At 38.0% G+C, this 144,179-nt stretch overlaps 1 protein-coding gene across 1 annotated transcript; it reads right to left on the reverse strand.

Annotated features, from left to right (window-relative positions):
* Nucleotides 1–1,553: 1,553 nt before the first annotated feature.
* pth2rb (parathyroid hormone 2 receptor b) lies at nt 1,554–62,975 on the reverse strand. Its single transcript, XM_053492524.1, has 12 exons — nt 62,876–62,975; nt 57,610–57,720; nt 56,369–56,484; nt 56,130–56,227; nt 43,563–43,746; nt 43,295–43,448; nt 32,740–32,800; nt 32,482–32,548; nt 24,702–24,796; nt 14,107–14,245; nt 11,426–11,467; nt 1,554–2,260 (listed from the first exon to the last, which is right to left on the reverse strand). The coding sequence occupies exons 1-12, from the start codon at nt 62,973–62,975 to the stop codon at nt 1,751–1,753; spliced, it is 1,677 nt and encodes a 558-aa protein (XP_053348499.1). The 3' UTR covers nt 1,554–1,750.
* Between the last annotated feature and the right edge of the window lie 81,204 nt (nt 62,976–144,179).

A 144,179-nucleotide genomic window follows, 5' to 3' on the forward strand; every position in this document is an offset into this window, starting at 1 on the left:
AAAGAATTGCACTGAGATACTCTTGACCCGGGATACTAAACTTTGCAGAACTCAGCCACACTTCAGCATCACTTAACCACATTTTAATAAACAACGCACATAATAATACAGAACATTTCACATTATCTACATAAATACTGTAAATAAACCTAAAGGGTCATGCATTTGCTTTTGTGTAAAATGCCAAAAACACCACATTTGTTGATTTTAACCTAAAACAAAGCAGCAGTACAAATACAAACCTTATCCTGTGAGTGCACTTGGTTTAAAAAAAAAAAAAAGGAACTTTGGCACCCTTAGATTACTAGCTAACCAAGCACATAACAAATATACATGTAAATAAACACCGTTAAACAGATAAATTTGCGCACATGTGTACAGTATGGTTACAGCCAGTACAGCTAGTATGTAGCTGCAAGTGTATTTACCCCACAGTTCATCCTCGCTCTCTTTCATTTAACAAAAGTTTTAGCATCAATAAGATTTAAGGCAGGAACACAGGCTACATGAAAAGATAGAAACTTTCTTAGATCTAATCTCCCGCTTTCTCTGCAAAACTATTAAAAAATGTTACTAGATTGCAACTATCCAACGATCCCAAAACTGAGAAAGAAAAGTCTTGAGCCACCCCTCATTTCATTAGTTTTTCAGCTGCTCCCATTGAGTGGTTGACACAGAAGAACAACTTGGCACAGGTTTTTACACTGGATGACCTTCCTAAAGCACCCCTCTCATTTCATTCAGGCTTGAGAACAGTGATTGGGGTTTGGGAAATTAGGTGGGAATCAAACCCAGGCCTTTTGCATGCCAGGTGAGAGACCTGCCACAAATCGTCTGTTCCAACCACTCAGCATTCAACATCACCAGTATACTAAACACCGGCTTGATCATCTGTCATCATCTACTGTACACCTGTTTCTTACTGGTTCATGCCTTAACTACCTTCAAAAGTCACCATCTGGCTTAACAAACAAAAACATTCTTCTGAAACTGCTCAGGTACAGGAACTGGACTAGAAAATGAGAGACAAAAACTCACCAAAAATGAATGCCTTCAGGAAGCCTGGAGAACCTTTCCTCAAGACTACTTTAAAAAAACAAAAACAAAAAAAGCTAAATGAGAGGTGGCTTAAGACTTTTGTATATTAGAGGATGTCCCTGCTATTGCTCATGGCTTACTACAGTAGATAACCCTAAATGGATGAAAATTCTGCTTCTTGCACATGCACATTTCGACAATGGTACTCAGTCAGTGAAAGACCACAATGTCCCAAACTCATGAGCTCCATGCAAACTTGAACATCACTGTTAGAGACAAACCGATTTCAAGGTGACTTTAGACAAAAAGATCATGCTACTGTCTATCGTTCACTATACAGCATTCAGTGCTTCACTTTCAAGACTATTAGCCCAATTTTATTTCTTCACTGTTTAACCTGTTTTTTTTTTTTGCTTGAATATCACATTTCAAACATTAGTAGTATGATAATTTTACAGCTTGTCCTTGCATATGTCACATGCAGAGCTATTAAAGAGAAAGCTCATTATCTTCACTGGAAAAGGTCTCTTAGCTGCACGTCTAATGGCACTTCACATGAATCTCCATTGGCGTTTTCATTTCACATTACCTCGGAATGAAAATCCCAATTGGGATCTTTCTCACAGTTTTCACAGAAAGATGATATATGAACAAGTTAAGCCGTAACTTTGCATATGTAAGGCAATCTAACACATGACCTTTCCTTTTCCTTCTATAGCTCCAGTACTTCATCCTGATCCAAACTGCTGTACCGCACCGAATCTTTCAGTACGATGTCCCCAGCGCTGGCGTCCTCTCTGAATGCACTGGCATGCTTGGCCTTACTCTCAAGGATTATATCGTCCGAGAATTTGCCACCATCATTCGGAAAAACTCTTGTGCTTTCCCTAAGTGTGATGTCATCAACGTGTTTGGCTTCATCTTCATTCTCCTCTGGGATGGACGGAGGCAGACTCTCGGCATCTGAGTTATTAAAGACGTACCCAGGCAGGGTGAGGTGCGAGTGTGCATGCACGCTGTGCGACATGCGAGTGCTGCTGATCCGTCTAGACGAGCGATACACCGGGTTAGTCAGTGGAGCTGGGACCTGGGATTGAACACTGCTGTTGCTGTTAACACTAGTCAACACTGATCGGTAGCGGTAATTAACCAGCACAACCGGACCCTTCCAGTCAAACGCTAAGGTCCAACGCTGCCATGTCTTGCGTATCTCTGTCTGGACCTGAGGAGGGGTAAAGGGTTTGTGTCAGAAATTAAAAGGTTCAAAGCCTTTTGCAAAAGCATGTAAAACCTACTGACAGTAATTGATGTTGAACTGACAACCCTGCCGACCGATTAAAAAAAAAGTCTGTCCAGGGGACACAAAGTGTCTGTCCAGGGGAACCTTATAGTCAGATCATATTACCAGAAATACAGAAGAACTTTTAAGAAATATTCAGTTAAACTGTGGCTTTATGATGTTTATTATCCCTTTTGACAAACATATTGCAAATAAGCACTCAGGACCAGCACTGAACTTTACATCTAAATGAGTTCTGTCTCTCGTAATCAGACATTTTTTAGGAATAAAATCGAAGTAAATGCGACCTGCTACAGTTGAACTTTGTAATCAGCATCAAAGCTAACACGAAGTGAATGTTACATCACCCTGCTAATGTGAAAAGGGACGTATTGCCTGTATTGCACAGCAAATGTGGAACCGCATTTTAATGCAACGACTTGTGCCTTTTCTTTAAAACCAAATAGTTTTTGCTCAGTTACACTTTAACATAGCAAATATGCAACAGCAGGTGTTTTATGAAGGCTAAAATTCAGACTTTAATTATTTTCAAAAATTCAGCTCAAACTCCTTGTGTTTTGGCCTGACTTGGACTGGTTGGAGGAGTTCAGAAGTTAAGAACAATTTAGAGGTTGTTTTATGAATGGTTAAAAAAAAAGTTATTCTATCTATGCAATACACACAGCTACAGGCTGACACAATAAGGTGAAAAAGAAAAAAAGAAAGCTTGATGTAGAAGCATTTACAAGGTGACACAGATAAAGAACATTTTTAATGAGAAAGTAGGAAGAGGGTCAAATACAAAATGTTATTCTACTCAAATTACAGTGGCCGAGGAGAACAAAACAAAATAACCGAAAACCGAAAACAAGATAACAAAAATGGAAAACAACATAACATAAAAAAACCACAACAATTTAGTAAAACCGGGAAAGGAAGGTGTAATTTGCGAATGAAATTCTTAGCGCTGATTAGAAGATCTGTTACTCAAGAAAATACTGTACAAAAAGTACTCTCAAGTCAAGTCAAATTTATTTTTAAAGCACATTTAACACAACCTATTTGACCAAAAATAAGTTGTGTTAAATTTCAATCCTTCAACGTTACAATCCTACAAAGTTACAATCCTGAAATACTGAAATTATTCCTTAAATGAAAATACATTTAAATGTTCATGAGACTGCAGTACTTTAACTTTATTACTACTTTATATTTTGAGTGACAGATTTCTCGTCTGAATTGTAGGTGTTACTTTTTTTTTGGTATTTTGTTTCTGGATATGTTGTTGCGTTTTCTGATTTATGTTGTTTTTCGTTTTGTTATTTTGTTTTTAAATTTGTTACTTTGTTTTTGGTTGTGTTATTTTGTTTTTAAATTTATTTTGTTTTCAGTTGTGTTATTTTGTTTTTACATTTATTTTGTTTTCGGTTGTGTTATTTTGTTTTCAGTTGTGCTATTTTGTTTTCGGTTGTGTTATTTTGTTTCCGCTTGTGTAATTTTGTTTTTGGTTTGGTTATTTTGTTTTCAGTTGTGTTATTTTGTTTCCGGTTGTGTAATTTTGTTTTTGGTTTGGTTATTTTGTTTTCAGTTGTGGTATTTTGTTTCCGGTTGTGTTATTTTGTTTCCGGTTGTGTTATTTTGTTTTCGGTTTGGTAATTTTGTTTTTGGTTTGGTTATTTTGTCTTACAGATCTTTGGAAACATGCTAGATTAAGGGCCACACCTGTTAAAATTAAAATAAGAAAAGAAATAACGTTTTCAAACATTACAGTTACCTTAATACTCTTAATATATACTCTCTACATGTAAAAGAATCTTTTACAATCAAATAAACCTGGCAATATTATTACACTTCATCACGTTTCTCCTCATCAGCGTGGAATCTCTAAACTTGATCTCCTCAGGCTTTAAAAAAAAAAATCTCTACAAGATTCTGCTTGTTAGTGAACAAGGTAATTGAAAAACAGGCACATGTGGCATGTCTTTAGTAGATTTTTTAAAAACACAGTGTGGTAACGCGCACGTACCTACAATAACTAGTTGTTAGTGTTAGAAACGTGACTCTTGTCTGCATGTTTAAAATTACTGCAAGTTATACTACACTGTTTATTAATATAATATATAATGTGTTAGTTTACAGTAACTAGTACTATAGTTTAGTAGCAAAATCTTTCATATTGACAGAATAAATTATATGACTTGTATCCTTTAATATTTCTCGCTTTGAAAGTAGCGACAACACGTGATTCACTGGGTGTTCTGGTGCCTTTCTATCATGGCAAGCATTGACTTTTTTAGTGAATTTCAATGCATTGGCTTTTCTGTGGGATTGGAAATGCTTTATTTTTAATTTGTAAACTCTGAAACAGCTTAGCCATGACAACAGGGTATGTTTCCTGACATGATTGATTAAGTAATGTGAAGCTTCTGTATTCATTGCATTAGTTAGGGCTAAATAACTCATTGCCAGCTGAACCATATTAATCACGTCAGTAATTATTTATTGGAAGGTTCGAACCTTATATAAAGTACGGGTTTGAAGATACCTTTTAATTCACTGTTTGTTTTGTGATTTATTTTGTACACCCTACAGCGATACTATAGATTTTAAACCTATAAAATAACACACATTTTAATTAATTTCCTGCTCACTGGAATGGCCCATTGCACAAGATTTATATTTTCTGCAAAAGCTGCAGTATACTGACAAAGAATGTCTTAAATTTTATATAACCTATAAGTTAGATTTGCTAGTTTACTTCAATAAATTTAACATTAAAGATTGAATAGATCCTGAATCGAAAACTGATTAAATGATCCACAGACCCATATTTAATCAATATTTTGTCAGTCTTGATTTAATTAAATGATTATTAATAATCAGTAGACATTCTCACATACACAAATAAGAATAAATAGGTCCAGTGACCATGAAAAAAAAAAAATTATGCATAACATTTATGCAGGACGCGGCCATTTTAAACTTTAACTTTGTATTGCTTAGTTTGAAACATTTATACTGTTAGCATCTGCTCTGTGGAATCTGCCGTTGATTTCTTGTCTGAAAGGGAACTGATAAGACAGCAGCGAGTCCCAGCAACACTCAAACTAAACTCACTTTAATACACACTTAGCCTGCTGTGCTGGCGTTTTGAGGTCAGAGAGAACCAGGGTGTTATCTTTTAAAAAGCTCATGCTGTATGTGTGTGTGTGTGTGTGTGTGTGTGTGTGTGTGTGTTTCACTTTGACAATGTGAGAACCATTTTGTTAGGTGTTTCTTTAAAGAATTAACACCTCCCACCCATTGCAGCCCTAGCTACTGTATTACCGCTTTAATTAGATAATTAGCATAATTAACAGCTTAAATAGCTTAGTAGATTAATTCATCTTAAAACAATAAAGATTAGATAGATTACTAAATATTTAATAGTTAATTCAAACCTTAGGAAAGTCTTAAATACTTGCATCTCTTTTCTCCATCATTTCAGACAATAACAATATCCACGTTCTGTCTATTAACTGATACTGATATCTTCACTACTAGAAAAAGGTGCATTAAAACTATGTAGCTAATGCAGCTCACTATTTTTTTTAAATAAAAAGAAATATGAATTGTTTGCATCATCAAATCAATATATTGTACTGTATATTTCTTTACAGTGAAACTTTGGTTCTTTGTTCTTAAAGTAGCCTTAAAGCTAAGCGCCAAACCAAAGAAACAAATGTCAGATCCTGTACACATCTTAATGGATCACTTACTCCACTGGAAGTAAAGGGAACACTGACTACCACTTTACATTATACAAACCCTTAAAAATAACTGCACATTTTCCTTTAAAGGTTAGAAGAGCTTGCAATAGAACAAGTAATAGGATAAGAAAAGTCAAAATTATTAATTCCATTTGTTTTCATTTACCAAAACTTAATGGTGATTTATTTTTATTTATGTAGAAACATCCATGATATTATAACAAGGTGCTCTACTCTAAGCAACCAATTTAAAATTCATGTAAAACACAAAAAATCAGTTTAACAAACCAATTTATAAAAGGTAACAATAGTGTTTAAAGGTTAAAAAGGTATATATATATTTATATATATATATATATATATATATATATATATATATATATATATATATATATATATATATATATATATATATATATATATATATATATATATTTCTGCTTTTATATAATATAGCTTCTATTTTAGGCGGCACGGTGGTGTAGTGGTTAGCACTGTCCCCTTCCACCCCCAGGGTCAGTGTTTGATTCCCGGTTAGGCTCGATTTCCATTTCTGTGTGCATGGAGTTTGCATGTTCTTCCCGTGCTTGGTGGGTTTTCTCTGGGTACTCCGGTTTCCTTTCAAAAGCTACACTCGATGCTGCGTGAAAATGCTATGGGAACATCTTTCTGTGAAGAATGTGTGTATCAAACACGACAAATCTTGGCATATATAACCTCGGTCAGGTGTGAAGCGCACCTGCAGGTTATAAATAGGAGTGAAGCGGAGCATTCTTTAGATCTTTTTGTCTTCAGGACCGTATTATGATTGCGTGTGATGTGTGCAAGCGAATTTAAATATCTTAACTCAAAGATATGGTGGAGTTGTTAGATCCGTACCTCCACGTGATAAATCACTTCGGAGCGCGATCTTGACACCTTTGTTTCGAGAGCTTCGCGCGCGGCTAGCGTTCTTAAAGAGAATCACGAGTTGCGGTGCATTCCTGGGGTTAAACAGTGTAATCTGGCAGGCGCGCATGAGACGGAATTCCCCTTTTCTCTCGCGCCCTTTCCAGATCAGGAAGTTTTCCACCCACTTCTCACATCGGTGCTTTTTGTGAATGGATAGGAAAGACATACTCTCACTTCCACAGGTATGGAAGAGCTGCAGACATGCGATCGATCAATCACATATCGTATTTGGCCCAAATGCTCAAAAGTTAGACGACAGATTTCTGTCGGGTGGCTGGGGGGAGGATCCTCAGCGGTGCTCTTTCTCTCTTTCGCCCCCCTTTTTTTTGGCAACCTTCATGACGAGTTAACTCTTTCATGGAATAGCCTTATTCATCCCGTATTTTTCGTGCCATCAACTCGAATATTGTTGATATGAAGGCATGGTTATATGATGGTGTCCCAGATAGAAGAGACGCTGGTTGCTATCTCTCTCCTGGGACATCATTCTCCCTGAAAAGCTTTCAAACAGCTCATCAGGCTGGTGCTCTACTGCACACCATTGCGGTTTTGCAGGCTTACCAGCCTGACCTGCTGAAAGACTTGCATTGGCGGGGCTCTTCAACGTCAATCCTGAAATTACGCCGAGCCACAGACCTGTCTTTTCGTGCAACAAAGCAGACGGCCGTGCTATCGGCTGTTTTTATGGCTGCGATGGTGCTCCGCGGAGAGTTACCTGTGGCTAAATCTCACGGAAATTAAGGATAAGGATCGTGCATTCCTCCTTGATCCCCCCATCTCGCCCTCCGGCCTGTTTGGCGACGCTGTTAACGTCGCCATTAGGTTGGGGAGGCAAAATTATATGAACAAGCCTTCGGGAAATTCCTTCCCCGCCGTCCTCAAGAGTCGGGATTGTCGGCCACTCAGTCCCAAACGGGTCTGACTTTCGTGAGGCGTGAAGCACAGAGAGAGAGTGTTATGAGCCGGGCATCCCCTCGTAAGACTGAGGTGCGGCGTTCTACGGTTCGAAATCCGCCTCAAAGAAATCGGACCTACGTACTGTCTTCTTAACGAAGCAGAAGTCCTGAGGCTCATTCCCCCAGGACCGTGGGGGTTGGCAACCTTCGTATAGCTGTATAGAAGATACAGAAGTATAAGAAGTGAGCGAGCGAGCTTCTATTTTATTTGCAGTTTACTAAATCAATAAAAGTTGGTTAAAAGAAAGACATCATTCAGGATTAATAATTTCCAAGCATTTATGAAACATCTTTCTCATTACTTAAAGATCCACTGCCAGGTGTTTTGACATGCTGAAATACAAATACTTTTGTATGGTAGACAGGTACCATTTTTGTATAAATAACCAGGCTGCCTAATTTTATTAACTAGAAATCTGAATGTAAACTATGCAGGCCAGGCAAAGCCTTGAGCCAAATAGCGTTTACTGCACAAACAAACAAGATAGCAGCCAGTTTGGTGGACAAAAAAAGCTTTCTTTTTTGTTGCTTTCTCAAAGCTCAAAATCAGTTTTCACCGTATGTCTCAGGCTCAGTAGGGAAGCTCCATTATCGGCTCCAGTCAACAAAAACACTGGCAATACAAACAAAAAAAGGTGAATATCACAAGGTGAATTATCAAATTTTTTGAGTTTGCAAAGGACTAGAGTATCTGAGTGCTGATCAACAACAGCTTTTTGTATGTTTATGTGTGCATGTGTTTGCATGTGTGGAAGCTACTAAAGTGCATAAAAAACTAAAAAAGTAAAAAACCTGTGCACGTTGTTCTAAGCCTGTCTCCTGTGTCCTCATTCCTTCCATGTCACCCAAGCTTATGATAGCTCACCAAAATCGAAACAGTTCATCTAAACCAGGTCTGTCTGTGCCACACTCACACCTTCTCCAAGCTCAGGTGCAATCTCCCTCTTTTTCTCTCCCTCACTCTCTCTTCTTCCCTCTCTCTCTCTTTCTCTCGCTTCAAGATCCACTTTAGCCATAAGGGGAGGGTGTCTTTTCACAGAGTGAAAGTTAGTGATTTTGTGACATAGACATACAGTAAATATGAACAGCTTGACAGCAAAATGAGATCTCTCCATCTTAGCAGTTTTGAAAAACTAAGTTCTTTCAACTGGAGCAAGTATTGCAACCCAACAGAGAGTATTTTTTTCATATTTTCTTTGAATCACAGGGGTGTTAAAAAGCACAAATGCCAGAATATTAGGTGAAAATAGTTTGGTTATATCAGTAGTATTTTTTGATGTAAAATGCTAAAACGTCTCCAAAAATGCACAGTTTTGTCACTATGGATAAATCAGCCTGCATTTGTTTGCAAGTGTTTGTGATAATTAAGAGTAAGTGTGCAATTTAGTGTTCATAATAAATCAAACTTATGGTGTAAGTGTGATTTGTAGGGAGTTAAACAGTGAGGCAGCTTATTAATATTTAAAAAACATGGATCTTTTTTTTATTTTTATTTACTTATATAGACATCTGTCAAGTGGTGGCTTATATTAGGCAGCAAATAAAATAAACACTTAGTTCTCCAAAACAGCAGAACATGGACCATGGAGCGAGAGAAGAAGGTGGCCTGTTTTTCTGGATCATGATGCCTTTTACATCATGTGGATGGCTGGGTGGGTGTAGGTCATTTACCCGGGCCATAGAGGCATCGAGGACACAATATGGATATAAAGCACGCCAGAGACGACAATGTGCAGTCTACAAATTAAAACAATGAAAAAATTGCATCTACAAAATATTGTTGCAGACCAAGTATTCCCTATCAGATCAGTTTGTCACACTGCAAAACATTTGGAAAAAAACATTCAGAAAAGGGTTTGAGGAACTTGGCAAAGAGTTTAAAGTTTTAACTCGCCCTCCAAATTCTCCAGATCTTAATCTGTGGGATGTACTGGACCAAAAGGTTTGATCCATGGAGGCCAACTCCGAACTTACAGCACTTAAAGTATCTGCCCTAACACCTTGGTGCATGTGGAGTCCTTGCCCTGATAGTTTAGAGTTGTTTTGGGGACACAGGGCAGCAGATTATATTCTTTTGGCTCATCAGTGTACTCCATATTTCTGTTTGCTATGTTAAAACAACCGGCAACATACTGTAGCACCTGTAAGATGTTTTTATCGGGGTGAAAACATGGTTTCTTTTCGTGCGGCGGCACGGTGGTGTAGTGGTTAGCACTGTCGCCTTGCACCTCCAGGGTCCGGGTTCGATTCCTGTCTCTGTGTGCATGTTCTCCCCGTGCTTGGTGGGTTTCCTCTAGGTACTCCGGTTTCCTCCCACAGTTCAAAGATATACAGGTTAGGCTTATTGGCGCTCCCAAATTGCCCATAGTGTATATATGTGTGTGTGCCCTGCGATGGATTGGCACCCTGTCCATGGGTGTACCCTGCCTCGTGCCCTAGGTCTCCTGGGATAGGCTCCAGGTCCCTGTGACCCTGAATACTGGATAAAGCAGTATAGAAGATATGAAGCGAGTGGAAATTTGTGCTGAGACTTACTTCATTTTCTGTTTTTTTTTTTTTTTTTGCGTCTTGTAAAAAATATATTTTATTTTATTATTTGTAAGTTAGGGTTATTTAACTAAAATCCAACAAGGTCCACTTAAAGATAATTTCCTAATCCGGAAACATCATTATTTCTAACCTGAATAATTATATTTACTGTGATATACTGTACAATCTCAAATATTACCATGGACTATTTGGGAAAAACCTTTTTTTGGCTTGGTTTTAATTTTTTTTTTTTGTTGTTCAGGTTTAAACACATTTGTTATTTGTTGACATTCTGAAACTATCAAAAATTGTGTGTTTTTTTTCGTTAACAAAGAACAAATCAGTTGCATTTGTTTGTGTCTGTTTGATGCCAAAATTTGAATTTACCTACTATATATATTTTTTACTTTATAATTCATAATTACTTTTATAATTCAGACTTGAAAAGCTGTCAAAATCTAAAAAAAAAAAAAAAAGCTTTTATTTCCTAACACATTATTAATTTCACTGATAATTAATGGAACCAACCGTTATCTGGAAATGATCAACCCCTTTATAGGAACATAATTGCAATAGTAAGAGCTGACATTTAGCCTTGCTTTTAAAACACGCAATATGCTTAGGCAATTACTACTGTGAACCTGAAATCTGAAAAGGCCAGATGGCGTCACACTAATACATGACAAAAGCTTTTAGTTACATTTGTCAGGGTTGCCATTTTGAGAAAGCATGAATTTCTGTAGCTGGTCATTTCTAAGAACGCAATCGGAAGCGATGTTCTCTCTAAGCTATTTGTTTTTTTCTGCAATCATGCATCTACCTTGCTTTAGGATGTTGGCAGAACATAATAGGGAAAAAAAAAAAACACTCTCTCTCTCCATCACACGCACACACACAAACAGCTAACGGCTGTTGCCACTCACCTCGCCATTGCAGAAGCAGTAAATGATGGACACGAAAAATCCCTTAAATAGGACAGAAAACACAGTGAGGGTTATTAGAGACATCATTTTCCTGACTCAGAACTTACAGTATGCTTTGCCTATGTCTAAATTGGGTACAATGGCCAGGACATTACATCTGCATGTAGTGATCTTATCCAAACTTAATCTCACAGATTTACCTCCCAGGTTACAGCTTTTATTTAACGAGACGCGGTTTAAAGAGCCTTAACGTCGACTATCATCATACCCCTGTGTTTAATCAGCATCTGCGGCACTAGCCACTTAACACCTAGAACTGATCATTTGTGGACGAGACACCCATGCTAGCACACTCAATATGATTTATCTGCCAGTGGAGGCGTTACAGAATGGTATATTATGGTCATTTTCACTGCTCCAATACTTACGGACAAAATGATTGAGTCATTTAATTCCCAGCTGGCCTGTTATGATTGTGCAAATGGCTTTTGAAAAATGTTCATGCACTGATAAAGGGAGACTTTATTTTCTTTTTTGTTCTGTTCTGTTCATTTGCGTGGGAGAACACACATTTCTGATGTAAAGACATTATCCACTACAAAATCTCCCTTGCCCTCTCCCAGTGTTAAGAAACGATATAAACACTGCGTATACTTTCCGTCTACCTGAACAGTTTGACAGCAAAATGAGATACATTCAACTTGGCCCTTTTGAGAAAAAGAAGTAAAACGTATTGCAAAGTAATAGAGAAGATTTCGGGCATGTTTTTTAAATTTTTTTATTTATGTTTTATCACAAGGGTGTTAAATAAGCACAAACAAACAACAAACTTTTGCCACAATCGGCAAATAAGACTGCAGTTATGTTTGTGGTCATTTAAATAGATGCAATTTAGATGCAATAATATATTAATTGAGTTTTAATTAAAAAAAGATTAAGCAAATACTTGTTTTCAAACTGAAAACAGTGGCAGCAAATTAAAACATAGAACAAAGTGTTGGGTTTTGTTGTATGCAAGATGCTTTTAATTACAAGATTTCTGAAGATTTAAAAAAAAAAATAATGTGAACAATATTAAATTATTTCATAGCATCATAAAAAAAATATTTTGTGGTGGAGAAAAGTGCCTTATCTTAGTACAATTATGCACCGTATAATGTCATTTCATGTATCGTTTGACTCCCCAAAAAAAAAAAAAAGCTTCCTGGAGAACAGGAGTAGCAAACAGAACTAGACATAGCAAGCTTTACAATATTCTGGAAATCCTGGCTCGAACATTTTCCAGAAACACATTTAGTTTGCTCAAAGCAGTCACTAGTTTGCCAAGCAGGTTGTCTCAATTCTCTTACATGCCGCGTCATGGTTTGCCTAAAATGTGCACGTTTAAAGCTTCTTAAATAAGGAAATGTAGCATTTTTAAACTTAAACATATTGTTATAGATATCCTTGTGTGCCAGAGAACAATAATATGACAAAATAATTATGTCTTTAAACTGTTCATTATTCAGCTTTACATTATGACATGTACTGTAATAAGACATTGAACTTTGTAAAAAAATAAATATACAGTAGTATGCATGTACAAAAATCATTTGTATTTATATAAAAAAATACCTTCGCCATAAAGTTTTGGCCCACTTCTCAGGCCCAGTTCTTCAGGGCTGTGGTGCGCCCCTCTGATGGACGCTCCATTTCAAAATTCTTGATACATTTTTAATAGAATTGAAGTCAGAAAAGGCCAAGCAAAGCCTTTTCTGGGTTATTTTGTTCATATGTTTTGTTGAAATGCCCATTTATCTTCTAGATTCAGTTTCATGGCCGATGAGATTAAATTCCCCTCTAATTCCAGTACTTTGCTCATTTCATGCTTCCTTCATCGTTGTGTAATGCCAAGGGCTGTTTGCAGAGAAGCAATATCGATTCATGTTTTTGTTTTTTTGACCATTTTTGTTTCAAACATAATGAACTTGCATTTTGCACTTTGAAGCATAGTGTAATTTTAGGAATGTATATGATCTTTGCCTTGCATCGAGTCTGGAGCTGTTTCCATTGCTTTCCAAGCGTTGTGTAATAATGTTCCTGAGGAGTATAGTTATTGTTGCTGTCATGAGTGATTAAATGTATTGAAGGAAACTAATTGGATAAAGCATCTTTTATATAGCATCTATACTGTATATATACTTGTGTGTGTGTGTGTGTGTGTGTGTGTGTGCCTTCTGAATAATTATTTTCCCTTAATTAATCTCAGAATAAATATTATTATTATTATTATTATTAATAATAATAATAATAATAATAATAATAATAATAATAATAATTATTATATTAGTAATGGAATAACCATTTTAAGGTAAATGTTTGAATTGTACATAGGATTGTTATTAATGAATACTTAATAAAATCATACTGTATGAATAATAATAATAATAAAAAGCTTGCTGGTTTAAGACGTTTTCCAATACATTATTACAATCCCATTTCTATGCCATCCTAAACCTATCATGATAAGTCTCAAAACCTTTTTTTTTTTAATGGATTTTATGCATTCAGGTGTTTCTGAGATTTTTTTGTTCCATTTATTACATACTCATTGTCTTAACTGCCTTAACAACAAATTGACCAATCAGTTAAAACAGAACAGTATCTTGCATTGTGGGGATTGTGTAAGTGTGTGTTTGTACCTGAAAAGAGTTGAAGAATAGCTCACAGTACATGCGCAGCTCCCAGCCCAGACCAGTGAAAGTGTGTGGCATCCCCACGAACACAATGTAGTGCACCCCAAACACCAGCACCAACACCAGTGTAGACTTTGCCAGTTTCCTACACAGAGGGAGAAAAAACTTCATTTTCAACACCGCCAAAACAAGAACACGTATTACATTTTAACAGTGGACCGACCAAAAAACAACAAATACACAAACTTCCACATGCCACACAAGGCCTTAGTGGGCACAGTTCTGCATCCCAATGTGCCTCTGTGCCCATTTAAATAGTAATTTAACTTAACTAAATTCAATGTTACTTAAGCTTAACTTTTAGTTTTTGCTAATCTGTTGCTTTGACCTTTTTTTTCCCCTTTCAGCATAAAACGAGCTTTGAATAGCCTGTTCCAGGAAATGCTTTTCATTACTCGACTTGGTCTTTGGCATGTTGGTCTCCCTTTGAAGCTCCCTGTATATGCTTCATTACTTTGGATGAAATACACATGGGCACACACACGGGCACAAACAAGAGCACACACACAGACGCACACACAGAATAAACTTGAAAATGTGCATGTTTTATGAATATGTGGTTGTTCCTCTAATAATGCCATTAACATTAACAGTGGGGCCAAACAGCTGTCAAAGGACATCAGGAAAAAGGAGACAACTGTTGAATGGACTACATACATGCAAGATACAGGCACGATTTCACCTAATGGGGTGAGAATAATCATGAGAAAAAGTAAGGGAATCAGGACAGAACTACATGGGAGAAGCTTGTCAATGATCTCAAGGCAGTTGGAACCACAGTCACCTAACAAACCTTTGGTAACATTATACGCTGCCATGGACTGAAATCCTGCAACGCTGCATAGTCTCCCTCCTCAAGAAGGTACATATACAGGACGGTCTAACTACAGAAGGATTGGGAGATAGTGCTCTGGTCAGATAAGGCCAAAATTGAGCTCTTTAACATCAACTTGACTGGCCATGTTTGGAGAAAGAAAAATGCTGACTATGACCCTAAGAACAGCATCCCTACAGTCAAGCACAGGTGGTCCCATCATGCTTTGGGGCTGTTTCTCTGCTAAACATACAGACTGACTTTGGTTCATTGAGGGGGCTAACGGACAGAGCCGCCCTTCTTCCTGTCTCAGCCCCTTTAGGAGTGCTGCAACCATACCTGCTTGAGCTCACCATCTAAAACTGCAAGGACAAAGTACTGCCATGTCACCTGCTCAAGCTCTGAGTCTGGGACCTGTGTGCCGCCGTGAGCAGCACCAACCCATCTAAAGGAGGCTACTGCCTAAAGGCGGCCAGACAGAACACCTACTGCACCTGTGCCGAGGCAGGTGGAATCTCCACCGCCGATAAATAAGTTAGAGCTCATGGCACAAGAGCGGTTGGACGAGACACTGCTGTTCGACCTGCACAAACTAAACCCAGCTGGGAAGAAGGGTGATCCCACACACCCAGGGAACTTCACAGCAAGATGCCGTCACTTAAGTGGCGTAAGGAACAACATACATTTACCTTTAGGCATTTGGCAAACGCTCTTATCCAGAGCGACTTACATTTTTATCTCATTATACATCTGAGCAGTTAAGGGTTAAGGGCCTTGCTCAAGGGCCCAACAGTGGCAACTTGGTGGTTGTGGGGTTTGAACCTGGGATCTTCCGAACCGTAGTCCAATGCCTTAACCACTAAGCTACCCCTGGCCCTCAGGAGCATCACGCAAAGACCTGCATAAGCCGCGGAGTATATGCAGACCTGTTAAGTGTCTCCCTGTGACCCATAGGTGAGAGACTGGTGAGATAAATGGTTGGCAGGAGCTGCTGCCATGTCAACGCACTCTGTTGATCAACGCACACATTTGCCAGTCGGCAGCTGGACACTATGCAACACTCACTTCTCTCCTTCCCCTTCCTTCCTCACCAGTTCCGTTACCTTTTTCCCATTATCCTTGATAAAACTACACGTTTCCCATAAGACCAGACCTTGTGTCTGTGGTGCCACCCGAGTCAAAGATCTTACAATATACAGTATGAGTGTAATATCTATTTGTTTCTGCTTGTTGGCCTAACCTTTTTGGCTCTGTTTTGCCTACATGGTAAAGTCCCAAGCATTAATTTAACGTTAATTAAAGTTTATTTCAGTCCAAGTGGACTCATATAAACACTGCTGGATGTTAATTTAACCCTGGGGAATTTTCTGTGTATGGGCTTGACATGTGGTTTTACTTATAGTCTGGTAATTGGCCCTTACTTGTCATCATTTCCGTGTGGGGTAAATTTCTTCTTTAGTATCTTCTCCATATAACCAACTAGTGGGCCTTTAGGATGGAATTGATACTGCATTGCGTACCCTTTTCCTTCTTCTTCATTTAAAGTGAAGATCAGCATCTGAGAGATTGTTCCAGACTAATACTGACCTACAACCAGAGAAGTGAAGTACAGATGTGGATGGTCGATGTAGGCTGGGATGGCATAACACAACCCTAGTTTTAGGGTTGCCATAGTAAAAGGGTTTTTAAAAGGGTTTGGACATACAGTAGTCAATCATACACATACACACGCACGAAAAATAAATAAATAAATGACCATCAGATCGATGAGCGGTGATGAGAATTTCAGAAATCCATATAGAGAACTTGCAGGCACATTCGACATGTTTCAAGGGGCTGCTCGCATACTGCAGAATATGAGTCATTAACGGCATAAAAACCACGGACTATATCCTCTACTTCAGTATGAAAAACCTCCTCCAAGCTGTCAGACTTGCATAAACTCAACTTTAACCCATTACTGAATATTATAAATAATGATCTCCAGGGCTGAATAAATCTTTTCCTCTTTCTCGCTGACAGAATAGAAACTATAAAAATGCTAATACTGGCTAAAATAAATTACTTACTTTCAATTATCCCCCACTTAACGTCCCGTTTGGTTTAAATAACTTAGTTCACAAGATTTTATTGTAAAACAAACCTCCCAGTATCAAATTAACCGCTTACAATGACAGGAAATGTATATAATTTCCATACCTAGCTGAGAAGCATGGACTAGAAAATGAATATCATTTGGAATTTCTGCAGTTCAGATATATTGTACCGTATGCTCAAAAATGACATTAGCACATTGGACTCTACAATTTCCATACCAAACAAGTTCTACATAGCTACTGCAGTAACACTAGACTGCGCTTCATACAATACAAAAATAATCCATAGGACTCAATGTGCAGTTCACAGGATGTATTAAATGGGCTATGGGGAATCGGCAAGTAGTGCACACAAAATACAGCAGATGATTATAGTCATGCCATATGGGACTGCACACCAGTCAAGCACTTCTGGAACGAAATCACTAAGGAAACATCTTGCTTAATAAACCACATCATCCCACTCTCGGCTGAACTCTCCCAGACACATCTGGGATCAATATCGCAGAAGAAAACACGGCATTTCTTTTTATGGAGCCAAGAAACCACCAACCAACACCAAGGCACCTATACTAATAAAGTGGAAAGAAAAACATAAACATCATATGTTGAAAAAAAATACATACATTATCAATGGAAAACACTCTCATACTGTACATATCATGTATGATGCTATCAAACACACTAAACTAAGATACCAGCCAAGGTTGATGTTATACATTAACGCACCAAATCCTTTAGTGGTACCGGACCGTACCCAACATGTCTTACATCCACCACTTATCCACTCTAATTGTAAAATGTAATGTACAGTATTGCATTTCTAAAAATATGAAAATGGCTCCCCAAAAAGAGCAGGTGCTTTTGGCTATAAACTGCAATGTACCTTCACATAGGAAGCAGACCAGTGCTGAGTGCATTTTAAGAACTTGAAAGTAGGAAAATAACAGGACTGAGTCACTGAGATGACATCATCTTTAGAAAAGCATTTTATTATAAGAACATAAGCGGTACTGTAGGTACATGGTTAGTAGTAGCAGCTGGTGCACTCACCATTCTGGGATGTTAAAGTCTTACACTCAGCCTTACAAGCACTTTTTAGACATACAAAATTATCTCCAAGCAAAAATGTGAAAAAAGATTTTTTTTGGTTCTTTTTTCAGTTTTGCATTGCCTTGTTTTTTAAACAAACCAGTTATTATCTCTTTATATAGGAAACAAATGTTTCACTCATTTTTTGTAAAACCAAAGCATTAGTCAAAAAGAGAATACCTAACAGATACAGTCATGCTCAAAAATTAGTACCCCCTCCTTTTTAATTATTAAAATTTTTGACGCAAAAACATAATAAAAACTAATTTGATTTGATACAGTGGCAAGAAAAGTATGTGAACTGTTTGGAATTTTATGGTTTTCTGCATTCATTTGTCACAAAATCTGATCTGATCTTATTGACAAATATAATGTGTCTAAAATAATAACACCCAAAAAATTCTGATCTTTTATATCTGTATTTAACACACTCATTCAACATTTAAAATGGTAGTGGAACGTTGATCAAACCTGCACGTCTGTCTTAAATGCTTTACCTGTTTCTTATCACTTTCTGATTAGTTGTGTTCTGTAGCTGTGTTCTGATCGACTGCACAGGGTATTCAGCCATGTTAAGTACAAGTTTTATGCACAGGAAGATAAACTTCTTGGCTCAAAATGAACAAAAGTGAGCAATAGTTCATCACTTCCCCAGAGCGATCATTATCCATCAGTATTACTGAGGATGACATAACATTAATATTAGTATATGCTATATACTACAGAATTATCACAGTATATGTACGTAATATACTGTAATATTTCAACTATAATATAGTGACAATATTTCAATTTATAATGTTTTGATTCAATTAAAAATTAATGTAATCAATAAATCCTTACTATTATTTCTTAGAAATCTACACAAATGCACAAAAATAATTTCTTGGTACATCTAAATTATACACATTTTAATAGCATACATTTTGTAATGTAGCAGTTTTTTGGTTCAGTAATTATTTAATATTTTATTTAGGTAGTGAGAATTCCACAGCAGAGATAACAGTGTTACCAGGATAACGGAGTCTGTGTTAGTGACATGATAGAATTTTGTCAAGAGAAATTCCCTTAACTGACATTCCCTGTGCAGGAAGCAGGGAGTAGGGAGCTCACTGTAAAATACACTGTGGAATAAAAGGCAGCCTGTGTTAAACAAAAAAATGTGTTTTAGTTTAGTTTTGCTTTTGCATTATGATGTCATCATTGCACTGGTTCTATTTCCTGTTCAGCTTCTAATCTTTGTTATCTTAGAAAATAGAAATCTGAAAAACTGGTGCTAGAGGAACAACCTCCTCCTGAATGTCAGCAAGGAGCTGATAGTGGACCAGACCCCCATGATCAAAGAGAGATCAAAGAACACCGTGGTGAAAAAGGCCACCTCAGACGCTTGAGAGATTTTAGACTGTGTTTAGGAAATGTAGAAAGCATGCTGATGGGAAACATTGACCTGCACTCAATCTACAGCAAGCGGTGCTGGACTAAAGGCCAGGAAGATCACGAAGAGCACACAAAACAATCTTACTTCTTATCACGATGCACATCACACGTTACATATAACACACATTTGCACATTTTTCACATCACAGAAAATTGCTCTGTGACTTTGCACATTATTCTGCACATCGTCTTGCTTATGTCTGGACATAGTTTTTATATTCCACTCCAATTCTATTTTATTTTATTATTTGTACATACTGTAAATAAAGAAAAAATTACAACTTAATGTTTTTCCACATTTCTACTTTGTAAAAGAAAAAAAAACATAAAATATGATAAAATCATATTTTATATTCTTATTAAAAACATTTTTCTTATTTTAAATTTTAGGTTCTCTGAGGTCGCATAAGCTTTATATCATACTGTGTATGATGGTGTATGTAACAGATAAAATTTTAATTTGATTTGATTTTGTGTTAGCTTCACTCCTGGGATTAGCATCTATTCAATTTACTTTTCTTTGTATTGCGCTATTAACAGTGGTCATTGTCACAAAACAGCTTTACAGAACTAAAAGAAAATATGTATGAATCAAAATGATCTAGCCTGTGTCCTAGCAAAAGTTTTAGTTCTCTTGCTGTTTTTTGTATTTATATTTGTACTATCCTATTATGAAACTTTACTATATTCAAATAAAGTTTGCATCGTGTTTCAACAATGCATACTGTACATGCAAATATACATTTAAACCTAAATATCAACTAATTACAAGTTCAATAAAAAACACTGATTATGGTTCAGCATGACATGATCATATCTTATAACAGTGACTTACACTTCCATGCATTTATTTCATCAGGAGGAAAACTGACACTACTTCCTCTGGTATTTCTTGAATGGTTGTGTGTAACTAAATTGAATTAATTTATTCTGTTTATTATTATTTTAAATATCTTGGACTATAAAATTATGATTTCACTTTCAGATTATTCACCTGATGTATAAGTAAACTTAATACCATATGGAGTTTTTGTACAACTAAAGTGTTTATCTAGTTTTGAACTAGAGTGTTTATTTATGACTGCAGATATGGTTGGAAGTTATTATCTGGAGTCTTGGATGCCCTATTTCATATAAAAGAACAGGAGCAGGGTCTGAGTCCAAGTAAAAAAAAATAATAATTTCAACACTGCATCAACATAACACACTTACTATAGATTAGTGGTATGGTTGAAAGCATACTATCAGATGTGTTGCATTCCGCGAAAAATCTATCAAAATTTAATACGAAAGAAATGACCTCTATATTGCATGTTGTCCCGAATCGTTACCTTTTCTCTGCAAAATGCCAAGGAATTTCTATGTTTTTGTATTATTTAAGCAACAAAAAAGAACAATGCCAGTAATATTTGTCCATAAAATATAATAATAATAATAATAATAATAATAATAATAATAATAATAATAACCCCCTGTGATAAGATTGATTGACTTGAAAATGGGATGGAATAACAATAAAAAAAAATATATAACAAATAAATAAATGAATAGTCATTACTTTAGACGGAATATTATTTTCTTATATATACGTAGCTGTATTTAAAAGCTTATATGGTGGTAATCTAAAAACTGAACAAAGCTAAATCTATTTTAGAATTACTAAAAAAAAAATTGGAATGTGTTTAACATTAAGACATAACCACAATAATGAATCAGTAGAAAGATTAATTTTTTCCTCCGCTTTTTGACAATGAATTATTATTATTATTATTATTATTATTATTATTATTATTATAAGTATGGCGATATTTTGTCACTGACTAGACGAAGCTCTGCCATCAACATAAACTAAACTAAAGTATCTTTGCAGGACTTTAAGCGAAGGTGAGAATTTTCTCCTGCGTGTTTTTTTCTAATAGCTTATACACAGACGTGGGTAAAAGTAGGCCGGTACGGGTCCGTTTTTGCATACCACTGAAAGATTCAATTGCGGTAAGAGTTAGAGTAGCGAGCACCTGCATGCCAAAACACACATTCAAAAGCAGTCAAGAACAACTTTCAGTAAGAAAACACATCCGATAACTTTATGCCACCCTAAACAACACTTTGTTGTTTAAGAATAAAGAAATTAATTGCTTCTAAGCTATTCTAAATAGCCTCTCAACTTTGAACCTGTTATGTTTTGATCTTTCATTATTGCTAGTTAACATTATTGCTAGTCATCCTCAATGCTTTGTTCAAAGCTGAAGTGAGCTGCAAAGATAACTAGCTTCTAAAACAAGGCTGAATTCCAAATCCCTCTCTATAACTAATGCACTACCCAAGTGGACTAATTGGTTGGAACATGCATAGTGCACTACTTCCATTTAACATAAAGGATTCATCTCGGGAGCAGATAGGGTTCCCCAATCAATGTCATGTCATTTTAGGCTGTTTGTGAGGAAATAGCAACAAAATGGTTATTATTAAGTATTAAATTGTCTCAAAAACATTTTAAAGAAAAAAGTTTAGATATATTGAATAATTTGCCTATATCATTTCTTACTGGATGAAACTTAAAATAAAAGCAAAACCATTTGCTAGCAAGCTGACAGACATGCTGCTAAGAATTGTGTAAGCAGTCCTTATAATCATTTTACTAAATACCTTTGTTGTGTTTTTTTTAAAAGCACTAGTTTGTGGAACTACTTCATTTCTTCCAGCACTTAGCAACTGGAAGCTGGTCGGACCAAGCTAGATTTTTCAGCAGGGGGACTGAAGAGGATTTCAACTAGATAAACTGAAGCCCATTTTTTCCCTTAAATATAGAATCCATTGAATAACTGGGAATGTTTAAATTTCCGGTTAGTTATTTCAAGACGTCAGTATATCTCTTAACCTCTGTCATTTTCCACACCTTTTTCTCTCATTGTCTCTAGTCATTTATGAATCAATGTCTTTAATACACCCATAGTTCCCATCCTTTTGTTAAATGAAACAGTAGCTCAAAATGACACGACAGTTTAAAATGAGTTTTACTATCCGACCATCAGCAAGCAGTCCAAGTCCAATAAATCGATATATCATGCCTTCCTGATGACAGAAAAAAAAAAGATTTTTCTTCCCCCACCCCAAGTCTTTTCTGTCTTGGACTGAAAAAAAAGAAAGTGCAACAGGTCTCTTGGGCAAAGTGGCACAATATCTTACTTCCCTACATTCAAGTCTTATAACAGTATTATTTGTCATTTATTTCCATCTAGATAAAATTTAATATGTTATGAAAACATTACTTATTTTTATTACCTACTGTATTTTTCATTACATATTATTTTTGTTTTTAATAAAACATTACTCTAAAAGGATTTAACTGGACCCTTTGCTTTGACACTTCATCTTAATCTCAAGTGTGTCCCATTCCATTTTCACTGATTGTCCTTTTATCTCTTGTAATGATTTCAGCTAATTGATTCCATTAGAATTGGAAAAGGCATGGTTCTATTAAAATTAAATAAAGTGCAGTTCAGAACAGAAATATTTATTGAAGTCGAACACCAGAAATAATGTCCTGTGTGTAGGTGAGAAAACCAGTTAGCAGGAAATTTTTCCCTGTACCAGTCTACAAATCTGGGCTCTTATTCACAAAGCGTCTAAAGCCTAAAAGTTGTTCCTAGTGATGAAATTCTTAGAATTTCTCCTTAAATTTAGAACTAAATCTTAGTAAAGATAAAAATGATTTATGAAACATTTCAGCCCTAAAAACAGCTCCTAAGGTAGAAATTGGACAAAAAGGCGAAAAGAAGAAATTTTCCCCAAATACTGAGCGTAAAGTTTAAAGTAAACACTGCTTTTCCGTCCAATTTGGTTGTCTTGTTCTTTTACTTCTCTTCGATCGTTGGCTACATACCATTCAAAAGTGTAACTTACAGTACAATAAATAGACGGTCCTATAATCGTGTAAATTGGTAAAAGCTTAGCTATTTGGTTTACATATATGCAAGGTCAAAAAACACTTTAGTTTTCTCTAAAAATAGATTTAATTTTACCCCATTTCTAAATAATTTGTAAACGAATCGTGTGAAGCAGGTTGAAGATTGAGTCTGTCTAAACCCCTCCTTTCCGTGAGCCCTCACTGCTGTGATTGGTCAGATGGTGCGGTGATTTATGATTGGTCTACCGCTACAGCGTGTGTCGGAAAACTAAACGCCTATTACCATAACTGAATGACAGCTCTGGAGACCCGACAATACATAGAAAAGATGGCGTCGGTTTTACTGTGTAATGACCAGCTAATTTTATATTAACTGTGGCTACAAAAATAGCCCACTTAGTATTTCTCTACTCGCCCATAAACTCAAAAGTAGACGAAGCAATGTTCTCATAAAATGCGAGTATTTGCAGACGGTGAAAGCAGTTTATATTTTCTCCAGAAGCTTTGGTGTATTTTTAAGTCAGCAAATCAATTTTACACCAGTTAATGTTTGTCATTTTACCTAAATAATTATAAATTGTGAGTGAATCTTGAATAGACAAACATAATTAAATCAACCAACAAAAGACAACATTCAAATATTATATATAATATATATTTTAGATGAATTCATTATTTATTTATTTAGTAAACATGCTTCTTATGAACTTCATGAACACCAACATAAACAGGTTTAAATAGCAACTTATGCAACATCACAGGATAAATGGAGCTAAAAGAACCACATTAATTGCCCTGCTCTGAATATAAATGAGCTCACAAGCAGCCTCCATTAGTTAGCGTCACACTGAGAAGAAAGTAAAAAATAAAGTCTCTTCCAAACAGACAGTCAAGCCAATTAAATTGACATGGACAGTTATCCACAAACTCACAATGATATGATGAACCTGTGCCAGTTAAACTGTGACAAGTTTTAATCTAGACTGGATGAACCAGACAGGACAAACTGGTTACTTTATACTGGAAATCAAAAAAAGTCTGTCTAATTATCTTGCATCCAGATATATAGATAAGATAAGATAAGATAAGATAAGATAAGATAAGATAAGATACAAGACTTAGCACCATACTGTTTTTATGCATTTACACATTCATGAGAAATTTCATCACAGGTCCTCGAACACCGCTCTTTTACCTGTATTGCTTGCGTGTGTCGTATCGTCCTGCGTTCGTCTCACGGATCTTGGTGGCCAGAACTCGTACGATATTGACAAACAGAATGAAGTTAAGCTGCAAGAAAACCACAGTGGCTCATGTTAAACTTTTATGTGCTATTCCTTTTTATTTGACAGCTGCCTTCATTGCTACACAAATTCTGTTACTGTTTTCAGCAATACATAATCAGACTATTATCAGGCTCGTTTGAGTTGCTCTGGATAATGCAGACTTCTGAATGCTGTACGTGCAAACATCTGATTGCTTACTCATTTAACATTCATTTACAGAATGTTGTTTCAGACTAAATGAGACAAATCAAGGAGTTGGCACTTGTATTTAATTTACGGGAAATAAAATAAGACAGCTGAAAAAAAAAATCTGAAATTCTCCAGGATACAACAAAGAGTTACAATATGATACAATATGTCCAAGATTATAGTCCACATGTTTGCCTGTCGTTATGTCCTTACGCTATGCTATAAGCGCGTTCACAGTTTGTGACGTGTACAATCTGTGATCCGTATCCTGTCATCACTAAGCCACTGGTTATCCTGCCCTGGTTTTGCATGGCCCTGTTTTGCCTTATCATCTTTGAGTCTGATTCCGTCTGTTCTGTCTAAACCCTGGCATGTTTCCTGATCGCCGAGTTGGCGCTTATCCATGTTTGATTGGGTTGCTGATTTGTTCATTCATAAATATCAATTTCAACCGTATCCTCCTCACACTGGCCCTGATAACACCTTCATAATTGCGAATCGGAAAGCAGTCGTTTTGTGCACAAGCTTCTATGCCTTGAAAAAATTTTGCTGAACGGATACTCGACCTTCAGGAGCCAGAAATAAATTAGAAATTAGGAACTGGGTATCCGTTCAGCAAAAAATATTTGGAGGCATCTGCAGCGCCTGAGTTCTGTGAATATTTCTCACCTCTGGTATTAGGTGATGGGTTGTGTGCTTGTGCAGGATGCCCAGCTAATTTAAAAAATGTCTCAAACCTAGATCTGACAAAACTCTTAATAATTATTTGTTGAGGCGATAACATGGGTGAAAAAAAAAAGATTGATGTAGTTTTTTGAAACCATTGTGACTGCTGTTAGGTTATTTTTACTTGCTTCTAGCTGCAAATTTGTTTCAAATTGAGTGGAGAAAGCAATATCTTATTAGGTCTCAGTAGAAGTCCTCATTAGAACAGTTTGCCTTATGAATACAAAAGCAGCGTGTGATTTCTCAGCAAGGATATGGGAATAATTTGGTAATTTGGACAGCTTTATGCTTGTGGGGTCTGAAGAGGTGGCCTCCTGCTACTGAGAAAAAAAAAAAGCTTTATACTGTGCATCTTTCAGAATAAACTTAGTATCATGTGCCTTGTCTACCAATACCTATTGTACCCTCAGCTTGGATTCTAATTTGCACATTATACAATTCCACGATGCGGCTTCTGACCCTAAAACAAACTTTTTTCTTATGATAACACTTTGAGATAAACCTCAGGGGGAAATTTATTTCTAAGTAAATAAAGATGAGGGCATGTACCCACACAGTGTCAACTTCAAAACTTTCCTCTAAATTGCCCAAAGCCTTAACCACTGAGCTGCCGTTTGATGTTGGCATGTGGGTGCTTGAGGTACCTGAGGTCTTAAGATGCACTTTGAAAACATTTCCAGCTGTCAAACTTTCTAAGAATTGATCAGCGAGGTTACATTATTATTATTATTATTTTGCTACATGCTCACACAAATAACTGTAACTCACTCATCATCTATACTGCTTTATCCTGTATACGGGGTCACGGAGGGCCTGGAGCCTATCCCAGGAGACTGGGGGGATGACAAACACACATATACACACACTTACATGCTCATTCACACACTACAGGCAATTTGGGAACAGCCAATCTGTCCAGATGTCTTTAGACTGTAGGAGGAAACCGGAGTACTTCCCAAGGATAGGGAGAACATGCAAACACAATGCACACAGACTTGAGGTGGGAATCGAACCCGGAACCTGGAGGTGCAAGACGACAGTGCTTACCACTATGTCTCATATGTTATTATTGTGTTTATTTAATTCATTTATTCATCTCCAATTTTGATCAGGAGGTTGTCAGTTCAAATCCCAGCACTGCCAAACTGCTACTGATTCTGGCGAATGTAACACATTCTGGAATTTTACCGTTACTCATATGTTTATTTTGGAAGACAGCTATGCATTTATGGGCCTCAGTATAATATTAAGCTTGTTTTAAATTGTTAAATCAAAAGCATAACCTGCCAGCACATTTTAAGAAAAGGGACCTGACAATCACCCGAACGCTCAACAAGAGCAAATGGAAACGCTTCTGAACACACTAACACTCAGAGTCATTGATGTCTGAAACTGCAGACATCAGACCATAACGGACAGAATACATGAGCTACCGTGACCTTCCGCTGCAGTGCTTTTAAAGCTATTGGTGATACTCAGGGGCAAGTCAGTAGGTGACATTTCTTTGTGCTAATAATATACAGTAAAGCAATGTAGCTAAAGGAGGTTTCAAATACCTTATTCCTAAGTGTTTAGTGTGTAGTGTATTTCAATCCATATGTGGCATGGTGCAGGTGGCTGGCTCGAACTCTGCCGATCCCCTGATTCTAACAATGTGGCCAGTTACGCCACCTTGGGGATTGCACCCAAGGAAATCAAACGACCCTAATTATTACCTTAACTAAGGCACCCAGATACGTTCACTGAAAATGCAAAAGGCGTGGATTCCGTACATAAACATGTTTATTTTCTTGCAAACGATCATACACATGTAACAGTTCAGTAGTTATGTATAGCAATGCTAAAAGTCGTTGCAACTACATCATCAAGTGTATGCTAGGCTAAGAAAGTGTGGCATGGTTATACAGAAAAGACAGATTGTGTGAAAAAGGAGGTGGGGTATTGGTTTACATCAGACATATTTTTAAATGCTCTTTGATTAAATTGGTTACATTTGGGTTGGATTATTTAAAATGAATGTTTACATGTCTCTCTAAAAGTAATCAGAGAAAAGTTTCGTTGTCCTGGATAAACAAGAATATTCTTCAACTAATGAAAAAGAGGGATCTTGCATTGAAAAAAATCCATATCAACAAAAATGCAAACAGATTTACCTATTTTTAGAAGCTTAAGAAATAATGTTAACGAACTGAGAAAAGCAAAGTCAGCTTACTTCTTGCAGTTGTTTCTCTGCTGATTCTCGGGTCAATAGCTCACTTATTTGGAAACATTTGAATAAATTAAACAACCAGAAATACAGTCAAAGTAAAGGCACAACTAAACTAAATATAAAAGGAAAGGTCAGTATTGATGCTATGGAAATTGAAAATTAATTCATCTCTTTCTTTCTTAGCAAATTTCAGACCTGTCCATCACATGATGTAGTAAGAGATTCACCTTCATCATTTTACATTGGACAGGTTTATCAGAGCAAAATCCATAGAGTCATTAATTAACTAAATATTTCGTTTAGATACTTATTTTTATTAAAAAACAGAGTAAAACATTAATAAGGCCAATAGTACACTTGGTAAACCTCTCTATTAAAATGGGTGTTTCCACAAAATTTTAATACCTACAGTAAATTTAAAACTAGTTATTTCTAAATTTTTTGAAAAGTTAGTGGCTGAACAACTAATGAATTATCTGGCAAAAGAAAAACTTTTAAATCCCAAATAATTCGAATTTCGACCGAAGTATTTAACAGAAATGGCTATATGTCTGTGGGAGCAGTGTTTATAGACTTTAAAAAGTTTAATACTGTAAACTTCAATTCAATTCAATTTTATTTATATAGCGCTTTTAACAATGGTCATTGTCTCGAAGCAGCTTCACAAAGATGAAAGAAATTCAATAAAAAAAAGTGGTAACCTTGGTCCCTGTGCATTAATGGATGGACCTGAAAATTGGAAAATTGTTTATAGCAAGAAATTAGCCACAGTCAACAAATGTTTGCCGGTTTGCATCCTTTGCAAATACTTTCTTACATTATGTTACTAGAAAGACACCTCGTTGGTTCTGTACCATCTCGTTTTTCTGTGATACCGTACGTTATATGTAGAATGCCAACGGACAGAAAGAAGAACGTTAAGCTGGTTTAAATCATACCTGGATGGCAGATACTAATGTGTTAAGGTTAACTCAAAGTCACTACTTTTAAAATGCAGGTGTACCTAGGTTTTACATTGGGTCCTTGTTTTTTTGTTTATATATAAATGATCTACCTGCAAGTTGCAAGGAGGCTGGTTGCCAAATGTATGCTGATGACACATTTGTATTTGTAACAGCAGAAACTCCTTGTCAGGCTGCAGAGATGTTAACCAGGCAGCTGGCCAGTGTTTTCCAGTGGCTGCAGGATAACTGTTTAACGTTAAATTGTACTAAAACGTTTTCAATGTGTATCTCTCAAAGCAACTCAAATCTACTGTATATGCATGCTATGATTCTATCACATACGTCTTGCTGTGTGATTGTCTGGGGCCAGGCCTTCCAATCAGTTATCAAGTCTGTAATGTCCTTATACAAACAAACTTTAAGTGTAATGGATCAGAAACCAATGAAATGGCATCACTGTCAAATTCTTCAAAAGTATAATTTGCTTCATTTTAATATTTTTTTTGAAGTTTTCATTCATAAAAATTATATTTAAGTGTAAAAATGGGCTTGTGCCAGATGCGCTGAGCAAAAGATAAGGCACAATGAGGCAGCGTGATCTGTAGATGTCCTCTACTGAGGGGGAAGGGGAAAGGGGAAGCCAATCATTTCCCGGACCATGGCAATGATCCACTTGATTGCTCTCTTGTTAGCTGAAGTGCAGCTGCCAAAGTCCATTGCAAATGCTCTGCCTTCTTCACAAGTACTACAGGGTTTTTACTCCAGAACAGGTCATTGTCTATGTGTTCATCCAGGAACTTATTTACTTACAAGTCTCCACTGATGTGGATTGAAAGATGTTTTTTAATTTTTTTTCCTGGTTACATCTATAATGAGCTCTTTTGTGTTTAACATGTTCAGGACCAGGTTGTTATTAATGCGCCCTGCTGTCAGCCTCCAGAACCCATCCCTAAAAACTCTCATGCCCCTAGTGATGAGCCCCACCATCATTGTGCTGTTTGCTGTTCCAAATGGTTAAGTGATGTTAGAAGGCTGTGGTTATGGCTTTATGGATCTAATGGCCTTGTATGGAGACTGTCAAAAGAGGGAGAAGCAAATGATGATATGGTGTTTCCAGGCTAGTTTTGTAACATAGCAGTGAACTTCAGGAGCTGGGCAACTGGCGCTATTCTGACCATGTTTGTTACCACATCTGCAATTTTATCATGGACAGCAAATAAGAACAAAGAGTAAGTGTGAAATTCTGTGTGAAACTGGTCAAATTTGCCACTGAGACATTTGACATGATGCAGCAAGTTTACGGTGATTCTGCAATGAGTCATTCAAGGTGTTTTTTATATGAAGGATTTCTTTGCAAAACAGATATCTCTGATATTTATTAAATTGTCACGAATTATAATTTTGTTATGCATCCCAGCGAATATTAATCAATTTGGTTATTGCATTTATTGCAAGAATTTCATCTCTTTTTGTGAATGTAAATAAACTCTCTCTCTCTCTTTCTCTCTCTCTCTCTATATATATATATATATATATATATATATATATAAAATTCAGCAAAAAGCCAAATTTTGGATCAGCGTTTCTGCAGCCATCAGTGAAAAACTGCTTCCCGTAATTTATCATGCATTAACTCTTGGCAGCTTTATAATTGTGGACACAAAAGCAAAAACTTACTTTGACAATTGCCAGCTACTGTGCTTGGCTAATTAGATAATTAACAACATATTAAGGATCTGCAGCATGCGAAAGAGAGAGAGAGAGAGAAAGAGAGAGAATAAAATAAGCTACATTATTGGAGTCTGTGAGTCAACATTTTGTTCCTACATTAAACATAATACTCAAACCAATTAATTTTTATGGCTTTTAAGCTTTTATGGTAAGTAAATAATTTAATATTTTATTAAGTTTAATTAAAAACAATATTCTCAATTTAATTTTTGAATTAATTACAAGGTTATATTACATGTTACCTAACTTAATTAATTCAATAAGCACCACTAAACTAAGATAAGTCGTGGCCAAAAGTTTTGAGAATTACATAAATATTGAAAATTGGAAAAGTTGCTCCTTAAGTTTTTATAATAGCAATTTGCATATACTTCAGAATGTTATGAAGAGTGATCAGATGAATTGCATAGATTTTTTATCCAGATCTTTGCCATGAAAATTAACTTAATCCCAAAAAAACCTTTCTACTGCATTTCATTGCTGTTATTAAAGAACCTGCTGAGATCATTTCAGTAATCGTCTTGTTAACTCAGGTGAGAATGTTGACGAGCACAAGGCTGGAGATCATTATGTCAGGCTGATTGGGTTAGAATGGCAGACTTGACATGTTAAAAGGGTGCAAGGTGTTCCCTCCAAGTGTTCCCTCCACTTGTGTAATGTTTTCTGTGCCACTGTCTGTATACACATACTGTAACGCCTAAGCATGACAGATCCACCCCCATGCTTTATAGTTGGCAAGGTGTTCTTTTCATGAAATGCTGCTTCTTTTTTTCTCCAAACATGCCTTTGCTGATTGTTGCTGAGAGTCACTTTATTTTAACTTCATCAGTCCACAGCACTTGTTTCCAAAACGTATCAGGCTTCTGTAGATGTTCTGTTGCATACTTCTGACATTGGATTTGATGGTGGGGATGCAGGTAAGGTTTTCTTCTGCTGACTCTTCCATGAAGGACAGCTGTTGCCTTGCATCTAACGAGCTGATTAAGGTCTGAAACCTTGTAAAAAAATATCTGAGACTCTGGAATTCATGGGGTGCCCAAACTTTTTTTACAGTGCCATAATAATGTTTTTATTTTTTATTTTGGTTCAATTTATGGCAGAAGAAGTGACCATGCATTAATGTTTGCTGACAATATTGTGCATGTTGTTTATTTCCAAGAGAGACTGTGTTAACATCTTTTCAATTAAAAAATCACAAAAATCTGTTATTTATCAAGGGGTGCCCAAACTTTTGCGTAAGTCTGTATAGATAGATAATCATAGATATAGATAATTATTATAGATATTAATTATTTACTGGTCATGGATTAATGGGGTACATGTGGACAGGACCAAACCTTGAAATTATGGATCCCCTGATGAAATAGTGTATTCCTCTGCATCCCTCTTAGATCCAACCTTAGTGTTTCTGTTGGTTGAGGTTGAGGCCCTGGCTTGCTGACTGGAGGGTCCGGGGTTTAAGCCCCACCACGGCCAGGTTGTAAGTCTCTTAAACGTATTCCCATGCCGTTACTGGTCTCAAAGCCCAGGCAATAAAGGAGGAGATTGAATATCAGGCTTGCATCCTGGCCTTATAAAAACCAATATTGCTATAGAAATTACGGAACCTACATAAATGAACCAAATGAATAAACAATCATAACCTCAATAGTTAAATAATAATATGCCTATAAAACCCATATGGCTGTCAGTAATGAACCGGACTGACGCAGATGTTATGTTGGAAAGAAAAAATCAATAATATAAAATCCTTGATAATTTGTGTGCCAATGAATTTGCCTGATCCATAGCCAACATTAATAATCAAAGCAGAAATAGAAGCATGTGGACTGAAAGTTAACTCTGAGCTGTATGCTAGCAGAACGATTCTAACATTAGTTTTTTACTTACTCCAATTGCTGTCAAAATAGGGACCTGGTAAATCCACTTAATATTGCCTGCACTTAGTTCCCAGCACCTGGGGGGGAAAACATACAGTGAGGAGAAATAACAAGTTTAAATCCGCAATGACAAGTCTGATTTTCTGCATTCAATCATTTCCTGGGCTTGTGTGAGCACACTGTGTACTGTATCTGTGTGCATGAGACGGGGTCACTGTGTTCATGTGCATAGGCTTGTGTTAGTGCGTGAAAGATGATTGGTCCTCACCGAGCATCTGCCAAAATAGCTCTGACGACCGCCCAAGCTGACACAAAGAGAGCGGGAACACCTACACATCACACACACACACACACACACACACACACACACACACACACACACACACAAATTAATTTATATATTCAAACCTAAATTTTGTAAGTATTATTTTTGTTTTCATGTTATTCTTATATTCAATTATAGTGGAAATTATATCTTTAGTTGATCTTAAGTGTATTATCTACTGTAGGGATTATTTATTTATTTATTAATTTGTTTATTTTGGAGTGGAATCCTTCTGTTCTATTCTATCTTTCCATTTTATGTTACAGACAGTCATACTAGCATTTCATTGCATATCATACTGTGTAACAACAAATCAAAATCTAAGATAAAAAAAATAAATAAATAATAAATAAATAATAATAAATAAAAAAATAAAAAAATAATACTGAATGGATATAGAGTGGTACCTAGGTATATGTTTTTAAAGCATATTTTTAATATTTTTCTTCATTTACATTGTTTTTTTTAATTGTTTTTGTATGCACAAATTTGATTAGAGTTTTGGAAATTGGTAATATTGGTAATATTGGCCCGATATTTTTGGTTGGCTGGAATTACTTCCTATCAGAAAATGTGTTTCGCAATACAAAACTTGACAATCTCCAATTTTCCCACTTGGAAGATACTATTGTTAACACAAATCAGGAATCCAATAAATTTGCCCCTGTCCACCACCTGGTCACTGTATACAGAATGGTAGTTAGTTGTCCATTTCCGGTTTTTACTTCCTGGTGTGATCATTGCACAAGTAAAGTTGGTTACTGATGTGATACAGTGAGGTTAACAGTGATAGTTATTGTTACTGTTTGGACCATTTTTTGACAATAGACACACTTATGTCAATACTGTGTGTAATTTCAATTATATTTCAATTTGTACAGTATATTTCTATTTTTTATGTACATCATATTTCTATTTTTATTTTTAGTTCTATTTTTCCTAGCACATTTCTATTTTTTTTCTAGTTCTATTTTTCCTAGTCTTTAATTTATATCGTATTTCTTTTATTCATATTTATTTCATATTTATTTCTTATTTGTAAACTTTAATTCTCTTTTAGGGTTAATGGCAGTCGTATAAGCATTTCACTACATTTCGTACTGTGTATGACTGTGTATGTGACAAATAAAATTTGAATTTGAATTTGAATTTAATAAACCTGTAAGGGTCCTCCACTAGAGGTCACTGTTTTTAGTTTGTAGTTTTTGTTGGCCGACTCAGTTTCCCAGCAGGCACCTCGGTCAGGTGATGCAGTGCACACCTGAACCGAGGTAGCCATCAACCAATCTATAAATAGCTGTTTAGACTGGGAAACTGGGTCGAGCATTTTTGGGTATTACCACTGTCACATGTGTGGGCTTTTGTTCTGTTTAGTTTTATGTTTAGTTTGTACTTTGATTTTAGTTGTGTTGACTTGGGCTCTCTTACCGGCAATGTCTCTGTGTATGTTTTGTGTGTCTGTGTTAGTGGAGCTGATTCAGTCCTGTCCTCCTGTGTTCTTGTGGTTAGCTAGAGCAGGTAAGTAGTTAGGTGTGTGTGGGGCTAGGAGCGTGCTTAGCTAAGATCTATATTGTGTTACAGTAACTAGCATGCTTCTAGCCTTAACCCCTTTGTGTCTCTAGCTGTCCTGTGTTTCCTCTACCCCTAGTGTTCCAGTGTGCCTAGGTTTAGAGTGCTGTCCCTCCTGGCTTGGGAGTAACGACTAGCTTGTGAGTGCTGCCTCCCTTAGTCTTGGAGGGCTGCCTCGCCTAGCCACTGGGTATCCTTGTCTGTGTTTCTGAGCCCCTATTCCCTAGTGTGTTTTAGCTATTAGGTAAGTATAGCTTAGTGCATGTTGGGGCTGAAGACATGCTTAGCTAGGTGTATGTGTAGCTAACTGCCATGGTTAAGCAGTGCTTAACCATGTTTAGCTAGAAGCCATGCCTAGCTGATTGCCATGTCTTTAGCCTTTGTCCTGTCCCTCTCTTGGTCTCTCGTCTCGTCGTTACGTGTCTCCTGTCCTCTCCAGTGTCTCTAGTGTCTCCTGTGTCTCTAGTGTCTCTAGTGTCTCCCGTTCTCCCTAGTGTCTCGTTTCAGCTCCACACCTCGTTTATGTCCTGTTGTGTTTGTCCCCCGGTTATGTGTCTCGCCGCAGGGCGTGTTATGTGTCTCGCCGCAGGGCGTGTTATGTGTCTCGCCGCAGGGCGTGTTATGTGTCTCGCCGCAGGGCGTGTTATGTGTCTCGCCGCAGGGCGTGTTATGTGTCTCGCCGCAGGGCGTGTTATGTGTCTCGCCGCAGGGCGTGTTATGTGTCTCGCCGCAGGGCGTGTTATGTGTCTCGCCGCAGGGCGTGTTATGTGTCTCGCCGCAGGGCGTGTTATGTGTCTCGCCGCAGGGCGTGTTATGTGTCTTGCCCTGTCTGTGTCTTACCAGAGAGCCCCTGTCAGCACAAAGTTAAGTATCGTTTAAGTTTGTTTGTTTCTTTGTTTGTATCTTTATTTATATTTTGTTTAATTATTATTAAAAAGACTCTTTTTTTGATTACACCACCCCTCTGCCTCTATGCCTGCTCCTTCCGCCCACGGCGTTCAACACCTGCCAATACACCCAGATCGTGACAGAATGCTCGACCCACCAAGGCATAGCAGAGGGGGCTGGGACTAAAGCGGCAGCCTCACGTGGAGGCCACAGCTGCAGCACCCTTCAGGCCTCACGTGGAGGCCACAGCTGCAGCACCCTTCAGGCCTCGCGTGGAGGCCACAGCTGCAGCACCCTTCAGGCCTCGCGTGGAGGCCACAGCTGCAGCACCCTTCAGGCCTCGCGTGGAGGCCACAGCTGCAGCACCCTTCAGGCCTCGCGTGGAGGCCACAGCTGCAGCACCCTTCAGGCCTCGCGTGGAGGCCACAGCTGCAGCACCCTTCAGGCCTCGCGTGGAGGCCACAGCTGCAGCACCCTTCAGGCCTCGCGTGGAGGCCACAGCTGCAGCACCCTTCAGGCCTCGCGTGGAGGCCACAGCTGCAGCACCCTTCAGGCCTCGCGTGGAGGCCACAGCTGCAGCACCCTTCAGGCCTCGCGTGGAGGCCACAGCTGCAGCACCCTTCAGGCCTCGCGTGGAGGCCACAGCTGCAGCACCCTTCAGGCCTCGCGTGGAGGCCACAGCTGCAGCACCCTTCAGGCCTCGCGTGGAGGCCACAGCTGCAGCACCCTTCAGGCCTCGCGTGGAGGCCACAGCTGCAGCACCCTTCAGGCCTCACGTGGAGGCCACCGCTGCAGCCCGCTTCGCGCCTCACGGGGAGGCCACCGCTGCAGCCCGCTTCGCGCCTCACGGGGAGGCCACCGCTGCAGCCCGCTTCGCGCCTCACGGGGAGGCCACCGCTGCAGCCCGCTTCGCGCCTCACGTGGAGGCCACCGCTGCAGCCCGCTTCGCGCCTCACGTGGAGGCCACCGCTGCAGCCCGCTTCGCGCCTCACGGGGAGGCCACCGCTGCAGCCCGCTTCGCGCCTCACGGGGAGGCCACCGCTGCAGCCCGCTTCGCGCCTCACGGGGAGGCCACCGCTGCAGCCCGCTTCGCGCCTCACGGGGAGGCCACCGCTGCAGCCCGCTTCGCGCCTCACGGGGAGGCCACCGCTGCAGCCCGCTTCGCGCCTCACGGGGAGGCCACCGCTGCAGCCCGCTTCGCGCCTCACGGGGAGGCCACCGCTGCAGCCCGCTTCGCGCCTCACGGGGAGGCCACCGCTGCAGCCCGCTTCGCGCCTCACGGGGAGGCCACCGCTGCAGCCCGCTTCGCGCCTCACGGGGAGGCCACCGCTGCAGCCCGCTTCGCGCCTCACGGGGAGGCCACCGCTGCAGCACGCTTCGCGCCTCACGGGGAGGCCACCGCTGCAGCACCCTTCGCGCCTCACGGGGAGGCCACCGCTGCAGCACCCGCCGAGCGCCTCGAGGAGGTCCCAGCAGCAGCAGCCGCCGAGCGCCTCGAGGAGGTCCCAGCAACACCAGCAGGCCTCATGTGGAGGCCCCCACCTTCGTCCAGTAGCCCTTATTCAAGGCTCACCGCCTTCGGAGCGACACCCCAGCACAGCGTCCAGCACCCGGCTTCGATGTCGGGCACCCACCGCTGCACGGCGGAGGAAAAGCCAGTACTGCATCGGCCGCCCGGATTGGGGGACAACACAGCACTGTCTTCAGGGGCTCTACTTTTCAGAGCAATACAGTGCTGCCCCCTCCGCCCGGCCTACAACAGCGATCCGGTGCTGCCTCCGCCACACAGTTGACTATGGGAGCTAGCCCGTCGGGGTCGGGTGAAGGGACACCAGGGAAGTGCCCTGGGACCACCAATAGCGCTCCGGAGGAGCGGTTTAAGGGGGGGGTACTGTAAGGGTCCTCCACTAGAGGTCACTGTTTTTAGTTTGTAGTTTTTGTTGGCCGACTCAGTTTCCCAGCAGGCACCTCGGTCAGGTGATGCAGTGCACACCTGAACCGAGGTAGCCATCAACCAATCTATAAATAGCTGTTTAGACTGGGAAACTGGGTCGAGCATTTTTGGGTATTACCACTGTCACATGTGTGGGCTTTTGTTCTGTTTAGTTTTATGTTTAGTTTGTACTTTGATTTTAGTTGTGTTGACTTGGGCTCTCTTACCGGCAATGTCTCTGTGTATGTTTTGTGTGTCTGTGTTAGTGGAGCTGATTCAGTCCTGTCCTCCTGTGTTCTTGTGGTTAGCTAGAGCAGGTAAGTAGTTAGGTGTGTGTGGGGCTAGGAGCGTGCTTAGCTAAGATCTATATTGTGTTACAGTAACTAGCATGCTTCTAGCCTTAACCCCTTTGTGTCTCTAGCTGTCCTGTGTTTCCTCTACCCCTAGTGTTCCAGTGTGCCTAGGTTTAGAGTGCTGTCCCTCCTGGCTTGGGAGTAACGACTAGCTTGTGAGTGCTGCCTCCCTTAGTCTTGGAGGGCTGCCTCGCCTAGCCACTGGGTATCCTTGTCTGTGTTTCTGAGCCCCTATTCCCTAGTGTGTTTTAGCTATTAGGTAAGTATAGCTTAGTGCATGTTGGGGCTGAAGACATGCTTAGCTAGGTGTATGTGTAGCTAACTGCCATGGTTAAGCAGTGCTTAACCATGTTTAGCTAGAAGCCATGCCTAGCTGATTGCCATGTCTTTAGCCTTTGTCCTGTCCCTCTCTTGGTCTCTCGTCTCGTCGTTACGTGTCTCCTGTCCTCTCCAGTGTCTCTAGTGTCTCCCGTTCTCCCTAGTGTCTCGTTTCAGCTCCACACCTCGTTTATGTCCTGTTGTGTTTGTCCCCCGGTTATGTGTCTCGCCGCAGGGCGTGTTATGTGTCTCGCCGCAGGGCGTGTTATGTGTCTCGCCGCAGGGCGTGTTATGTGTCTCGCCGCAGGGCGTGTTATGTGTCTCGCCGCAGGGCGTGTTATGTGTCTCGCCGCAGGGCGTGTTATGTGTCTCGCCGCAGGGCGTGTTATGTGTCTCGCCGCAGGGCGTGTTATGTGTCTCGCCGCAGGGCGTGTTATGTGTCTCGCCGCAGGGCGTGTTATGTGTCTTGCCCTGTCTGTGTCTTACCAGAGAGCCCCTGTCAGCACAAAGTTAAGTATCGTTTAAGTTTGTTTGTTTCTTTGTTTGTATCTTTATTTATATTTTGTTTAATTATTATTAAAAAGACTCTTTTTTTGATTACACCACCCCTCTGCCTCTATGCCTGCTCCTTCCGCCCACGGCGTTCAACACCTGCCAATACACCCAGATCGTGACAAAACCTTACACATGGATCCTAAATACCAATGTATGGTAAGTTTAGCTACAATTAAATAAGTTACATTACAATTAATAAATTACAAAATACATTTAATTACAAATTTAATTACAAAAATAAATTACAATTAAATGACTTAATCAATTACATCAATTTTTCCTGACATGACGCCAAGTTCTAACACAAAGCTCTACTAAACTGTCAAAGTTAAAGAACAGCAAATTTACTGGGTTTTCACTTCGCACATGCCTCCTTTCCAGGACTACTCATTATTTCTCCTTAGAGTTGGCAGGTCTATCAAAAATAAAAATCTTTATGCACTCACACAACTTAACTATCCTGGAATGTTCCAGATGGTTAAAAATAAATAAACGGTCATGGTTCCAGTAAAGGGCAATTCAACAACACTCATTAAAAATTTTTTAAAAAAGTGTAAAATTAAAAAAGTATATATAAAGTTAAGATGATTATACTTCCAAAAATGGGCACTTTTTAACTTTTTAAAATAGTTGTGACTATTCAGTCAATTAATTTGTCAAAAACATGGAAAGAATGGCACAAGATTGATAAGATTAAGTTGCAGAATGAGCACTGAAAACTATTTTCTTAGTTGGGTCACTCCATTAAACTGCAGTCAAACCAGGACATGATGGTAAAATTTCTGAAATAGGAATTTTGACATTAGACATGAGAGCATATAAGTCAAAAATCTGAAACTAATCAACAATCTCTCAGGATGTTTAAACTCGGATATTTTAGGGTAACTCCTTAATCTTTTTTTTTTTTTTAAACCAAGGAGGACACATATAATTATGTAGTTGCACATACATATTCGTGGAGTGCCTTCAGTATACCCTGCAAAAAATGGTTGCAAGTGTAATATACTGTAGATGCAGTGGCTGCACTTTTTATCAAGTGACCCAGTTCCAGCAGAAAAATATAAGGTGTGTGTGTGTGGGGACGACGACGACGACAGACACACTAATTACTGCTTTCAGTATTACTAGTGAGAAGGAAAGTGCTAGAGTAGCCATATGCCAGCTATAAATTTACTATTTTTCATTGCCAAAAGTATTTACTCACTCATCCAAATCTTTGGATTCAGGTGTTCCAATTCCAATCACTTCCATGTACACTTACAGTATAAAATCAATCACCTACTATAGGCTTGCAGACATTTGTGAAGACACATAGTGCACAGAGAGTCAATAGCTACAGACTTCATGTCCTTCAGATTAACTTAACAGTGCATAGAGAACTTCATGGAATGCAGAGCAGCTGCATCCAAGTCATACTTTACCAAGTGCCATTTAAAGCATCGGATGCAGTGGTGTAAAGCACGCTACCACAGAACTCTAGAGCAGTGGAGATGTGTTCTCTGGAGTGACGAATCACGCTTCTCTGTCTGGTAATCTAATGGATGGGTCTGGGTTTGGCGGTTGCCAGGAGAACGGTACTTGTCTGACTTTTAATACTTCAGCATACCAAGACAGTTTGAACAATTTTATGCTCCTAACTTTGTGGGAACAGTTTGTGGATGGCCTTTTCCTGTTCCAACATGACTGAACAATAGTGCACTAAGCAAGGTCCATAAAGACATGGATGAGTAAGTTTGGTGTGGAAGAACTTGACTGGTCCTAACCTCAACCCGATGGAACACCTTTGGGATGAATTGGCAAGGCCTTCTCACACAACATCAAAGTCTGACCTCACAAATGCGCTTCTGGACCTTGTGGAAAACCTTCCCAGAAGAGTTGAAGCTGTTAAAGCTGCAGAGGGTGCGGGGTCAACATCATAATAAACCCTATGGATTAGGAATTGGATGTTATTCACATTCATACTGTATGCACCATGTGAAGGCAGATAAACGAATATTTTTGGCAATGTAGTGTATATAGCTGACTTATGGCTACTCTTAATAGTAAGACACACATTTTCTCCCCTCGTCCTATATTTTGCTGCTAGAACTGGGTCACTCTAAAAAGAGTTCACGTTTATATTGTCATATGACATCCAGGAAAAAACAGAGTGCTTTTAAAAAAGCATAACCCGTCATGTCTTGACTGAAGAAGAGCAGCCTGACAAGAGCAAACTGGACATTAGGAAACGTCTAATCAGAACTAGGAATCAAGATGGCACAGAGGAAATTACAGAGTATTGCAGAGAATGTGGTGGACATGATAACTTCGAGTGCCAGGGCTTTAATCTTTAACAGAACCTCAGAGATGGACTGGCTTCATTTGGGGATGATGTGGCTTCTGGAAATGTGACAAAATTGAAGTCAAGCACATTCAGTTCAGTTGAGACAGATACCATCTCAGGCCTAAATCCCAAACTATTACAGACTGTTACCATCTGCCTTAATAGATCTATTGATAAGCAATTAGGCATTTGTGCATGAGGAAGTAAGAGAAGTTAAGCAACATTATAAATGTAAAATCTTTAAGCTAAAACTATGTGAAAGCACAAAGCCTCCACCTCAAACAAACTGAAAGAGCCTCATATAGCATAAGACCCCTGAGACAGATTAAGGCCTCTCAGTCAGCGGAGTGTGCTTTCAGGCAAAATGTTTTCAATAAATGGCTTGTCTTTTTTCTAGTTCAATATAAAAGTATTTTCCCTTCAGTTGAATCACTGTCAATTCCCAACATTTTTCAATTCTCCAATATATTTTTGTCCCATATCCACAAATACAAATGATGGAATGTTTAATTTTAATTTTTCTATATTAAAATAAGACCTTTGGTAATTGATTCCATATTATAAAATGAGACCAATCACATTAAACAGCTCGAAAATCTCTACTACTTTGGAAAAAATTATGTCAATTAAAATGAATTAACCCCTTTTGTTAGAAACATGCTTAGCAGATAACCTGAATATGTAAGGTATATTTTCTTTCTTAAATTGTGACCTGTGACCTATAGTCAGTGTTTAAAGTTTAACAAACAAATATATCTATATGTTGGTGAATCCAAAGCTAATACTTGTATATGTGGTGGTATCAAAAGGTTTTGAGATTAGCTCTGTTTACAAGCGCTGATGCCTTAAAACCTGGGGATGAATTCTTGATGCACAATGCTGCAATGTTCAAAAAAAAAAGATGATGAGCATGCAATTCATCTCAGCATTGTACCCATATGCATAAGGGTCCCCATACTGTAGGTTTCATCACCAGTTATGATCCTCAACATGAAGGATGGGTGATCTACGGCACATTGACAGAGTTCTGGGCAGCAGCCTGGGGACAAAATTGGCAGCAACACGCCGCATGTTCAAACCACACGTGAGGATTGCCTGGACTGTTCTGTATGACACACAAACAATGGCAGCAATGTTGTGTATTGTTCCCCGATGATCATCATGCACAAATTGGTGAATGGTTTTGACATTTTGTTAAAGGTTTTCAGGTCTCATTGTTGTCTTCCATTGATGCTCTTCTGCGTTTGAAGCATGCGTGCCACTCAAAACATCTTGAACCACTCACCATAAACTTGCCAATTCTGTCAAATGTCTCTATGGCAGATTTGCCCAGTTCCACACAGAATTTCACTTCTTGTTCTAACTTGCCGTCCAACATGGAGGTCAGAATAGCACTAGCTGCACTGCTCCTGATGTACACAGGACAATGTCTTTTGGCAAACTTTTTGATGCCATCTCATATAAAAACCTAATACAATAAAACATAATGGGAAAGAATTATTCCTTATAGTATATATGGTACTTATGCAGGTATGTTCATATGCATGATGTCAGTCCTTGCCCTCTATTGCTAGCTCTCTCTCTCTCTCTCTGTTATTTCTTTTATATTCCTTATTTTTCCATGTACCCGCATTGGATATATATTATTGATTTGATATTTATATTTTTATTTTTATAAGTCTGCTATACACTGTGAAAGTTTAATAAAAAATTATGTTCATATTAAAAAAAAAAAGGATTTTGTTTGTACAATTATATGCATATTTTGATTAAAATCTGATCTAAAGTTTATTTATATATAATATATTCTTTGACGAATTATTTTAGGGTACGGCCTGTAAGTCATTATTTATTTAAGGCATGTTGCTGTATCGACAATTATGCAAAAACCTGCATGGCATTCAGTCAGAGAGTTAAAGAAGACACCAAAGAAAGCAGTCCTCTAAACATTTGCACTTCAAAGCTATCAGTTCTGCTTCACAGGTGATACTGTGCATCAAACAGAAACGATGAGAATGAGAAATCATAAGGGACTTTTGGCAATCAGAGCAAACATACAAGAGAAAGCACTGAAACAGAACAAAATGAGATGATCTGGACAGCCACAATCACATGCACTTTTTCTGGCAAGGAAAAAAAAAAGTTTTATTAATACTAACAGTATTAATTTCAACAGTGGATGAAAAGATGATGGGAATAAAAAAAAGGTGTTAAAATTTTTAGGAACTTTTTAAAGATTTTAAATTGATATCTTTAACGTGTATTGTTCTGATGTGACGAGACAAAAAAAAAAAAGAAAAGAGCACGTCAGAAAGTGAAATGAAAGAAAAAGGAACAAGAGTAGGAGTGTAAAAGTGCCTCAGGCATAAATCCTGCTTTCACAATAAGCGGATTGGGCTCACTGTGTACCACCAGTTATCACATCCCACATAGAACACCCTTAACACGTTTTACAGAACGTGGGAAAAACAAGAAGCTGAACACTGGCCAAGTTATTTTCCAGCTTCATCTTGCTGAGAAGTTAGGAGCTTCTTGTTAAACACTCACACACACACTCACCCCATCCTATAAGCGTGAAGCCCCAGAGGTACTTGAAGTCAGAAAAGAAGGCCATAAAAATAAGGCTGTGTAAGTAAAGTCCTTCCACTAGGATCCAGTAGTAGTTTGTGGCTAAGAAGTAGATAAACAGCAGCACTGTGATTTTACAGCCAACCTGCATAAAAAAATATATTTGAAGTTTACTATTCATCATTTATCCTAAAGAACATGCTGATTATTTTTTAGCAACATATCCTGTCTTTAAAATAAATTAAAAAAAAAGACTTACATACTGAGTCTTGTCCAGAGGGCTAATAGAAACCACATTGATGTCGTCCATGAGCACAGCGTCGTACTGCTGCATGCCGCCATTGGCGTCCACCACAAGGTCTTTTAGAAATATGCTGACAGCACGCAGCATAAAGGAGACAAACAGGTGCATATGGATATAGTTTCTGGTGCAGTGAAGACGCCTGTGAAGACAACAAATGATATGCTTTCACACCTTGAAATCGAATATCCCATATTTCAGAAACACTTTTCGTAGACGATCAAGGACGTACTTTCAAAGAAGTGGCAAAACCTGTATGTTGTGTTCAAATGAATGCTACAAAACTTTTTTCTAAAGTGTAACTAGTGACCTACTATATTCCCAAAGCGGTATACAAATTATGTTACAATTTGTAAGCCATGCAGTTGTTGACCTACACAAATTCAGGCATCGTATTTTCATTCATTCTGTAGAGCATTTATGAGGTCAGGCATTGATGTTGGACGTGAAGGCCCGGCTCACAATCTCTGTTTCAAAGGTTTTCGATGGGGTTGAGATCAGGGCTGTGTGTTAGGGCCGGTCAAGTTCTTCCACACTAAACTCATCAAACCATGTCCCTTGCTTTGTGCACTGGGACATAGTCATGTTGGAGTAGAAAAGGGCCTTTCCCAAACTGTTGCCACAAAGTTGGGAACAGACCATTGTCTAAGATGTCTCGGTACGTTGAACCATATAGTGTATTTTTATAGCAGTAAATAGTTTAAAATTGCTTTGAAACTTTTGAGTATTAAAAAGTGGCTCATCATTCAGCCCCAAATTCTGAAACGTAAGGAGTCAGGCCTTGTTCACACAGGCATTAAATTTTTGGATAAACGAACGCGCTCTGAACGTCCTAGACGTTTATGTTGCGTTTTGTGGTGGCGCTTGATTGACTTCTACACTGGCGTTCGTTTGTCTCTGTCTAACGCCAGCCTGCAGCCCAAATTGTATTTGGTGTGTTAACCTGTGGAGGCAGTGTTGGGCACTGGAAGCCCTTGTCATTTTATTTGAGGTGCCTTCTTTTAATATGGACCATTTTGCTATATTAGACATTAATCTTCTTGTTTTAAAAATTCTTGTAATACAGTACGGCGACGTCGAGAGAGAAAAATCACAGCCACTACTGGGTTAACCCTCTGACTGCACAACGTCAGATTAGATTAGATTAGTTTAATTAGAAGTTTTTTTTTTATTACTGTCGGATGTCAGTTTCCACTTTTAATTGGCTGGATCAACTTCCTCCGACATTTAATTTTCCTTTTTTTCCGCATTTCCCTACGTATTTCATGTAGGATCATGGGATATACAGTATCCAGTCCTCTAAAGCGCAAAATAAAGAAAATGTACTAGAAGCGTTTTCCTTGCGTTCGCTGGGATTTGAACAGAAAGAAAAAGCTGCATGCAACGTTTATTTGACGCCGTATAAACGCACAGCCAGACAAACGCATATCCCCAAAGCCCGTATGAACACTCTCATTGACTCCCATGTGTAGAAAACCCTCGGCGCTTGATCTGCGCTTACTGGACATTACAAACGGCAGAAAAACGCTTAATTTTCACACCCATGTGAATAAGGCCTAGATCTCATTAGCATCATAGAGTGAGAAAGCATGCAGCTTAGGTCAGACTAATCGGAAATGGAGGAAATGATGTAAAGATCAGAATCCTGGGTGACATGACACAGAGCACTGCCCGGGGTACCTCTTTAAAAAGAAAAGGGAAATAACAGAAAAAAATGAATGTTCATTTTTAGGATTTTGAACATAATCAAAAAATTCCAAATTGTAAACATTTCTTCATTTAATGTGTGTGAACTTTGAGCTAGTTTTTGTGAAGTGTGAACTTGTACAACACTGTGAAAAGACATACTGTGGTAAATTGGGTTTAGTTATTATATTATGTTATATAACTGCTTGAGATGGACAATGCTCAGTTGCTGATCCACAAAACAGAATAAGTTTAACCACCCTATTTTAAACAGATTAATGATTTTTTTTGTTTATGTTATGAAATGACGATGAGTGTGTGAACATGCCGATGATCTGCAAAATAAAATTAAAGATATGCACTGTAATATGTAATGTATTTCTCACTCACTCATTTACTGTCACTCATCGTCTGTACGGTTTTATCCTGTATACGAGGTCACAGAGTCCTGGAGATTATTTCGGAAAACATGGGCATGAGGTGGGATACACCCAGGACAGGGTGCTAATCACAGGTTTTACACACGTTATGGACAAACACCAATTAGCCTAACCTGCATGTCTTTGCACTATGGGAGGAAACCGGAGTACCCAGAAGAAACCCACCAAGCACAGGGAGAACATGCAAATTCTATGCACTCAAAGGAAAAATTAAACCTCATGCTATAGAAGTGCAAGATGACTAAGCCATTGTGCCGCCTAAGGTATTTCTCTTTTTGTTAAAATGGATTTTACAAACTCCATAATGGAACTGTATCATCTAGGAACCAGTATTGAACTTCTGGTATTGGTATCGTTACCGGAATAAAAAAAACATAAAATGAATACCCAGCTTACTCTGGAACTGTTACCCAGCATACTCTGGAACTATTCTGGCAGGATAAACACTTTCCTTCCAAAATATATACAGTACCTTTAGGTAAGTACCGTATGAAGCCATAGCTTTTTTTTTTTTTTTATTATCATCTAACTATTCAGTGCACCCTGTAAATTGGGATTATAGAGCACAACACCCCCCTCCCCCAATGATAGAAATCATTATCATACAGTAGATCAGTCATATTAATATAAATTTATAATATATTGACTTATAATCATTCTTCCCCTTAAATTGACAAAATGCTTTGATAACACTTTACAATAATGTTCAATCATTTATAGGTAACAAAGCAGGAACTAGGCAGAAAAGAATGAGTAATTGTTCCTCAACACATATCTTATTTATATTATGTGCTTATTAATTACTGAGTATGTATGTTAGCTGAAGTTCACTATTAACTAGTCAATAATTAAGTAGCTTTAAAGGAGTAATTGCTGACTCCTACAACCCCCCTGCAGAACTACTATAATATTTTTATAATAAGCACTGATTAATTACTGAACACATATACATTAATTACCATTAATGTATTATATTAAAAGACCTTCCTCCTAATATCTCAACTTTATAAATTCTAAATAAATTAATAAAATCTTATTCACTTACTCATTATCTTTCCCCAGTGGTTAAAATGTAAAAAAAAAAAAAAAAAGTTCAAAGGGGATGGTGTGGTCAAGTATTTTATTTATTTATTTTATATATAAATATAATATAAATATAGGTAAATATATAATAAATACACACAACTAACTATACAAATAAACTCTTGCTCTCAGCGTGAAAGAGTTCTTACAATAACTCGCGTGGTTATCCTGCCTGTTCGCGTTACTTCCGCGTTTGGGTTTACTATCCACGCTACAAGGGCTAACTGCTAGTCTTCTGATCTGCCTCCAGTTGCCTGTGACAGAATGACTGAGCCATCAGCAGTAAACCCAGTGAATTACGCTCACCTCTGCGACGTTGTAAACAGACACGCCGAGTTGATTGAGCAGCTGAACGGTGAAGTCGCGGCTCTCCGCAGTAACGTCCAAGACATTTTGGCCTTGCACTGTGAGGTGGCGGAGCTGCGGCGGAAGAACACAGCGCTTCGCGAAGCTGCCTTTCTTCCAGCTAGTCCCTCCCCACGGCCACCTCTACTTATTATCCACCACTGAGATGCAGGCGATGTATCCACCATGATGTAAGGCACCATCCGGCCCTCCTCCTCACCTACCGCCACAGGGTTCTTCTTTGTGAAAAAAAATGGCGGTGAACCTTGCCCGTGTGTCAACTATCAGGGGCTCAACAACATCAATATCAAGAACCGGCACCCGTTGCCTCTTACTAACTCAGCCCTGGACGCCCTCTCTGGTGCCACCATTTTCACAAAGTTTTCTGGTGCGCCTACAACTTGGCGCGCAGAGAGGGTGATGAGTGGAAGACGGCCTTCATCACCCCCACTGGACACTACGAAAGTCTAGTTGTCCTATTTGGACTCTGCAATGCCCCCGCAGCCTTCCAACTGTTTATCAACGATGTCCTCAGAGACATGCTAGGTCAGTGGGCATTCGTTTACCTGAATGATATCCTGAGATATTCACGCACAGTCGACGAGCACGTCCAACACATCAGGTCAGTCCTCAAGAGATTGCTCGCCCATCAGCTGTATTGTATGTTGGAGAAATGCACTTTTCATGAGCACGCCACCACGTTCCTGGGTTTTGTCATCTCGCCCCAGAGTGTGGCCATGGACCTGCAAAAGCTGGAAGTTGTGCGTCATTGTCCCCTACCCAAGACCCTCAAGCAACGGGAGCCGTTCATCGTCTGGACCGATCATCAAAATCTAATCACAATCCATAATTTAAAACAGCTTAACCCAAGTGGTGGGCTCTATTTTTCGAACATTACAATTTCCATCTATCGCACCGCCTGGGATTAAAAAACAGCAAGGCCAACGCTCTCTCCCAACAACACGAGGAAGACATCCCCCCAGCAAACCCTGAGCCTGTCCTCCCACTATTCAAAATCATCGCACCACTCCGTTGGAATTTTTGGAAACGAGGGTTCGCCAAGCGCAGGCCGCAGAGACAGAACCGACAGGTGTGCTGCCTGGACGACTCTACGTACCCAACACCATGAGAGTGGAGGTCATTCAGTAGGCCATTCCTCTCCCCTCTCTAGACACCCTGGCACTCGGCGCACCCTCCAGTTTATCCAGCGCATCTTCTGGTGGCCACCCATGGCGAAGGATGTTGACGAGTTCGTCCAAACGTGCCCAGTGTGCGCCAGAGCCAGGGATACCAACCAGCCAACCCCCGTGGAAACTTCAACCACTTCCTGAAGGCCTTTTGTTGTCTGATTAATTCCACCTGTAGTCTGTCATTCGGGTACCACCCCCAGACTAACGGTCAAACAGAACGGACCAACCAACAACTGGAGCGCTACCTGAGATGTTTCGTTGCCGATCGCCAGCGCTCCTGGGCCCGCTCCCTCGTCTGGGCTGAACTGTCCCACAACCTCCACGTCTCATCTGCCACTAACTTGAACCCATTTGAGGTATGTCACGGTTTCCAACCTTCGATGTTTGACCACCAAAAAACGGTGGTTGATGTACCATTGGCCCATGGGACCAAGCAAAGACAGCCATCCGGCACGCCAACACCGTCTACGTCACTCAACATCGCTGTTGACACCCTCTGGGACGACTGTACAATGTAGGTGACAAAGTATGGCTGTCGACAAAAAATCTCCACACGGAATCACGAAAACTCTCACCCAGCCCTTCATCGGCCCTTACCACATCACTCTCCGGATCAACCCTGTCACCTACTGGCTCCAGCTGCCTGCGGCACTCCGGGCACCCGGTATTCCACACCTCACAACTCAAACCCTTTAAACTGTTCTCTTGGCTGTTATGAAAATGCAAACAGTGAGAAAAATAACTCAAACTTGTGTGAGCTTGTGAGCAGCGCGTTACAATAATAAATTCCGAACGGCTAATCGCTGTTATTTATAGTTGAATGAGTTTCAATAATTAATTTTCAGGACAAATTTTACAAAATACACAGCAATATTATTCTAAAGGGGATGGTAACTGTAATGGGGATTTTACAGGGAGGGATGGTTTTTGTAATTTTTTTTAATTCCCTCACACTCCCCTAAAATCGAGCCCTGTACAGTATATACCACTTTATCCTGTAAATAGGGTAATTGAGGGCTTGGAGCCTATTTCAAAAGGGGTGCACCCTGGACATGCTACCAATCTATCACAGGTCATATACACATACACACATTATGGTTAATTTGGGAACACCAATAAGCCTAATTAGCATGTCTTTGGACAGGAGACAGGACTCGAACACGGATCCTGGAGGTGCAAGGCGACAGTGGTAACCACTTTGCCACCATGATGCCTTAACACTATCTAGAATTAAAACCCCTAGTGCCCACAAAGTGCACTACATAAGTGCTGCAGTACTACTGCATTACAACAATAATTATGCACTGAAAGGCATTAAGCAATGGTGGTCAGTGGTACAGTAGGTTTTCTACCGGCCATGTAGAAAGCTCAGGTTTGGTTCTAACCCAATGCCCAAACCCCAGCCACTGGATGCAGTGCCAATTCCAAGCATAGATAAAATGAAACGATTGCGTCAGGAAGGTCATCCCATATAAAACCTATGCTAAGTTGTGTGCAGATCAAAGGTCTATCTGCAAATCAAAGGTTGTGTGCAGATAACCACCATGCCTCATGTCATGCCATACCAACCCTAAAAGCTAAGAATAAAAGGAATAAAATCACAGCTGCAAAATTTTTTTTTTTTTTTGTCTAAATCTGCTCATGTATCTTGAAATCTATTCCTGTCTGGGATTCTGAAACGTACAAAAGAAAAAAAACTAATAATAATTGCATGGTACAAAACTAGTGACAGCAATCTGCTGGTTTCTTTTTGACAAATGTCAAAAATTTACAAAAAATTTTACCCAATTGTAAAATCCAATATCATTCGCATGCCAGTAACAGCTGTTAAAATGATAGCAGTTGATATATAGGCTGACACTGCAATCCATTTTATTTTGATACAGATGAATTAGCCATTGCAAGATTCCTACTGTATTACACATGGCTTTGGAAGGAGCTTTATTTTGCAGCATGCGCCACAAATTCCCAAGTCATATATTTGTATGCGCATACTGTATATAGTGCAGCCCATTCAAGTTTGTGATAACGTGGCCAATAACAGGGTTACTGCAGAAAACATACTACCATTACTATTGCAGGCAGTTAATACCATCAGTAACATTTTATACAGTATAGGTGCAATAACAACATCAGAATCATGCATTAGGTTTAATAATCAGAGCAAACAAAAAAAGGAAATCACAAAGCACAGAGATAGGTAATATCTATCTGCTTCTCTTACCCCCTTCATCACTTGTTGTCTTTCCTTATTTAGTGAATCCAAATTGTCTGAGCAGGCAGGGCCATTTCCAATTTGACATTCTGATTATACATAAACTAAAATTTAAATTAATCTATTTAAATATGGTACCCACTTAGTGATGAGGTGTTTATGTAGCTGTGTAAATTTAGCAATTCTAATCCTGTGCCACTTTGCATAGATGCGCACAGCAAGAATAGACACAGATCTGAGCCATTGCTTCAGTTGATGTGAAAGTGGCACTACTGGTGCCAATACACTATGCTAGGTCTTGTCCACTGTATATGAGACACCTACAGAATGTTCGAGATTCTGCATTAAAAAAAAAAAAAAAGAATTACTAACAAGTTTACTGTAGGTACATAAAGATAAATTGACACTACCAGTCAAAAGTGTGGACATTGAGAGTTTGGATGTTCAGATTTGGCTACTTCTTATGATCTGTAAATCCTTCATATCCTTCATAATATACCTAGATGGCAGATGTGTGCACAACTTTGCCAGGTTTTGCGATTTAGAAGTTATGTGAAACCAGCAGGTACTAACATAAATGCATGTACTGTAATTGGGGAAATGCATTTTTTAATCTCATTGCACATCTCCTGGATCTTGTCAGTCATCAAGAAGGTGATTTTAATTGCATCCTCCACCCAACGTCAGACCCATCCAAAGCATCATCTGGGCCATTTATACACAGACACAATACTGGTCCCCTTTTCCCCCTTTTATTTAATCTAAAGATAAACCGCTTGGCTATAGTTTTAAGGAAATAGGCAGATATAGTAGGTATAAATAGGGATGGGTGTACTCACTTGTAGATTTGTAGATTTCACTGCATGCAGATGACCTGATAATATACACTATATATCCAACCCAGATACATCCAACCCTAAAGTGATAAAACTTATAAATAGTTTTGAGTTTTCAAGGTTTGCGGGGGGCCTGGAGCCTATCCCAGGAGACTTGGGGGTACACCCTGGACAGGGTGCCAATCCATTACAGAGCACGCACACACACACACTACGGGCAATTTGGGAATGCCAATTTACCTAACCTACATGTCTTTGGACTGAAACCCACCAAGCACGGGGAGACCAACTACACACACACACAGACAGGAATCGAACCAGGCCAAGAGTTGAACCCGGACCCTGGAGGTGCAAGGCGACGGTGCTAACCACTACACCACTGTGCTGCCAGATTTCAAGAACTTCTTTTAAGTATGCAGGAATTACGGTGACAAGAATATATATAATTAAAAAATAAATAAATAAATTAAGTATTCTTTTATTATTTAATTTTACACTTTGGCCAAGGTATTTTGCCAAGGTTTTTATTTCCATTTTAAAATGTCCCCTTATCTGAACAAATAATAAAACGGTAAAGATGGTGTGTTTTTACATTAAGATATTTGTGAAAAAATAATTTGGGGGGATGTAATATGAGTAAAAGAACACATCAATGTTTTATTTGATATTCTTTGTCTGTCTGTTTCTTTGTGCATGCATCACGTAAAAAACTACTAAAAGAGTTTAAATGGGATTTTCATAGGTTTATTTACCTGAGCTTACTGTAACATATACGCTGCATTTCATCACAATCGGCCCATGGGAAAAGAAGACATGCTACATTTTAATTTAAATGGAAAACAACCTTATATCATGAAAAAAAATTACCTTGAAAAAATCACAAGGTCATCTCAAAAGTTAACTGATGGCGCTTAAAAGTGTGCAATGAAATCAAGTATTTACTAAACGCAATTTTACACCTTGATTCCATGCACTTCATGATAACATGAGAAATATTAGTTAATTCCATCAGATAGCGTTGTTTACTTTTTAAACCACGCTTATAAAAAAATAAATTAATAAATTCCACACAAACACAGTCTAGTATGGAATAAAAGTATTCTACGAAATCAGCTAATTTAGAAAGACAAAAAGATGCAGGAAGATTGGCATTGCCCAACTTTATGTAATACTATTAGTCATGTTATATTGATAAGCTTATCAATAGGAGCATCTGAATTAGAACAATGATCCTGTTTGGGTAAAGTCTCTTTATTTTCAATGCTCTGTGCAACTCTACCACTGAATAGAAAGTATCTGTCAAGTAATACATTGGGGCTTATTTTAGTTCACACTTTATTAAAAATAAGCTCTTTCCTTTGTTACCAATTATTTCCAATGCATGGTTCCCTCCATCCTTAATTGATTATACCTTTCAGGCATGATCTAGAAAAGGACTAGAAAAGGTATGTATGGGATTTTTTTCAGGGCAGCAGTTTTATTTCCTTTGAACATATAATTGAGGCAGTTGATATTACTAAATCTAGTTTTATGGATATCTGCAGGTACAAAGACAAAAATATTTCAATATCCTTTCAATTCCTCCTCCTCATAGTTGGATCGAGGAGCTCTTTGACTTGAATGTGTCTAAGCGAGGTCTGATATCAACAGTGTAAGGTCTGACTCAAAGAGCAGCATCTCCATTTTTAGATACTTAAATAAAACAGTGGGAAGAGGATTTTGGAAGTGTAATCCCAGATACAGTCTGGCAATCAGCAGTTAAGCAATTTTATTTAACAACAATTTAAAACAATCCATAAGCTACACTTTTCTTGGAGTGAACTGACAAGAATATTCCCAGAAATAGACCTGACATTTTCTAGTTGCCACAGAGTGGCCAGTCTGGGTCATTCTGTATGTTCTGGACAAGTCCATCTTAAGGATAATTTTAGTTTTCCGTGCTATCTCATATCCTTATATTATCTTATGAGATATGTTTAAATATTTGTGAAAAAAGATACAACAGGATCCAATAATAGCAACATTTGGTGTGGCATCTGAAAACCACCAGGTAACTTGGACACATTGACTGTACGGATTATACTCTTACAATGGAAGTCAAACAAACCGCCAATGCATATCAAGTGGGTAGAAAGCGAGGAAGCCTAAACATTCCACTCAAGGCTCCGTTAATAGATTTTTTTATTTTTGAAAAAGCCTGGAAATTTTTCTCATACTTTGATGATAGATTCATTCCAAACACTAATTGCATGCTCCCCTTTTTTCCCTAGTGCTTTGTGATGTTTGAAGTTTTTTCATTGCTTTTAGTTTAATGTGATTGTTGTGCATGTTTTCAAAAATCTAATAAAAAAGGGCTGTCTACTCGTTGGTAGTAGAAATGCCTTGACTATATTTCACATAGCTGACAAGCACTGCCAGATTTCACTTCCAGTTGCACAGACAGCAACTTTCAACCCCTTCGGGATTACCCAGGCCATTAAGAGTGCTGATCCAGCTATTCCAACAAAGTCATTGCTGAACAACTCCGACGGAAGCAAAGCGAAGTCTAACCTCTCTACCATCTTTCTGTTAAACAAACTGACAAACTCTATTTTTAGATAATATTGCATTAATAGGTTACAGAATGCAACCTCTGAATTTTTAGGGAAATTTGACTTACAGTAGCAAGAACATTCTTAAAAGTGCCACTAAGCTTCAGGCTCACAGTGTCTTCAGAGCAGACTGAACAGCAGTGTAAACCGGCAGGAGTGACAGAGAAGGTCTGTGTATTTATATTAACAAATCATTGTGCTTATACTCCGGTGTAATTAGGAGTCATTGCTCTACTAATTAAGAGTAATTCATGATTAAGTGCAGATGTTTGTATTTACCCAGGGGACTTTCAGACATTGTTGTAACTTACAGTAGGCTTATATTCCTCCATAAATAGGAAGAAACTGCATGCTATTGATGAAGTTTGAATCAGTTTAGTGACTCGGTTCTTTGAATCTCGTTCATCAAAATAAACAAATCTTTTTTTGAGTCATTTAGTTTATTTTGTTCTTTTGATCAGAAATTAAATAAAATGTTATATTTTCACTTAACAGACAGCCAATATGTGCACATACACAAATTTTGGCTATAGTCCAAAAAATATTACTGTATAATGCAGCTAAGGACATATTATGATAAACAGAATGAGTAGCTCACCTCATATATCTTCTAGTCTGAGTTGTTCATTCCTTTGAATCTATTGCATACCATCTATGAGAGTCATGTGACGAAAGAACGACCGATTCGAACCGAAATTGCCAGTGGTTTCTATTATTCCAATATGAGAATAGTACTTCCAAGCACCACAACCAATTATCCTGCTCTACCTGGTCTACACTCATAAAGCATGTGAAGCCCTCAGTGAGTTTAGTGAAAGTGTGGTCTGATGGATGATTTCTTCACTACACCTGAATGAAAATTTGCATCAATTGTCTTAACACATATACTGTATTTACTGATCTGGATCATATAGCACACACCTCAAACATGTAAAACCATTCATAATTAGAATCTATAGATGAAATCTGAAGTCATACCCCTGCTGAAATCACAATATGCTGCTTTTGGATGTGCACAATTAAGACCAACCTAAAGTTACACTGGAAACCATCATATTGAGAACCATTTTCACAACAACTCTGACCACAGACACAGGGTGAACTGCATATAGGCCATCCATATCCACAAACCAACATTTCAGGTTCTTCATACTAGCAGTGTCTTGCTTCACTTCTAAACTTCCTTTAACCAAGGCAACACACAACACTTTACAATTGGTGACTCTCCCACTGTCAACCATCCCCTTTCATGTGCTGAGTAGATGTAGTAGCTGAGTAGCATGTAAGGCCCATTGGCCCTGATGGCGTGTGCAGGCTCGAGCAGACGACTGTTCCCACATGCACTAAACTGATGCCTGAATTAATGAAATAACCTTACCAACTAGATCCTACCAACTACTCTGAATTTCCACCAGTTGTCCTACTGTCCAAATGGTACAGTTGACAGAGAATGTCACTTCCACGGCTCTTCATTTGGCCCCCACCCACCTGGACAACACGTACATTAGGATTCTGTTTGGTTTTAATTGACTGCATTTAACACTGTCACCCCACTAAACCAATCACCAAGATAAAAGACCTGAGCCTCTTCTTTGGTTAGATAGGCCATCCACATACTGTATATTCAGTGTTGCTTAGTTCACGTACTGTATCAGTGGTGTTAGTGCTATAGCTGTAGCTGATTGATGTATGTCTAAATCTTCTATATCAAATGTTTATACTCTTACATACAACAACACATTACAATTGATTTAAAAACAAAGTTCAAAGAAATAAAATGATGACGTGAATGAAAATGTTCTCAAGTGATGTATGAGTCAACTGGAAAGAGCATCCATTTCAGTGCTCTCAAACCAACAAGTGCCCCTTGAGTTACATTTATAAGGAATGTAATCTCATGCGAAATGCCTTTTAAAAGCTTACTTCTTTATCAGTTCACAAACAAACAAAAAGAAACAAACCAGGACCACACGGAAAGCAATTTTGTAATGTACAGTGCACATAGAAACATACACAACATATCTTGTGATGTACGAGGTATGATATAACAAACGGTTCTGTAATGTTGGACCACAAATTATGGATGAAAGATCAAAGGTTAAGGACAAACAACACTGCAACCAATCTATAGAGTAGTACCTGAAGTAGCCGATGATAAAAATGGCTACCAGCAAAGAGCTGAAGGATACAGCATAGCCAACAGTGTACATGATGTGCAGTCTTTCAAAAAAGTCCTTCTGGAAGCATTTAGAAAGAAAAGGCAGAGATAGACAGTGGTATTTCCCCACGTTACTCTAATTAGCATTGGTCCTACACACCTGTCAGATTTTCATACAGCATCTTCAAAATTGCTATCAGGACACTAAAATGAGCGGTACCTTGCCTCTTTCCTTGCCTGGAGTCAGAAACCACAGACATTCGGAGTAGTTTACCCAGGTTCTGTTCTCCAGCGAGAACCAGGTTCCATTCACATCACACTTACGGTACGCATAGCCTACAAAAAAAAAAAAAAAAACAACACACACATGAGCATTGGACAAGCACAAAGCAGTAGGCACCCAAACATACAACAACTGTTTCAAAAATATAACAGCTTTAAATTAGATATACAGCCAAAACAGGGGATTGGTGCTAAGAAGTGAAGCGAATTTCCAGATAAGATCTAATAACACCATTTTTCATAATGTGTAATGTCTCTTATCTCCTGATCCATGCTTTGTGATTTTTATTTAGATAAAAAAAAAAAAAAACATTTGCTAAACACAATTTCATGCCTTTTTATGTGGTGTCTGTGAATTAAAATCTTAATTGTCATTCAGATGGAACTTGGCCCTTTTAGATTTCACACGTCACGACAAAAGTCGTAAACCTAAAAAAGTCATAATTATTGGAAAATGGAACATTTTTAAAATATTGCAACATGAATTTGACATGATTACGGACACTACAGATTTTTGCTTTTTAGGGTTTTACCAAAAAACATCTCTCATACAAAGCACTGAGGTTGTCCTGAAATTTTAATGGTATACGGGCAGATTATGAAAGCGATCTAAACTAAATAAACTATAGTTTCCTATACTTTATGGCCACATTACATCGGGTGTGTCTAATTAAGACCAGTTAAACAAAAACAGTGTTGATTTGATAATTTAAGCCACGATTTTTACAGGTCATGTGATACTAGAAGCTCACACACATTTTAGTACCAATACCCATAAAGAAATATGAATAATTAGCATTTCAAATAAGTATAGTTTGAAATGAGACAGTATACTGTAGCACTGAAAAATTTCCTGGGCACATGTAAAAACATCTCTCCAAAAAAACGGCATAAGTTAGCAAATGTTTAGGAAAGCAAGATTGGTCACTTCCATATCGCATAAACTTCAGAAGTACAGTAGCCTTGTTGGCAAACACATTTTCTGTATTATATGTATAATAAAAAAATAAATCAGCAACAATAATGTGGAATCATGCACTAATTTATTTGCGTTTGCAGTACAGAGCAGACTCTCTATTGTCTATATTTGTTAAGAAACATGATGAAAATCTACGTGTCCTGTGTACCAGTTAGAAGAAACAGTAAATTACCATTCAAGCAAAATTCATAAAGTTGTACCGTTGTGATTGAAATCGTAGATGTATCTGGGGCACGGAACTTTGGTGAGGGTCCCTAAAGAACCCTGAGGCCAGCAAATGAGCCCATCCCATCCTGGTGCACACACGTTATCTACACCAAAATATCCAAACACACACATAGAGAAATAAAAAGATAGGAAAAAAGAACATAGGCATTAATAATCACTGCATGGTTGTCACAACTCAACACTAGGCTAACTATCAATGTAGTTAATACATTCTGACATATTGATGTCAGTTTTATAATGAATATTTTATGTCTATTAATTTAACCACAGTGGAATTGGGCATCACAGATTTTTTTTGGTTTAGAACTACATTAATTATGCTTATAATAAAGGCTGGCTTCCACACCTGCCTTTAAGTATAGTCAAAAGTAGTTACATTACAGTAAGTATAGTCGATCTGGTTGTAATTTGAATGACAGGTTTACACGGGCTGTGGTGCACTAGGTGTTCTGGTGCCTTAATATTATTCATCAATTTGTGCAATGGGTTTTCTATGGGTTCAGACTGAATGGATTGGCCTTCGGGCAGGGGCGGGCCTTGGGTGCCCATGATCCTGATGCTACTTTATTGGTATACAATTGATAATCAATATTAATGTGTTAATACCATGTGGTTTAGCTGATAGGTGTATATTAAAAAGTTTCTTCTGATATGTTAATGTTTCCATAGTAACAGGTCATCACAAAGGGATTTGTATGGAGAATGCTTAAGAGATAGATAGATAGATAGATAGATAGATAGATAGATAGATAGATAGATAGATAGATAGATAGATAGATAGATAGATGAATTTTTATTTACTATTTTTAGGAGACACTTTTTAGCAAACAAATTATACAGTGGTTATTACTTGTAAGCATTCTATAACAGTTGCAGTACTTTGTAGTTTATTAGCACATAAAAGTTCTTGAAACAAAAGAAGTTTATACTTTCAGAGAGAGAAGAAAAGAAGCTGCTTAGGGAATGACTGTTTATATTATAAATGAGAACAGGAACTAACTTTTAGACATCCATCAACATTTTTTTTTTTGGGATATGCTGCTTAAATGTGCAGTATTTTACATTGTACATTAATCAAAATTATAGATCAAATAAAAAACTGTGCTGCTGTAAAGTGAAAAAGTAAATATTCAGATAAGATCAAATAACACAATTTTTCATAATACGCAACGCTTCTTATCTCCTGATCCATGCTTCGTGTTTTGTAAATATTCATTCAATTCTTTATAATACTTTCACCAAAAAACATCTCTCATACGAAGCACTGAGGCAGTCCTGAAAATGTTATGGTATATGTGTTAACAATAATTATTGGGCAGATTATAAAAGCGAGTTTAACTTAATAAACTATAGTTTTCTATGTATACTTTTTATGTTTCTCTTACTCATCACAAAGCACAGACAACCCGAGACTCCTTTTATAAATCTTCACTAAACGTTTCTTTATTGATTTTTTTTTCTTGTTTAATAGCAGGACTGTTTGTTAATATGCATTGTCAATGTGGAGCATCTTTTATACATGTCTCTGTAAATGAATTGAAACAATAAGGTATAATGGGCATATTATACCTAATAAATAAGGTAGAATGAGTATATTAAAACAAACTTGTGGTTGGCCCTGGAGCCAAAATCCTGTCAGTGCTGCTGGTAAACGAAATTAATCAACTCCCACTGAACAATCATATTCTGGAGTTCATCATTGCTCTGCTACACAAGAAAATACACAAAACACTGGTAAATGATGTAAAACACATTGAAATTCTATTTATTTTCACACGATTTTCCCTGATGATTATTTTTCATGTGTTTCCGCATGATTCATTTATTTTCACAACTGATTTTCCACAGTATTTATTTCTCACTTTTGACTTTCCAAATGATACATTTTTTTACATCTGACTTTCTGCAAGGTCAATTTAATTTTGCCTCCTAAATTCCAAATGAATATGTTTTCATGTTACATTAGATATTTCTTCCACAGTTTGTTTTTTTCTATTTACTTTTAACATTATTTAAACATTTAACATTTATTACATGAATAATTTTTTCCATATCCATTTTTTACATCTTACTTTCCACATGATAATCCTATTTACACCTCTGATTTTACACATGCTTCATTTTCATATCTAATTTTCCACATTATTTGTTTTTACATCTGAATTTCCACGAATAATTTTTTCACTTTTTAACATAATTTTACCAATTTTTTTTTCCTCATCTGATTTTCCACCTGATTTATTCATCCCCACATCATATGTTTAATGTGATTTATTATTTTAATTTTTTGTACAGTACTGTCCACTGTGAAGCGTTTACTCAGCTGGAAGTACAACTGGAAGAAAAAATAAGAAGAAGAAAAGAAGAAAAGAGAAGGAGAAGTATTTTGACTTTGAGGTTAGTTTAGGCTTACCATCATTTCCAACAAACCCCACATTTTTTGGTTAGATTGGTTAGATGCTTTACTGTGCAAAATAGTAAATGTATGAAGGTACATACAGTAAGCATTACAGTCTGTTATATTAGTGTTCGTTCTCTTACAATGTAAGGTTAGTAATTGTTAGAACAAGGTTAGTTAGTAAAGGTTAGTTTTAAGTCTGACTCATTCTGGTGCCATGCTGGTGCCGAACTGATCTTGACTTCATGTTAACTTCTTCTGTTAAACATCTTCTGTTATAATGAACTTCCAGCTGTCTAAGACTTCAGATCAACTCCTGTTATCTGTTAAGACCCATATGAGGATGGGTTCCCTGTTGAGTCTGATTCCTGTCAAGGTTTCTTCCCATTGGTTTCCCAGGGCGTTTTTCCTTGCCACCGCCATAAAAAAGAGAAACTATTGAATTAATTGGAGTCAATTGAATTAATTGGATTTTATCTTTAGTTATGTTCACATTATACAACAAAGAGATAGAAAAAAAGATAAAAATCTGATGATCTCAGATTTAGCCTCTTAGCAATCTGGACCAACTCTTACAATAAGCAATATCCAAAGTAGTATACAGAATAGTACATACAGTTAGCCAGTTATAAGGCTGTAAGACATATGTTTTTGTGATACCACTTGAGATTCCTACAAAAGCAGCCTGAAAATAGGAATATATGAGCTTCTAAACTTTCAGCATTGTGATGGACAGAGAAGCAGAAGAGATCTCATGCCACCTGCAGGTACTTATACTGTAGTATTTAGTATAAATTGGTGGTCAGTTCCCTGGTTCTTGATGGCCATAGTATGATTCTTCGACAATATGCATTTAAAAAATGTATTTAGTTATGAAAAGAGAAATTAAGCAAAGATCCAATTTCATCCAAATTCCAGTGTGATGTTAAGAATTATGGATAAATGTTAATCAGACAAAAGCAAAGAGTAAAAAAGCAGATTTGTTTTCTCTGCTTGCTCTGATAACATGCTTTTCTGATCAAATGCAAAACACTAAAAAACGCTGTAATGGTCATAGAAGAGAAATAAAACAAGCCAAAAAAAAAAATAATTGGCTTTCTGTAATGTGTACTGACTTTAGATGTTTCAATACAACCATATTAAAGATGCTCACTCATGCACTACTGCAGGTTTTTTTTTTTTTTTTTCGTGGTTGTTGTTGTTAAATTTATTTATTTATTTATTTATTTTTCTTATTTAAAGAATGCACAACGTGAATAAATAGCAGGTATGCCATTTTACATTTTGGGAATATAAGTGGCCTGAGTAGCGACTATAAAAATCATATTCCAATCAAAATGTAACCAACCAAACGAAAAGTAACAAATAAAAATGAATAAAAAGGATATCAGTCAAGGGCATCTTGTCATTTGCAAAGCAGTAGACATAGTTCAGTGAGTATTAGTGTGTTCAGAAAGTCAGCTACAGGGAATTGGATTAAATGACATTGTGCTGGAAATGACAAAAACATCATAGTGCTTTCATTTATGACAGTTTGCGATTATCTCGGTTTTGAGTTAACTACAAGATTCTTCTGTCCAGCCTTTATGACAATAGGATTTGTGGCATGGTCTGAGAATGGTCTTTTTTGTCATCTGGAAGGTCAAACTATAAAGTGTTTGCATGAAATACATATGAAGTCCCACAAGGTTCAGTACTTGGTGCTCTTCTTCTCTCGCTTTATATGTGCATCTCTTGTCTATTCTAACTTAGGTGGAGTAGTGGAGTAGTTGGTGGCGTGTAGGTGACACTCAACTCATCCTCTTCTTCCCTCCTTCTCATCATGTCAGGCTCATCATAAAGGCCAGCTTATGAGATAAAATCCTAATTCTAATGCCAAACCGAACCACTGGATATCCCAGGCGATTCATCCACATGTAAAGATTTTTCTCTCTCTGGAGTAACTACATGAAATCTTGAAACCATGGACAATCAGCCGTCCTTTTCCACTTAGACTGCTAATGCAACATGCTCATGTCAATTTCTCTTTCATAATATCAGACAATATTGTCTATTTCTATCCACATAGATGCTTCGCTTATTTCAAAACTGGATTATTGCAACTCACTCCTGGCAGATATGCCTCTGCGCACTATTCAACCTGATACACAATGCAGCTGCATGACCCTTCCCATGTTCACCCACACACCACCTCATTGCTACACGGTCTCCACTGGCTTCCTGTAGCCACTTGCATCACATGTAAGACACTGATGCTTTTCTACAAAGTCAAAAACAAGCCAGAACCCACTCATCTCAAAACACTCGTAACACCCCGCATTGCACCCATGCTCCTCGAGCACTGCTTGACTGGACCCACCATCTCTCAGGCTGCAATAAAGGCATAGATCAAGACTCTTTTCTGTTTTGGCACTAAGATGGTAGAATGAACTTCATCTACTTTAGATGTCTGAACAGCTGAGTAGACTTTAAACAATGGTCTAAAGGTCTCTTCCTGAAGAACTGAAATTAACAGTTGTATTTATTAACATAAATAAAGCACTTCTGTAATTCATTTCAAATTAGGGTGAAATTATGCCAAATGATATATGATGGTAACATAAGTGCATATATAATTCATTTGAGTTTGGAAAGTTGCTTTATAATAATGTCAATTGTTAAAAGTGCTATACAAAAAAAAAAAAAGACTTGAAATTGAATTGAATATAATTTCTTGATTTTCATTTATATCATACTGGACATTCCACAAAAGCAATTTTCCTTGCCCTGTTTGTTCCCAGCCCAGCCCTGAAGATTACGAATGAAGATTTCTTGTAAAAGGATAACTCCGCTGTGCCTACCTTCAGGATCATGCTCAGAAATGTTCTGAAGACACTGCAGTTTGGTATCATAAAGCAGGAGAACCTGTTCCTGTGCAGTGAGTCCCACCTCAGGATCCATCAGCTGGGGAAAAAAAGGGACAGAGTTATTTGCATGCAATTACTGTAGCTCCCAAAGTATTGGCACTATTCATGAAAATAGGCAGAACCATTGTATAGTATTGACTCAAAATTTCCATGAAAAAGTTTAAACAAAGTTTCAGAACTGGGAAGAAAGGAGATTTAAATGATCTTGAACACAGCATGATTGCTGGTGCCAGACAGGCTGATCTGAGTATTACCGAAACTGCTGATCTACTGGGATTTTTATGCACATCTATCCCTAGGGTTTACAGAGAATGATCTGAAAAAGACAAAATATCCAGTGAGAGACAGTTCTCTGGGTGAGAATGCATTGTTGATTCCAGAGGTCAGAGGGAAATGAAAGACTGAAGCTGAAAGTAAGGCAAGAATAACTCAAATAACATCTCACTACAACTGAGCAATGCCGAAGAGGATCTCTGAATGCACAACACTTTGAACCTTGAAGTCGATGGGCTACAGTAGGATGCCACTCCTGTCAGATAAGAACAGCAACCTGACTCTCGGATTTGCATGGGCTCAGTCTTTAGTTTTGCTATGACATACATTTTGACATGAACAAGATGAAGGAATGGATCCATCCATATTTTCTTGACACACTTTGGGCCCCTTATTACCAATTGAGCATCATTTACTGTAAATGCCACAGCCTACCTAAGTATTGTTGCTGAAGATGTCCATCCCTTTATGAGCACAGGATACTGTAAGTCACCATGTCACAAAGCTAAAATCATATCTAGCTGGTTTTCTTGACATTGACAATGAGTTAACTGTACACAAATCCCTCCACAGTGACCAGATCTCAATCCAAAGAGTACATTTGGGATGTGGTGGAAATGAATGCAACTGCATTAGGCTATTGTGGAAGGTTTACAGCACCTTGTTGAATCTATGGCACAAAGAATTAAGGCAGTTCTGAAGACAAAATGCATCTAACCCATACTAGCAAGGTGTACCTGATGAGTGTATTTTGTGTTTGTGAAATTATCCAATCCCAAGAATGGGATTGGAATATTTAAATGTTTTTAACTATGTGATTGGATAATTAAAGATTATTAGAAAAAAAAAAAAAAGATTTTTACTTGCAGACAAAAAAGACATTTTTATTACCAGTTTTTACTACACAATAAAAAAAAACCTTCTGCTGTATGCTTTCTACTTAGAACCCCTAAAGGTACATAAAAAACCACACACAACAAGACAGCAGAGATGACTGCTTTTTGGAGCCAAGAGCAAAATACAAGAGCACAACTCCACCCCACTTGGAACCGACAGAATTTTGCACAGTTGAATTGATTCCTCATGGCGTCCACTTTCACACTCAGATGCACCAAAACAATAACGTCGGATAATCACTAATAGATATTACAAAACACAGCCGTTACACACACAATGAATCAGCCAGTCGGTCTGAATTCCTTATAGGACTGATGTGCTTTTATAGCATTATATATGGCTTGAATGAATGTGAAAGTGATTGCCCACAAAGACAATTCCTATATTTATTATATTAAGCATGATTGGAAATGTCAGAGCATGGCACTTAAAAATGCATGAATTTAAAGATTTTAAATTAAAGCAGAAAACAAAAACAAACAAACCAAAAAATAAATAAATACATAAAAATCACATATAATGAAGGCAAGTGTATTTATTCATATAATGTACACCTTTAATTTGAAAAAAAAAAAAAAGTCCATTTTTTTTGCTGGAGGTTTTATTTAGTAATTACTTTTGACCAAACAAACAGATTTGCTTGCAATAATCACTTAATGAGAACAAGATCAATTAAAATCAGCAACTTTGTATTGAAGGTATTTATGTATCATTTTAAAACCCTTTTAGATTGTTATTCCATTAATGTATTAGATAGATAGATAGATAGATAGATAGATAGATAGATAGATAGATAATCCCAAGGAAAAATTGCAATAATTGTATCCATTGTAGTTAAGCGACGTATTGACCTGCCTCATGTTCATTTAATTTGTCTAATTTGTTTAATTAGACTCAAAATGAAGTCAAAATAAAAATGACTAAAATATGCATGAACTAAAGAGAACTAAAGAGCAATCTTAAAATGCAAGAAAAATACCATCCGCATTAATTTTCATTCAGTCTCTCTCTCTCTCTCTCTCTCTCTCTATATATATATATATATATATATATATATATATATATATGTAGATTTATTGACCAAAGGATATGCATATGGTGCTCTAACACCGGGTTCTCAAGCGTAAGGATGAGCCAAGACAGAAAAGCAGAGAAAAGAAAAGAGAAAAAGGCAGATGTTCGTTTGCTCACCTGCGCCTTGGCCAAACTCCAAAGCAAAACTTGTACACAAAGCGCCTTCAGCATGCTGAACATCAGTCTGATGATCGCACAGCGAAATGTTTTTAAGTTTGATCCAGGTGATGTACTGGTGGTTTGTGGGAAATAAAATAAAAGCGCACGACAGTCCACTTCACATGCGAGTCCAAAGACAAGACAAGTCTTTCTTCAAGATTTTTACGCACCAGCAAACAGTGACTTCGTTATGCGCAGGTAAACGTATCCAGTGTGTGAATGATCTGAACACAAGAGAATCCCGATTACAGCTGAATGGTTTCCGACTCGGAGGTGCGACACAAGATCAGGACTTTACGCGGAAAACCTTCTCCGTCCAGATACAGTAGGCGCGATGAGCGCGCGAGTGGCGGGAAAGAAAGTGAGCTGCTGTCAGCGGAGAAGGGGGGGGGGGGGGGGGGGGGTTATAGGAGCTTCCTCTCCTTTCCTTTAAGATTCCCTCCTTCCTCACGTGCAGAACTCGAGAGGACAGCAAGAGGACAGATTCCCCTGTTAGTCCAGAGGAACGTGCTGTAATTTTATCTCTGAGGATTTTTTTTTTCATGGGAAAAACAGTAGGAGGAATAAATTCAAGAGAGAGAGAGAGAGAGAGAATGGAGGTGCAAAAAGAAGGATAAATTCGAGAGACATAAATCATAAAATAATAATCATAAAAATTACATGGACATTATGTCCTGCTCTTCTGACTGATCCCGGTTCACATAAAAGAACACATAAGTACAAAGTCTTTATAATAAGGGTGATTTCAAAACCAATCATTGTCCAGGGATCAATAAATCCTATGGTCACTTGGCTGTTTCAAAACTTTAAATTGGGCTCCTAATGGCAGCGAGTGTGGCCTTTTGTCCTGGATCTTGATGCAATTTACTCCCTCATGTTCTCACTGCTGAGTAATCTAAACGCACCCAGTAATCATACAGTAAAAAAAAACATTACCTTTTAGTGTTCTTCATTGACTCATCTGACAGGCCATTTTCTCCTAGATTCAAGACTGATCAAACACACACAAGCGATAATTGCTTCTTTTTTTGATCTGTAAATCACAGCAGAACAAAAAAATCAATAAGGGTTAAATAATATTTGAAAAACATCTGTCTATCCATCCATCTAGGAATCTCTGTAATCCGTCTAAAGACTGTGGAGGTCAGTGGTGATCATTGTATTTATTCTTTATTCTTATTTTGTACAACAGTGATAGAACCTCCAGTCAACATTCACACACTACTGTATACGTATGTATACATTTTTTAGCTGACTATTAATAGATAGATAGGTAGAGGGTGGCAATGCTAACCACTAAGCAACAACAAAAAAAGTATTATGTAAACATTGAAAACTAAATCAATTGTAAGATAAAGTGAACGTGTCACCCAGTTTCTTTATTTGATTCTCATCTGCGTCTCAAACTTTACATTTAAAAATACAAACATTTACAGTAGCAAGACAGTGGAATGATACCTTCCCACCTCATCATCTGACCCCAGTATACAATACAAAGTGCACATGCATAAGTACCCATAATAGCTGACATTTTGATAAGGCTGCCTTTATTTACTATTTATATATTTTTAACAATCCTAAGCTTTTCTTTTGTGACTCATCCATATTTAGGTCTGCAGTCGATTTTAGTCATCATGACTACTGTTACACAACAAATAACCCACACTTACAGTGCATACGTTATGGAGACTGTACTTACATAAACAATGGCGACAGCATCAACCTCAGCAACATCAGTTGTGTTGTGGCTAATAGGATTTTAGTTAATCTATAACACAGTATTAGTATTGCATTGGTATACTTAACATATGTCACACATTTCATACTATCCTGTCAATTTAACTCATGAACTTTTAGTAAGATCCGACTTTAGCATATAAAAGTGATATGATGGACTGCTACACTAGAAACATAACTTCTGCTATGTCTCTAGGGAACTCATTCAACTTTAATGAGCATTGACATTTGTTAAAAATCAATTATGTTGAAATTTTAATTTCATCCGCTGTAGTTATTGCCATAGCCCCGAAAATGTAATGAATAACAGAAATCATTATATTATTCATTACATTTTCTGAGGCTATGGCGATAACTATAGCTAATGAAATTAAAATATTAACACACTCTCCAAGATGTTGTTAAACAAACTAGTCAGAAACTCTACTGCCACCTCTCCTAAGCATTTCCAAGCCACCACGGGTATGTCATCAGGACCAACAGCCTTTCCATCCTTCATCCTCTTCAACGCCCTTCTCACCTCACTCTTACTAATATTTAATACTTCCTGATCCAAAACAGTAACCTCTTCTACTCTGAGTTCTCTTTCATTTTCCCCATTCATCAACTCTTCAAAGTATTCCTTCCATCTTCCCATCACCCTCCTGGCATCTGTAAGTACATTTCCATCTCTACCTTTAATCACTCTTACATGCTGCACATTCTTCCCATCTCTACTGTATCTTTCTGCCTCACCAACCTGTACAGATCCACCTCTCCCTCCTTACTATTCAATCTACAAGCCCTCATATGATCTTTGATTTTAGCTAACCTCTTCCTTTTTATACACTCCTGTACTTCCTTGTTCCATCAACAAGTCTCCTTGTCCACTTTGCCCTTTCCTGATGATACACCAAGTACCCTCCTTCCTGTCTCCCTGATCACATTGGCTGTGGTTGTCCAGTCAACTGAAAGCACCTTAACTTAACTCCTTTCTCTTAACTTCTCACTGAAGACTACAAAACATTCTCCCCTTTTCAATTTACACCACTTTGTCCTCTGCTCTGCATTTGTCCTCTTCACTTTCTTCACAGTTTGCAGTCACTGATCTCTAAAGATTACAACATCGACACAAGATGTAGTCTACCTGAGTGCTTCTGCCTCCACTCTTATATGTCACCTCATGTTCCTGCCTCTTCTGGAAGAAAGTATTCGCTACTGCCTTTTCCATCCTCTTTGCAAAGTCCACCACCATCTGTCCTTCCACATTTTCATCACCTCTGTTCCCTTCCCCTAATGAAGTCCTCCTTTTCCAAATCATATCCTACCTGTGTGGCAAAAGTACTAATAACAATGAACATCACACCTTCAATTTCCAGATTCAGACTCATCACACTATCTGATACTCTTTTCACCTCTAGAAAATTCCTAACAAACTCTTTCAGGATAACTCCTAGTCCTTTCTTTTCCTATCCACGCCATGGTAAAACAATTTGAACCCTGATCCTAAGCTTCTAGCCTTTCTACCTTTCCACCTGGTCTCCTGGACACACAGTATCCACCTTCCTTCTCTGCATCATATCAACCAACTCTCTTGCCTCCCCTGTTAAAGTCCTTACTATCACTCCTAAACTCTGGCCTTTCCTTTTCTCTCTATGCTTTCGAATACACTTTCCTCCTCTCCTTTTTCGACCAACAGTAGCCCTATTTCCACCTGCACCCTAGGACAACAGCACCTGTGGCGGTTGTTGTAAACCCGGGCTGTGGCCGATCCTGATCAAGTGATATTTGTGATTTGCATCATTGATTAGATTGATTAGATGTTTTACGTCGGATGCCCTTACTGAGACACCCCTCTGCATTTATCCAGACTTGAGACTGGCACAAGAAGACACTGGATTGCGCCCCCCATTCTGCACCAACCAAAGTTTGAAATAAAAAAGTTAAAATACAAGTTTATTTTATTTAAAACACAAATTTCATGCAATCTTTCTCTCGTTTTCTCTCTCTCTCTCTTTCACCATCATTGTTAATATATTTTGTTCTTTTAGACAATAACTATGGAGTCCAGTTTAGCACAGGAATAAGTCAGCAGATGCAGAGAACAGAGGGCAAGACTGGATCACTGGGAGCTGAGGAGCAGCATATGTAGATCCAAACCATCATAAAGCACAATCCAGCTGGAGGTGGTCCTTCTCTGGATGCCTCAAGATCTTCACAGGGTTGGCCTCTGCCTACTGAAGCTGGCACAATCTCCAGTTGCCTCGGTATGGGTAGAGAAAGAAAATACAGGTAAAAAAGAATTAGCATAGATGCCGTTCAGGATATTAGCAGCATTAAATAAGAGTGTGCAGTTAAATATACTGGGATACGAGGTTATGTTATGAATTATGTGTATGCCAGATTAAAGAGATGTGTCTTGAGTCTACTTTTAAACTAGTAGACTGTGTCTGAGCCCCGAACACTGTCTGAAAGGCAATGAGAGAGCTAAACCATTTAGAGCCTTGTACGTAAGTAATGCTAGTTTGTAATTAATTCTAAACTGAACAGGTAGCCAGTGCAGGGATGATAGTATTGGGGTTATGTGATCATATTTTCTTTCCTGGCTTTGGACTAACTGTAGCTTGTTTATAGAGGATGCAGCTAGTAATGCATTACAATAGTCCAGTTTGAAAGTCATGTATGCATGAACCAGCTCTTCTGCATCAGATATGGATAGAATGTTCCTAAGCTTGGCAATATTTCTAAGGTGAAAAAAGCTGTTTTTGTAATATTGGGAATATGATTTTCAAAGGATAAGTTACTGTCTAATATTACTAATACTGTTGAGCTGGTAGTAATAGTACATCCAAGCTGAATTGTGAGAACTGTTGTGTACTGTTTTTTGGGCCAATAAGTAATATCTTTGTCTTATCTGATTTTAATAAAAAAATTATTGGTCATCCAATCTTTTATATCTTGGACACATTAAATTATTCTAGACAACTTGGGTATTTCATCCGGTTTTGATAAGATGTTCAACTGGGTATCATCAGCATAACAATGAAAACTAATTTCATGTCTTCTAATAATGTTACCCAAGGGAAGCATGTATATGGAGAACAGCAGAGGTCCTAAAACTGACCCTTGTGGAAACCCATATTTCACTGGCATTACACCGCACAGTTCTCCATTCAGATCTACAAAATGGTATCGATCAGACAGGTGGGATCTAAACCATTTTAATGTCTCTCTTTAAATACCGTTGTGATTTTGTAAGCGATCTTTGAGAATATTACAAAATATAGTGTTGAATGCAGCACTAAGATTAAGTAAGATGAGCATCGAGATGCAGCCTTTTTCTGAAGATAAAAAACAAATCATTAATGATTTTAACTAGTGCAGTTTCTGTACTATGATAGGGCCTGAAACCTGACTGAAATTCTTTGTGGATGTTGTAAGAAGGCACATACAGTATTTGAGCTGACACCACTTATATTTTTTATATTTTTTATATAAATAGAAGGTTTGAAATCGGTCTGTAATTTGTTATTTCATTCGGGTCTAAATTAGATTTTTTTTTAAAAGGCTTAATAACTGCCAACTTGAAAGTTCTGGGACATGACCTAAATATAGTGAAGACTTAATAATGTTCTGAAGCGGCTCTCTAGCTGTATGTATCACTTTTTTTAGAAATTGAGTTGGAATTGGATTTAACAAGAATGTTGTTGATTTAGCCATGGTGATAAGTTTATACAGCTCTTCCTGTCCTATACCTATAAAGCATTAAATTTGGAGCTTTAGCCTGTATTGGAACACGAGATGCTGTTAGAGGTTGAACATCCATAATTTTTTTCCTGATACTATTGATTTTTTCATTAAAGAAATTAATAAATTCTTCACTACTATACTGTACTGTGAGGGACTACTCTTTGCAGATTTCTTAGGTTTTGTATCACAGTCTAGCCACTGTGCTAAATAAGAACCTGGGATTGTTTTGGTTTCTTGCTATCAGTCGGCTCAGATGCTCGGTCCTAGCAGCTTTTAGAGCTGCACATACTGTCTTTATATGCGATTCAAAAAACTTCTAATTTAGTTTTTCTCCACTTTTGCTCGAGGTTACAGGTTGCTCTCTTGATGGCCTGCATATGACTATTAAACCATGGTGCACGTGTTTTATCTCTCACCTTTTTTAATTTGGTGGGAGCAACAGTGCCTAATGTGCTGGTAAAAACAGTGCCTATGCTGTTAGTTAACTTATCTATATTATCTGAATTTAGGGGTCTAGTAATGTTTTGGGACCGATCCGGCAGATTACTTGTGAATCTGTCTTTCGGATTAATGTTTCTACTAAATCGATAACATGGGGAGACACAGATAATCTGTTCTACAGGCTGAGTATATACTAAGAGGTGATGATCTGTGATATCATCACTTTGAGGTAGAATCTCCATATTAGTGACATCTATAACATGGGGTATAATTTAATCTAGCGTATGATTAAAAGGATGAGTTGGTCTATTTGTGTTTTGTTTAACTCCAAAGTAATTTAGCAAGTCCATAAATGTGAGTCCTAAAGTTCCATTAGCATCGTCTACATGAATATTAAAATCTTCACTATCAACACTTTGTCAGAGGTAATCAGTAGATCTGACAGTAGATCTCCAAACTCTTTAAGAAAATCATGGCAAGACTCAAGCTAAAGGAAAACTTCTGTCGCAAAGCTGCCCAACTGACAGACTCAGGAAATCCATTGTCCCCAAAGCCATTTAGCATTTCAACACCTTTTTACAGGCACATGGAAATGGCTCCTCTGCTACTGTATATACATCACGGTGCTACCCGTGAACTCTCTCATCTGTTAGCTTCAGGGTCTGCTCAGTTACTCTCGCTGACATATTTTTCCATTACACACAGATTCAGTTTCATTGTCACTTCCATGATGTTCATTGCACAATTTATACTGTTTGCACTGTGCCATAGAGTGCATCTTTAGTTAAGTCAGGAATAAATACTTCAGGATTTCTGATCGTAATTTGTCACAAAATGTGTAAATGGACGTCAAAACTTTTCTCAGATGAGGCAAAAACTGCAAGAAGAGATGAGAGCAAAAGAAGTAAGACCTGGCGGTAATGGGTGATAAATATGTATAAGCAAATCCCAGGAGTTTCTGTACTGCTCGAACCAGCCCATCTGGCACTAATAACCGTGACATGATTAAAGTCACACAGACTTGTTTCCTAATCTGATGTTTGATGTGAACATTAACTGAAGCACTTGATTTGAATTTATGCATTGCACTGATGGCCCATGACTGACTGATTGAATAATTGAAATGAACTGCATAAATAAGCAGGGGTACAGGTTATCCTATTCAAGTGGACCAGGAGTTTGTTTGAAATAATCGTTGCAAGGGAAATATTTGTATTAATTTTTATTATTGTGTATTATGGAGAAACGCTAATAGACACTAGCTATAGGAGCATTATGGTGGTTGCAGCAGTAGCGCATTTCATCCGGTTTCCTCGATTCTTTTCAATAGGATCAACCTATCAAGTACAATAAATAACTAATGAAGTAAACACCAATTATTGCTTTGCAAATATTTTCCAGATTCCTGATACTCCAGATAAAAGTCTTAACAAGTACATAACTGACTTATATTTATTGTTTATCTGTGAAATATTAAAATTGTTCCTATTTCCTAAAAAAAAAAAAAAACACTTTGGGGGAACTCTCCTTAAAAAAGGTAGTAGGTCTAAAGAAAAGGAGCGAAAATTAAATAATTTGGAAGGATTTTAAAGTGCCACTATTATGCTTTTTTAAATATTTTCTTTCATGCAGTGTGTCATGTAGCTGTATGTGAACATACTCTATCTGCACTATCTGTGACGCTGTGCACAATAAATGAAGTTTTTGTCTATTAAAAGGGTTAGGGTTAACCCTAGGGAAAGAATTGGCTCACATTCGCTTAAATGAGTCGTTAGCAAATCTATTTTTACTCTGTTACGGATCCACGTCACTCCGTAACATATTTGCATAATGCCCACGTTCTACGTCACGAACAACTTGCCCGCCATCTTACAATTAACGTTACCACACTCTTGTTAATGTGACCGAGCATGCCATGCCTAGCATGCCTGATTCAGGCCAGGTTTGCTTAAACACTTTGTAATATAAAAAACAATAAAAACGAGAGCACACAAAATCCTTTTTAACTGTTTATTCTTCACCATTCACCAAAACTGAACTTAAAACTCGCGAAGTGGCCGTGTCCGAGCATGCGCCGTGCCCTTTCCCTGACCTGTCTTCAAAAGAACAGCCAGGAACGCGCGCGCGTGGAGGGGAGGGGTGTTGTGGGTGTGGGGGAGGAGGAGGAGTAGTAATGGCGAAACAGCACTGCCGTTATTTGTTTGGACGAGAGAAGGAGAGATTGCTGTGGATCATTTTCTTTCGAAGACTTTTAACCAAGTTATCCTTGACTGGACATATTCCCCGGACTTATCACCCTCCGTCATTGGCCTCTCGGACTTCATTAACCCCGGTGAGACCGAAACATACTCCTCTAACACACATACAATAAACACGGACTTCGGACATTTTCACATACACATACCGTTTATTATATGTAGTTTGTAAATATTGTTTATATCTTTGTTTGGTTGTGGTGCACTTTTTTCGTTTACTTTATTTAGTTTTGTATAATACACGTTTGCTATATCTACTTGTTTGTATTTATCCTTTTTGCTTTTAACGCAACACTGACACAAAGATGAAAGGCCTCTCGATTTTTGTAGCCACAGTTAATATAAAATTAGCTGGTCGTTACACGGTAAAACCGACGCCACCTTTTCTATGTATTGACGGGTCTCCAAAGTTGTCGTTCAGTTATGGTAATGGGCGTTTAATTTTCCGACACACGCTGTAGCGGTAGACCAGTCATAAATCACAGCACCATCTGACCAATCACAGCAGTGAGGGCTCACGGAAAGGAGGGGTTTAGACAGACTGAATCTTCAAACTGCTTCACAGAAATCGTTTACAAATCATTTAGAAATGGGGTAAAATTAAATCTATTTTTAGAGAAAACTGAAGTGTTTTTTGACCTTGCATACATATAAAACAGTTTTAAGAGACTCATTAAGCAATATAAGCAACCTTTAAAATGGCATAATTGGACCTCTTTAAAATAAGTTAATAAAGATGATATGATGATCATTTTAATTTGAATTTTTAAAGCCTCAAAGCTTTTAAAGTGCTAATAGCTCGAATGAAAGCTGCATCACAACACCCAAGCATTACCTAATCAAGTCCGTTCTTTGAAACTTAAAAGTGCAACTCAAAAACTCAAGTGCAAAAACAAGACCGAGACTGGTGAGAGAAGCCACGGGCGAGGCCCACGAGAGTAACCCAGTGAAGATGAGGTTTTTTGGTGTCAGGCGAACACGATTGAGATACTGCATTTGGGCAAGTTACAAAGCGCTATGTGTGTAATCTAACGCAGACCATACCTCAATTCACACCACCCCTACAGTGAAGAATGGTAGTGAGCAGCTTCATGCACTGGGGACACTTTTCATCCTCAGAACCTGTCAGAATGGAACGGAGAATGAAAAGAGCAAAATACATTATAACGATATTACAAAAAAAAAAAAAAGGCCAGTACAGTCAGGACAATAACCCCAAGCGCAAGGCAAAAGCAATGCGGGAGTGCTTAAAATCAAAATAAGTGGCAAAAGTCAAAGTCCAGATTTGAACTGCAATGAAAATCTGTGACAATTTTAGTCAGTCAACAAAAAACCTCCAATCAACCTGAAGTGTCTGGAGTGAATCTGCCAAGGAGAATTGGGCAAAAGATCAGCCCCAGTGTGCAAACCTGGTAGGAAGTTCCTCTAACAATTTCAAGCTTTTATTCCAGAATAATGTGCACTGTAAACACTAATGCTTAAAGTAATTAATCATATTGAGTACTGTTAACCTAAATAATTACAATAAGTTTAAATTGATAGACCTTTATGAGTATTTAGAATGCTTTGGTACAGTATTTATGAATTTGTAGAAATTACACTTTTTAAGTTCTGAACAAATTTTACATTTTAAGTATCTTTTAAGTACTTAAATAACACTAACTGTCAACTTAAAGTTCCACCATCTTAAAATCTTTCAGACTAGCGATTTTGTATCTGACATCATCAGGGCAATAGGGTACGGGTGGCTCAGTGGTAGGTGTTTCGTCTGCCATGCGAAAGGCCCGGGTTCGCTTCCCAACAGCTGGATGAAGTGCCTGGTCTAAGACCAGATAAAATGGAAGGGTTGTGTCAGACCAACAACAATTTATTTGATTTGCAACAACTAAAAATAAAAAATAAAAAAACTTATAGTTCCATTTACTTAAAACTGGAAACATCATTACTTAAAAAAAAATATGTAACTGATTACACAATAGAAGTCTAAATGGGTTGAAAATTTATGTGCACAGTTAATTATTTTTTTATTTTTTATGGCCTGTATATCTTATATAAATAAGACATGTTAATTAATTAAGATTTAAAGTACTTGTTGGTATGCAATACAAATCTTTGTAATTAAAATAAATAATTAAGACAACAATAATAACAGTAATGCAATTGTTAATTTGCAACCAAATCTATAGTTTTCATCTAAACTATCTGTTGTTTGACCATTTCTGTTAATTTCATTATAATAATGAATAATTTATAATAATAAAAAAGTCTGATTTACAATATAATTTTTATTTCTAAAATATATGTGGTTTGGTTATTTTTCCTTTATAAATGTTAACATAATAATAATGTTTATACATTAAGTTTCATCAAATTCTATTTACAATAAAAGCACATCGTCCAAGTTACATCGTCTATGTTACTTTATCCTTTTTTCAGGGTCGCGGGGAGCCTGAAGCCTATCCAAGGAGGCTTAGGGAATGAAGCGGGGTATACCCTGGACAAGGTGTCAATCCATCTCAGGGCACACACACTATGGGCAATTTGGAAATTATTTAAAAAGTCTATCAAATAAGGATAAAATAAGGCGTGGGCTTGTCATCATTAGTCATGGGTTGTAGTAGAGGAAAGTTGTACCATCATACGTTGGTACCATCCTCTATGCACTTACTGTTATTAAATAGCTGAGCATCTGACAAATGTCCTATCCCTCCATTGTCTGTAGGTTGGCGTCTAGTTGTTAACAAAACGACATGAGGTCGCTAACACCTCGGTAATAGTTTGTAATTGGTTGTAATTTACCTCATTTTTGGTAGTGACGGTATTTTTTTATTATCAATTCTTTAGGACATGTTATACTGTTGTTAAATTCCTTAATGGCTCCCTATTAAACTGTTATCATGTCGCTAACACATCGTTATTGTATTATGTCAAAATTCACTGAAGAGTCGTTTTCATGTCCTCATGAATTTATTTAAACCAATAAAAATTAAAAAAATTAACCAATTTGGTAAATAGGATTGGAATGGGGGTATTACAGTAGTTGTAATCCAGATGAGTCTGATTACTTTCCAAGGAGGTTCATTGTTTTGCGCATCATCCACATCAATCTCCATCTCATCCCTTCGGTAAAAGTCACTTGATGTGTTAAAGATTTTGAAGTTACTGTTAAGAGTGTCTCAGACATTCTGACAGCTGTCATCTGATTACAGACTAAATACAGTATATCAGGCTTATGTCAATTGCTATATTATGCAATAAGAAGCAGGATGCTAGAATTTAACCCCTGTGTATACTTTATTCAAGGTTTAAGGTTATACAGTTACTGAATATACCATGTAGAAGACATTGTGAAATGCTGAACAGTTTTTTAGCAGAGGGCTGGCGAAACCGAGAATCATATTCCCTTTTAGTAGTCTTATGAAAAAATACACACAGAGCAAGCAAACACAATCAGGTAGTAAACCAAACAGGATGGAAAACCAAAAGAAAACCAAACCATTATGACCTCCCTCGACATGGCAGCTGAAGGTACACTGCTGATTCTGGTCCTTCTGTGCTGGTACTGTACTGTATATTCTCATACTTAGAATCTGTTTTGTCTCTTCAATGTAAGGCTCAGAACACTCTTCACTGCACTGAAAGTTTCAGTGTCCACTCTCTTTGGATAGACAAATCTCTAAATCCTTTAGCTTCTTAGATACACCAGCCACATAAGGGATGACAAGTTTTTTTGTTTTTTTTTCCATTTGCTCTGGTTCTCAGCTTTATCCATTATCATTCTGCTGGATCTGGAAACTGTCTTGTTAAAAAGTCCACTCAGGATATCTCCAGGCCTTGAGAGGTGTCTTTAGATGCTTCTCTTTCTACTTTTTGGCTTCAGCGAAGCTAGGGATGCTTTCTGCCCTGTGGTGCAGTCTCATGGTGACACAAGAAAGAAGTCCAGTTGACACGACTGAACTTCCTCATCATCTCACCTAAATGACTGAGAATCATCACAGAAGTAACGCAGCCTTTGTAAAACTGAATCCTTTACCAACGTAATCTTTGCACCAACAGGCAAATTCGAAAGCAGACTAACCAGCAAAAAAAACATGCACATTTTGTTACCAGATTCATGTACCAGTTTTTTACCATACATTACCACCAAATAGGATCAATTCAAACAGATACGAAATACAAGTGCACAAACTATGAAAAAACTATGAAAAACCTGTACCAGAGTTGACTTTTTGCCCACCTTAACTTTTGATGGATATATTCTGTATAATAAGTTTTTTCCTTGGACTTGATCTTGAATAAGAATTAGGTGAACTCAACAGCAGCTGTTTCAATAGCAGTGCAAAAAATCTCAGAAGCGAAAGAATCCATCAATTATTTCCCTTAAAAATGACAGCTTACAAACAACTTTCAAAGTAAAAACTTTTCACCACTTCAAGTTTTGAATAATGTTCTGAAAGGTAATCTAAACGAAACCAATTATGGAATATTCAGTGTTTAGTCAGTTTTACTGTAGATATTCAGACAGGTCTCCAGCATCAGTTTACAAACAAAAAAAACCTGAGACCAAAACTTTGTCCCGCTTTTTTTGTCGTTTTTGCATTTTGATTATATTGATTGATGATTCAGTTATTTGTCACATGTACCTTACGGCACAGCATATATACATGTGAGTGAGTGCAAGAGATTGAGTGCATGAGGGTCCTTTAAGACTAACCCATTTTCTGTATCTAAAAACATGCTTTTGTCCAAGCTTCATGGATTCTATATAATGCAAGCACAGCAGGCAGGTGAAGCTTCACGATGAAGCATCCTGTACGAGCTTGTTATAGGGTCGAGAGAGGGTAGATGTTATACTGGTTCAGTTTAAACTGGATGCGCGACACTTTTTATTCCATTGTGTGCACTAAAAGTATTAGAAAAGGCAAAATAGGTCAACACACAACTGCAAAAGAAAAAAAAATGTTTCCTAGGAAACCATTAAATTTTTTTTCTTCAAGGCTGTTTTTTTTTTTTTTTTTCACTTCCTGCTTAGACCTGTTGAATGTCTTAATTGTCTTGGAGGGGCAGAAAGTTCATTTTAATTGCTCACTGAAGCAATTTAATTCACTTTAAATTGATATGATTTAATTCACCTTTGCTGTTAGTATGCTAAGGTTAAGTGACATTTATAATAAAATGGAATGAAAGAGACAGAACATACTGAGTCATAATTCATAATGAAGGTTTTTTTTTTAATTGCCATATTCATGGACTTTATAGACAAAATGGAATTGCCATGAATTACATCCATCTAAGTTAACTATTCTCTTTTCCTTTTTCCATGGAGCTTTTTTTTTTACAGAAAAGAGTCTATATTCCTACTGACTAAATTAATAACTTTGTTAGCATTGCTTTATTGTGTTTATTAAGCTACTAACTTCATGCCATTATTTATCTTCAAGTAAACCTCGACCCGATGACACCTCATGAAACTTTTGGGCTCTATATAACCCTATATAACCCTAAATAAAAAAATTTGCGCCCTATCTTTCGGAGATTCCTGAGTGATGCTGGTTTGATTCCTGGGTGATGCTGTAACCTCTCGCAGCCGGAGGTCTCAAGAGAGCGGATAGGCCGAGCTCTCTCAGAGGGGGAGGGATGAGAGGTACTTAGCGATCCCACATTAATCAGGGCTCTACAGCCAATCAGGGGCGTCTGTGAGCTCACTCAAGTGGAAGGAGCAGATAGCGCTGTCCTCCGAGTGCCCCCAACGGTGCATGAGCGAGCAGTTTGAAAAGATGAGGTTGGCTGGCATCATGTGGTTCAGAGGAAACATATAATCTTCGGCGCTCCCAACTGAACAGTAGTAGTAGCTTAATGTGGGAGCCCCCTAATGATGAAGAATTGTATAGCACTAAAATTAGGGAGAAAATCTGGGGAATTTTTTTTTTTCGAGTTTTCATAACAATGTACCACTACTACTACTACTACTACTAATAATAATTATAATAATAATAATAGATATATGTGATTGTTTTTGGACAGTAAAGCTTTTTAAGTGTGGTCGATATGTGCTTCATTAATACAGTAAATTATAGTATAATATTACTGTATATCATAGTATAGTATAGTATAGTATAGTATAGTATAGTATAGTATAGTAGTGTAAGGTGTTCCATGTAAGTATGGTGGATCATATTAAACTGGGGATCGATTTCAAGGCGCTATTCCTTTCATTAGATGTGACCATATAAAGGCCAGCGGGGATTCTATTCTGGGCAGAGGTAGCAGAGTGGTTAAGTCATTAGACTACTGATAGAAAGGGCATGGGTTTAACCCTCAGCAGCACCAAGCGAGGCCCTTAACGCTTACCTTCTCTGATGTATAATGAGATAAATGTGAGACACTCTGGAAAGGGCTTCTGCCAAATGCAATAAGTGAGGTGCCTGTTCTAGGAACTCGGAAATTGATGTGGGAGTATGCTCTTTTAAGAGACACCAGTCCATCATAGGGCACATGTTCACACACTCATTTATACATGGAGGAATCTTCTTTGCCAGTTTACACTGGAATATTGATATTGAGACTGAGGAGAACTAGAGAGCCCAGAGGAAGCCAAACAATCTGACATGGAAAATAAAACTACAAACTTATAATGATGTATTTTGTCACTGAAAGACAAGAAGGGCAGCAAAGTGGCACAGAAGCTCTGGGTCCCTGCAGTGATACTGGGCTTGTACTACCATCCGTGTGGACTTTTATGTGTTCCACTTTGTTCTGTGGGGTTTGTCTGGTTTCCCTCCACAACAGTAGGTGGATTAGAAAATTCTAATTTCCCATGTGTGTGTGTGTGTGTGGGTTACCCTATGATAGAACAGCGTTCCACACCATAAATTTGTGTTTCTGTGATCCTTCCTGAGCAGGATAAGACTAATGTTGAAGGTAAATTGTATATCACATTGTATTTGATAATTAATTACATAATTTAATATAAGCATTAAGATAATTAAGAGAAGCTTAAACTACACAAATCCAAAGCAACGTTGTCAAACAATGTGGAAGTCAAGGGCATTGCACTGTTGTTTTTCTAGCACTAGGAACAAGGAGTGAATAAAATTTTATAAAATGGTTGTGGATCAAAACCTTCTAGGAAATTATCTGACAATCAGAAACATGGTGCAGCACAACTAGGAAATATTATAAACATGACTGAGAGACAAGAATGCAGTGACTGGTCTTCTTAGCTCAACAATTATTTGTTGTATGATTCATGTCTGGTGTTGTGACTTTTTCTGGCTGTTCCTTGATGCAGAACTTTTCAGTAAAAAAAACAGACAGCAATGAAAGCATTCTCCATTTTAATTACTGAACAACTGAACGGGGTAGAAGTTGGCAAATTGTTGTCTGCTGATCTATTTCAGCTTATATCATATCAATGGCTGATGTATTTTTTTGGGAAAAAAACACTTTAAGTTACTGGATGTGCAAGGCGACAGTGCTAACCTACAGTAACTTAATCCCCCCCACCAAAAAAAAAAAAAAAAACATCAGCTATTAATACAGTATGATGTGAGCTGAAGTACTGTAGATCAGCTCAGTAGTGTTTTTTCAGGATCTGGGTTCAATTCTTGTCTCAGGCCTATGTTCCCTTCCAGTGTCCTGTGATGGATTTACATTTACATTTAGGCATTTGGCAGACGCTCATTTTTATCTCATTATACATCTGAGCAGTTGAGGGTTAAGGGCCTTGCTCAAGGGCCCAACAGTGGCAACTTGGTGGTTGTTTCACTGTCACTTCTCCATGAAATCATGGAGAAGTGACAGTGAGCTTTCTTTAGTGGAACCAACCTGCCTATTGAGCCAGACAACTGGCCACCAATCAGCTTTTTGATCTGTCTGCTTTGAAAAAGAAAGTTTATCCAGCTGAAAAAATTACAAAGTTAAACATTTAGAAGTGAAAGGATTAGTGTTGCCTGGCAGGGAGGGGGGTAGGGGTGGGCGAGCTCCACAGCATTACATTTCAAAAACAAATTTAAATGATGAAACTGCATGCTGTAGTGGTGACCAGATTGAAGAATGAAAGAAAAAAAAAATAACATTGGTTAGTCCCTCTGGCAGAAAATATTTTAGTACAGTAGCCACACCTGCCAACAATGTTTTGGTGAAGATGATGATGATTATAATGATTTACAGTAAGTGGGCCTCGCAGCCATGCTATGGGGAGTACACACTGATCACTCAAGTCATTACTCATAAATCATGAATGAAAACCTTATGCCAGTATAAGTTCTGCTTGACCCCATAGAGCATGACCTCTGGGGGTGTCCTGTACTATCTGACACCAGAACATTAATAGTAAAACCTTTGGTGAGAAAAAAATCGGGGTGGCTTGTAGGGTGGGGTCTCCACGGACTGGGATTATTTGTCTGGCACACCCCATGGATGCTTGATTAGATTGGCGAAAGTTAGGGCATTGGGCTACGGTTCAGAAGGTCTCTTGTTCAAACCCCCACCCCTTGAGCAAGCACTAAACTATTAACATTTTAGGGAACAAGGGACCCTCCAATCCATTAAGATAAAAACTTCAGTTGTTCTGCATCCCCTAAATTCTGTAAATGATAGGGAAGAGGAAAGAATAAGTTTTAATTGATTCATTAAAATAAAAATATATTGGAGCAAAATCCTTGGTCTGCCTTATATGCATTGCACATTATATACAGAATAATACAACAATGTTACTTTAATTGATATTATAACATATATTACATTGTTATGCACTATTGCATAGTTATTACACTACTCCAACCAGAATATTTCATTGAGGTGACCATATCCATGTAGTAAATATGATATAGTGCACAGAAATGTATTTATTTATTTAGTTATGACAGGGTTTCAGCCAATAACAATGGATTTCTGCCAATGATGATTTCCTGGAAATGAAAGTTAATTTAAATGGAATGAACAATATTTCACAAGTGAGTCATCTGCAATAAAAAGAGCAGGTCAAAGGATTAGATGAAAGATGTGTGAAGCACATGCTTTCACACTTTTAACCTTTAGGAAAGATGAAGGTGAGAGGAGTTTCAAATAAATTAAGTCTGAGCATAATTGCACATGCTGAGAGGAAAATCGAGCAACTGCAATTTTTTTTTCTCGTCATTTACAATTAAGCAGCCATCACCCAAATGTGCAAATGTTCATGTACTTGTGCATCTTTCATACAATACTGACAGTACTTTAACTTTCCTATAAATTCCTATATACTACATGACAAAAACATGGCATAGCTTAAATGAGCAACATGCACAAAGACCAGGACTGATTATTTTTTACATTTAAATTTACATAATTAAATGACCATGCACATGTACAGCCACAAACTCAATCACAATGCCTGGTGCTGATGCCAGGATTTTCTGGTCTTGTGTCAGTCTGTGAGCTACGCTGCTTTGGACCACTTGTTGTAGATGTTGATGTGTAGACTTCCACACTTGCTTACAGAACCTACAGAAGTAAAGTGTCCATGGGGTTGGCATTGCAATGGAATGGGGTGGTTGCTAAGTGTGGATGCACTAAAGGGCTCTGAGAATACTCTGCCCATTGTGAGAAGCAGGTCCAATTCCCTTGGTCAGGAGTAATTCTTACCTGGGGGCACAAAAGGACTGTAGACATCTGCCTACACGTTGACTGACCCAATTCAAGAGTGGTAGCCCAATGAAAAGGTTAATGGCCACTGAAATTTTATATCTTATGTCAATCTATAGCATAAAAACATTTGATTATCTATGAGTTCTGCTGTTTTAAAGGACGTGGGTAACTCATAAAGAGGTTTCTGGGTTTATACAATTTAATTTTATGTGTACAGTACTTTAAACAATGGTCATTGTAGCTAAGCAGCATTAAAAAAAAGGAAAAAATAACAAAAGTAAATTATAAAAATGTAAGGAAAATGTATAGATTAAGATGACAATAGGATGACATCATGAGAGGAACCAGACTTAACAAGGAACCCATTATAATAACAGATGGTTTGTTTCTGGTGTTGTGGTTACGTGAATGCAGGAGAAAGCACCAGCTTTGCCATTCTTGGAAGCTGGTCAGAATAAGATGGTGAATAGGTGTGACAAATATGGTAAGCCAACAACCAGAAAAAACTAAGAACAGTAAAATAAAAATTGGAAGAAATCACACCATAATGGAAATCTTGTATCCTACATAATTTTTCTGCACTATTTCTACTCTAAAGTGATGTCTGCTAACACAGTCTAGTCTTTAACTATAGAAGGCTAAAAATGTCTGCACAAGATCCATAGTCTTTTCTCCATTACAATTTCACCAGCTCCTCTTGCTCCATCCTCATTGACTGATAAATACTTTTGCATCTTTTATGATAAAAAAAGTGGGAAAACCTTTCAGACCGTCACTCTTACATAAATTCCTATAAACTTGACATTCTCCTTTTTTTTTTTTACTAATACATTTTTAACCTGCAACATAAAATATCTGGTCATTAACCAACTGTATTCAAGAGAGAAAGGGTAGTTCACATCTTGATTAATCCCACTCTGGTTGATTCAGATATCAGCACCTACAGACGAATATCACTTCTCTTTTTTTTTTTCTAAACTGCTTGAATGCACTGACTACAATCCACTGCACCATCACTAAGAAGCTACTTACTGGCAAAGCAGATAAACTGTCATGAGACCACCTCACTTACCTTTCATCAATGTCTCACACAGTCTACCAACCTGTCCATTGTTATGAGTATTTGAACATGTGGTACAGCATGGAAAAAGTTTCCTTCCTGTATGAAAGGTCAGTCATATAAGGTGATTTGAAGATGCGATACATATCTGCTTTACATAGACTTTCCACAGGCATTCCACGAGGTTCAGTACTTGGTCCTCTTTTGTTCTTCTTTTATGCTCAATCTCAATTCACGGCTGGACTTCAGCAACTGATCCAGAATGCAACTGTGTAACTTGCGTTTAACCTCCCTAAGTTCTACCACACCAACCGCATTGTTATGCTTCCTACACTGACTTGGTGTAGCTGCTGTTGTTAGATTTACACCACTGATGCTTGCCTACAAGACCAAAAATACCCAGCACCCACTTACAGTATCCCAATAGATTTATCACACTTTACACTGCACCATGCTCTTTCAAAGTCAGCACTGTTCAGCTGATCTGATTCATCATCTCCTAGGGTATAAGGAAAACCATTCATAAATACTCTTTTCTGTTCAGGCACCTACAGTAAGTGGTGAAATGAACACTCACTAAATGCTCATGTAGGACAACAATTGATTTACTAGTCTCTTGATTGTAAATTATGTCTAAAGACCTACTGGTACATCTTTTTGAGGTTAATTAATCTTAAATTACTTAAATTAGTATTTTAATATAAAAAATGTATCATGTGCTTTTCTACTGTTACCTCTGCAACACAGCTTTATATTTTTGGTATCAGGAAGTCTTCAGTCTTTATCACAATTCTATATATCAGTTGTCACAAACCTTTTTTGCACCACAGTTTTATATACGACAATTTTGGTCATCATAAAATTAAGTTTTATTATTTACTGGCTATAACAAAGTACATAAAAATTCAACATACCATAATGCAGAATCAGTGTGAGCCCTTTTTTCTGTAATGAGACGGTTCTATCTATAATAGTAGACCTGAAGTGCATTCCTTATGTCCAGTCTGCTTTGTAATAAATTATTTTGTTTTCATTGTTGTCACTGCAGAAAACTCGCTTTACAAAAATAGGTTATTGAAAATGAAAGCAAGCCTATTCCAGGATACTTAGGGCACAAAGCGGGGTACACTCTGGACAGGGTGCCAATCCATCGCAGGGCACACACACATACACTCATGCACTCATTCACACACTACAGGCAATTTGGGAAGGCTAATCAACCTAACCTACATGTCTTTGGACTGTGGGAGAAAACCAGAGTACACGGAGGAAACCCACCAAAGCACGGGGAGAACATGCAAACTCCATGCACATAGAGACAGGAATCGAGCCTGGCCGGGAATCGAACCCAGACCCTGGAGGTGCAAGCCGACAGTGAAAACCACTACACACTAAGTATAAATGTCATTAGAACACTGAGTTGGTTCAAGAAAGTCCATATAACGTGAGATCATACACAGAGTGGCCATAGTTTACTCTGGGGTGTGTTCCATTGAATGGGACTACATGTCTCTTAGTACTGTAGGCTCTGGGAGGTACGGCCCATAGAAGTGCGCTTCTGGGAATGAACTCTATGGCATAATGAGGTGGCAAGCCACTGCCTTCGGCTTTTCTGAACAGGTTTGGTTTTCTATGAAAATTTTCATCTTTTGTGGTCTTGGGGCTTTCAACAGAAATGGCAGAATCTAGCACTGTTGGCAGAGAAGAATTTGATTTTACATGCATCATAAGCCAAGAATATTGCGATATTTGAAAGTGATGTTGATCATGGTGAAGGGCACTAACTTGAAGTTGGAGTGAAACTAAGTGAAATGGAACTTTTTTCAAATTGGACCTCCATCTACCACTTGGATTTTGTGAGAGTATTAAAGTGGCTGAAGGTCAAGCTTGACTTCTTCTGCTATTCTTCTGTCGATTTAATATCCTTCTGCACCATAGTCAATCAGTCCTGAATGACACCCCTTCTGGGAGCTTTATTTTATTGTATTTTATTTACTGAAAACGCTTGAGGGCAAAATATTTAAAAAAGACTCACTGAAGGACATTGATTTAGATGAGCTGATTCATTCCTAGTTGGTGTATAATAAAGAACTGAACATACAGGACATTAAGTGATTCAGTGTTGCTGTCAAAGTAAAAGTCTTCCTTAATCGCTCACAGTAATGGCGTGGGAGTTTTGCCTGCCCAACCTTCATGCCTTTAATTGGGTTTGCATCATATGAGTCATTCTCAAAAATGTTAGAGACTTTGCATTTGAAGAGTAAGTGGTTAAAATACAGAGCGAATTCAATCAGTGGATCCAGGAATTTTTGTTCATCCTGACAAGTAGGCTTTGTGATTGAGTGTTGGTCAAACAAGCAGTGATAGGCAGCCCTAAAACCTGTTTCATTTCCAAGTGCCAAGTGTTCTAAACTCAAGGGTGTATTCTGCTGGTGCTTACTTTTCCTTCTGTAAAAGTAGCACTCAATTTGTTCTACAAACTTGAGCATGGCAAACCATATGATTGGACAAAAAATCACCTGGTGTGTTCACCTGCTTGGATCTATAGTGCAGTCACCCAGGTTAAAGTCTTGCTCATAAAATGGCTAACAAACTCAATTATTATTATTATTATTATTATTATTATTATTATACAGAATTGAGCCATAACATTATGGCCATCTGCCAAAAATATAACTTGGATTGAAAAAACAATCATAAATTGGTAAGCCAAGGATCACTAATGCAGGCTGAGTGAAGGCTTACTATAGAATAAATTCCTGAAAAGAATAATGCTGGTGTGATAATGTGATAAACACACAGGTCATTATAGGTGGTTGGTCATAATGTTATGTCTAATCAGTGGTTTACTCCATAATGTTGGATTAGAAAGCCATGCCTCTGAGTAGGTTTATCCATGTGAGTGATGAGTGTTGGAGCTGGGGAATAGATTGCTGTCACTCGGGTCCTCATAGTGTCAAACAGCAGCTCAATTTTGGCACCGAGCAGGGCAATCTGATATTATTCATCACTGACTAGAAAGCCTTGAGCTGCAATCACCTGTTTTCAGTTAAACATCCTGTTATCCTTATTTTGACAGTAAAGTATATTGTCAGTATAAACACCGACAAGAGCAAACAAATCCAAAACACAACCAGACTTCAGAATTCAGAATACACCAAGGGTCAGGAGTGCAAACGGGCATTCATTGCACAAAATGATAAGGAAATACATGCAGTGGAAATCTTTAGACTGTACAGTGTGGACCAGGGCTAATAGATATCACATAGCATAAAAAATCTAGATTTTGTATTTTTTTTTAACTTTTTGAATAATTACTGCATTGCGATTTAGATTTTCTTTTTTGTTCGCACTGTACATAATGCAACCTAAAAAGTACACCATTTATTCATGTTTTATTTATTAGAATTGGTTTTAAATAAAATAAAAATGACTTGTTTCATTATATAAGTCATTCATCTGAGTTATCTTACTAGCTTGTTTCTAACAAAATACCAGCTTCCCACTTCATGTTGAAGTGGTTGGAAATGGTAAAATTTTCAAAAATGTACCACTTAGGATATACTGCAGCATTATCTGACTTTTAAATCTGTACCAGATTCAGCCTTTTTTTTTCCGTTATAAGCTCGGGCCTCAGTGACAAGGTACCTGTTTTTTGGGAGCAGCACATGCTTTGGGAAATGTTAATCAGGGCTAAGAAGTTTGTATTTTTTCTTGGTATTTGTTTAAAAAATACTTATGGATAATTTAATTAAAGTTTAAATATAGATAGATGCATTGATATGTACAATCTAAATTATAACATTGTAAAAAGTTTAAAAATGAATCAAATTCATTAATTCAATAAAAAAAATAAAAAAAATCCCCCATTGGAGTAGCGATTGTGTCCTGATGTGTGCAGTGAGTAATCAGGTGTATTTGCTGTCAGTTGGAGTTTTGTTTAATATCAAGTGAAGGATAAGAGTAAAAACCAGAACAAATAGAATATCCATTTCTTAAACCAGATGTGTTTAAATGATAGCAAACTTTGATCATTTTTATCAGCGAGCCTTTTGCGTAAAAATTTGTACAGTCAATTAAACAGGTGTGAGCCAGGTTAGAAACTTACATTGTTCCAGATGACAATGCACCTGAGCTGCTCTGGGACATCCATCACCTGCCATATATAGGACAAGTGTTTCTTAGAAAGTAAGGAGCAGGCAGGCATTGGACTAGTCATGGGTAAAGTAGAACCCTATATGGGAGTCAAGGCATGGCAACTGAACTGAAATTTTCGTTGGTTTGAAACATTTTAATCTGACAGTCTGAACTTTTCTCACCAGTTTGAGAAAAGTTGGTTAGGGACCCCTCCATGGCTGTTTCTTCCAAAGAACATTTAGCTGCACAAGAAAGAATATGATTGGTTGGTTATGACATGTGACTGTCATAGCTACAACATTCTCTTGTGATACTGAAAAAAGGTAGAGGAAAAAGACTCCAGACCCCTCGTACACAAGATAGAGCATTATTAGTCGTGAGTGAGTGTCAGTGACATTTAATAAACATACAGGTACAGTCGTGTGACAACCTGTGACTTCGTAACCCCAAAACATCATTTAAAAAGCTTGATTTTTGTTATTGAAAGTACGCTTTATGCCATTTATTAATGAGTTATATCACTTTTCAATTAGCAGTAAACACCAGACCACTATGCTTATGGATTTGTGCCTGTTCTTTTGTTTTACCCTTTAAGGTAAGATAAACTTTCAGCACTCCTCAACAACAAAGAAAAACTGTAGGTGCAAGAAATATAGACAGATTTATGGAACAGGAGTGTTGCAGGCAATGCCAACATGTATAATCTGAGAAAGAGTGTTAACTTTGTAACAACTGAGCATTTATGAAAATGTGTGGGATGCTGTGGTTTCTAAACATAAAATGTAAAAACAAGCCTGTTTTTAAATAAGTTATCTTCATAAAGTAGTACAGTATATAGACAGCAGCTAAAAACCACAAACTATTTTCTTACATAAAATTTTGCATGATAACCGCCTTTGGCTATTTAGTGCTTCATAACAGCTTAAAAGACAGAAGGTTATACTATTCCATCAAAATTCATAAAATTTCTTGGAGTCAAATGCTCAAATATGAATCTAAACACATTTAACTTTGCATGTTTGTTACTAGTCATAGAAGAACACGGACTAAAATTACATTTTACTACATTATATCGTAGTCTTACAGTTTGATAAAAGATATTAACTTTGGCATATTGCGATGCATTTAATCAACATTCAAATCCTTGACATCTAACACTGTTAAAAGTGTCAACATTATAAACGTTTTTCATTTTTTTCTTTTTACAAATCAAAATCTGAAAAGTGAGGCAAGCATTTATATTCATCTCCCCCTGAGTCAATACTTTGTAAAACCACCTTCCACTGCAATTACAGCTACAAGTCTTTTGGGGTATGTCTCTACCAGCTTTGCACGTGTAGAGAATAAACTGTTTGCCCACTCTTCTTAGCAAAATAGCCCAAGTTCATTCAAATTGGATGGAGGGTGTCTGTAAACAACAATTTTCAAATTTTGCCACAGATACTGAATTGAATTTAGGTCTGGACTTTGACTGCCCCATTCTAACACATACGGTGAACTCCTGCTCAAGTCTCAAGTCTTTTGCAGGCTTTAACAGGTTTTCTTATTTTTTAATTCATTTATTAATACAGCTTATTCTGTTTTCTTTATCCATCATCCCATAAACTCTGTCCAGCCTTTCAGTCCCTGCTGAAGAAAAGCATCCCCACAACATGATGCTCCTGCTGACATGTTTTACAGAGCAGGGTTGTTCAGGAGTGACATACAGTGTTATCTGCATTTAAGCTAAAAAGTTCAATTTTGGTCTCATATGACCAGAGCACCTTCTTTCACATATTTGCTGTCCCACCACATGGCTTGTCACAAACTGAAAACGGGACTTATGATGGCTTTTTTTTTTTCAATGACTTTCTTTTTGCCACTTTTCCATAAAGTCCAGATTTGTGGAGAACAGAACTAATGGTTGTCCTGAGGATCAAATTCTCCCATGAGTTACCATGCACATTTTGGCTGCTTCTCTGATTATTGCACTTCACCCGGCCTGTCAGTTTAGGTGAACAGCCATGTCTTGGTAGGTTTGCAGTTATGCCATTCACTTTTAAAAAAATCTAACCCTGCTTTAAAGTTCTCCACAAACTTCATTCCTGACCTGTCTGCTGTGTTCCTTGGGCTTCATGATGCTCTTTGTTCACTAACAAACCTCTGAGGACTTCACAGATCATCTGTGTTTATACTAAGATTAAACAGGTGAACTCTATTTACTAATTAGGTGACTTTTGAAGGTAATTGGTTTCACTTAATTTTAATTAAGGGTGTCAGAGTATGGGAGGCAGAATATAATGCACAGCACCTTTTGGATTTTTATTTGTAAAAGCTATTTTTCATTTTCTTTCCATTTCACAATTATGTGCCACTTTGTGTTGATCCATCACATAAAATCCAAATAAAATGCATTTACATTTGTGGTTTTAATGTGAAAAAATGTGTAAAAAGAAATTCAAGGGGTATGAATACCTATGCAAGGCACTATGCTCTCCTTGGGTTTTGGTGTCCACCCTTTTAGATGGTCATACTCTGTCTCAGAGTGTTAGAGGATCTAAAATAAACAGATATGTTGTGTTTTACAAATCACTTTTTACGCTTTTTAAACCCACTTGCCATGTAGGGACTTACAATGTTCTTCCGTTAGCTCTGGGTGTCAGGTTCGCCTGTCTGTCTGCTGGAACTAAATGCTGATTAGGCAAAGACCCACTTTGGATATCCAGAAGTCTTAAGAGCTCTTCTTCGCTGCCTGTTTTTCTTCTTTTCAAAAACTATTAGATTTAGAGAAGTGGATGATGGGATTCAAACAGCTTGTGCTAGTGGAGAGGCTGTTCTTCCAGCTGTTCTTGCCACCAGACCCTCTCTGAACTGTGCAGCCCAGGAAGTTTGTCTTGAATGTAAAGATCTGTGAAGGTCTGGACCTCTTAGATATGCGTTCAGGGCCGTTTGCGATCGGACTAAGTGTTTTTTTTGTTTTTTTAACAAGTTGGCAAGAATGCGGGACGAACTAACTGAAGAGGCTGAGTAGTGAAACATATTAAACCACCTAAGAAGTTATGATAATTGAATTAATGTTCCGTATTGACGAGATAAACAGTAAAAATTAATGATTAACCATTAATGATGAATGAACCATGTTATTTTTCAAAGACAAAGGAATTAGACATGCTAGACCAAAATTTTACCAGCCACCTTTAACCATCATTCTGTTTAACAAAATCATGCTGGACATAACTGTCACCCTGTCTGAGAAACATGCTTTAGCACAACTGGCTAGAAGTCAGTGCTATGGTTACAGTATATTTTAGCTCAAACTATCACTACTTACTGCATATGTTATTCTTTTTATATAATAGTTTTATTGTTTATTTAAATAAATGTTATTCTGGATGGATCAGTATATGAGCTCAGCCTTTTAGCTAAATTCAACAGTTTTACATTTCTCATCATTGGCTCATTAAAGAAATCTTGGTATATGCATCTCAGAGTGACCCTTGATTGCAAAAGGCAGATAAAGAAAAAAGGAACCTCAGTAGGCATCTCCAATCTAAATTATTTTGAAGTTTGGGTTAATTTCAGGAAAAAAGAAAAAAGAAAATCATCTCAAAGATCAAATAATCTATTACTATTAATATTATTATTATTATTAGTAGTAGTAGTTTTAGTAGTAGTAGTAGTAGTAGTAGTAGTTGGGGCAACTTATTATTATTGTTATTATTGAAGCACCACCAAATCCCCCCAGAAATATCCAGAAATGTTCACTTAGGTCTCCCAAGTGCAATGGAATTAAAATACTCCTTAGAAAACAAACACACACCATTTGTGATTTATGAGGACCTATTTTTGTATGTTTGGTACCCATGACAAACCTCTTCATTCCCCTTACTCCTAGCTTGCTTGTTTTTGGTCAGATCAGAAAACAAGGCAGGGCACGTCAAAGGGCTTAAAAAACTTTTACTTAAAAAAAAAAACATGTCGATCAATAAGAAGTCACCCCTTGATACGTATTGGCCCAGAATTCATTTGAGACTATAATCGGGTTTGTAATGGACGCCTATATTGAAAGAAAACATTTTTGGACCGCTTTTGAAAAACTGTCATTCTGAGCACAGTTTTTGAAATACACACATGAACTTCTTTCGGAAACAATCCAAAGCCCTAGCACCTACTGTACGCTTTCTGTGACATAAGTGCAAATAACACAAAAGGGCCGTTGCTTTTAAAGTGAAAGTAAGATGCATTCCCTTTGCGTTTTAGATTTACACGCAGAAGGTGGGATAGCTGCAACAAGCCACACCCCTCAACTTAACACACCCCCTGGAAACACAGGCAGTATACAGCCTCATCCCTTTGTAAACAGGCTAGAAACCTGTTTTCAGCATTTTGCATGAGCAAAATGGTCACAATTACGCCTGTACTTCATACCTGTAATTTACAATTTCTGCAGAAGTTGTATCAAAAATTATTTAAATTAAATTAAAATTGTATTTGTTACATAGTGTACACAGCCATACACTGTATAATAAGCAAATGCTTATACAACTTCCTGTGACCTAAAAAGAAATATTTCTTTATGATAAAATAAATTGCACTAGAGAGTACAATTAAATAAAAAAAATACAAATTAAAAATAAAACTAATATAAGATGTACAATATTTACAAAAGTTACCAATATCAATTAGAATTGCCACAGTACTGGTCCCAAGCCCAAATAATATGGGAGGGTTGCTCGGGAAGGCCATCCGAGGTAAAAACCTGTGCCAAGTTGTTGTGCAGATTGGATGGGCCGCTGTGGTGACACCTCAGTGGAAGGAGCCAAAAACTAACAACAACAACAACAACCAGAAAAGTACTTTATATATTTACAGACTGTACAGAAATGATAAACTCTGAGGTATGAAAGTGTAAGAATATAGAGGTATAAAAATATGTTGTGTATTTGTGTATAATTTAGTTATTATTATTATTATTATTATTATTATTATTATTTACTTACATGAAGATAAAAATCATAGCCCCTATAAAGTGTCATTCACAATTAATGCATTCATTAAAATAAGCAATAAAAATATTGTATTAATTAAAGCTCAAGCGGCTCAGATACAAGCCGGCAATACAGCATAGGTAAATGATGATTTAAAATAGAAATTTGGGCTTATATGAAAGCCTTGCTAGTGTTTGTTTCTTGAGAGGTTTCCGACCTCAGAACTGTTTAATTGGGTTTTTGTATATGTCAGGTAGAACAAAATGTATCATTACTTTTACAAAGGGTACATGTTACACGTATTAGAATTTGTGAATGAAATGCACAAAATGGAGAACTCTCAAAATTAGCATATTATGATTTTTGGTCATAGAAACAACCAAAAACAACAATAAAAACATTTGATGATGTGTACCTGTTTTATTTCGTAACCTATTGTAATTTTTTGCTCAGTCATGTTTTGGTAGTCAGTTAAAATGAACTAAAATTCAGTACATCATATTGCGTATTTAGTGCTGAAATAATGTGAATATTTTACTTTATACTGCACAATTCTGAGCCCTATATATGTTTGTTTAAAAAAAACAGCAGAACAAATAGTGGCTTATATTCAGTAAGTGATATATTGAGCTAAGATATACTGTAACCATGGCATTGACTTGTATCCATTTGAGTTAAAGCATGTTCCTCAGGCAGAGTGGCAGCCATGTCCTCCGTTGTCTTCGAGTTTGGAGAACTGAATGATGGGTAGGGATGGCTGGTAAAATTATTAATCTAGAAGGGTGTCTTCTGTCTTCCAAAAAATGCCTATTACGGTATGTTTTTTTTTATTTTATTTTTTTTTATACGATATATGCTTTTTAACTGCTTTAACTAATTTTGGAGCAACATTACCATGTATATTAATGAAGATTCTCAGATTTAAAATGTTTAACCACTTGGCTCCACCACAAGCATATTCTTTAGTCAGTTTAACCCATTGTAAAATGACCTTTACATGAAAAAAATAGAGGAAAAAAAGACTTAAATATTACTAATTCACATCCAAAGGGGGACATCAAGACGGCCATGAAATTCATCAAGGTCAACAGGCTGACCCTCCTGGACTGGACATCTCTGATCTGGTGGCAACCTGGAAAAACTGTCCCCAACCCACAAAATTACACACCGAGGAGTGTCTTCTGTTTGACTCCCATTATTTACTGCACCAAATCTAGGAGTCATCGGGAAAAAAAAGATCTCCACCTTTATAGAAACTGAAAAGAATTAAACCAGGCACCTGAGAAGATCCCTTAAGGCCTGTTGATTTCCAGCGTGGGTGTTTTTTCCAAGTCAGCATCCAGTTCCAGCAGAAGATCAAGACAGATCCAACAGAAAAACATTGTAATTCCCTACATCGTGAGTGTGTTTAAAGAGCTAAAACTGACTTTAAATGAAATTATGAAGTTACTTACATGAGAAACCGTAATGAAAGGGATAATGATAATCATTTGTACACAGATACTTTTTCATATGGAAACACGGATGTGATTTATAAAAACCCATATTAATAGAAAAACTTGTTTTGCCAGAATTTCCAAAAATGCAGCTTGTCTAAACTTACTGATCCTGTTCCACAATCTCCTTCTTACTTCCTCCACAGTCACCGATGTGGGAAGAAAAACACCTAAACCTGTTCTTCTCAATGCTGAGTACATCATATGCTAGAGCCAGGTCGCTCTGTTATTTCTAATTCCATAGACACCTCTTTACACATTACGCATAATAGATTTTGTTAACATTCTAACAAGTTAACACTCCCTTTTGCATGCTTGGTCGCAACGCAAGTCTTTATGAGGTTTAAAAAATTACAGGCTGATAATTTCTTAAAGCTAATTGGCATTGGCCTTGTCCTATAAAACACCTCACACAATCTGCTCTTCCTAGGAAAAAACGATTCACATGAATCGTGTCTCAAACATAACCCACGGATTGTCACCTTACAGAAATACCCCTGGCACTATTCCGGGAACTAACTGAATCAAGGGTTAACTGTGATCTCTAGAACCTCATTGGGCCACTTCTGTTACAGAAGCTCTCTAAAAGTTCCTCCTACAGTACATCAAATTCCTCTTCGTAAAATCCTCCTCCTTGTGTGATCTCTCACACAAATTATTGTAGGCTGTGTTGCTTTGAACTGCAGAAATGCACCTGTCTTCAATTTAACCTCTTGAGTCATGCAAGCTCTCAAAGCCTTTAAAGCTCTATGAGTCACACCCCATAATCCTTGCTTCCATCTGTTGGCTTAAACAGATGTGGTTTTGTAAACATTGGAATTTGATCAATTATCATAATAATTGGTACTTTATGAATAGAGGCATGTACCCTTGGGTGACTGATCAAACATTCCTGATCGCAAATTTAACAGAAATCATTTTCTGGACATGCTTCATCTACATTAAGAGTTAAGTAGGTCAATATAAATGTAGGATGATTTATTATTATTATTATTATTATTATTATTATTATTATTAGTTGTAGTAGTAGTAGTAGTAGTAGTAGTAGTATTAATTAATAGTATTTAATGCAGAAAATCATAATCGTTCCATGTGATACATGTTGAAGGATACAGTAAGTTGGGGCTAGAAAACTTCACATTTGCTGAAGTTCACAAGTTACAAATAATGAATTAGAAATTCATATAATAGGCTTTAAAATGACTCATGTATTTATGCGACAATTCATGGGATACTGTAAAACCTATTTTAATTAAAGTTGAGTGTTGTGTGAAATTCTAAAAAATGATTTTTTTATGATGAAAGTTCTAAAAGTTATTGATGTCAGTTCTTTCCTTTGAGCCACTTTTATTTGATTATGGGAGCATAGCTTTATCCTGAAGTCTCTGGAGGTAAATAGCTATAAAGGGGAATTGTGTGACATTAAGGTAGTCTACATGAGTTTTCTGCGTAGACTAAGATGATGGCACTTCTCTATCTGGTCTAAATTGTTAAATATAATCTAAAATTGGTCTACAATTGGTATAGACAGTAAGCACAGCTTTCCAATATTTGGAGATAAAAAAAAATATCCTACAGTATGTGTAGGTCTGTAGAAAGAAATACATATTTTGCTTGACAATAAGTCTGATTTAGTTTTAGAATTCATTTGCAATTGTCTGTAAAACAACTTGTGTTTGCTGTCCATGGTGGCATGAAATGATCTAATGGATGAGTAGTCTACCTTTCTGTGGCTGGCAATAACAGGACAAGCACCCTATTATACAGTACAGTATGTTCATTTACCTCATTACATATAAACGCAGTTGAGGGTTAAGGACGTTGCTGAAGGGCTTAACATTGGCAGAGTGTTGGTGGTGGGGTTTAAACCTCGGACGTTTTGACCAGTATTCCAACACCTTAACCACCCTACTCCCACATGATGGGTTAAGGTGTTCATGCTTACTGTAGATTAAAAAAAATAGCAGCTTCCCCAGTCATATCAAATGGAATATGATAAGGGCCACTTTAATTTCTAACTTTCTCAGTCAGAAATAATAAAGTTTTGAGAATGACACAAATATTAATTTTCACAAAGTCTGCTGCTTCAGTATTTTTAGATATTATTTTTCAGATGTTACTATGGTATACTGAAGTATAATTACAAGTATTTCATAAATATCAAAGGCTTTTATTTTTTATGGAAAAAGCCCTTATTTGCAGTGTTGACACTTCTTTTTTAAGACCTCTGTGATTCGCCCTGGCATGCTGTCAATCAACTTCTGAGCCACATCCTGACTGATGTTAGCTCATTCCTGCAAAATCAATAGGTGCGTTCGACTTCATGCGGCCGACGCCACGTGACGTTCACGTGTGGCATCAAAGTAACGCGAGAGCGTTTCGAGGACAGCCGGCTTGCTCAGCCAGCGCAGCATTTCAGGAGCGACTGCGCCAGGCTGTGATGACGTCACAGCTTCTCATGATTGGCCACATTCACCACATGACGATGATCACGAGTCTTTCGTGCCTTAATCCATATAATTGCATAATAAATCAATTTGCATGCCATTTCGTGAATTTTTTTTCCCTTTAAATTCTTTATGTTGGATTTGTGCATAAGTTTATTGTACTTTTTTCCTACAGACCACTTATAGTATTCAGCTGCATATTTAAGTAATATTTTTAATGGAATAACTAAAATGTCACAGAGATTTTAATGTAATGTGGTCAACATTGAATGATGCTGAAATCTGTAGTTGCTGCTTCACTTGCATGTGCTGCATTGTGCTAGTGTGCATTGTCAAGTGAAAAATACAACATTTAGATCACTTTTATACACTGGTATAAATTATAATAAAGACAAATACATTGTGCTTGTGCATCTATGATTTTTCTCGGTAGCTTCACACACCTTGAGTATAGTCCCATGGTCTCTCATTTCGCATATATAAAGACCATGCATTACCAAGTGCAAGAAAAAACTAAATGAATAATATAACAATGAATGTGAAGGACAGCAAAGGAAGAACCTTTACGCTTAAGGTTTCCAAGGAAATTGCAGAAAGAATGAAAACTGGTAAGTAAATGGAAGAACTGGAATAAATACAAGTTAACAATGATTTGTGTGATTTTTATTAAATTTTTCAACAAAACAACAGCAGTGGTACAGGTATCTTAACAACAGGCAACATTCTAATGGCTATAAATTCTTAAATGCAAAGACAAAAATAAAAACAAATCACAAAACAAGTTTAGAAAGGCATAGTCAATGGAGACCTTCAAGAAAGTTCCAGAGAGAGGACTGTGTGATAGTTTTGAGCATTTCCCCAGATGTTCCTCTCTAATGTCATGGCAAAAGTTACAGCCGTTGCCACAAAACAAGGTAAACACTTGTGATGAACAAACACATACTGGACACATAAGTGACAACTAAATTTTCAGCTTTCTCTCTAAACAGCTCCTACAGTATCAGCGATCTAGCTTGTGCTGCAGTGTTTCCCCCACCTCCTTCTCTATGTCCCTCTACCTCCACTGAGTCACCTGTACCCCTAAATCTCAGTTTTGTGAAACCACCAACCAGCCAGTGCCCTGTGCAACAGACACCTATTAGCCAGGACCTACCGACTACCACCCTAAAAACCGATGCAGTGGGTGGTAATCCTTCAGGAGCCAGAAACCCATCCTCCGTCCAGATAGACCGCCCTGAATCACAAGGTATGGCACCTAAGACTGGAAAAAAGATGCATGTGTTTGCAGTGGTAAAAAACTTTTTTTTCAGAAATCACACACAAAATGACGTTGCTACTTTTGGACCTTACAAAAACTTATCAGCAACTCTACTTCCGCAACAAAACTGCTTTTTATAAAAAGCTACAAACTACTTTTTCACAAAAAGGATACACCTTGTCAAGTGAAAAAATTAGAAAAAAGTTAACCAACATGTTAACTACTTACAAAAGAGTTAAGGATCGCCGCCGTGCAACTGGGGAGGGAAAGCAAACCTGGGAGTACTACACAGTAAGTCTAAGACTGCACTGTATAAGATCATTTTGCATCTTATTACAAAGTCACTTTCGTATCACATTGTGCTTTTTCTGCAGCAAATGGATGAGCTATTTGGGTCCTCTGGGATAGGAACTGCACCACCTGGAACTATCTGCTCTACTCCTCTATGTGTGGAAAATCCACCTTCTCAAAACAGGCCTCCATCAATCTCTCTTCCTCAAGCTCAGGCAGCAGGTGCTTCTGTAGACGAGCAGCCGGGGACCTCTGCCAGTACAAGCATGGGCAGGAGGCAGAGATCCTCACAATTTTTTGAGGCATATGAAGCGCATGCAGAACGAAGAACAGCTGTGCTTGAGTCTCTTGTAAGGCTGGACCTGAAGAGATGGCGTCAACTAAAAGAGAGGCGCAGACGATCTTTTGAAAAAAAAAAGGTGTTGACCAGTTTGGGAACTGTTGTGGAGGAGCTAAGGAAAATTGGAAGACAACAAGAGCAAATTATATAGTTACTAAAACCTTCTTGAAAACACGGCAAATAAAGCTTATTCTGTTTCAAGCAAATGTCTATGTCCTTTTATTGTCATCTTTCCAATGTTATAAATTGCCTCTTATTTTCAAATACAAGGTTACATACAAAGTTACAATTTCAAAATGCACTTTGAGGTGACACTTCAGAGCTTCTGCCTTGCATTTGTTGCACTTTCATACAATTTTACTAGTAAGTCTTACAGACTAAATTATATTAACTGTCTACAATTTTTAACTTTCACTGAAATGATTGCATGTTGGTACTGCAACATAAGACCTAACATAACACCACTAAACAAAACATAATTTGATTATATATGAGCTTGATTTGTAAAACAGTATTTGTTCAGTAACTTTAAAATGAAATGATTTACACATGCACATATATTGTTTATAAACTTACCGTCGTTGTTCATCCTGCTGCATTTCTTCCAACAAAAAAAGGTATTTCTATAGCGTCCAGTCCATCTGCAATAAAGTAGGCAAACGCCACGTGATCTGCCATGTTTGAGGAGGCAACGAGATCCCCAACGTGTCCGACTTGACGGCTCCGTTTTCAGCTCCTCCCCGACTGCTTCCGGCTAATCTCGCCGATCGAACTGCACAGCGCAGCATGAGCTCGAACGCACCTAATGATTGGAGTTTGTCAGAATTTGTGGGGTTTTGCCGAGCCCTCTTGAGGATTTACCGCAAGTTCTCAATGGGATCAATGTCTTCGGAGTTTCCTGGACATGGACCCGAAATTTAGATGTGTTGTGCTCTAAGCCACTTGGTTATCACTTTTGCCTTATGGCGAGGAGCTCAATCATGCTGAAAAAGGCATTGTTCATCACCAATCTGTTCATGGATGATTTGGGGGAAGTTGCTCTCTGAGGATGTTTTTGCATCATTTATTTGTGTTCTCAGGCAAAATCATGAGTGAGCCCACTCCCCACTCTCCTAGCTGAGAAGCAGCTCCACACACAAATAGTCTCAGGATTCTTTACTGTTGGCATGATACAGGTTGGCATGACACAGAAAAAAAAGGTTCCAGACAAGCTTTTTTCCAGATGCCGCAAACAATCAGAAAGTGGATTCATCAGAGAAAATGACTTTACCCCAGTCCTCAGGAGTCTAATTCCTCTACCTTTTGTAGAATATTAGTCTGTCCCTGATGTTTTTCTCTAAAGGAAGTTGGCTTCTTTACTGCCCTTCTTGAAACATATGAAGGTCACCACTACCATTAATCTTTGCATATTTTACACACTTAAATACCTCAGATCATTAAACAAATCTCAATATTATACAAATTTAACCTAGGAAATGCAAAATGCAGTGGAAACGCTATGGAAACATCTTTTTGTGTTCGCGTGTGTGTGTGCAAGCAAGTTTAAAAGTGTTAACTCGCCGATATGGTAAAATTTGTTAGGAGATCCATACCTCCGCGGGATAGATCTCTTTCGGAGCGCAATCTCCACACCTTTGTAAAAAAAAAAAAAAAATTGGGGCGACAGGTTTCAGGTTTCTTTCGGGTAAAGGAGCCTCAGTGACGCTCTCTCTCTCTTTCCCTCTTCTTTTGGCGACCTTCATGATGATTTAACTCTTTCATGGAATAAGCCTTATTCATTCCGTGTTTTTCGTGCCATCAACTTCGATTTATTCAAATATCGTTGATGCGAAGTCGCGGGGTTATATGATGATGCCCCAGATAAAAGAGACACTTGCGGGCTATCTCTCTCCAGGGACATCATTCTCCCTGAAAAAGCACACGCTTCCCACCAAGCCGCATAGACTGACATCTTCCCTGGTGGGAAAAAGCTTTCAGGCAGCGGACACTGCACACTATGGCGGTTTTTGCAGGCTTACCAGGCCGACCTGCTGAAAGACTTGAGCACGGACGGGGCATCATAGGGCGTTCCTAGAATTACACCGAGCCACAGACCTGTCTTTTCATGCAACAAAGCATTCCTTCTCCGCCGTGCTCAAGAGTCCGAACTGTTAGCTACCCAGTCTTGACCAGGTCTGACTCTCGCGAGGCGTGAAGCACAGAAAGAGAGTGTTATGAGCCGGGCACCCCCTCGTAAGACTGGGGTGTGGCGCGCCGCGCTCCGCAATCCGCCTTAAAGAGGTTGGACGTACGTACTGTCTTCTTCACGAAGAAGAAGTCCTGAGGCTCATTTACCCAGGACTGTGGGGGGACCCCACCCCGGGGAGGGGCACGTAAAATTCCTTTCAAGAATTAAGTGTTCTCCCTGGCACGCCCAGGAGGTCGGTGTTCATGCTTCGCCACCACTGGTGTTTCGGGCAACACCAGTCTCCAACACAGGGTTAGTTCTTCGGTCACAGGATTCAGGATTCAGTTTGCACATCGCCCTCCACGTTTCAACAGCGTGGTCTCCACTTCCATGAAACCGGAAAGGACGCACTTGCTGACTCTAGAATTATAGACGTTGCTGGGAAAAGGGGACATTAAATATGTTCCCCTACCAGACAGAGACTCAGACATACTACACTCAGTCATACTACAGTCGGTATTTCTTGGTTCCCAAGAAAAACGGAGGGCTGCGTCCAATTTTGGATCTTCGCGGGCTGAACCGCTATCTGAAAAAGTACAGGTTCAAAGTACAGGTTGGTTGTCAAAATGATTGTTTTACAAATACAACCAGAGCATTGGTTTGTGACAATCGACTTAAGGACGCATATTTTCATATAGAAATATTACCACAACACAGGAAGTTCTTGAGGTTCGCATTTGGGGGCAAAGCTTACCAGTATCGGGTCCTTCCATTTGGCCTAGCTTTGTCACCCGCACATACTGTATACAAAATGCCTGGATGCAGTCCTGGCTCCTTTACGACTCCAGGGCATCCGTATTTTGAATGACATAGACGACTGGCTGATTCTGGCTCAGTCTCAAAATCTAGTGCTTCGACATCGGCATGTCGTCCTAGCTCATCTTGATTTTTTAGGATTGGGACTCAGCGCCATAAAAAGTGTTCTCTTTACTGCTCAGAACACAACATATTTGGGTGCCACGTAGGAATCAATCACAATGCGGGCACAGCTGTCTCCTGCGCTTGTCGAATCCATTTCCAACACCCTGAAGGAAATCAAGCTAGGCCAGAAGGTGACTGTTCATTCACTTTTTTTGAGATTTTTAGGTGTCATGGCAGCTGCGTCCACAGTGATACCTTTGGGCCTTCTGCACATGATATTGTTTCAGTTGTGGCTAAAAGCCAGGGGATTTTACTCAAGGGCCAATCCCCAGAGACAAATAAGGGTTATGCGCCAGAGGCTTTGTACCCTTTCTATGTAGGTCAGACCCCGGTTTCTGACTTTGGGTCCTACTCTATCTGCATTTTGTCATCGCGAGACGCTAACGGCAGACGCTTCCCTAACGGGCTGGGGTGCGGAGAGGCCATTTTCTTGTGTGGCACATCAATTGCCTCAAAATTATGGCTTTATTTCTGGCCCTGAAACACTTCCTCCAGCAGTTGAGGGGCTACCATGTCTTAGTGTGGGTGGACAACAATACGGTAGTCTCGTACATAATCGCTAGGGTGGACTGTGCTCGCATCGCTTGAATAAGCTAGCGCACCAGGTTCTGCTTTGGGCACAGGACGAGTCCCTGCCCCTCAGGGCGATTTACATTCCAGGGCATATGAAGTTGGGAGCTCTTTTCACGAAAAACAACTAGAAGAACTTATGCTCTCAATGGAGGGTATTTGAAAGTTGGTGCATGGCAAAACATGTAGACCCAGTCCACTGCCGAATTGTTTCAGTGCTGGAGTTTCAGTGCCCTCAGAACGTACGTAACTGCTATTTTGGCTTGTCATGTTGATGACTGATGGGGTTTCTGTGGAAAAGCACTCTTTAGTTGCCCGTTTATTTGTGGAGCTAAACGGTTGAGGCCGTTCTACTAGAGCGATGGTCCCTTCTTGGGACTTAACAATCATGCTAGAAGGTCTGGTTGACACCCCTTTCAAACCAGTAGAGTCAGCGTCTGTCGGGCTTCTGACCCTTAAGATGTTTTTTTTATAGTTACTTCTTTTAAGAAAATTGGAGATCTGCAGGCTTTGTTAGTCTACCCATCCTGCATAGACTTTTTGCATCCTCACCCAAACTATTTCCCGGAAGTTCCATTCTCGACCATGCACCCAGTTCTTCGTAAAGCCTTCTGTCCTCTGTCTTTTACAGCTCCGGAGCAGAAAAGGTTTCACTTACTGTGTTTCATACGCACTCTTCAGATTTACGTCCACTGCACTAGCCAGTGGCATACATCAAGTCAGCCTTTTTTATGCCAAGCGTTGTCACATCAGGTGAGAGATGCTCTTGCCCTAGACTACAAGACGCGTGATCACACTTTGCCTCTAGGAATTAGGGCTCATTTAACCAGGGGGATTGCCTCATCTATTGCGCTGGCAAGAGGTGTCCCCTTGCAGCAAGTCTGTAATGTGGCAGGTTGGTCCTCTCCGCACACATTTGTCAGATGTTTATGCTACTCCGGGCTCATGGCCCTTGAGTCAACCTCCCAGCGCTAGGTCTGAGACCACCTTGGCTATTGTGCGCACATGCAACACAACCTTCACTCCTATTTATAACCTGCATGTGTGCTTCATCAGATGACGTCACCCGACCGAGGATATATAAGCCAAAAGTTTGGCGTTTGATACACAAAAAGATGTTCCCATAGCGTTTCCACGCAGCATCTCATTCCCACTTTTTCAGGGAACAGGGTTACAGCAAAGTAACCAGAGACGTTTTTAAACTATTTAATTAATTAAAGGAAAAAATCTGCCGAAACCTACCTGGCCCTATGTGAAAAAGTAATTGCTATAATGATAAATCATGAATAAACTATGATCTTTGCAAATCTAAGTTAAATTTGACTTGCCACACACAGTGCCAGCTTATACCTGGTGAGTCACAAAATAACTTTCAAACCTGTCTGACAAACTGAAGCATGCTAAAAGATTTAAAAACTAACACGATCTAAAGACATTAAAGAACAAATGAAAAACGAGTAACAAGTGATCTCAATAATTTAAGTGTATAATATTTTAAAAAATCAAAATATAAAAAAGACAGTCATCTTTATTACACCATAAAACTATTGAAAACTACTGAAAAAATAATAAAACCTGAAAAAGAGAACTGGTGTCATTCAATAACAAGGTTGGTAATGAACAAATAGTTCAGTTTAAAAATTCAATATAAAGCAAGTCATAACAGTCACACTATTACCTTTTGTTGATCTCTTTACAATATAAAGTGTAAAAGGAAAATTGATCCTATACCTTACACTATTTCAAAATCTCTGTGCATGCTACTCTTTGATGCATTAAGTGCAGATGCAAATTCTGTAGATAAAAGGCAAGTAAAAACTAATTAATTATATGTATATAATACAGAATATTTCTGTCTTCTATTATCTATACAGTGTATTAAAGAATATAGGACGAATAAAGGTATTTCTTATTTTATCTTGTCTTATCTTAAAGATATACTGTAATAACTTGTTAATGTGTACTGAAATTATCAATGTTCTTATTTTTGCTTTTGTCTCATAAATGGTGATGTTCTGAGTCAAATCACTATATTGGCTTTTTTTGCAGGGTGACCACAATTGTGGATGCAGCATAAATATTACAGATGATACCCCAGTTAGTTCTGACCGAGTAATCTGATGAAAGGCTTTGCACAAGTGCTGATAATAGAAGGTAACAGCACCAATATGGTATGTGTTGCTGATATTCTAAAGAGGAGTAAGTAGACTTATATGAGCATCTCAATAAATTAAAAAAACATTTAACAGTTGGTTTATTTCAGTAATTTAATTTAAAAACTCATACATTATACGTATATATTCACTACACACACACACACACACACACTGACACTGTATGTTTCAAGTGTTCACTTCTCTTAATTCTGATGATTATGGCTTACGGCTAATGACCCCCAAAATTCAGCATTTCAGAAAATTTAAATATTGTGAAAAAGTCCAATATTGGACACTTATTCTGTCACTGATAATTACTTACTGTGTCAAGATGATCATTGCCACCCTGCGCATGGAGAGTAAGACACAAAAGGGCATTGCCAAAGAAGCTGGCATTTTTACAGCTCCAAGCACATTAATGGAAAGTTGAATTGAATAAAAAAATTGTAATAGAAAAAGTGCTTTAGTGCTTCGAGAGCCAGCACACACAGATATATCCAGAACATGGGCTACAACTGTTGCATTCCTTGAACCGGAGACAACGTCAGACAAAAAGGACAAAAAGGACTGGACTGTTGATTAGTGAGCCAAAGTCCTTTTTAAAGATGAAAGCAAAATGTGCATTTTATTTGGAAATCAAGGTCCCAGAGTCTGGAGGAAGAGAGGAGAGGCACAGAATCCAAGTTGCTTAAAGTCCAGTGTAAAGTTTGCACAGTCAGTGGTGGTTTGGGGAGCCGTGTCATCTGATAGTGTTGGTACACTGTGTTCAATCAGGTCCAAGGTCAACACAGCTGTCTATCAGGAAGTTTTAGAGCATTTCATGCTTCCCTCTGCTGACCAGCTGACCATATTCGAATTTTCTGAGAACAAAATTTTGGGTTTTCATCAGCTGTAAGCCATAATCATCGAAATAAAAGTAATAAGCACTTGAAATATATCAGTCTGTGTGTAATAATTCCATATAATATATGAGTTTCACTTTTTAAATTGAATTACTGAAAGCAATTCAAAAGAATTCGAAATTTATCTAAGTGCAGCCATGACTCTCGTGTGATACTGCTTAATCATAAAGTATTTGTAACTGTTAGTAATACTGTTTGTAATGATTTTCATATAAAAGCATATATTAACCCATAAAGGGCTTAAAGGGCAAGTGAATGTGTGTAGATGTAGGATGCTTCATACATCTAACTCTGTGTTTGGGTTTTCAGATATGTAGAACCAAATGTATGATTATTTTTAAATGTACACATTTTACAGATATGGGAATATGGGGATGCCATCGTAAAAATGTATAACAAACAGAATTATATTTTGTGCATAGAAACAACCAGAAACAACCATAAAAGCAGACATTTATATATATATATATATATATATATATATATATATATATATATATATATATATATATATATATATATAAAAAAAATAAAAACATTTCTTAGCTTATGTGACACCTTTTGTTTTGTTTATGCCTCAGTCATGTTTATAGTTTATAGTTTTATAGTTGTTTAAAATTAAATAATAAAAAAGAAGTATTTCATCATATTGCTTAGGTTGTGCCTGCATATATATAAATATATATATTCTTTACCATGGAGTAATGCAAAAACACACACACACACACACACACACACACACACACACACACACACACACTCAAAATACTCTGGTTTTTAAGGGTTAAGAGATGAGAATGGCATGCAATTGCACAAGCACAGAAATTCAATGATGCGTCAACAACTTCATCACTGTCATTGTCCTCAACTGGCTAATTTTGTTTTTTTTTAAGGACTATCTAAAAAAAAGCACATGCAGCACTATACTGCTTATAAATGATAAAAAACACTAATGAACCTTGATAAATAAAACATTTCAGCATTTGCATATATATATATATATATATATATATATATATATATATATATATATATATATATAATAATTATTATTAATATTATTAATATTATTATTATTATTATTATTATTATTATTTCAGAAATGACAGCAATTTTAATATATTGGTAAAAATTACATAGGTTTAGCGGTTAATTACCAAATTAAAAGCTAACCATATGTAATACTGTAATTTAAATTACATTTGGATTAGCTTTAATGAAGCAAAAATTAATTAAAATGCAGTTTGTATGTAAATTTTAAAAAGGAAATAATCTGGAAAACCATGCAAATCAGAAACCACACGTACCTGTTCTACTTCAGGTATGGGTATGTCCAGTGTTTTTATAATTCCATCCAGCAAGAATTCTCATTATCTCCTGCTCTTTTTTTTAATTGCACTGAAGCCGCTTGCTTTAAAACTTAAGAAACTGTGTTGATATCAAAGATCCAACAGTGGAAGCTGTTGGAACATTTATTAGCTAATACACTAAATTGTTTTATGTGTGTCAAAATTTACCTACAACTCTCACATTTGCATTTTTAAAAACTTTGGTCATTCTTTCTCATATATGAAACTATAAAATCCCATGTTCTCTTAAACTCACATGCAAAAATCCAGGGTGGGCTCAGCCATCCAGCATCTAGACGTTACCATTGGGCTGCTAATTCCAAAGCAATAATGTATTGAAATACCTGCAAACCCAATGGATCACACCCCTGATTCCCTCTTGGGTACAAAAATAGAGGCTAACTTAGCTGGTAAATCCTCATTGCAGTCCTTGCTGTTTTCTAAGATTTTTAACACCGTTGTTAAAACAAATAAAGAAGGTGCACAATACACTCAAGACCTCTGTAAGAATTCCTATTTGTTTTAAACACTCTTTCCTGCTACTATGGTCAAGCAAAATCTGCCAGGCTTGGATCAGGAGTGCATTATTTTACATCCAAGATTTTTACATGAATGGTAAATTTGTCTCCAGGTCAGGCATTATGTCAAAGACAAAATACAAAGGTATAAAAACATACAAGTACAACATCATTTTATTGATGTTTTAATGCAACCCCCTGACTCCAGACAGTTGGTCTCAATGTCTGTATCTGTTTTCAGCCATTATCTTAAAAATATCTGTTGACCATCTACAAAAGGTCAGGAGTAGCGAGTTGGGCATCGCCCTGTCTGAACCCGTGTGGATTAAAATTGTGGCCAGAGATTACACTCTTGTTCCATCAATAGTAGACACCATTGAATTAGTTTCCATCCCTACATCATCTTCACTTCTCCAAATCCAAAATGCACAAGATGTATAAATCTTTTTCAGCTCAGTGTGACAGGTGTAGAATTTCAGAAGGTATCTTGTCACACACTGGCACACATTTGGCAATGTCACTGGGAATTTATTGGTTAGACATTTTTCTAGGTTCTATAGCAAATGTATTAGTCCACATGTTGAATTCACAATGCATCTACCTAAAGCTTTACAAAAATATTTAATACTCTGTATGAACACACTTAAAATATTTATTTGAACAGACTGGAACTCCCAGTGTCCCCAGCTTTACAGGAGTGGATGTTGGAATGGTGTCTATTATCCAGATCAAGAAGTTTATGCAACATCAAGTTCATGTACATTTCGTGTATTCCTCTGGCAGTCTCCTTTTGTAATTAATCAATGTATTATTTTTTAGTAATATAATTAATTTATGAGTGCAATTGTTTAATAATTTAATTTTTGGGTTGTTTCTATTATTTTACATCTTACATTTTATATAATATTGTAATGCTCTAATTACTGTATGTTTATTATTATTATTATTATTATTATTATTATTATTATTATTAAACATAAACATTTATTACAACAATTAAAAATAAGACCATGGTGGAATGTAAGATGAAGATCTTATACTGCGGGTTTGTCCCAGTAATTTGAAAAACTTTAAAGCAAAATCTGTTTTACACAGCATCTGCACCAGACAAACAAGCCTTATCCACGCCGTAAATTTGTAATCGCGGTGCGAGCAAAAATAGACGCTTCACTAATGATTTGCTCAAAAGAGCAGCGTGCAGTAATTTTTAGTGTTATTTTTAAATGATGCATGCCCACACACTTCTGCCCACTTCTGCTAAAGCTGAAAGAAACCCTATGATGATTCACTACTGCTGAAGAAGTGAAGACAGCTGTGCATCATGGCTTGCAGCTTAGCCTTAAACATTTTTTTTTTTTTTACGGAAAGCTTGTTGACAGATGGACAAGTATATTGAAAAGATTATGTTAAACATTTATGTATTTGTCTTTACCAGAGGTTAATTAAAAAAAAATATACAACCATTGTGCGGAAAATTTTTGACTGACCCCTCTTCTATTTTCTAAATAAAATAAGGTATAAAAATGAGGCCAGTTTTTTTACTGGACAGAAAAAAACAGAAATTACAAACTCCTCTGAAGAGTTGCGGAAAACCTACAGACTCTTATAAAAACTACTGACACTAAAGTCAGATTCCATAAAAAAGAAAAAGCTTTTACATTAGAATATGTGGTGCATCATCTATACAGAGATTAACATCTTTGTAAATTACCTCATGAGAATCGGACTATACTGTTTGTGTACACTGTATTCTCTCGCCACTATTTTTCTTTATTAGTGTCTGACAACTATGAACCTAATCACTGTCTTTAAACAGAAAGAGATTTGGCAAATATATATACTGTATATATATGCAATGCGTCCGGTGTCTGGGGACGGTCTCACTCCACCATGAAGACGGTTTTGGCCTTGACTGATGTTGACAGCTGTTTCTCTGAGGACTTGACTTGGCTGTAGGATTTTTAACCTTCCCCAGATTAATGCCTCAAGAAAATCCTGTCTCGGAGATCTACAGACAATTCCTTTGACTTCATGCTTGGTTTGTGCTCTGACATGAACTGTCAACTGTGGGACCTTATATAAGTGTGTGCCTTTCCAAATCATGTCCAATCAACTGAATTTATTACAGGTGGACTCCAATTAAACTGCAGAAACATCTCAAGGATGATCAGGGGAAACAGGATGATCAGGGGAAACGGGATGTGCCTGAGTTCAATTTCGCAAACGATGTCAATACTTATGTACACGCGCTTTCTCAATTTTTTTTTACTTTAAATAAATTTGCAAAAATCTCAAGTAAACTTTTTTCATGTTGTCATTATGGGGTGTTGTTCTGAGAAAATTCTGAGAAAATAAATTAATTAAATCCATATTAGAATAAAGCTGTGACAAAACAAAATGTGGAAAAAGTGATGCGCTGTGAATACTTTACGGATGCACTGTACTGTATATACAGTATATTTGCCAAATCACTTTCTGTTTAAAGACAGTGATTAAGTTCATAGTTGTTTAAGTTCATAAAACTAAAGAAAGTAATCTGTAGACTAATAAATGATGAAATCATTGTTTTAGAACTTGATGTGAATGCCCAAAGTATGGATTGATGTTATTAATATTACAGTATCTGTTTGTAGTTAATATTATCTGTTTACTTGACTTCTCATGTCAAACATACTTACTATACACCAAACGTGTAACTTACTTAAACTAGAACAAGCCATTTATGAATACAAAAATAGGTTCACAAAATGCATTATCTACCTGCATATTACAATTTCCTCATCTTTACTTTTTGTGGTCTCCAACCAAATTAAACACACTCAAATTAAAATGGCTGTAATGCTATTTAAGAAACCCTTGGCTCATATGAAACTTTATGATATCAAAGTTGTGATATATTCAGAAAAAAGTTTTAATATTCATTTATTTAATTTCAGTCTAAATTAAAATGCAAATGTAATTGCCCAACACTTAGCCGTAATGATTAATCTCATCAGAGTAATGCTAAACTTCCCTTATAGTTATAAAATAAATCCCGTCCCTGTGGTTTACTAACTTGGCAATTTACCCTCTTTTCTATCTATAAAATATTCAAAACAGAATAACAAAAATGTATAGATTTATTTATACACTACTGTTCAAAAGTTTGGGGTCACTTTCTAACTCCATGATGGTTCCTGATTTTTATTTCTTTTCTACATTGTAACCCAATATATATATTTGGGTTAATTTCACTATAAAGTGCCTTCTCCTTATCAGAATGACCCAATCATCAGGAACATATTACACAATTATAAAACTCTGAGATTGTAATATAGATGACCAAACATTTAGACAGGTACAATTGTACAGTAACAGTCAAAGGTTTGGACTAAAGTTTGGATTGTTTTCCACTTTTCTTAATCAATATCAGTCCCATGGGGGTTTGATCCAGACCCCCCCTCTGCCCTCTGCACCTGCTGACTCATGCCTTTGCTGAACATTACTCCATGATAGCAGACTATTTCTGTTATACTGAACTTCCAGCAGCCTAACACACATGATGTCGTTATATAATTCCTGTTTTCCATTATCACCCAAATGAGGATGGGTTCCCTGTTTAGTCTGGTTCCTCCCAAGGTTTCTTCCGACTGCCATCTCAGGGAGTTCTTCCGTGCCACCATCGCCGACACCCTTGGTTGTTCATCAGGGACAATCTCATTATTATCTAAATACATTGTTTCTCACTCATACGGTACACACTTCCTTAAATTTTCTTTCGAGCTTTGGGTAAATCTGTTTTGAGACCATGACCATTGTTAAAAGCGCTGTAAAAAAAATAATAATAATAACAAAACCATAAAATGACACATACAGTATGGCATTAGGTAATTAGGAAACAACAGCAACAGTCAATTATTTCAAGACACAGCCTTTAAGGTCAGCCTTTCTGTAATAGTTCTTGCAAGAACAGTATTATGTCAAAACCCATCAAGCTCCATGATGAAACTGCTACAGAGGAGAAGTTCATTTAGAGTCACCAGCCTCATAAATCACTAATTAACAAACAGCACCTCAGATTAGAGCCGTTATGAACGATTTACAGAGCAAAAGCAAACGCATCTCGGAAAAAAATTATCGCAATTTTTGGATGCCTTTTTTAATAAATAAAAAAAATTGGAAAAGCGTGATGAACTTGATAAGTTTGGATGCTGTCCACCCCAAGCTCATTGATCACTTAAGTTTGTTGATGGTGAAGTGTTGGGTTACTTTATTTCCCAGTTCCCCCTCACGTCTGTGTTTCCCTCTGGCTCTCCCTTATAATTATGCTGTCATAGTTAATCCTGCCAGAGTCTCTGCTTGCACTCTGAACTATATATGAATTACTTTACATATTATATAACTGTTACCATACCTAACTGTTATCTCTCTTTCTTTTCTTTCTCTCCCCCTCTGTCTCCATCCCCCTATCCTTCTGCATGTCTCTCTCTGTCGAGCTATACATGTCGCTCCTGACCTGCCAGTGATCCAGACCCCCTCTGCCCTCCGCACCTGTAAAACTCATTCTGGTGCCCCACTTCTGGTTGGAGACCCTGTCACATGGATGCCCCGTGTGGTCTCCTTGGGATGCGTGTGGTTCCATTTGACCATAAAAATGGTCTTGGATGGCTGAGGCAGACAGCTGTTCTCTGATGATTTTTAACACACAGTATGGCTGCAGATCAATCCCTTCTAACTGCTTTTACCCAAATGAGGATGGGTTCCCTGTTAGGTCTGGTTTCTCTAAAAATTTCTTCTTACTTCTCTCTCAGGGAGTTTTTCCTTGCCACTGTCACACTTGGCTTGCTCATCAGGTACAATCTACTATAATAGTTATGATTATGTTTAAAATACTTTAAAATATATATGTTCTTTTTGTTTTTTAACAAAATTTTCTTCTTCTTCTTCTTCTTCTTATTATTATTATAAGTAGTAGTAATAATAATAATAATAATAATAATAATAATAATAATAATAATATAAAAAAACATTATATACATGTCTCTAGAGTTAATGTCCACCCTGGTGTAACTGCCCCTATAAGAAACTGGGCAATGATCTTTCTTCACAACTGCTGTAAGTACAATAAGTATTTACACTTAAAAAAATTTTTAATTTCTTAATTTGTGTTTGTGGTTTCACATCAAATTTGATATGTCTGTACTGCTGTCATAGTGAAATATTAATAAATTTGTAAACCTTTACAAAAACACATGGTACACAATGTACAGTGCATATTTTTTGCCACAGTTTGGATTGATTTTACTTTTACTATTTGACTTTTCCCATGAACAAAAATATATTGTTGAGAAGGGGGCAATATGTCTTTCTGAAAGTATAAAGTGCCTTTGTGCCCTCATAAATCCATTTTTCATTACTATGTGATGAAAATGTATTTACGAGGTGGTATAAAAAATTTTCGAGATTAGCTCTGTTTACACGTCATGTTTTTTCACTGTGCGTCCTCCCTCAGACACCTTAAAACCTGGCAGTAGAATTCGTAGCTAAAGGTCTGGACCCTGGGGACAAATTCTAGATTTACAGGGCTGGAAAAAGGTGATGAGTATGCACATGGTCGAGCTGCGGACCTGCTTCGCGTTTTTTTTTTTCAATCGTGGAGATGACGGGCTCCTTCATTGTGAGGATTGTTACGTCACCTGTACACACAAATTTCGTCACCAGTAATGGTCCACGACATGAAGGACAGGTCATCCACGGCAGGCTGTCGGAGTTCTTGACAGACTTCAATGCAATGTTCCTTCAGCTCCTGGGTCAGCAGCCTGGGGTCAAAATTGGCAGCAACACACATGTTCAAATCACACGTGAGGATTGCCTGGACTGTCCTGTATGACGCACTGACAATGACAGCAATGTTGTGAATTGCTCTCTGACGATCATAATGCTGAATCGTTTCGACATTTTCTGGGGTTGAGCTCATTAAAGGTCTTCCTCGTCATCTTTCAGTGGTGTTTTTTGGGTCTTGCCGCTCAAAACAATAATGACTTATTGCAACATCATCATAAATTTGCCAAATCATGTCAAACATCTCTGTGGCAGATTTGCCCAGTTCTATGCAGAAATTAATGTGTGCTTTTTGTTTTAACTCGCTGTCCATGATGGAATAACAGACATGGTCAGAATAGCACAAGTTGTACAGATCCTGATGTACAGTACATAAGACGATGTCTTTTGGCACACTGACTTATGAAGTCTTGAAACTTTTCAATACAACCTCATACACAACATTGCATTTGTTGATGACAAGGTCATGATTGGGTTTGCAATTTGCTGGAACTTTGTTCACATTTTGAACAGCCCAAGGTCTACCTACAGTAATACAGTTAATATGAAACTAAATGGAACATTTAGGCTTTATTATTATTTTTTAAATATGAAGGCATTTATAATGATTTTAACCTATTTATTATGTATGCTTCTAAAAATGGTAATTATTTGATACTGTCAAGTGAAATCTGTAAGGAACACATGTCTGCTCTTTCTTTAAAAAAAAAAAACTCTTTTCAAAAACCAGAAATGTATCTCTCCTGGACCACTAATCACTCTTTTAGCCAACTCATGCATGTGTCTCCTTTACAGCATCACTAGGGTCCAGACATTTCTATCCACAGAGATTATTGGTTTAGTCACTTGTTCAGTGCAATAAACAATTTACTAGACTCTACATAGTTTTACACTGCTGTGGCAAAGTTATACAGTATAATGCTTTAATATGTAATATTTCCAGACATTTCAAGCGTTGCACATTTTGTGTAGGAGTGCGACAAGTTCCCAGTGGAGTACGCTAGTGAGAGCAATGACCAAGAAATATGTCCAAATCATCCTTTTTTTTTATATCCAACAAATCTGACACCACTGGATTTACAGTGAAGTCTGGCTTCTTGTCGGGTTGAATGTAGAATGATTTATGTACTTTAATATGAATAAAATGTTTCAATGATTTTTTTCAATTGAACTAAAAATCTATTGGTCAAAATCAACTTTTTCTGGCGCAGTGGTAAAGTGCTCGCCTTATCATCGCTGGTTCGATCCCTGGGTGATGCTGTTACCTCTCACAGCCGGAGGTCTAGAGAGAGCTGATTGGCCGAGCTCTCCCAGGGGGGAGGGATGAGAGACACTTGCGCTCCCACATTAATTACGGCTCTACAGCCAATCAGGGGCGTCTGTGAGCTCACGCACGCGGAAGAAGCGGCTAGCGCTTTCCTCCGAGTGTGTTACTCCGCCCCTAACGGTGCGTGAGCAAGCAGTTCGAAAAGACGCGGTCGGCTGGCGTCACGCAGTTTGGAGGAAACACGTGATAGTCTTTGCCCTTCCGACTGAGTGGTAGTAGTAGCCTTAATGTGGGAGCCCCCTAGTGACGGGGAGGAATTGGCCACATCTGAATTAGGAAGAAAATCGGGGGAAAAAAAATAAAAAAACTTTTTCAATTTTCTAATGGAAGAAGAAAAATAGCATGAAGACTTACTGTAAACGACAATCACTAAAGATCACTTAAACTCTTGATTAGTTTACATTATAAAAAATACAAATAAAAATCAACAGTTGAAATAAGAGCTATGTTTAATACTAACAATGATAGCATTTTCATACACACAATGTGATGAGAACTCACAGAAATGGGACTAAACCATTGTGCGTCCATAAGAAAATTACTTGTTAGTGTGGCTAATCAGACCAAAAAAAAAAAAAAAAAAAAAAAGTTACAGTTTGCTAGGAAGCATAAAGAAAAAGATCATGTAGTCTGATGAGTCCAAACTGACCCTATTTCAAGATAATGGGCGTGTCAGAGTAAGATAGGAAGCACATGAAAGGATCAGCTCCGCTGACGACCTGAAAGTACTAAATGACCAGGATATCACATCTATGGAGTTTTTCTTTCCTGGTGTGACAGCCAAATACTAGGACTCTATGATGTAGATGTTTTTTTTTTTGTTTATAAGTTTTTTTTGTTTTTTTTTGCCTGAACAATGTATCGGAAATTTTCATGTACTATAAAGTCATCAAAACGTCGACCATCCACCTGAGCTTGCGCAGTTCGCTATTGGTTTGGAACAGTTCATTATTTGTATTATGTCATCTACAAAATATTACATTGTTAGATATTATATTTAAGCCTTTAATTTCACCTCAACAGTCTGCCACCCATTAAAAATGCATTGTATTAATAAACACCAGCTCACACGTTCTGTGAATTCATTCTTACTGTTGTGGAACAGACTGTAGTTAGAAGTAAGGTTAGAGATTCAGTTATAGAAAACCCATCAACACCTTCTGACCAGTCAGATGCGACATTTAACTACAATATAAGTGTGTTTTCGGTGCCAGGATAAACATCAGACTGAAAACATCATGTACAGTACATTAAATAAGAAACAGTCATTTATTTTCTGGATTTAAATCTACATAAGGTTTTTTTTTTGAACATATTAATGTATCATAGGATGACATATTAATAACGGAGGGAACCTTTTGTGCTTAACGTGATTATATAGTATTTATGCATAAATGCTTGCTATTTCAAATAGCACAGACAGCTTCACTGTCTAAAGATGACATTTATCAAAAGACAGTCAGCATGCTCAGAAGGCAAGATTACAGAAAGATGAGCTCAGGTTGACAATTTCAGATGTGTTGGCCTCTACAACCCACACAGTTACAAATTTAGCTCTGCAGTTTGATTTTATTGCAAGAAGTAAGGACATATGGCAAGTGTGTTTCAAGTAGACAAATCATTGCACACACTCACGCACACACAAAACAAAGTAGCATAGGTCATCTTGATCACACTGAAGATGATACACATGCAAAAGCCACAGGCATTCTAACAAAGGCAAAATATTAATGTAGGTGGTTGCAGAAACTGTATGATGTTGATATGCTGTAACTGTTACAGAAGCTGTCACAGGAAAGTCACAAGAGGCACCGCAGATTACAGCGAAAGGTGCACAATACACATACAATACACATTTCCCAAGATGGCGCCGGTGAGGTCGGCTGCCGTCGCGACTGCTCCGACCACCTTTTCTTTGTTTTTGTTCTTTAAGTTAGTTTACAGCGTTTTAAAACCGGCAAAATTACCACCATGGGGTACATTAGTTATGATAGAGACACTCTTGTTTCTATTGGTATACAATGTACTCACAATTCGACGTTTTTAACTCCGGATCCGAGCTGGCCGAGTGAGATCCTGAGGGACAACAAAGGACGCGACGCGAAGCGGCGGCCCCGAGGGAAACGAGCCGGCCTCAGGAACAGGCTGAGAGCCCGTGCACACCGCACACCTCTGCCTAGCATCCTGCTCGCCAACGTCCAGTCACTGGAGAACAAGCTCGATGACCTCAGGGCCAGGATAAAGTTCCAGAGAGACATTCGGGACTGCAATCTCCTCTGCTTCACCGAGACATGGCTGAACCCAGCGGTGCCGGACCACGCCATCCAGCCGAGTTCTTCTCGGTTCACCGCATGGACAGGACGCGGGACTCGGGGAAGTCAAGAGGAGGCGGCGTGTGTTTAATGGTGAACAGCAGCTGGTGCAACAGCGCGAGCGTTGTTCCTCTCACACGCTCCTGCACACCAAACCTGGAACTACTGTCCATCATGTGTCGTCCTTTTTACCTTCCTCGGGAGTTTACATCGGTCATAATCAGCGCCGTTTATATTCCACCACAAGCGGACACGGACACTGCCTTATGCGAGCTGCATGAGGCACTCACACAACAACAAACACAACACCGGGACGCTGCGCTTATTGTGGCGGGGGACTTTAATAGTGCCAACCTCAAACGCGCAGCGCCGAACTTTTATCAGCACATCACCTGCCCCACCAGGGGCGAAAGGACACTGGACCACTGTTACACTACAGTCAAGGACGGTTACAAGGCACAATCTTGCCCACCGTTTGGTAAATCCGACCACGCCGCCATCTTCCTCATGCCAAAATACAAACAAAGGCTGAAACAGGAAGTTCCAGTTCAGAGGGAGGTCGCGCGCTGGATGGACCAATCGGTGGCCGCGTTACAGGACGCACTCGATGACGCAGACTGGGACATGTTCAGAAACAGCTCCGACGATGACGTCAGTGTGTTTACGGAAGTGGTTGTGGGATTCATCGGGAAACTAGCGGATGATACCGTAGAAAAAAAAGACTATTAAAACGTTTCCCAACCAGAAGCCGTGGGTGGATAAAACCATCCGCGACGCTCTGAGATCTCGCACCGCTGCCTACAACACGGGACTCGCGTCGGGGGACATGGAACCGTACAAGGCTGCGTCATACAGCATCCGGAAGGCGGTGAAAGAGGCGAAGCAGCGATAAGGGAGGAAACTAGAGTCACAACTCCAACAGAGTGACTCTAGGAGCCTGTGGCAGGGACTAAGAACAATAACGGATTATAAAGCACCAACATCCGGTATGATAAATGCAGACGTGTCTCTGGCAGACGAGTTGAACACTTTCTATGCTCGCTTCGAGGCTGCAGCTAAAGACGCTAGCGATGCTAATGCTAGCGGCGCTAACGGCTGCAGACAGGAAGTCACTGCCAGCACCGGAAGCGCGTTCATCATCACCGAGCATGACGTGAGGAGAGCCTTCAAGAGAGTGAACACCAGGAAAGCAGCAGGACCAGACGGCATCTCAGGCCGCATTCTCAGAGCCTGCGCAGACCAGCTAGCACCTGTGTTCACTGAGATATTCAACATCTCTTTATCTCAGTCGGTGATCCCCACATGCTTCAAAGAATCCATCATTGTTCCTGTCCCAAAGAAACCTCATCCTGCTTCCCTCAATGATTATCGCCCTGTAGCCCTCACCTCAGTAGTGATGAAGTGCTTTGAACGCCTGGTCAGAGACTTCATCATCTCTTCACTACCAGACACACTCGACCCACTACAGTTTGCTTATCGTCCAAACCGTTCCACGGACGATGCAATCTCTCATCTCCTCCATACATCTCTCACTCACCTGGACTCTCGGAGGGGGAATTATGTGAAAATGCTCTTCATCGACTACAGTTCTGCATTTAATACTATAATTCCCTCCACACTTACCACCAAGCTGGAGCACCTGGGACTCAGCTCATCCATGTGTCAGTGGATCTCCAATTTTCTGACTGGCAGACCACAGGCAGTAAGGATGGGCGGACATGTCTCAGCCTCCCTCACTCTCAGCACTGGAGCCCCCCAGGGTTGTGTTCTGAGCCCCCTGTTGTACTCTCTGTACACCCACGACTGCGTGGCCACTACCAGCTCCACCACCATCATCAAGTTTGCTGACGACACTGTTGTGGTGGGCCTGATCACGAACAACGATGAGACGGCCTACCTGGAGGAGTTTGGAAATCTGGAGAACTGGTGCCAGAGAAACAATCTCCTCCTGAACGTCAGTAAGACAAAGGAGCTGATAGTGGACTTCAGTACAAAGCAGGTGAGGAACTACCAGACTCCCGTCATCAACAGGAGCCCAGTGGAGAGAGTGGACAGCTTCAGATACCTCGGTGTTCACATCACGCAGGACCTGGCATGGTCCTGTCACATCAACACCGTGGTAAAAAAGGCCCAGGACAGACGAGCTTTACAGAGGGTGGTGCGATCAGCTGAGCGCATCATCCGCATCGAGCTCCCTGACCTGCACTCGATCTACAGCAAGCGGTGCTTGACCAAGGCCAGGAAGATCGTGAAGGACCTCAGTCACCCCAATAACGGACTGTTTACTCTGTTGCGGTCTGGGAAGCGATTCCGCTCCTTGAAGACCAACACAGAGAGACTAAGGAGGAGCTTCTTCCCGCAGGCGATAAGGTCACTCAACCACAACCACGAACTAACACAATCTTTCCATAATTGATCAAATCTATCAATCCTTTTACATCCATGAACACTATGGACAATTACACGCTCACCTTCCCTCATATCTACACTACATTTTGTACATCTACATCCTGGACCATTGCACAAAGACACTTTAATAACTTTGCACACCTACCTTCACAACTACACTACATGTTTACGTTTACATCCTGGACCAGTGCACAAAGACACTTTAATAACCTCTGCACAAAGACACTTTCTTCTATGCATATTTGCACACCAGTACAGTATATTTCAATTTGTACAGTATATTTCTATTTCTATTTCTATTTTTATGCACATCATATTTCTATGTACAGTATATTTCTATTTTTATGCATATCATATTTCTATTTTTATTTTTAGTTCCATTTTTTTCTAGCACATTTCTATTTTTATTTTTAGTTCTATTTTTTCCTAGTTTAATTTAATTTTTTTATTTAATTTTTTATCGTATTCTTTTATTTATATTTATTTCTTATTTGTAAACTTTAATTCTCTTTTAGGGTCAATAGCAGTCGTATAATACATTTCACTACATTTCGTACTGTGTATGTTTGTGTATGTGACAAATAAAATTTGAATTTGAATTTGAATTTGAAATTTCCTCCATTAGGAAAAAGGGTGGGGGTGGGTTAAGGGACAAGTCCCATGACTGGTTTGACGCTTTTGTGCTGATGATAAACTTACATTGGGCAGCATTTATACCTCAAATCAAATTGAACTTTTATTTGTCACATACAGAGTCCTTGCAAAATTTAAAAAGGGAAATAGAGTATTCAAAAAATATTTAATGAAATAAGAATATAATAAAATGATACAAATATAGAAAACCTTTAGCTGTAAAATTTTATTTAAAAAAAATACAATATATACAAGTAATAAAATAGAATTTAGGTCCAGTCACGAGCAGAACAATGTGCAAAGTTCCAAGTGTGCAAAATATAGAATGTGAAAATGTGTGCCAAATGTGCAAGTTTGTATTAATGTGCAATGTGCAACATAATGAGTAATAGATTGTATGAGTAGGGTTATTGTGCTATTGTTAAGAGAACAGGATTAAGCAGATCGTATGTGGTATTGTGAGTGAGAGTCTAAAGTAAATACAGAAAAAGCTCCTCCTCAGACTCTCTGTATTGGCCTCCAGGGAGCAGAAGCGCTTTTCTGAATACAACAGAGAAAACAGTCCATTGTTGGGATGGCTGAGGTCTTTTGTGATCTTCCTGGCCTTGGTCCATTACTGTTTGCAGGTCAGGGAGCTTGGTGCAGATGAAGCACTCAGCTAATTGCACCACCCTTTGCAGCGCTCAGCTATCCTACTTTGTCCTGTTCCCGAACCATGTCTCTCAAGCGTCTGAGGTGGTTTTTCCACCACGGTGTTGATGTGAGAGGACCATGACATGTCCTGCGTGATGTGGACACAGAGGTATCGGAAGCTGTCCGCTCTTTCCACCAGACACCCATTGATGACTGGGGTCTGGTAGTATCTCTCTTGCTCTTGCTTATCAGTTCTCCAGATTTCGAATTTTCACCAGGTAGACCAGCTTACTGCTGTTAGAAATCAGGCCCACTACCACAGTGTTGTCAGCAAACTTAATGATGGTGGTGGAGTTGGTTGTGGTCAGGCACTTATAGGTATATAAATAGTACAGCAGGGGGCTCAGGCCACAACCCTGGGGGGCTCCAGTGCTGAGGGAAAGGGAAGCTGAGACATGCCTCCTCATATGCCTGTGGTCTGGCAGTTAGGAAATTTCTAGAACCACCGACATGCAAAACTGTCTAAATAGTTTAAACAACATACTGCATATGCGTCAAACTTTGGGCATGTCATAAATCAACCGCTGGACAGAATTTAATGAAACTGTGGTAGTACTGCGTCAAGTTTAACCTGTACCAAAAGTGCATAAACTATCTAAATATTGTGTTCATGCTCTGTTATGATATATTAACAGTTATGTGCCAGATTTGATAATCTACTTTTAAATAATCTACTAATAAGCTACTTGCTCAATGGTAACAAACACCTGCACCAATAGACATTATTTAGAAAAGCTAAAGTTCAGCTAGTTATTTTTAAGTTACTATTGCATCTAGTGGTTAAATATAGGGACTGCAGAAAGCAAATAAATCGTAGACAGACTAGAGATTTTGTTAAAACCTGGCAACACTGGTTAATGATATTAACACTTTACTCTTACATTGCAGCAAAAAACACCCCCGCTGTTTACAACACTGTTGAGCAGATTTAAAGTGACTAGAATGAATCCTTGATGACTGCGTGCTGTTGACTCTCAGCTGCCAATTAAGGGGTTTACTATAAAAGATTCATTAATAATATCATATTGCATATGTTGGGTGCGACATCCTCTCAACTGATTAATATTGTTTAAGGCTCATTGTTATTGTTGTCCTGCTCAACAATATTATAATTTCCGAAGACAGAAATTTTAACGGGGTTTCAGAGGCTTCAAAAATAAGAAATAAATAATCAGATTTGTCAGTTCATACCAAAGAATCTAGAGCACTAAGATCAATGATCTTACATGGATTTTAAAATCAACAAGCTTGTGAGGATTTAGAATAGCTGTGCATGCAATACAAACAGCCATGCACACATATTCTTTTTTGGTGAGGGCTTTAAGCAGCACTTTCATGCAATATCTTCCTGCTTACAAGTGCGGTATTGCAGCACTTTGGGGGTAACATTAAAGGTACAATATGTAATGAGCGTGCACAGCATTGAACAGAGCAAAGTGGAAGCTGAAGTAATGTAGGGTAAGCATATTTAAAGGGTTTAACATATCAAATCGTGCTTTTCTTCACTGCACCACTTCATTGAGTTTTAGGGTTCCCCACCTGCCAAATCCCCGTTAATCCTGGATTTAATTGACAGTACTGTGCAAAATTATTATTATTGAGTCAGTACAAAAAGCATTTCTAATTTCCATGCATCAGTATTCCAACACAAAATTAAATGTTACCAGAAAATATTTGTTTGCAAGAAAAAGAAAGCAAAAAACAAACAATAAGAAAAGGGTCCAATAGTCAACAACCACAGAAGAACTGTGTGTGGTTCTGCAGGATGCTCAGTAAAACTTACAGGAGTAGCCAATTTCCTTACTGTATAATACTGAATAAATTGTTCCTGACACTTAGGAGTCCTTAAATTGCTATCATGCTAAACACTGATCTTGTTTCTTTAATTACTGTATTCTGGGCATTAGTAGTAGTCAGAGCCGGACAGTAACAAAGTACATTTACTTGAGTACAGTACTCAAGTACAATTTTGAGGGTTCTGTACTTTACTCAAGTATCATTTATGGGGAGTACTCATGACTTTACTCAAGTACATTTAAGAGGCAGATATTGTACTCTTTACCACCCGTTTCTTCTCCTAAAAAAAAGGAAAAAGTCAACTCCATGGTCAGATAATGATTTAGATAAGAATCGAAATCATGGACGAAACAATGGATGAAGACGCAGCAGGTCCATCCCGGGAATGTGTCAACCCGTGGCCCCACCTCGCCAAACTATTTCACTTTTCTGATAGTTAATGATAGTTTTCGCTTCAAGTGTTTGCTGTGTTTACCAAAACAGATCTTCATCACCGCCTACAAAAATGTATCCTCCAACTTGCGAAAGCTTGTCAAGGTACGTACATTGAAATAAACTTTCTTACATTTCTAAGCTAGATTCTAGCTACAGAAAAGTGCAATAAATGATTGGCTAGCTGCGATAATGCAGCTTTTTACATTCTCGATTACATTTGGGTAGTCGAAGCCACAAAGACCCGCCAATTTGCAAGCTGTAGCTAGCCACTTTTAGCTAGACGTCTCTGTACATAAATGTAAGCACGGTGGCAGTAGTAATGCAATATTTGGAAAATGTACTCTTGTACTCTTGATACTCAAGTACTTTTAAAAACAAGTACTTCAGTACTTTTACTTAAGTAGATATCAGATATATATTTGTTATTTGTTATATTTGATATATACACTAATATATATTTGTTGAGAATTGACACCTGCATCTCATGTGTTCTGTCTGTGTTCCAGACCCATTACAATTTATATATCATATACATGTAATAGTCTGGAACACAGACAGAACACATGACATGCAGGTGTCAATGGATCTGGTTGGGTTGCTGCTCAAATCAGCAAAAGGACATGAGTATCTCATAATCATCGTCGACTATGCCACGCACCATCCGTAGGCCGTTCCCTTGCTCCAAGTTACCTCCAAGAACATTGTAAAAAAAAAAGCTTGTACAGCTCTTTAGCAGAGTGTGACTCCCAAAAGAAACCCTGACCTACCAAGGTACACCTTTAATGGCAAAATTAATGTGTGATGTGTGCCAGCTGTTGCAGATTAAGCAAGAACAACACATTATTGTACCATCCCCAAACAGCCAGCTTAGTGGAATGGTTCAACCAAACAGCAGACGCAACTGGGACCAAATAATTTCAAATGTCCTGTTTGTAAATCGCTGCAAGCCTCCACCTGCTTCACGCCCTTTGAGCTGGTTTCTGGCCACGCAGTTTGCACAATAAAGTGCTTCCTTCACAGAGACTTCTGTGTTTGTTTTGTTTTGGACTGCGTTTCCCGGGGTGCACCTGAATTGAATTGAGGTTGCTAATTAATTTCGTTATAAACAGTCTTGCCTTAGTTCAGCCCTTTGTCTTGCATCTGTTCTCGTTATACAGTTTTTTCTGGTTTGCTCCACTCTGTTGATTTTATCGGTTTAGTTGTGCTGATCATTTATGTTGTTTTTGCCAGAGCTTCAAGTTTAGTTTGTTTCTGTTTTCTTTATATTATTTAAAAAATCTTTAAAATCTTAACCTCTTAACGCCTCGCCTTTTATCCCACAAACGTGACAGTGTCTAACAAGGGGGCAGGCCGACGAATCTCACCTGGGCTGAAGGTTCATCAAGGGTTGCCAATTTCAGCTTTCTTTAGGCTCTTTTGACCTCCACCTGGTGAGTAGAGGGTACTTCTGTATTTGCTAGAATTTTTTTTCCTTTCTCCTCTGAAACACATTCTGCTGTTTCTGTCTGCTCCGCACCACCTGCTCCGCACCACCTGCTCAGCACAGCTTATCTCTGCACTTGCCCATGTGGTATTGATGACCATGCATTACAGAGTATAATGACGATTACTGTAGATACATAAATGATTACATTTCAAACTTTTATTGATTTAGTTAATTATCTTCTATACATGATGCAGCTGAAGCGTCTTTAAGTGAAATCACCTGAAAAGCCATGAAAAGATCAGGGACAAATTCATTTTTGCTTAGAAAATCTGAGAGATAATGTAATGAGTCTTGTATTACTCTGTGTACGGATTTTAATATTGCTTTAATATTTTAAATGTACAATTGCAATAAATTAACCAAATGTGTTTATTTCTTCCAAGTGTGCAGTGGAGTTGAGTTTATTGACTTATTCATGCAGATAAATTCAAGTCTGGGCATTTGCTGAAGTGCTGTTGATGGAGACACAAACGTAGCTAAAAAAAAAAATCTCCAGATGTTCAAGATAATATACACCTACAGACATCTATTTACTGAATTTTCCTAAAAACATTTATAATATTATGGGGACAAAAAGCTGCCCAATGTAAAAGGTTTTGCAGAGACATAGAAAGCACAGTGATGTTGATTTGTTTAACAGCGTAAACCTACTAGTTATCATTAAAAAAAAAAAAAGCAAGAAAAGCAAAATTCGGACATGCCTTGACAGACACAATCTAAGGCCATTCCTAAGGTCATATCAGAATTCCTTATGTTTGAGAATGTAACAGCCAAATAAGCCAGGAGCAAGGATTTTCAGTGTACTGAACACACAGTCTGGATGTTGGCCAATAAACAAGTCACAAGTCATTCATGGTAAAAAAAAATAATCTTCAACATAGTGATTAGAAGATCTCCTCCCTTCCTTACCCTTCTATATTGAATGTTGAAAGGTCTGGCAGAATTCCAGCATGACAGTGACAAAGCAGATAAAGGGCTCAAGGGTATTTAAACCATTCTCAATGATATCAAACTTAAATTTAAATTTTGGTTGTCATATAAACAGTCATACACAGTATGCCATGCAGTGTAATGCTTATGGTACAGTACGTATCATGGTACAATATATGGTACAGTATATGGCTGACATATGGAGCGTAATGCCAACCTGGAAGCCATGCACAGAGAACCAGGGAAAGAAGTACCATAGAAAAGCAGGAAATGATGAAAATTATGGCAATTAAAGAATTTAAGCCACTTTACAATAAAGTTAAGCCTAAAATGCAAAACTCCAGAGTGATCAACTGCAAGATCTGAGCCACCACTACCCCTTATGAGCAGCTTTTTGGCCTGCAACAGACCGCCCATTATTGAACGGGATATTTTTTTATTAATATGACCCTAAGGTTATGCTAATAAAACTGTCTTCTTTAATAAAGAAGAACTGGAAACCACTGTGATGAAATCCCAAAACCAGATGGTATCCTTTTAAAAGATGGGGGAAAAAAATCATTGTGCCACACTCACTCAGAGTTTAAATGCTTTCATGCTGGCACATGGGCCACATGGGCATAGAGAAATGCAAGCAGTGAGCCAGTGACATTTTATTTTGGCCAGGAAAACACAAACAGATAAAGACATTAGTAGAGTCATGTAGCAGGTGCTCAAAATGCCATAAAGCTAACCTGAAAGTGCTAATGATCACACATGCTATTCCGGAGAGGCCCTGGCAGACAGTTGCCACCTACTTGCTGACTTAAAATACTGCTAGCTACGCGGAAGCAGATGACCACATCTTTTTTTTGAAGTGGGAATGCTGACGAGCCATACAGTACATCTTCAGCAGTCAATTGGAAACTTAAGTCTGTGTTTGGTTGATTTTGAATAGTAGTGGGTTTTACAGAGACGCTATTTGTCAACAGACAAAGGCAGGAGACTGCTTAATCCCCAGGTCAATATGGTGACCCTAAGTTTTGAAAAACATATTAATTATGGTTTTAAATAATGGTGAGTGGAGAGGCCCTCTGCAAATTTTTGCCTAGAACTCTGGAATCACCTCCGCTTAGAGCAATGGGCTGTATAATGTTTTAACATTACAGAAACAAGAAGATAACTTAAGAAGATTCTCTGTTTAGTTAATATCTTGTGGTCTCTAATGGTATCTCTAATGGTAGCCACTTTATGTGACAGCAATAGGACACATTGCAGTAGTCAGTATTAGTATGGCGCTCCTAAGAGGTCAATGAGTGTATATGTGTGAATAGATGAGTGGACAGATGGATGGGTTCTAATAAGGCTTTCTAACAATTTTCAATAGTGCCAAAATTTGAGCAGCTATTGGACAGGCTGGGCAAACAAATGCCAGAGTTCTGATAATTCAAAGCCTTCGTTCTTTTCATATTCCATATTTCATATTTTATATTTCATATTTCCCTGCTTATGTTTATTGTCCTTTTTTTTAAACAAGTGTGAACATTTAATCATCCTACAGTACAACCCACACCCTTGAGAAGACATGCCTAGACGTCAATTCACATAGGTGCAAACTTTTCAAAATAGACACTTTGAAGTTTCTTTATATATTCCTAATTTATTTGTGCCCATTATAATTCCATTATAATCCCTTGTGTTACGAGAGGGTGCTCCAAAATGGTGCCACCAAATATTAGAGGTGAACATTGGGACGTTGGGACCTTCTTTTTTCTTTTTAAGTTTTTTCCTATACCAGACAGAGCAACACTCCCAGACCTGGTGCTATCTAAACTTTAACACATGGTGCACTGGTTTCTAGGGCTTAAGTAATCTACTGGCCAGGTGTAACACATTTGCTTTGAGTGCCAACATGGCAGGGTTGCTTAGCAACCGCACCCGTCTGCCACTCGGCCGGCCAATGATTCTGCATAGTCGTCCGGGAGTTTGTGCCGGGAGTTTGTGCCTTTGTGCAGGCGGCCGTGTTACAATTTGTTTAATGTTATACTATTTGGCCAAATGTTTCTGGTCACCCTGCCATCTTAACCAATTCTATTTCAGATTTGGTCCCACTTTTCTGCTCTATCAGCCTCCAATCTTTTGGAAGGGCTTTTGGAACTTTTATTGCAGCTTCTGCCCATTTAGCCACAAGGGTATTTTGTAAGGTCAGGGACTAGTGTCATGGATGTTTGCTATTCTAGTTCAGCTCAAAAGCATTTTGTGTGGCGGAAGAGCAGGTGCAAACATTTGTAATTTTATTTCTATTCCATAACATAGGTTTTTTTTTTTTTTGAGAGGCACAGTGGTGTAGTGGTTTGCACTTTGTCCTTGCTTCTCCATAATCAGAGCTCTATTCAGGCCTCAGGTCTATGTGTGGGGAGTTTGTGTGTTCTCCCCATGCTTGGTAGCTTTCCTCTGCATAATCTGGTTTCCTCCCACAGTTCTAAAACATAGAGATTAGGCTTACTGAGATTTTCAAATTGGCAGTTGTGTGAATGCTTATGTCCAGACAGCTTCTGTCTGAGTTCTCTGGGGCTGACTCCAGGCACCCTATGACCCAGGAAATGTGATATAAAGAATGAGTACATTTAAAACTGAGACGGGGAGCCTTGACTATTTAAGCGAGATTGGCGAAATGAGGACCTCTTATACTTTGTATGCATATCCTACCTATACTGTCCATTACATGGGCAACAGGGGTTGTGTTCCAAAAGCTATGCCACATGCAATACAGGAGAGGTCATTGTCATTAAAGCATATAGCTCAATCAGGTCTGGGTGAGATGCAAGTGAGAAAAAATGAGAAAACCGGTATTTAATTTTAATGAGCACAGAGATGCACACTTGAATTGTACTGTATGCTCGTTTGAAATATTGCATAATAACCTTTAGGTAACATACAAGGTAATGTGATATGGCCTGGGGCAAAGTGTTCCAACACAGAAGTGAATTATTTTAATATAATATTGTAGACTGGATTGTCTTATTACATTTGGAGTAGAGTGATTACATTGATTTAATATTAGTTATATTTATTATTGCTAAATGTCCACTTCTTCAAGTTAGCTCTGCTTATTACTTTATATAGCAGCTCCAAGACAGATATTCACTAACCACTCTCTCTCTCTCTCTCTCTCTCTCTCTCTCTCAAAAGTCATTTAGACAGAAATAAATAACTCATAGATTATGTGTCTGAGAAACAAATATATATATTATTGTCTGTTGTTAAAAGACTGAATGGAATTGAAATGAATTGAATTGAATGAATGTTAAAAACACAGCAAAAATCTGCTGAAACAAAGGGGTTGCCCAGTGATGGGATATAATTAATCTTGTATGTTTCAGTGTTCATTCAACCAGATGAAAGCAGTGGCAGCACATGTCTTACCTAATAAAGACATTAATTAAATGCTGTCTTTTTTTTTTTTAAACAAGACCCTTTTAAAGTGTGTTCCACAGAGCAGAAAGTGTCAAGATTTGAAAGGATTAAATTGCTATTGTGATTCAGACTGAAGAGAATGACAAGAGAATATATTTTTAAAAATTCCGTAACACACACGTAAAATTTACAAGTAGAGACAAATCCTCATCTCAGCACAGGCACAAACTGATGTAACAATTTCACGAACGGCGTCCCTCTGCAAGTCCCATGAAATTCACTCAACACCATGACATGAACCCGTACACCCTTGTGTAATATTTGAATATTCCAGAAGTTACATGTTTAAGAAGTTGTTGCAGCAATCTGAACCTCCTGAAGGTTATGAAGTGATATTAGTCATGTTGTTGATTTCATTATACACTGTCGTCTTATATAGATAGATGTAGATAGATATAGATCAATTTATGCCTAAAGTTTGGACGTACTTAACAAAATAAGAATAACAATCATTCTAATTAAATCATAATGTTCAAATTGTATTAGAATGAATACTAACTGCCCACAATTTAGTACATTCGAGGTCATTTGTATACCAGTTTGTTATAGTAAGTATAAAATGATTTATTTCCATGCATGTGGTCTGTTAGAAGTCCTTCCCCACTTTTCTTTGCAGAGCTCCGACCTCATTTCCACTGCCAGGAAAACAGCCCAAAATTACTGTAACTGATTCATCAGGACGACAGAGTGTGGGTAGCTTATCTGTAAGACACGCTTCCCTTGAAGATGTTCCTCATGCATAACCATGACAAGTGCAGGGATAAAGATTGGCAGAGTATACCAATTATTAGCGGAGACACTAATAAAAAGCTCAGAACAGATTCATCAAAGTTATAGTAGTGGTTTGAGTAAAAGTAGTTCATGGCAGCAGGGGTGTGGGCAAGAGTGGGGCAATGACGGGGGAAACAATACTATACTGGGTCTGTGGTGGCTTAAATGGTTAAAGCTGCGGGTAACTGGGTTTCTAATTGGAAGGTTGGGTTCAACCATTGTTGAGGCTTTAAGCAAGGCTCAAATCTGCTCCAGGGGTTCTTTATCTTACCTGCGCTCTGACCGTAGCTTCCTAACTGGGATATGAAAAAATATATATAATTAAATGTTATCTTATGATAAAAGCCCAGATGATCATTCTGCCTGCATCCATATTTCCTTCATTACAGAGAACCTGTTTGCATCAGTAGCTTAAGCCTGAGAGTGAAGAGGACATGGACTTACCACTGTTTCCACAGCTCATCAACACCCTCATTGGCATCCACCAAAAGCAGTATAGGGGCTCCTCCCAATGCATATAGAGCAGCACAGCCGAGATGTGATCTGTAGCCTGCTGCTGTCTGTGAGTGCTCCAGCAGGAAATATAACTGTGGTCACAGCCATGTTCCCATCACACTGGTCAGGATGGGGTCACATGACCCAAGAGGGACTGGATTTTCTAAGATTCCATGAGATTGACCTGAGAGCAAAATCTTACACATTGGGGCACCTAACTTAGGAGAGATTTCTACAGGTGCAGGAATGAAAACCCAGACTGTATAACAGGCGCACTCAGCTATTGGAATTTACACCAGAAGATAAGGTACTTATTTTAAGCTCCAAATAACTCACAAAATTATAAGTGCCATTTAAGGTCACTTGGAGATAAGGTAACATAGTGCTCAAATAGAGGTTAGTTACTCTAGTGGTCAAATAGAGGTTAGTTACTCCAGATGTAGCACATCAGTCTCCCGAAACAATGTAGTAATTGTCAATAGGGTAACGCTGGCACCAGATGATACTTAAAACTAAAATACTGTATTGCTATTCGATTCACCCCAGATCCCTGCATAGACCACCTCATGCTATCCCAGAGAGCAAAAGCTGCCAAGATGAAGAAAGAATCTAACTGAACAGCATCATAAAACATCAAATTAACACTCCATCAAGGTTGGTTTCCCTATTGATTGATGAAAAGTCCAATGAAAGAAATGTGCAACATACAGTATGGCCTAAGTAAGTAGATTTAATTCTATCATACAATAAATAAATATATAGATGTTTAGATATAAATAATAAATAGTTTAATAATGGCCTTTTCACTTAGTTCGATTAAGACCAATTCATAATACTTTCTTTTGGGTTGTTCGAGGCTCTTTCAGCATTTCAGTGTCTCATGGACAAGTCCTTCAACTCCATGATTATTACATTGCTTCGGGATCTGGTCGATACCTTTATTTACCGTAGGGGCCAGGCTACACAGGCTAAAGGTTCTAAGCACTTTCCTGAGGTCACAGGGATGTACGGGACTCAGAGGGAACCCAAGGATGTATGGTGGATGGAAGCCTTATACAGTATCTCCATTTTGTTTTGCTTAAATTCAAGGCCTTAGGAATTGCAGCCTGCCAAAGACGCAAGACAAAAAAGTAGTTGTGCCAACAGGATTTTATTCAAGTGAAAGATGCACTCTGTGGCAGAGTGCTCTTCCTTTGTCTTAACTTCTCTCTCTCCTCATTATTTTGCAAACTTATCCATTAGACAAGGTCAAGGAAGGGGAATAGTGTGCAGGTTACGAGTTGCAAGCTCTCAATGTTAAACAGCAACAGCAGCATTGTAGAAAAAAAGGTTCTAGCCAACAAATTGCTGGTACTTCCTGCTGGGTCAGACATTCATCCTCTGTTTGGCCCACACATCACTCCAGTAAGAATAAATGTATCTACAGGGAAACAGATTGTTATACTGTTCATCATAGGTAACTATGCAGAAATAAATGACTGGAAATTTAAACACACATTTCATATTTCTCTTATATACTGAGCATTACTACATGTCTTAAGCAGTAAAAACAAAGTATTTAAGACAAGTAATGTAAGGTAGGTATTTCTGAAATTCTATTAACACATTTAAGTAATTAATTAAACCCAACCACTGGGGGTTACACAAGTCAGTGTGTCCTTAATGTCAGTCACAAGCCTGAATAAATTGGAATGGGTTGGGTCAGCAACGCCATCTGGTGTCAAAAACCAAAATGTACCAACTTGAATAAGGGGACCCTATTTAATTTGATCTAATGTGGTGACCCTAAAAAGGACATACCTCTTGGAGAGCACTACAGAAATATTGCTGTTTAATATCTGATCATACCTGTTACGTGGTGCGGTATGGAGAGCCCGCATTATGAGATGTTTTAATGTTTATAAGAGCCCTAACGCAGGGCTTTAGAGGAGGTCAATGAAATAGGAGGTGGTAGGAGTGCTTATAATACGCATGGGAAGACCTTCTCTTTTGGAGATGGCATATGCTGTGCACTATTGACTTAAACTGAGCGTGCAAGCTAGACTGATGCATGCCGATCTCTCTCCTGCCCCTTTTGTCTCGCCAACATCGTACACAGGCAGAGGCTGGGGCTTTGCCTCTGTCTCTGATTGGCACACTTTGTCTGTCTATCCTTCTTTCTTTTTCCTTCTTGCTTTGTCTTTTGCCCTGATACCTTAAAAATGCTACATAAATGATCACAAGAAGTGCTGAGGTATCAGGACCCTAATATACACTCACCTAAAGGATTACTGTATTAGGAACACCATACTAATACGGTGTTTGACCCCCTTTCGCTTTCAGAACTGCTTTAATTCTACGTGGCATTAATTCGACTAGGTGCTGAAAGCATTCTTTAGAAATGTTGGCCCATATTGATAGGATAGCATGTTGCAGTTGATGGGATTTGTGGGATGTACATCCAGGGCACGAAGCCCCCGTTCCACCACATCCCAAAGATGCTCTATCGGGTTGAGATCTGGTGACTGTGGGGGCCGTTTTAGTACAGTGAACTTATTGTCAAGTTCAAGAAAACAATTTGAAATGATTCGAGCTTTGTGACATGGTGCATTATCCTGCTGGAAGTAGCCATCAGAGGATGGGTACATGGTGGTTATAAAGGGATGGACATAGTCAGAAACAATGCTCAGGTAGCTCGTAGCATTTAAACGATGCCCAGTTGGCACTAAGGGGCCTAAAGTGTGCCAAGAAAACATCCCCCACACCATTACACCACCACCACCAGCCTGCACAGTGGTAACAAGGCATGATGAATCCATGTTCTCATTCTGTTTACGCCAAATTCTGACTCTACCATTTGAATGTCTCAACAAAAATCGAGACTCATCAGACCAGGCAACATTTTACAGTCTTCAACTGTCCAATTTTGGTGAGCTTGTGCAAAGTGCAACTCCATCTCATTTCTTCATAATAATTTTAATTATATTATGGAGCCATCACAGTGCGCGCCAGTGATGGATGTACAGTAGGCTCACTAAGTGGGCAGGGCCGCTGAAAATGGTCATAGCTGCAAAGTAATCAGCGCTAATTTATCACAAACTTCTCCCTGACAAGGCAGGGAGTGTAGCTTGTGGTCTGGTACTGGGGAGTTGTGCAGTGGATGCTAAAAATGTAAAAATGATGTTAAAAAAAGGCCGATCCAGGGACTTCAAAGAAAGGGAATTAAAAGCAGCAACTGATCGCCTTGTAAAGGCCAGCCGTGTGAAGCCTACACGACTCCCGCGGCACTCGCAATTGCACAGGCAGCCTTCACAATCCTGCTGCCAAATGGGGGGAAAAAGGCAGCTGGGTGTTCACCTTAAGACCCCCTGCCTGAGGCCGCACCCAATGACAAGCAAAGAGGAAAAGCCAGTTGGACAGGTCAGCGGGAGGAGTGGTCATGGAGTTGCAGGAGCTGCTGTCCACACTCTGCTACTTTGCCCGCCGTCATTGCTCACCAGCCTGTGCCCACATACCAGCTGGGCACTGCCACCAGACCTGCACAGACACACTTTCACATACTGTACTTCCCTTCCATTTCTCCTCCTTTCCCTTTCCCATTTTTCTTAATCAAAATGACTCTTTTCCTAAGACCTCACCTTGTGTCTGTGTTTGTGGTGTCGCCCACGCTTTACTGTGACTACCTGCAAAATGTCAAAATGATATCATTTAAAAAATGTTGTTTATGTAACAACCTCAGGAGCAACTTCATTTCCCTTCCATCTGTTTCAATCACTCATCATTTAGCATCACCAGTATATCATCATCCATCATAATCTGCACCTGTTACTCACTGGTTCATGCCTTAAGTTCGATTTTTGTTTATGCTCGAATGATTTTTGGCAACAAAGTCATTCAGGAATGACTACCTTAAAAAATGCAAAAAAGGCTGGCTCTTTGGAAGCAAAATATAAGACAATGAGCGGTGGCTTAATGAATGCAAGAGGACATCACAATGACACTGAAAAAAAAAATAATTGAGAGAGTGTTTGTAGCCATGAAACATGAACTAGAATAAATCATTAGCAGATTAGCAACAAACAGTCTGGAAATTTGATGTCAAGCAGCCACAAGTTTATACACCAAATTCAAACTGACAACATTTCTGCGGATCAACAAATCTATAATTTAAACACAATTTGTTAATCTGTATTGTTTTTCTTAGCATGACATTTTCAGATATTTTACTTTCTATGTTTTTGCATACAAAAGCAAAAAAGTTGGGCTAAATTATTATAATTATCCTCTGATATGTAATTTAAATAGCCTAGTTACTGTATATTCTGAAAATTATTTGGAATATTGCAGAGCAGTAACAGTGATTAAGCTCCAAATTAAATTAAAAAGAGCAATCTCCATCCAAAGCACAACACTATACAGTGAAACCTTGGATTGCGAGTAACTTGGTCTGCAACTGCTTTACAAGATGAGCTTAATTTAACTTCATTAAAGGTTTCCTAAAGATTCAAGTTTGCCGACAGAGACTCTTTGTCTGAGAGCAGTGATTCCGTTAGGGTGAGTGTTTGTGTGTGTGCATGCTTATGGGGAAATTCAATTTGATATACGAGTGCTTTGGATTACAGGCACATTTCTGGAATGAATTATTCAATCTCGTTAAACCTTGGCTCGCGATCCAAGGTTTAACTCTACAATACATTCATGCAAAGGATGTGTGCATAACTCTAGTTATGCACCTGATTTATCTTTTGGTAAAAGAATAAGGAGAAGCCCTACAGTAAATGCTTGCAGCTCCATCATTGAAACTGGCAATACGTTAAATCACGCCCATTTTCAGATCTTTCCAAACCTGTACCAGTAGCTTTACAACTGCCTTGTTGTTTTTATTGTATCATAATCATGTCTAAGGATTTTTGAGCAGTGCCCCTTAGAAGTATTGTGTTGTCCTATGCCTTAATAAAAAACACCCCAGCTTCCTTGACTTTCTTTGAAATACTTTTCTTGATCTTTTGGCTAATGATTTCAGTAACTTCATGGACTAGACTTTTTGACAGCCAGGTAACAAAGGACCCTCTGCCTTCTCAACATCCAGAGTCCTCTATCCCCTGGCTTTCTTTTTTAATCCGGTGACTCACATGTTCTTGTAGACACACATCATACTTTCCAAGAAGTAATCAAAGTAAGTTACCACGATCAGTGGTCTCATTATTAAGTCACACGCTGTCTCAAATCGCTGAGCCTGATACCTAAGACTCTGCTCGCTAATGACTTCAATAACTTTGATCACACATTCTATCACCTGATGCCTTTTTTGGACTTGATCTTGGTGTGGTGACATTTGCTTTGAGCTATGTAAGCTTTTAATATCCGCCTTACTGGCTCCTAGGAAATATGCATTAGCTCTTTGCATGGTACTTTGTTCATGTTTCTAAGTCTTTTCGATATAGACCAGGTATTTATGCCACCATTAAAAACATATTGGTGAATGTGGAATTAAAAAATGTCCAAGCTTACAGAGCAAGTCAATGACTAGCAGTAGGTCAACCCCTTGTGATTTGACCCATCCTTGAGGTGAAATATTTTGTGAGCAGTGACTGACTCTGGCACATTTTGTTTCCAGCTGAAAATAATTGGGGAAAAACAGTACAGCTCATTTAAATGCAGCAGTTGTGTAAAAAATTGTCATATATGTCCCCGCCTTCTGAGGCCTTGTCTCCCTCTCTTCTCACTCCACACCTGTTCTCTTGGCCTATGTTTTAAACCCCATAACCATGCAAAAATGCTAAATGTAGCTATGCTTCAGTTACTTTGAAACTATATAGTTTCTCTGTTTGTACCTGGTCACTTTACCTGTCTGACACAGGCATTAACTATTGTTGTATTTATTAAATTCATGATACAATAAATAGTCCAACACAGGAAAATGCATAATAATGCAACACAGGACTTTTTTTTTCATCAGCATTCTCCTTTATTGGGGTCATCACACTGGATCATTTGATTTTATTGGGAAAGGGTTATTGGCACAGATGTACAATAGATGCTGTTCTTTCTGCAACCCAGTTAGGTCTCCAGAACTGGGAATGGCACATACTGCATAAAAGAGGATAGGGTTAAGGGCCTTGCTCAAGGGCCCAATACTGGCAACCCATTGGTATTGGGGCTCAAACCTCCGACCCTCCATTTAGCAACCTGTAGCCCCAAATGGCACCACTGCCCATAACACTGCTTGAATTTAAATAACAAATTTAATTGAATTTAAATAACTTTTTACACTTTTGACTGAAGTGTACGAAACATAGAAGTACAAGAAAAGGCACCATACAACTTAAGGTAAAAACTGATCTAAAAAAAAAATTCAAAGTGAACTTCATGACATTGATAGGGGCTTTTCACCACCATAACACTCCAACTGTGCACAGTGCCCTACAGAAAACATTTTCATGTTTCAAAAGGAAAGGAATCCATTGAAATGGGGGGGGGGGGGGGGGGATGATCAGTGGGAACTGATATTACATCAGAAATCTCACTTGGGACCTCTGACTGACATGATGGAACAAGCTAAGGATAATATCATGAAAATGTGTTTAGAATTCCAGAACTTCATCAGTCCATCAGCTTAGTTGAGGTGATGTGTCGTTGCTATGAAGTTGTGTCAGTGGTATGTTCAAAGCAGAAGATGAAAAATGTCATCTCCAGGAGCTGCTTGATCATGACTAAAGGAAATCCAACTTCACAAAGGAGTTCTGTGATGGTTGTAAAAACAAGCAGATGCAGCAGCAGAACTGGCAGCAAAAGGATGAACATTACTACAGAGTCGAGCTTGCTCTTTTCCTGTTATAACTTCAATTTTTACTTTTTCAGGTGTTTGGTGGGATCAAGGTCAGAGCTTAGGACACTAAATGTCTTCCATATGTACTGTGGGAAACCAGGTTTTTTTTAAGGAGTATCTAAGATGGAATTTGGTGATAAAACAGATTTGTTGAATTTAGTTTCAGTGACGGAAAGTCATAATTGTAATTGGAAGATTATTCTGCATTTTGTTACAGGAAATATTCACAGTAAGGAATTTGTGTATTTTTTTATTCTTTTGAGGTGATACATAAATATAGACAAACATCCTCTTAATGTGATCATTTGTGCAAGTACAGTAAGTCCCCTACATACAAACATTTAAGATACAAACTTTCAAAGATACAAACATTTCCGTAATACTTATCACATGTGTGCAGTGTGTATCCCAGGATGTCTGAAAGCAAGATGTGTATGAGCAACAGCATTGCAAAAACATTTCACTACATTTCGTACTGTGTATGACTGTGTATGTGACAAATAAAATTTGAATTTGAATTTGAAGCTGGGCCTGCTAAAAAGCATCAACCAAAAGGAACAGTGAAAAAAAGTGACAAAAATTGAGAGAATGAAGTGAGGTGAAAAGGCAACAGACATCACTCGTTCTTTTTAAATGAATCAATCAACCACTGGCATGATTCTAAAGAACAAGGACAAGATAATGGAACATGTTTAATATTGTGTATAGCCAATTGTGTTAGTATTCTAGTACCTACACAATGTTTGTTGGTCTTACGAACAAATTAGACTTAAGAACAAGCCCATAGAACAGAACTTGTTTGTATCTTGGGGACTTACTGTACTTGCTGTTAGCCTATGGATAAATGTTTGGTTCATACTATATACGTAATAGCTAAATACTGTATTACAATCGGAATTTGTGTCACTATTTTTTAATCAAATCATGCAGCCTGAGGCAACAGTTCAGGGAAAGTTGAAATATGTGTGTGCTGATCAAGTGCCCACTTACGTTTGGCCACAAAGACTATGTGTAAGCAATAATATTCTACTGTAGTAACACTGTTATTTCAAATTGCCAATTCCATGTCTGAGGTGTGTCTGACTAAGATTACTTTTACATATTCGTATGTACGCTAAAGGTGAAGACATTTAAAACAGGTAAAGTGTCCTTCGTAACAAACTGTATCCAAATTCAAATTCAAATTTTATTTGTCACATACACAGTCATACACAGTATGATATGCAGTGAAATGCTTATACGACCGCCTGTGACCTAAATTTTTTTTTTTTTTTACAAAAAATAATAACGAAAAATAGAAAAGAGGCAATAAATAAATAAATATCTTAACTATAAGAAAGTTGAACAAAATGACAAAAATGAATTTAAATGCAAATAATATGTGGAATGAAAAATGTCTGAAGTGTGCAATTGAGCATTGTTTGTGCAATATGTGTGCAAGTGTGTGCAAATGTGCAATGTGTGTGCAAATGTGCAATGTGTGTGCAAATGTACTATGTCCTTGATTGTCCAGTCTACAGTGCGTAGCAGTGTGTGCACAGATGAATAATGTTTTTAGATAAAAATGCTAGCATTAAAATAAACACATCATGACACTATAACCACATTTTACCTGATTGTTGAAAAAAAAAAAAAATGTTGTTAACGTGGATGGTAGTTAACCATATTTTTATATTAAATAAAAACATGGGTAAGCACATTTCAGTTTCATTTTAAACTACAGGACACCCAAAAAAATTGGATGCATTATTAGGAAAGCATTGAACATACTGTACTCTCCAACCAGGGAATTTCAACTCATTTAAGGAGCTGTTTTTGTGCTGACACAAGCATAATGTAGAGGTGGTGTGGGTTTTGTTGGGAATAAATACTGTAGGTTGTTACCTTTTCCCTTATTGCCTGGGTGAAATGATGCAACGAGAGAAATTAGTATTGTCATACCTGCTTCTATTATTGACACACGGGAGCCACTTTACATAAAAAGGCAACTCCATCCTAAAAGAAATAAAATGAAAATATTGTGATGCTTTCCTACAGATTAATGATACACACACACACACACACACACAGATCAGCCATAACATGTGACTACCTGCCTAATATTGAGTAGGTTCCTTTTCTATAACCAAAGTGTGTGTGTGTGTGTAGGTGAGTGTAGGTGTGTGTGTGTGTTCTGACAACTTTCTATGAGGATGGCAATAACCTTTTTAACAGTTTGAGCTACAGTAACTCTTCTAAGTTCAAATAATTCACACATTGCAGTGTTTCCCGCAGGTGTGAAATATATCTGTGGGTTCATCCAGCAGAGCGGGTCGCATTACCTACAGCAGAAAAGTGGTTTATTACATACAATTATGTCCGTTAACACAATATTTAGATTCACTTTATTTTCTATTAATTTCACAATTTATAGATTTTTTAAAAAAAGGATAAATAGGCAAAGAAATAACAGATTTATTATGGTTGACCATAATAATAATAAAAAGAAGAAGAAGAAGAAAGCAAAGAACGCATACCATTACCTACACTGTAAAAAATAAACAGTACATTTAAACAGTACACTGTCTAATTTAAAGATTTATGTTGTAATAATAATGGTTTATTTCCATCCTTTCTACAGCTCAGAACTCATCATCTATACAGCTTTATCCTGTATATGGGAGGGGGGGGTAGTACCTGGAGGAAACCCAGCAAGCACAGGGAGAACATAGAAACTCCATGCACAGAAAGACGGGAATCGAGCCTGGCCGGGAATCGAACCCGAATCCTGGAGAAGGAAGGTGACAATGCTAACCACTGCACTACCATGCTTGCTACACAATTGCTGTCGTTTCTGGACTATTTTTTTATTATGAATAACCACAGTGAATTCATTCAGCAATTCTGTGAAAGCATCATTTTATCACACTAGCTGGGAGCTAAAAGAGATAGAAGTTACATTGCTAAGCATTCGGATTTTACTGTTAAGAAACTATTAAGAATACTTTTATACTAATTGATGAATACAAACCTAAATCAAATTATCAAAACCCATCAAAATTTATTCAAGACTTGGACATCAGCATGGTCCCATGAATTTTTTAATAAAGACAGCAAAACAATATTTAAATTATATTACATATATACAAGTGTCAGGGTGGCCATTTTTAAGCATTTTGGGCCGATAATCTAAGCATATTTACACACAAAAAAAAAGATTTTATCACACATATATTTAAGTTGTTTATGTCCTCTGTCCTGCATTGTGGTTTTTCCCTGCACACTGCACCGGTGTGTTAAATATGTTCATGTATTTTGTAATGGGTTTGGCACAAGGGGGGCAACAACAAACACGGACATGAGGTCTTACGGAAAAGGGGTCATTTTACTTAGGGAAGGAAAGGGTTAAAGGAGGGAGGAAGGGAAAAATATGAAATAAGATCACTGTCAAAAATATTCGTGCATAAAAAAAAAAAGATTTGTGTGTAATTCTGTCTTGTCTGAGTTGGATTCCTAAATCTACGGCCACGACAGCTTAGAGATACGAGATTTTGTGTGTTTGTTACAATACAACTCCAAATGTTATCCAAATGTTTTCATGTCCACAAATCTTTTTTTTATGCATGAATATTTTTGACAATGATCTTATTCCATAGAAAAAGGGAAGGAAAGGTGTGCACGTGCAGGTCTGGTAAATTTCTGGCAACCACAGCTGCCAGTTTTTTACCATAAAATTTACAGTTTATTTATTAACTGTAGAAAAAACTATTAAAATCTGTAAAATATACAGTATAAGGAGTGCAATCCCGTACAACCAATAATGTTGCTACCGTATTTTTTATGGTAATTTTTTGGCAACCACAGCTGCCAGTTTTTTAACCGTAAAATTTACGGTTTATTTTTTACAAAACAGAGATTTTTCTGATTTTTCAACTCTATCAACAAAGGATTAGTAAAATATAAACTGATGCTTCATGATATTAGTAACAAATACCTTGTCCGAGAGTTTCCTTTCATACATTTTACTGCAATAAATCAAATTTTCATATGTTTTTAACAGTTAAATTTAAGGTCTTACTCTGTAAAACTAATTACAGTTTTTCACTGTACTGTAAATCCTATGGTTATCCCAAGTTTTGTCAAATACGGTTTGATTCTGTAGCATTTATATGATATTTTACTGTTAAAATTACGATGAAAACCCTCTCTGTCAGCAAATAATATGCGCATTTTGTTCATTTTGGTTTTTTTTGCGGTGGCATCCTGGTAGTAGTAAAATGTATGTTTTTTAAAAGTAATAATAAATTTAATTCTAAATGACATATCGTTAATATGCTATGATAACCCCCCACCCAAGCCCCCCCCACCACCCCCCCACCCCCAATGTGGCCCCCCAATATAAGCCACATTTGAGTTCTCAGGTTTTTCTCAATTAGGAACAGTTTCTCTGAAGATACATTTGAGAAGATGCAGAAAACACCTAGAATCTCATTCAAGTCTCAAAGACCGCTCATTTCTGTCTAGTAGAAGAAGAGATTGACATTAGATCTCATCTTGGATTTTTACTTTGCTATGGGTTGGATCCGACTACACGGGCCGTCTATGACCCTGTCACCAGTTCACCTACACTACACTACACTACACCTACACTACTGAACGCTTCCAACTTGAACACAACCTTTTTCACCTACTTTCTTCTGGCAGGTGCTACAAAACCCTGTATGCCAAAACTATTAGGCACTTCCTGTAGATTGTTTTTCTGTCTTGTCCAAAAACAAAAATATACAGTATAGTGTTGTTGTGCATGTCTGTACTTTTTAGAGTCACCATCAGCCAGAATTAAATATGCCACCCATCCACCTGAGTGAGCACAGCCAGTCTACTCTTGTTTACTGTTGGCTGTAGCATCACCCGGGAATCGGACTGTATTACTCTAATTGTGAAAGTTTGATTCCATCCGTCAATCTATTCTTTGTCACTGACATAGATGAATAATTCTGTGGCCTTGGCTGCGAAAACAAAGGGTCTGATCTGAAAGAAGCAACCCCACAGAAACCATGTGACGAACCAGGCTTTGAATAAATAGTCTATCTGTCTTCGAAGAATATGTAAATATAGTCTTTGCATGGCACTTTTATACCAGTGAATAGTATAGTCTGTGTATAGTTACATTCTCTGGCACATTTAAATCATTTTGTGTTCATACTGTATGTCATTAAAAGGGGTCAAGCCATTGTTGTCTTAGTTAGCCTGAAAGCATTGTTGCAGCTACTGTATGTTTAACCATTAATAACACTGTATTTATTTACTTTTCTTTTTCTTTTAAAATCTATAACACAGGAAGAAGGTTGTCCGTCATCAGTCCATAGCAAATTTTCACTGAAAATAATGAAAAAAATACATTAAATGATGGAACGTAATGAATTGAGGCTTTTATTGTCATTCCAATCATATACAGTTCAGTATAACGTTCCTCCAGGACCAAGATGCTACATACTGTACATGCAATTGTATTTCATAGGAGCGACCATGTCCTGGTATCAGGGTTGAATGTACAGTAATGTCATAGAACTTAAATTACTTGTAATACTGTAGATAAACAGTAGAAAATTTTATTTTAAACATGATGCGTTTCACATTTTACTACAAAGGAAATAAGAAATGTAAAATATTTTACTGATTATACAGTAGTTCAGGATATAGTGGGATTTACAGTACTTCTTTCAAAGAGCATGTTGTCAATAATAATAATAATAATTTCAAAAACATATGGAATAAAATGTTTTGTGCATCTGTCTTCTCGTTTCAAAGTGAACTAATTAAAACCTGTGTGTCATTATCCCTGCTGTCTACATGTGGAAAACAAATTCAGAACTCCTCCATCAACACAAGCCTGCAAAGCCTCAACAGCTGGTTCGAGAGCTGTTATACACGATCTGGAATAAAAAGACACTGATAATATTTCTAAAGGGTACCATGCTTCCTGTCACTGTGTCCCAAACTGCTTGCAGCCCCCCTTTATGTCAAAATAATATTGCATTACTCTCTAATGCTACAGATTATCTGTTACCATAAAGGGCACACTATTTTACGGTTTCACCAAAAATATTCTCATATCTGACATCATCCTGTTTTTTATGATCTTTTTGTCCACTTTGAAATATCCATTCTCCTGCCCACGCCTGTAATACCACATATTTATGTCATAACTGCCAGATTGTTTGCTTATCTTTCTACAGTTGGCTTGACAGGTGTGTTATAATTCAGTTGTCAGTTGTCATACGAGATCCTTAGATCAGTTCTGGAAACACAAAGAATCATCTTAAACCTCTCATTAAAGAAAATATCTGGGGGGGGGGGTTATGTTATGCATGCTGCTTGGTTTATATTTATGTTCCAACATATTTAATTTTCATTTATTTGTTTATTTACTTTGTATAAACTGTACACCGATCAGCCTTAACATTACATTACAACGGAAAACATTATGCCCAAAATTGTGTCGTTTCCATTGTGCCACTTGTGTGGCTCTGGTTCCTTAGGGCGTGGCTCCATGGCATCTCTAGCAGCTGGACGTTGGCAGCTGGTCCACTGGGCACTGTGGGTTGGGGGTTCAACCTTGGTTTCACAGCATAATACATTTTCACACGTGCTTTTGGGAGTCTTCAAATGTGTTTTTGCAATATTTTTCTGGGCTTGGACGTTTTTCTTCACACTACCCAATAGGTCTGACATGTACTGTAAAGAATACGGGAGATTGTCATCACATGTACCACACTGCCAGTACTTCCGAGAAACTCCTGCAGCTCCTTTAATGTTGCTGTATGCCTCTTGGCAGCCTTCCAGGCCAGTTTTCTTCTCGTCTTTTCATAAGTTTTGGAGGGACGTCCAAAACTCTTGGTAGTTTCTTAGTAATCTCACCGTTGCACCATATTTTCTCCACTTGATGATGACTGTCTTGTCATCTGATGACTGGTACAGTATATCTAATGGCTGGATATACAGTACAGTATACTGGTATAAGTATCTTGAAAATTCTTCTAAGAAAAGGTC

Source organism: Clarias gariepinus, chromosome 3, assembly GCF_024256425.1.
Source record: "Clarias gariepinus isolate MV-2021 ecotype Netherlands chromosome 3, CGAR_prim_01v2, whole genome shotgun sequence".
Taxonomy (NCBI): Eukaryota; Metazoa; Chordata; class Actinopteri; order Siluriformes; family Clariidae; genus Clarias; species Clarias gariepinus.

Excerpts from the sequence above, each read along its gene's own strand:
- pth2rb (XM_053492524.1), bottom strand. The coding sequence starts at position 62,975 with ATGGATCCTGAGGTGGGACTCACTGCACAGGAACAGGTTCTCCTGCTT. Across the intron at positions 32,801-43,294 it reads CTTCACGCTTATAGGATGGG|GTGTTCCCGCTCTCTTTGTG; the intron begins GTGAGTGTGTGT and ends TGTGATGTGTAG. Across the intron at positions 14,246-24,701 it reads GACACACGCAAGCAATACAG|GAAACTGGCAAAGTCTACAC; the intron begins GTAAAAGAGCGG and ends CCCTCTGTGTAG.